This window comes from Marmota flaviventris, chromosome 2 (genome assembly GCF_047511675.1).
Source record: "Marmota flaviventris isolate mMarFla1 chromosome 2, mMarFla1.hap1, whole genome shotgun sequence".
NCBI classification, from domain to species: domain Eukaryota; kingdom Metazoa; phylum Chordata; class Mammalia; order Rodentia; family Sciuridae; genus Marmota; species Marmota flaviventris.
The window spans coordinates 62,714,570-62,825,000 of record NC_092499.1 but is presented as its reverse complement, the minus strand read 5'-3'; the positions used below and the strand labels follow the sequence as shown (position 1 = coordinate 62,825,000).

At 40.1% G+C, this 110,431-nt stretch overlaps 2 protein-coding genes and 1 pseudogene across 4 annotated transcripts; 1 reads left to right on the top strand and 2 right to left on the bottom strand.

The window, feature by feature from the left end:
- Window positions 1-31,051: 31,051 nt before the first annotated feature.
- Window positions 31,052-94,913, top strand: Nid2 (nidogen 2). 3 transcript variants are annotated; one of them, XM_071607911.1, is made up of 21 exons: window positions 31,052-31,366; window positions 32,067-32,375; window positions 40,484-40,716; window positions 45,427-46,178; window positions 55,791-55,940; window positions 56,300-56,545; window positions 58,062-58,262; window positions 60,140-60,370; window positions 68,475-68,615; window positions 69,339-69,467; window positions 70,263-70,406; window positions 76,132-76,251; window positions 77,027-77,260; window positions 80,860-81,081; window positions 81,645-81,814; window positions 84,431-84,560; window positions 85,078-85,249; window positions 87,759-87,916; window positions 89,937-90,060; window positions 90,953-91,065; window positions 91,261-94,913. In XM_071607911.1, the coding sequence occupies exons 1-21, from the start codon at window positions 31,136-31,138 to the stop codon at window positions 91,269-91,271; spliced, it is 4,221 nt and encodes a 1,406-aa protein (XP_071464012.1). In that variant the 5' UTR covers window positions 31,052-31,135; the 3' UTR covers window positions 91,272-94,913. The 3 variants fall into 3 exon arrangements, with proteins under 3 accessions (XP_071464012.1, XP_071464011.1, XP_071464013.1); XM_071607910.1 differs by having other exon boundaries at window positions 68,472-68,615; XM_071607912.1 differs by lacking the exon at window positions 91,261-94,913 and having other exon boundaries at window positions 68,472-68,615; window positions 90,953-91,073.
- LOC114088185 (large ribosomal subunit protein eL42-like) lies at window positions 88,607-89,100 on the bottom strand (annotated as a pseudogene).
- On the bottom strand, window positions 92,093-107,167 carry Rtraf (RNA transcription, translation and transport factor). Its single transcript, XM_027929768.2, has 8 exons — window positions 107,004-107,167; window positions 105,155-105,279; window positions 102,786-102,885; window positions 97,912-97,998; window positions 96,974-97,062; window positions 95,021-95,089; window positions 92,531-92,579; window positions 92,093-92,421 (listed from the first exon to the last, which is right to left on the bottom strand). Exons 1-8 carry the CDS (start codon window positions 107,062-107,064, stop codon window positions 92,267-92,269), a joined length of 735 nt encoding a protein of 244 aa, XP_027785569.1. The 5' UTR covers window positions 107,065-107,167; the 3' UTR covers window positions 92,093-92,266.
- Window positions 107,168-110,431: the final 3,264 nt, after the last annotated feature.

Here is a 110,431-nt window from a genome sequence, read left to right as displayed (position 1 = left end):
CGATTCTTAAAAGAAAAACGTTTGCTGACCTCTGCTCTAGAGACACAGGTTTACATAGTGTAACACCCTTGCCAGGGCTTCTGTGATAGCTGGACATGGTGGCTCATGCCTGTAATCCCAGCAATGTAGGAGGCCAAAGCAGGATGATCGCGCATTCAAATCCAGCCTCAGCAGTTTAGTGAGACCCTGTCTCGAAATAAAAAATAAAAAGTGCTAGGGATATGGCTTAGTGATAAAGTGCCCTTGGGTTCAATCCCCAGTACAAAAACCAAAACTAAAACCAAAAACAAAACCCAAAATATGATAAATGATCAAGTTGAAGTGGACATTTAGGATCTAAAATGAAATGCTACAGGTTCAAAATGAGGAAAGCTTTGGAGTATTATGGCATTAACATTCTGATGACTGTTGTCCAATTGTGGTGTTGAACAGCAATGTCACATCCTCAAGGGACATATGAGACCCCTTCAGTAGCAAAGACTGTCACTCCCATCTACTTGAGAGCAAGACTTCAAGATCAAGGGTGGCACTTTTTGGTTTGCATTAATGCATATGATATGCCTGGATTTTGGAGCTTCAGGCTCTAAAGAGATAGACAATCTACCTAGAGATAGATCCTACAAAGACAATTACAAGTAGGGAGAAGTAGATATACAAAAAATGGCCAAATGAGCTGGGGTGTTTAAACTGGGAAATAAAGAAAGAAAAGCTTCAATGCTGAGAAGTAAGGGCTGGATGTGAAAGGGAAGGCTTGGTTCCTAATGCCTGGCTTTGCCACTCACCAGCCATGTACTTTAACCTCTCTGCACTTCCCTATCCATGATACAGAGGTAATATTTCCTTAAAGGATTCTTAGGGGGATTAAATGAGATAGAGTTGAAAAAGCTTTGTAAACTCTAAAGCATTTTGCAGATGTGAGACACTCTGACTGCTGGAAAGACCTGGCTTTGACTACAATTACCTGCAGGACTGAAGAATTATCCCATACAGTTGTGGGATCTGTGCATTGCACAAATGGTTCTAGCGAAGAAGACCAACTAGGGCCTTGTCAAACTGCTCTTGTCAAAACGGCTCAGATTGAATTCATCGGGAGGATGACTTCTCGGCACCACCCTTTTTCTCATAGTAAGGGATCATCTGCTTGCCAGAACATGCACCCAGAGGAAGTGTCCTTTCCTCATTCATCCTCATGGAGGTGTCTAGGTTTTACATAATCATGTCTAAATGTACAACAGCATTGCACATTTCTTTGGTGATAAAGAAGATCATGCTAGATGGTTGTTTTCCCTCCTTGGAGGAGATGTAATGTAAGTTGAACCTGCCCCACAGAAGAGGGCAGCCAGGCAGGGAACTTTCCTGTTCTAAGGGTCAGACATTAGACCACATGAATATCCATGCAAGATCTTTTCAGGCAAATGGAAAACCTTCTCCCTTTGTCTGTCTTTTAAACATCTACCTGATACTCCTTTTGGATCTCTGTTTCTGCCCTTTACCCTAAAATTAGAAGACACAGCCAGAGCCTTCAAAGTGGCTTCTCTGTGCTTCACTTACCAGGAAATAATTGTTCCTTTTCCTTAGATAGATTCATATTCATCAAACATCAAACTCTTCTGAATTATTGATGGGATGGTGATGGTAAACAAGAATAAAAACAGAAAATATTTAGACTATCTGGAGTCTTTGTAAATGTCTAGGCCCTGCACAATGTGTCTTATGAACAACGGTTTTCAGACACTTCTATTAATCCATTTAGCTTTTTAGCCTCATCTGTAAGAAATGCTTTCTATGTGATGAAGCTCCATCGCATCAGCCAAGAGGCTGAGGGCAGCAGGGAAGGATGTCGTCCTTAGGTGTCAGCAATGATAATGCTGCTTGCGGTGCCAGGACAGGAGTTGACCAGGTGAGCAATTGGCTTGAGCTGGATATAACTTTCAATGGTCCCAGCCTATTAATTTCTCTTCCTCTTTTAGAAAGGTTGTGGACATTGCAGCTAAATATTTCTGAGTTGAAATGATGGCTTTCCTCACAAATACTAAACCCAGGAGACTCTGCTCTTAATATATTTTTATAAAGCAAGGACCTTGTTCCATTTATAACTTTGCACCATAGAGGAACTTTTGGGTTTTTGAGTGGTTGCAAAAGGCCTACAACCTAAATACTGCTTTCAAGGTGTCTAGTGACCAATGTGGGCACTCATACACTTCTTTTCTTTGTAGTCCTGAACCCAGGACCTCAAGGGTACTAGGCAAGCATACTATGACTATGTTACACTCCTATCCTCACTTTTAATATAGAATAGTTGACGTTGTAAATGCCTGTCTATGTTACATTTTTTAAAACCGCCTTTCTACAAATTCTGTGAGACACAGACAAATATGGTCCCCATTTAACAGAGGAGGAAATACAGTTGAAAAGAAGTTAAATAATGGATGTATGATTGCACAAGAAATTGGTACCTACATTACTCTCCATTCTTTTGGGGCTAATGTCTTTGATTAATGGTTAGACAAAAAGTGGCTTATTTTTCTCTATTCTGAAGGACAGACAAGAGACACCAGCACCAGATCACATTAGATGTTTCGTTTTATTAATTCATTCAACCTCCTTGCTGCTGCATTTTCTAATATCACATGCTTTAAAACATTTATGATGTGTTGATTTAAAAAAATTGAACTTTCTAATTAAAAATTGGTTTCAGGAGCCTTATGAGTTAAGCATAGGGTAAGACAAGAAGAGCTTGACCTACTTTTAATTGTTCTTCCTGTCCTTGTATTTAGACCTCTAAGGGTTGTTTTCATTCCATCACTAGTCAAATAAACACCATCCTCCTACCCCTGCATATATACTAAGTGGTTACCCTTCAGAAAGTTACAATTATGTCAGCTGATTATACATATTCAAAATGGAAAATATAAGTGTAATCCCAGTGTCTAAAGCTGCGGCCCATCAACACACGTAACTGCATCTTGATGCCAATGGACTGTAAGACTAATCTCTTTCAAAGTCTCTTTTTCTCAGTAGACCTTGGAGTTCCCAGATATGCAACACTGTGTCCAAGAACCAGAGCTGGCTATTAGACCAACACTGAGCGACAAAGCCAGGGTTCCAAGCTCCCGGATGAGCTCTGGCAATCCTGGAGAGGAGTCTCTGCCTTGTGAAGCACTGTTCATTATGAAGTCACTGCTATAGCCACATGTGGCCACCATCAAGAGGCCAGGTAGGCTTTCATCACTCAAGTACTAAGAATATTCCCACATTGTCCTTGGTCCATGCAGGACATGGAAGCTGATTTCTTCAACAAATTCTAATTAGGCACCTATCATATGCCAAACAGTATTGCACCTGGACAGACCAAGGGTACGGTGGATGAAGTTTCTGTTCTCTGGAACTTGCAATCCTAGTGTAAACAAGTAACAAACACATAAGTCTGTCAGAACAAAATCCTTCAGAGGTGAAGTTTACCATGAGGGCCTCAGTCTCTTTTCATTGTCAGTAAAAAGCAGAGCAGAGAAAACATGCATGAGGATAATTACAAATACCAAAGAACACAGGGCCTTATTTTGCATTCAGCTTTTAATTAGTCTTGACTTGATCAGGAGAATTAAGTCTCAAGGATTGGTTTGATCAGTTTTAATCAAGAAAGCGACTTTTATCCCCTTTATTAATTGACTGATTATTGTTAATATATTTACTCTGGTACAATAAAATACATTAAATATTATCAGACTCCATCTTGGCTGACTAGTAAGTAGTCTAAGGCAATTTTAATATTTAGAACTACTTTAGTCACTAAATTTATTTTCAAGTTTGAAGATTTTTAAATATTTGGGTCATTATCAGAGATACATTATTTATCACACATTATAGTTTAGGAATCCTTCTGCAAACCAATGAAAGCCACAGAATAAGACCACTTTTGGTAAGTTACCATGTCAAGCTCTTAATGAAATGTGAGCACATGAAAGAATTGCTTTGAATACTCGGAAAAACTACATTACCATCTCTAAAGAATAAGTCGAATTTTGATATAGTAAGAATGAGAAAGAGAAAGCTATGTCTTTATTCAAAATGAATAGTTTCAGGCATATCCACAGAGGTGCCATTTAATGGGAATAGGTACTAAAAACGGTCTGATCTTAATTGGTCTAATTTTGGAGAACAAAATGCCTGGGAGAGTTAAAAAATCATGCAAAGTTTTCTTTGTAGCTTCATGGGAAAATAATTGGACCATAGTTTGCATAATTAATTGTGTGTTCCTTTATTCTGAGGCTCTGAGAAATGCCAGGAACAGGAGATAATTGGTGGGGACTTGTGATCTCATTAAAGCATATAGATGTGGCAATGTTAGTATTATATATTTGTTATTAAATATTATATAAATTTAATTTACAGCCTCATAAAGCATATATATATCTATATCATAAAGCATATATATGCTTTATGATATATATAGATATATATGCTTTATGAGGCTGTAAATTAAATTTAATATTTAGAAAGATTGGGAGTCCCTCCATTCTTTGATAAAGACAAATTATGTTCAGAGAATTTCATAGAAAAGGAAGCAGTTAAGAAATGGGAAAAAAGAAGTTTTTTTTCCCAAATAGACATTATTATTTTTTAAAAAAGGAAGTAACAAAATGAAAGAAGCAAAGAAGAAAAAGAATAAAACTTAAGCCCAATTATGAGTCCTCTGATCAATCATAGATATTGATCCAGAGGTATTGAAATTGTATCACCTAATGTTCTTTTAATCCATTGAGGAGTATAAGGAAGGTCAGGACTTCCAGAAGTTGTTGGCTTCTAGAGGATTTTTTTGAACTTTAGGTCAGGTGTACAGCGGTACAGATTGTGGGATCCAGATTGAGGACCCTAAGTATGTTTATTGGAAGGTACATGCCTATGATGGATAACTTGGAGCTGAAGATCAGTATTTATGTTCAAGAGTAGCTGAAATGGCCCTGTAAGTGGAATTTTGAGGCCAACTTTCATCAGGTTCTGTTTGAATATATGTGGTCAGTTAAATGGATATTATCTGGTGAATCCAGCCACCATCTACATTTGGGATTGCAGCTTAAAACTACACATCTACATGATCATATCTGACAAGACCAGAATGCTGTCTATTAGAGTCTGTAAACAAGTCAGGATGGCGCCTGGCATTTTGCCAGGGGGAGTGGTTTGTGAAGTAGCGCCAGCGAGCCATTAAGTGTGGAGATTTCTTATTGGTTGACTGCTGTATCTAGTTTATGTTAATTAAGATAAGCTGTGTGGAATGTATAAATACCCCTCTGGTCCTACAATAAACGGCTCCCACTCCTGCTGTATCAGTCTTCACAAGTTGCTCCTCCGGTCCCCCCCGTCTCCCCCCCCCCCTTTTATTTTGCTGCAGCCGGACTGTGGCAGCTGTCAGAGGAAGAGCCTCACAGGGCTTTATATAAAATTTATAGGGATTTTGTGTGAATCCCATTAAAATGGAAAAATGCAACAATTTTGATTATAAAATACCATTAGCTTGGGCTGGGAATGTAGCTCAGTAGCTCAGTGGTAGAGTGCTTGTGTATCATGTGAATATCCTGGGTTCAATCGCCAGTACTGAAAACAAAACAAAACAAAACCCATTAGCTTATTTTATATGCTTAGAGCTTTAAGAATGATAAGCGAATAACATTTCTTTAAATGTTTCTTTAAATATTGTTAATGCAAAGCAAGGTATCTCTAATAAATCATCCAGTTTTCCTGATTATGATTATTTAGAAAAGACAAGATTTGGTCACCTATTGGGTCACTTAGAAAACATTTTTTTTCCCTTGACTTGTAGTTTAGTAAAGTCTGAACCAATTTGACTCTGATCCTGTCAGTTGAGTTATCTTTTTGTTTTTAAGTATAAAACCCTAGAGATGTGATTTGAAAAGATATCAGTGGTGTGAGAAAGTTTTGGAATGATCAGTATATTTTCTTTCTACTGTGGTAAACTGTTATCTCTTAATTAGTCTGTTTTATTATGAAATCAGATTGAGCTATCATCTTTTAATGGTAATAACACCAGTAAAGGCTATTCATTTCCCATAATACTTGACTGGTGCATTTTCTTTTAGAATGGGCCTTAACTATGAAGATTTCCTTTAGATGTATGTCTCAAAAAAGTGAACATTTATTTCCTTATAAAACTGCTTGCTTGGGGTGCCCCCAGGAAGTTAGAAAACTCCTTTGTTTTAAAAAGAATATGTCAAAATCATAGTATTAACTTAGACCTATCTTCATCATAGCATGATCTTAAAAGGGCTATCTGAGGAGAATAAGTTATGAAACAGAACATTTAGAATATATTATGATGCAGGACGAAATATATATTGATTATTCTTAAGAAGTGAGCAATCACTAAATAATATATTAGGGCTGTCATCAGGATCAAACATCTGTGAGATCGGAAATCAGAACAGGACATACTTAGGGCAGATGTTGGATTCTGGGAGAAACATCTACATCAGGAAGGGAAGGAACGGTTTCCCTACTGGGTTTAGATCAGAGCAGCATTTAACCAGGGAATTAAATGGAAACAGATCACATAAGAATTTTATAGGTGACTACAGGCTTGGGAGGGTTGGACCTCATTGGACTGACTGCTGCAGATAAACAAAGCAGATGAGCTTTAGGTAAGGGGTCAAGAAGGACAAACAATGAGGAAGGCAAGGGACTTAAAATAAGGTTTTTTAGTAAGTACCTTTAAAAACAACACTGTTGGGTTAGGGTTGCGGCTCAGGGGTAGAGTGCTTGCCTAGCACATCCGAGGCCCAGGGTTCGATCCACAGCACCACATAAAAATGAATGAAGGTATTGTGTACATCTACAACCAAAAAATAAATATTAAAAAAAAAAAACCCACTGTCACCAGGCCCAGTGGCATATACCTCTAATCCCAGCGACTTGGGAGGCTGAGGCAGGAGAATCACAAGTTCAAAGCCAGGCTCAGCAATTTAGCAAGGCCCTAAGCACCTTAAGTGAGACCCTGTCTCAAAATAAAACACAGAAAGGTCTTGGGATATGGCTTAGTGGTTATCCATGGTATAAAAAACAAAAACAAAGAACAAAAAACAAAACAAAACAAAACAAAAAACCCAAACCAACAATGTCTTTCATGCATAAATCAGAAGAATGGGTTAGTGTAGTTTGAATTGTCTGAAATAGGGGGTTAGTCTAACTTTCATTCACTTGACATCTGGACCACCAAACCAGGCATTGCTGTACCTATTTCAGTCATTTCTATGTTGCTAAAGCTAATTAAAATATGAAGAATGTGAATCATTATTATTTTAGTCTGTCTCCTTTTATAAGGTGAGGCAATAAATCTTTTTGGTTACCCAGAGACAATCTGGAAAGCCTCAAAGATAGCTTATATGGAAAGAATCTTTACTATAGATAAATGCTTATACTTTGAGCTTAAGATTTTAGGAAAGACAAAAAATTTCAATATGCATTGGGTGGTGTTTTATGAATAAAAATGCAAATCATCTGTATGATAATTTGGAATGGAGAAGGTCTGCAGTCAAGGAGGTGAGGAAAACATTGCAATGATCTCACCACAAGACAATGAGGACTTGAACAAGAATCCAGCATTGAGAATGGAAAGGAAGAGACCAATGTGAAGCTGTGGGTGAAGTGAGGACTGGCAGGACTTAGTGACATCTGAGAGAGGAGGAATGAGAGAAGCCGAAGATGACCTCTGGCTTCTAGTCCCAGGTCACTAGAAGAAAGAGGGAAACACTGGACGGGAATGAGCATGCAGTAAGGTGGAGCTGAAGTAGGAAAATCAGGGAGATAAGGCAGGTATGACCTCATAAAGCAGGCAATAGGAGGAAAGATAACTGTGCTTCTATTCATTAACCCATCCATTCATTTGATTTATTCATTCATTTAATATATCATCTCCTTCTGTAGTGGATCTGAAACCACTGATTAAAAATTATAGATGTTGGTGAGGAATTAGTAGATTAAAAAAATAGGAAAAACAAACCAAATGTGATATTAGTACATGGGTTGCATACTATCTATGTTGTACTAAGCTATGTGCTACTGTGATATGCATTTGACTCTGGTCTACTTGATGACCCAGAGACACAGAGGTACCACCAATAGACCAGGATCCATAAAAATGAATCTGTTCTTCATCACTAGGAGCATAGTTTTCATAACACTGAAACTTGTACACATTTCTGTGTTCTCAGAAAGTGGACACAATGATGTAAGGGATAATATAATCTTCTGTCTCATCCCCACAGATATTGGTGATGCAGAAAATTTAATATATGAATGTCACCAGGTTTTCCCCACTTCTACTTCTTAAGTTTTTTGGCTTTGTTCACTCAATTTCTTCTTTAAGGCCACCATTTAAAACCACTTCTGCCTTTGCAGATTTTTTCTTTTTCTTTTCTGGATTTTGTTGATGATTAATTGGGAGGTAAAGAAGTGGCTGGGAAGCCCAGATATGTGTGAACTGAGGTTGGTAAAGGGGCCCCTTAAGGAACTTTTGGAGGGGAGGTTGGTTTGGAGGAGCCATGAGATATGCAGAAAGCACATAGGGAATGAAATGGGCTTTAAGAAACGTTGCTGTTGGCTATGTATCTCCTTCATAGTATTTGAGAAATATTAGTCAGGGATTGCTTTATTTTGAAATCTTAGCTGGTTGTTGGGTTTGTTCCATGGATTCAGACACAATTCTGAGACTGGAGGATGCAAGTTGTGACCTGGTTATGGAGACAGGAAGGGGCTGCCAGCTGGGTAGTGGACCACAATGTTGCATGCCAGCTGTTTGCTGGACTGCAGTCATTGCTGCAGAAATGAGCAGAGAACACACAACTTCACTGTGCTGGTTAGGAACTTGTAACGGGATCCAATCAAACTGAAGGCTTGATTCACTAGGAGTTACAAGTTAAGGGATAATGCACTTAGAAGAGTTCATTTCATTAGAAACAAAACAAAAGAAAGTAAAATAAGAACTCTCAAGAAATGGCTAACTTGACATTGGTTTCTGCTGTAGTTTGGATGTTAATTTTCCTCCAAAGGTCCATGTATAGAAGGCTTGGTCTCCAGAGTGCCGCTGTTAGGAGGCCCGGTGAGCCTTTAGGAGGTGAGCTTTGTCCTAGGTCACAGGGAGTGTGCCCTTGAAGGGGTTTATGGGACTCTGGCCCCTCTTCTTCCTTTTTCTCTGGCTTTGACTTCTGGCTGATGAGCTCAATGGTTTTCTTCACCATGCATTCTTGCCATGATGTGCTACCTCACCAAAGGTCCAAAGAAAAGGGACCACTTGATCATAGGAGCATGAACTGGAACCTCCATAATCATAAGCCAAAATAAACCTTTTCCTTTGATAAGTTGATCATCTTGGTATTTCATTACAGGGACAAAAAGCTGACCAAATACTGTTTCCATGTCTATATATGAATGGCTGATTTCCCAAGAAAACTCCAAGAATAAGTATAAGCCAGATCAACATTCTGCAAGGTTGGGATTGTCCCAGTGGACATTTCTCTAATTATGGACATGTCTTTGTGAGGGCTTAAAAAAAAAAGTGTTCTTAGCCTCTCCTTCCCTTACCTTCACCCTCCCCAAAGAAGATTTATTTTTCTCTTGCTGATTAGTTTTTCTTTCTTGTATTCTAAGCAGGGTCCTGCAGTTGATTAACTAGTTCTTCTGTGGTTTTATGATAAAGAATTGATAGAAAAGGTGGCTGGGTTAATGGATGACCAGGTATCTGGTAAAGCATTATGTCTGTAAGGACATTTCCAGATGAGATTAGCATTTCAATCAGTAGATGAGTAAAGAAGGTGTCCTCCTGGTGTGGACAGGCATCATTAATGCATTGCCAGCCAACAGAACACACAGAGGAAGGATGAATTGGCTCTGTCTGAGCTGGAGTGCCCACTTTCTCTTGCCCTTACACACCAGCCCTCCTGTCGCTCAGGCCTTTGGACTCCCATTGAATCCCTTCACTGGCTTTCCAGGTTCTCCAGCTCGTAGATAGCAGCTGTGGGATTTTTCAGCCTCCATAATCATATGAATCAATTCCCACAAGGAATTTCTTCTTAGACATATCTCTCTATATCCTACTGGCCCTGATTCTCTGGAGAACCTTGACTAATACAGGTGGTGAAGGATGATGGCAGGCTAGGATAAATCCTGAGTTTCGCTAGAGGTTTAAGGAGATGAGGAACGAATGCTGTAGGAACTATGGGGTGTCACAGTTGAACATACATGGCACTTTTTCTGGTAGTTTTATTTATTACTTTTTAACAACTTTATTGGAGAATAATTGACATATACTAAACTACACATTTAAAGAGTACTTTTGGATAAAATTTGACATAGATATCTATTTATTTGACATAAATAGATATCCACAAAACTATCACTGTAATCAAGACAATGAACTTACCAATGAAACTTGAAAAAATATTGCTGTAGAACTGGAGTTTGTAGCTCAGTGGTCGAACATGTGCTCAGCATGGGTTCAATCCAGTCCCTGTTCCACTACTACATAGAGAGAGAAACGGGGTGGGGGGAGGGAGAGAACACCAAAACAAAACTTTTCTCTTTTTTAAATTTTTTGTAGTCGTAGATGGACAGCATGTCTTTATTTTGTTTATTTTTATGTGGGCTGAGGATTGAGCCCAGTGTCTCACAAGTGCAAGGCTAGCACTCTGTCCCTGAGCTACAGCACCAGCCCCAAACCTTTTCTCTTTATAAGTCATTTGCCTGAGGTATTGCCGTGAAGGATGTATTGTCTCCACTGTGTTTAAAAAACACAAATATGGAGTTTGCATTATTTTGAAATTACCATTTTGGTTGCTGGACAATTTTCATGTGACTAGGACTCTACTCAGATTCCAGGTCATTTGCCTCAGTAGGATTACCTTCCACTGCAGAATTCAGATGGCTGTTTCTTTAATATGTCCAGGTGAAAGTATAACCTCAGAGAGTACTTTTAGGGTTGTAAAAAACAGTGTAATTTTATGGTTTGTGGATGTTTGGGACAAGAAGGCATAGCACTACAGCCACGGTTGCAAGACACTCTACTTGAGCCAAGGGATAGATTTCTAACCTCCAGTAGAATGATGGATTATCTGACTTTTGGCAAGCTCCATTTCTTGCAGCTGAGCTTGAGATAAGTTGTGGACTCCAGAGAGTTGAAAGCTGCAGTACTTAGCAAAATCTTATAGTAGAAATATCTGGATTGCTAATTAAAGTCAGATTCAAATGTTTTGGCAATCAATAGAGCTGAGGGTAAGATTATGATGCTCTTACTGAAACTAAGAAAACTGACCAGGATAGTTGACTGCATGGCACAGCCAAAATCATCCTCAGGAAACATTTCTGGGTCTACTCTTACTTATAGAGAGACAAGCCATCAAGACTTCAGGACTCCAAAGTTCTGTGGCATAGTAAACTGATCATTTTGGATTGGAGCATTTTAAAGAATATAAATTTCCCATGAAAGTCATAGAAAATCTAAACAAAAGTCCCATAGAACTTCTGATTTTAAGCAGTGTACCTTTCTGGTGAGCTCTCCATTATAAATTCATTGTAAATTGTATCCCAAAGTAAACCACTTAATTTTACCTACTATATAAGTTCAACTGAAAGTAGCAGAGACTCTGACTTGACTGGCCTCAATACTAAAGAATTTATTATCTGGAAAACTAAATGCACAGCTTAGGTGTTATTAAGGTTAGATAGTTTAACAACTAAAAATTATAATCAAGGATTCAGGGTTGCTAGGTGCAGTGGTGCATGTCTATAATTGCAGTGGCTTGGAAGGCTGAGGTGGGAGGATCACAAGTTCAAAGCCAGCCTCAGAAAACTTAGCAAGGACCTAAGCAACTAAGCAAGACCTTGTCTCAAAATAAAATATAAAACAGGACTAGGGATGTGGCTCAGGGGTTAAGTGCCCCTGGGCTCAATCGCTGGTACCAAAAATAAAGAAAGAAAGAAAAGAAAGAAGGAAGGAAGAATCAATCCAGGATCTTTTTAGCTTTATTAGGGTATCAGCCTTATCTTTAGGCTGGCTCTCCTCCTGGTTACAAAATGACTGCAGAAACTTCAAGTGTCCATTGTCACTCAACAACATCTAGTAGCCATAAAGTCATTCTTCATCTTTGTTTACCTTTTTAAAGTCAGGTATAATCTTTCCCCAAAGCCCCTCACTTCCCTCTCTTTCACCTCTCACTATCAGAGTGCTGTAATATGTTCAGGCTTAAATGAACTACTAGCAAGACAAGAGCACAGACCAGTCAGGACCTAATTTTGAGCTGCTGACACAGGGGTGATAACAGAAACAAAATCAGTATTCTGCTAACCAAGAAAAAAGGAGGGGAAACAACAAAATGCCATGAAGAATTATCGATATAATTTGATCAAATGTTGAAAAATGATGATTTTCTTTAAGATTCATTCTTAGTTGGGGCTGAAATTATGGCTCAGCGGTTGAGTGCTCACCTCGCACCTGCAAGGCCCTGGGTTCGATCCTCAGTACCACATATAAATAAATAAAATAAAGTTATAAAAAAATTCATTCTTAAACCATTGTTTCTTATAAAAATTTATCAGCAGAACTCGTAGTTTATAGAGACCATTCCCAGTACATTGCATTAAAACTATATCCTTTGCATAGAGAATGTATGTTTTGGTTGTTAATAGATGAGGTTGGTGTTGATGGAAAAAAGAAGAGGAGAGGTTGTTGCTCTATGAGAACTAGGTTCAAGGTTAGCCTGAAGATGCAGAATTCACAAAGAAAATTCAGAGAAAGAAAGTTGAAGTTTTAGAATTTAGAGGTAAAAAGTTCTAGTCACTGTGTGGTTTGGGAAAAACTACTTGGAAAGAAATAAATACAAAACAGAACAAAAAATCTGAACTCTAGACACCCAGCTAATAAGCTGTGGAACCTCAGAAAAAAAATGATTTCACTTCGTGGAATCCTATCAGTGGAACAAAGTGAAATTCTAAGGTCCTGTCTTTGAGTTCCACAGTAATGGGGCATTGGTGGTATAGCTCATGCTTTGGATATGCCAGAGAAATTCTATATAAGAATAAAGAGGCAGCTGTCCACAGAGTGTCTTGCATTTTATCCTGCTTTGGGGCAGCGAGTGCCTCCTGTGCTCTGGGCAGTTCCTCCAGCACAGGCAGGAGCAGATGGTGGCGATGAAGATGAAGGCTTTACAGGAAGAGGAAGCCTTTTCCTTTCCTCATCCTTCCTTCTCCAGCCCATGGTGTCTAGCTCCACCAGGGCCTTGAAATCATGTCTGCCTTCTCCTTTTCTGGCTACACCCATTTCATGCCTTGGCAACAGAGTGAGGAATGAAGGGATGGCTCTTCCCCAAATGCCCAATGGATTTGCCTTGAGTTTCTGTGAGAGACCAAGGTGACAGCAGTGGGTGACCATCTGGTCCTTTAGTGATGCAGGAACTGAAGGGGAAGCTTGGGACTGGACAATTAGTCCAGCCCTGGACAGGTCCCACACAGCAAGGGGGACCTCAGGCATTGCATGACTCAGAGCAACAGATTTTTATATTTCTTTATATTTCTTTCTCTGGCTTCTTTGCACTCAGATATTTTGAGGTCTGTTATATTGCAAGATTTTAGCTAGTTTTTTTTTTAAACACAAAGGATGAAAGCCTTGAGATATTCTCAGGAGGAAGATTCTCTTGTTGGCATTGAATCAAATTCTTTTCTCTGAGGGAGGACTGCTGTTGAGACAGGGTGGGGTGGGTTCAAAACATTTGTAACATGCTCTGGCTTCGGGCCCAACATTGTTGAAAAATGCTCAGAGGAGACTCAGAGCACTTAGACTTTTGGCTTTAAAACTATCTTTGTTTAGATGTTCAAATTTGTTTAAATATTTTCTCAAACAGAGACAATAAAAGAACTTGAATAGAATCCCCGCCCCCAAACAAATTCTTTCCAAATCTAGGCTGACAAATTCCCTTTAACATCCTATTCATATCTTCATCAAGTGTTACTCAAGAGAAGTGAAACACATAGGACCCAACTGAGATTTAAATCCTCCAGATTTTTAATAGCAACAATAATTACTGTCATTTTATTTGATGTTAGTATTTGCTAGGGACTGTTCTGGGTGTTTTATATACTTTATCTTAATCTTTTTTTAATAGTCTTTTATCCTAAATACTATTATCTCCATTTTACCAGTGAGAAACTGGAGGCTCAGATGGCCAAAGGAGCTTGTCTAGGATACCTCACTAAGCATCAGAGCTTAGGTGCCTGAATTTGTGTGATAGCAAACATCAGGATGATTGGCTGTCTTTAAAACATTTTAAATCTTGGTATTTTGGGTAAAACAATTGTGGTACAGTGGAAAGAAGATGGAGGGACAAAGGGCCTGGACCATACACATGTTTTAAAAAAATTTCTTCAAAGGTTTTAAAAACATGTTCAAAACAATTGTTTTCCATGGAACTCAGAAGTTGTGATCTTATAGATAGATATCTGACACCAGTCCTCCTCAGGAGGGCATGATCTATTTGTTTTATTCTCTTTCTTAGGCTCTTTAGTTCTTGATGATTTTAAGGTTAGGATGGACAACCTGAATTCAGAAAGATTAAATTTGCCACAAGCCTCCTCTTAGGGGTGTCCCTAAATTCACTTTGCATGGAAATGGTAAAAGCCACAGGCTTTAGCAAGCTTTTTTTTACATTGTTATGTGGAACTAACAAGTGCTGTTAGGTTAAGGCTTAATATTTAAGAAATTAAATCCTCTACATTCTCCTTTGTCCAAAAGGAATGTTGAGAAAGAGAAGTATGGTTCTGTTTCCTCATGGATGTGAGAAAGTCTGAGACTTGCAAAAGAGCTTAAGTAGTACAACTTTTGTAAGAAGAATTCTTTGGGTGCAGTTAGTATAAACAAAGGGTCCTTGGCACGAACAGAGGACTAAGCAGCTGCAAGAGATTTGCTTAGAAAACCAAAAGATTAAATACTCTTAAGAGAAGAGAGAGAGAGAGGAAATACCCACTAAGGTCTCTGATGTTTCCTTTTTCTTTTCTACTTCTGTATAGCCTTCTAGGATTAAATATGCCTATCTATGGCTAAAAAGACCAAAAAGAATCTTCTTCTTAAGAACAAACATATTTTCAGTATTTTTCCCTTTATCTCTCTAAATTTAAGCAAACATGGAGGGCTAAGGTTAAGTCACTAGAAATAAACTATATAAATCAAAAAGAGGACATTGATAGGACTTTGCCTCCCACAAGAATGTTATGAGAATTAATAGGAGGGATTGATGCAGAAAGGAATTGCCTTTAAATGAAATAATTGCAAGTACATACCAGAATTAGTTTGTTTAATCTGGAAAACCCAGGGGAGCGATGATACAGTGTAATAAATTTTGGGGGAGTCTTGCTGTTCCTTATGATACTGCAGCTACCCATACTCCAAGTTGCTTAAGACATGAACATGTAATTAACCAAAACTTGTTTCATATTTCCACACAATTCAACTGGTCATGTCTTTAAAAATAGTCTTATTGCTATAACCTAACTTTCAATTCAAAGCTGGGAACTTTACAATCTGTAATTTCATCATGAAGTTTGTATAACCTAGAAATTTACTGGAATATACTAGAAATAAAATTGCTATTATGTTGAAATGTGGAATCTTCAAAATGTGACTTTTTGACCAAAAAACAGTAAATTTGTGTCCCACTGCAAAATATGATACAGAAGAGAAGTGAATAAAGAATACGATTGAATATCACAAAGTCACAAGACAAAAATAGGCTAGATCTATATAATCCATATATACTCATATAAAAGCTATATAAGAACATTACGGGTGATAAGAACATGTTCTCAAGTGGTATGTGATTTTGCAAAAAATGCATAAATAATATATATTAGCATATAATATATGGAGGAATACATACTTATCTGTTAGTAGTAACTATAACTGGAAACTAAAATTATAGGATCAAGTTTCATAGGAAACTTGTATGCTATAAACATATTTCTATAATATGTTGATTTCTAGATAACAAGCATGTATTGTGTTTGAAATAAAATAGACTACTTTAAATATCTGGATGTAGAGGTGGAAAATAATCATGAAAAGATGCTCAACATTACTTAATGATTAATTATTAAAATGAGAGAAATTTAAGTTAAAGCCAAAATGTGATACCACTGTACATTTATCATCATGGTTAGAGTGAAAAATAGTGACAGCACTAAATAATGCTGGTGGGGATGCAAAAAAAAAACAAAACCACAAAAAACTGTTTGGCAGGTGTGGGTTTATTTATTCATTTTTTAATTAGTTAAACATACACTTAGTGTATGACCCAGCAATTCCACTCTTAGGAAAAGAAAAAGAAAAACTGACTTTCACACAAAAATCTGACCTGAAAGGTCTGCAAAATCTGGAAACAGTGTCATATCCTTCAACTGGTGGCAGATGAACTGAGGTTCACCTGTGAAATGCAGCAGTGCTCAGCAGTGAGAAGGAACAAACTATTGACACGGGCAACTCCGTGGAGGAATTTCAAATGCATTGTGAAAGTGGAAGAAGCCAGACTTAGCAGGCCACATTCCCATGTATATGACATTCTGGAAAAGGTGCCACTGTAGGGTTGGAGGACAGATAAGGGGCATTCAGGGATCATGGGTGACACGAGGAGAGTAGAAGCACTAAGGAATGTTTTAGGGTTCTGTGTTTTTATTGTGGTGATGGCTACACATCTCTAAGTATTTGCCAACACTCATAGAACTAGACACCAAAGAAGTGAATTTTACTGTATGTAAATTTAGAAATAACTTTAAAAAAAAATAAACATTCCAGCTGGGTATGGTGGTGCATGCCAGCAATCCCAATGGCTCAGGTGGCTGAGGTAGAAGGATCACAATTTTGAGGCCAACCTGGGCAACTTAGAGAGAGACTGTCTCTAAATAAAATATATATATATATATATATATATATATATATATATATATATATATATACTGATATAAAAGCTATATAAGAGCATTATGAGTGATAAGAACATGTTCTCAAGTGGCTGGGAATATAGCTCAGTGGTAGAGCACCCCTGGGTTCAATCCTAGGTATCACCTAAAATACATACATAAGAAAGAAACATGCTGCTGGAAAATATCTAGTTAATATGTTATTTAAAGACCTTTCCACAAATATTAATCCATCCTGTAACCCATTCATCCTCTTAACCCATTATATGGGTTAAGGTAAATACCTTTGCAATTGACGAAGATGGTTGCCAAGTATAAATTAACTGTGATACTTGAGGAAAGACTAGGAGTTCAGAACTATGGTGTGGAAGCTCCAAATAGATACAAACTGGTTGAAGGGGAGGTCAACATTCCCGATACCAATGAACACTCCACAGTGTGGGTGATGTCCATCAAAGCTGCGACATCAGGAAGCTACCCTTTCATGAGAATTCACTCTCCTTGATCAGATAATAATAAAATTATTTGACTATGTTTTTTTAAAAAATTCTCATCTCCCTTCCTCCTTCTATCAAAACTATGAATAAGAAGGCCTCTGAGAACAAATAACCCACCAAAAATGGGCAAAGGAACTAAACAGACAGTTCACAGAAGAAGAAATACAATCGATCAACAAACATGAAAATATGTTCATCATCTCTAGCAATTAGATAAATGAAAATCAAAACTACTCTAAGATATCATCTCACTCCAGACAGAATGGCAATTATCAAGAACACGAGCAATAATAAGTGTTGGCAAGGATGTGGGGACAAAATTAAACTTATACATTGCTGATGGGATTGCAAATTGTTGCAACCACTATGGAAATCAGTATGGAGATATCTCAGAAAACTTGGAATGAAACCACTGTTTGACCCAACTATCCCACTCCTCATTTATACCCAAAGGACTTAAAAATCAGCAAACTACAGTGAACCAGACATATCAATGTTTATAGCAGATCAATTCACAATAGCCAAACTATGGAACCAACTTAGATGCCCTTCAACAGATGAATGGATAATGAAACTGTGGTACATATACACAATGGAATATTACTCAGCCTTAAAGAAGAATGAAATTATGGCATTTGCAGGTAAATGGAAGGAACTAGAGAATATCATGCCAAGTGAAACAAGCCAATCCCCCAAAAAACAAAACCCGAATGTTTTCTCTGATAAGCAGATGCTGATCCATACTGGGGTGAGGGGGAGAAGAGTGAAAAAACTTTGGTTTGTGTAGAGGGGAATGGGGGGAGGAGTGGGTTGTGGGGATGGGAAGAATGGTAGAAAGAGACAGATATGATTACCTTTTACATGTATGATTACACTAGTGGAGTGACTCTGCACCCTGAACAGCCAGAGGAATAAGAAGTTGTGCTCTCTGTACAATATGTCAAAATGCAATATACTGTCATGAATATCTAATTAGAACTCACACACAAAAAGGCACTCGGAGGCCAGGGCAAGGTTCCCTCTCCTCTGATAGTGTTCTGGACCTAGATGTGCATATCTGCTTGGGCTTCAAAAGCTAACCTGTAACCCTCCAGTGGCAGTGTGAGAATAATCTCTAGCAATTAGCATAGTATTTGGCAAAATAAAGGTACAGTTTCCAGTTATCGTTCCCTTTTAAGTTTGCGTGTAGTATGGAGGGACACTAAACGCAAGAGGAAACGGAGGAGGAGGAAAGAGAAAAACCAAAGCAACAGCACAACAGAACTGGCCAAGCCTGGAAGGCCGATCTTTGTTACTTCCATGTTCCAGATGGGCCTGAGAAAGAGGCCTGCCTGATTCACAGGACTTATCGATGATTCAGGCCCGGGCAAATTTGAGTTTGTAAATTTAAGAAGTGCAAACAGTCCGCTCTGTGTAAATAACTCTTTTAAATGGCAGCCAGAGGGATGGGCATGGTGGCCAGATGTTCTTAATGAGGTGACCGCTGCTCCACGGACAGCACACACAGGAATGGAAGCTAATGGAAATGCCATTTCTATTGTTTAATTCCCCTCCTGCTGAAGAAGAACAGGGGAGGCAAGCTTTCTGCTTATTTGATTGTGTTATTGTTTATCGAGTCTGCCAGGCGCTTTAAGAAGTAGCTAAAAGGAAATTTTTCCAATCCCAACTCTCAAGTAGAGAGTATCTCTTTGAAGAGATAACAGCCAGAAAGTGTCACTAGAGCCTCACTGGTATTCTGCACTAATCCAAGAGCCTGAGCTTGGCTCTCCTCATCTCCATTCATCTTTGGCTTAAAGTAGAATGGAAAGGGCTGGAACTTTGGCTCCCTCGTTGGCATGGGAAATTGAGGACCTGGTTCTGTTCCTTGTTCTTAGTCATGTTAGTCTTGGCGGTTGCATTGCAGTAGGGCTGTGTTGCATGAATGGGTGACTGAATAATTTTGAGTCAGAGATTTGTCATACTAAATACAGGATGTTAGATTACAGGATTTCCCAGGGCCCTTTCAGTCCTATAAGACTATGAGTTGTTAAAAAGGGGGAAAAAATGTAGGACTCCCCTTTAGATCAAATTTAGAATGAAGCTCAAGGATACATGTTGCTCAGAATTCATCCTGAATCATTAACTGATGAATATATCTGTTTATCAGTACACTGTTCATTCAGTATGCTGAATAAAATTTTAAAAAGTGGCAAGGGGAGACAAATGATGTTATTGAACTACAATTTAGAAAGAGATGTTCTTGAAGTTCCATGGCATATGGCATGATGACATTCAGTACTCAGGTTTTTGAGTCAACCTACCCAGCTTCAAATCTCAGCCTGTACCACGTAGCAGCTGTGTAACCTAGCCAAGTTTCTTTTTCTTTCTCTGAGCCTCTCTTCGTAGATATGGAATACTAAAATTATTCTCCTTAAAGAGTTCCTAGGAGGAATTAAAAAAAAATCACGCATGCCTGCCTGGATCACAAAACAGTTGACAAATATCATTTATAAATATCATTTATATAATTGACTAGTACTGCTTCTCCAGATAGTGTACAGTAGATGATCACTCCAGAACTATCTATGGCACCGGGTGGTGGTGGAGAGAAAGGACAGCTGTGGTGTAGTAACTAAAGCATCACATTAAGCATCAAAGTTTGGGGTTTAGTTCAAGATAACACAGAGATACAGAATGTGCCCACAAACAAACAAAATTCCACAGTGCAAATTACAACAAGTAATTTATTTTACAACTCCACTTACTAGCTGGGTGACTTTGAGCATGTCACCAAATGTTTCCATAAGGATGCTAACACTTATCTCAAGAATGTTGGAATGAGTTAGATGAGATAATGCATATAAGATCATGCACTATAAATTATAAACTCCTTTATAAATGAAGCATTGCTATAAACTAGTAAGATTATGAACAAAAATTTAAAACAAGTCTTTCTAAAATGAGACAACTGTTTCTCTGACATGCTGAAATGCTTTGCCTTTTTTTATGACTCAGGGTTATCTTCATGAACATCTATTTCTGACAAATAAAATGTCCGCATCTGTGGTGCTTTAGTGTTTTAATCTCCTTTCATGTACACAGCCTCCTTTCATTCCCACAACCTGAAAGGTGCATAGGTCATTTGTCCTCATGTTGACCCTGTCCTTCATTCTTCCCTTGTAGCTGCCACAGTCTAGCCTCTGATCCCACTTCTCTTTTTTCATGCTGTGTAATTATTATTGAAAACAGACACAAGGATAATATCAAACACTCATCTTGATGCAAGGTCAGGGGTGCCATTGAGCAAGGAAGAGGCATCCCGAGGAATTTTAGAATGCTTAATTAATAGCAGTTGAACTCTGACAGACTGGACATATGGACAAAAATGGGGCTAGATTGGAATGAAGTGGACAGTGAGTTCTATATTATGACAGGAAAGGTGATAAGGATGGTACCTGTTTAATGGCAGTGAGAATGTCAAGCAGGCAAGAGATTTGTAGAGAGTAAGTCATGAACTTCATTCATTCAGGATATTGATAGAACATTTATATGTTGTGTTAGGGGCTGGAAATATCTCACTGAATAAAATAGGTGAAATATTGATGTTCACAAATCTATGACCTGTGGTACTTGTAACTGTTTAGTGAGAGGGAAGGAGGGAAATCAAACAGCCATGTCCATCTTGGTGTCTGGGGATGCAGTGGTGTGATGGACAGCAATGGAAGGCATGAAGAGAACTGAGTAGGTGTGAAGGTGGCATGTTCAGAGCTTAGCACAATGATTCAAAGAACCAATAGTTGGTTAAAGTACTTTTCTAGAATGAAATGAACTCTGGATTAAACTCTTGGATTTTGTGACTCATACCAAGTGATTTGTGTGGAAGTATAGTTTCTCAAAGTCTAATGAAAGAGGCACCCTGTGAGACTGGACACCCACTTAATCCTGGTCCTAAATTTCAGGATACATCTTTCTTGTAAATTCTACATAAGAAAATTCATTAAAATAGTAGATTTCTTGAGGATTGCTGTAGAAAAAGAAACTGAAATGCACATCAAGTTAGTTTTTCTCATGAAGACCTACTGTAAAGCATAAAATTAAATTTTATCTCAGATGAACCATTTTGTTTGAAGGGATAAAATAATACAATCCAAGGACTTTATTTTCTGATGATCTAGTTTAATACAGGCATGGGGTATAGAGAAATGACATGTCCCTTAGAATGTGTCTCAAGATCAGGTGTATCCAGGAAAACTGTGGCTGAGGGATGGATTTTGGTTAGTTCTTGACCAAATTCTCTGCCTGGTGCCACAGTTTTCTGTGAGGTTCATCAAAGGAAGCTGCACAGGCCAAAATGTATACTAGCACAATTGAAATACTGAGAAAAGTTAGGAGACTTGTTTCTTTCTTCTACTTCCTTGGAAGTTAGACTAAACCAGGTATCATTCTACTTCCCCACGGAAACGAGCTGCAGAGATGGTAAGAACAAATGTTCCCCCACAAAGAATATTGATACTGCTCAGACTCTTAAAGAATACTGCTTTGCACCATCAGCTTTAAAAGATCATTTTATCTAGAAAAAGAGTTGAAAGTAGGTTCAATCAATCAAAGCTTTGATCAAAGAAAAAATCCACTTACAAAACAGTGGTTCTCAACTTTGGCTACACATGAAATCACCTAGAAAACATCAAAATATATGGATTTTGAACCCAGGGATTTGGTGATTCTGATATGCAGCTACTGAAAAACATTGTTTCTGAGGTCTGCCCAACTTCTTGGTAGTAAAGCCACGCTACCAGCACAATGGCACTTCACTTGGCAGGTAGGAAATGCACCCTATGCAACTCATGGAGTGTCTTTCTCAGGTTGCATGCCCGTAGTAAAAAGAGAAAAAGAAAAGCAGCTTTTATACATTCCCGCTTCCCATCATTTAGAATATGAGAACTTATTCCTGACCATGTTTATCTTGGCAACAATATTTCAGTAGGAAGAAGCAAGAATTGAGTCTGACATGGACTTCCACTGCTTAGGGATCTGTCTATATCAATGGAAGCAAAGACTGGGGAGTTTTTGGAGCCCCCACATTTTTTTTTATTTAATTGTTATTATTCTTGTTGGAATAGCTAATGTTCATGCTCAGAGAAATTCTGATTCATTTCAGACCTTGCAGTCACTCTGGATTATTGACCAGGTTCGTGTCACCAGAGTAATGAAGAATATTTATTTTTATGTGTGATGTGGCTCCTCAGGACCATTCAGATCTTGTTCAGTTACTAGCTGTTGTAACCTCATTAAGTCACTTAAATTCTCAGAGTCTCATTTTCCTTATCTGGTAGGTTACAGTAAAGATTGCAAAATTATTACAGTATCTGTTACTTAAATTCTTAATAAATGATAGATATTATCATGAAATCTAGATTGCAAACTTTTAAAGGGCATTGTATTATGTTTTCTCTATAAAGTTCAGATATTATAATTTTCTTTTCTTTTTTTTTTTTTGTACTGGGAATTGAATCCAGGGGTATTTAACTACTGAGCAATATCCCCAGCCCCCTCTTTTGTTAAAGAATTATATATATATATATATATATATATATATATATATATATATATATTAGTTGTAGATGCACACAATACATTTATTTTTTTTAATGTGGTCTTGAAGATGGAACCCCATGCCTCACACGTGCAAGGCATGCACTTTACCAAACTTTACCTACCACTGAGTTACAACCCAGGCCCCAGCCCACTTTTAAATTTTTTTTTATTTTAAGACAGAATTTCACTAAGTTGCTTAGGTCCTTACTAAGTTGCTGAGGCTGGCTTTGAACTCATGATGCTCCTGCCTCAGCCTCCTGAGCTGCTGAGATTGCAGGCATATGCCACTGTGCCCAGCCAGATGTTTATAATGTTCTAAACATTTGTGTGATGGTGCTCAACAGAGATAATACAATGCCAACTTTACAAATGACAGGGAACACAAGAACAAAGTCTTTCATCAATTTGTCAGAAATAGAGTCTATGACCATGTTACTGAGCAAGGTGACAGGTCCACCACAGCCGGTGGTTTAAAGCTTGGATCCTAGAGTCAGATTACTGGGTTTGAACTGAGGCTTTAACCCTGCTGGCTGAGTTCTTGGTCAAGTTACTTAATCTCTCTTCACTCAGTTTCTTTATCTAAAAACGGAGCATGTTCATTGCATAAATAAAATAATAATGAATAGATGGTCCTTAGCCAGAGCCCCATACATTCTAAAGGTTCAATTAAGGATTGCTATTATTATTATTGGCTTCATTAGCATTGTTCTGACTCATGCACCAACTTCTAGGGGAAGTGACAGTGGCCAGTAGGTTAGATGCAATATAAACGAGGTGACTCAAATTGGGAAGAAGTGCAGCTTGTCTAGGAAAGAAGTACAGATGGAGCCAAGGACAACAGCCTCTGGAAACAGACCACATTCACTGCCCCGTGGAGACAGCACATCCTGTTGTCACTCTTGGGCATTCAAAAATCCCCAACTCATTAGAAGTTGACCAGCCTTTATTTACTCAACATTGTGTTAGGTAGCTGTAGAAGTCTTAAAGGAAGCAAAAGGTGGAAACTTTGAGGAACTTACGGTCTGGGTGAGTAGAGGAGTCTTTGGGAAGAAGGATACTGATGTTACATCTTTAAGTGCCAACCTGTGTAGTTCAGCCTGTTCTTTTAGTAGGAACTACAACAGGGAAGAGAGTGATATTGTCCTTTTTGGTCTATTCTTTCTGAAGGGGAATAATTCCATTAGCATTCACATCTTCAAATACAATTTAGAGTGGGAGTTTCTCTTCTACTAACATAAAAGCCAAACTTTTAATCCTGTTTTTTCAGCAATGATACAGAATGCAACAAATATGCAAAGAATGAGGAAATGGATTATCCAGGAAAAAGTGTAGGAGTTTAAAAAAAATGATGTCTTTACCACATTCTTTTCCAATTTGAATCAACAAGGGCTTACTGAGCAGCCCTCTGTAACAGGTACTGTGCTAGTAGACCCATGAAATAGAGAAGGAGGAAGATACGGTCCTGTCCCCAAGGGCTGATTCACATTCTGTTGGCCATGTTGGACTATAAAGATATGTATTATAAAGGAATAATATCTATACTAGAATTATAGATATATAAATTATAAAGGAATATATATATCTAAGACCTTTTTTTCCCTATGTTCATATTAAGAAATTATCTGAAATGGCGATAATGAGTAGATAAGAGGGCATAAGAAGAAAGGAAGACAAAGGTGTACTATTACATGAAAACTACTCTTGAGGCCCTTTAACTACTTGAAGTGACAGATGTAACTGGAAAGTTTCAGTATTTTAGGTGAGGAGCCTAGGCAGGGGATGCCCAGGTATAAAGCACACACAGTATAACAGTGACTTAAGCAAATAGGCGTTTGTTTTCTCATATGAAAAGGGAATTGGTGACAGGAAGTCACTGACTGGTTCAGATATTCACCTCCTTTCTGTTTTTTGCTTTGCTATGATTTTGTCCTCAAAGTTGTCTTTTCATAGTCAAGGGATGGCTGGCGGAGCTCCAAACATTAGATCCATGTTTAAGGCAGCAAGAATGGGGAAAGACTCGACTATTTCCTTTATCCTCAGTGTAAAGCCCTTCCAGAAACTGACAGACTTTGAGCAGATTTCTAGTGGTTAAGTCAGGATTATACCAGATAGCCACCTATGGCTGCAAGAAAAGCTAAGAAAACAATAATCTCACTTCTATAATAGATGTGAGAGAAGAGAAGGGGGTTAGAAATAAGCAATGGGCAAACTAACCTATCATTTCTTCCACAAAAGCTAGCAAGTGAGAGAAGATGAGGACCTGAGAAGACAGTGGTAACAAAGGAGGAATGGCTATTATTGCCATGAGCAGAAACTGAAAATTCAAAAATTCTGAGCAGTGGATCTAGCTCTCCTAGATGTGGGGTTAGGTGTAATCCCAGGGGATGCTCAGCAAGGAATAGGGTTAAGTTCAAAACTGAAGGGAAGGCTCAGGGGGAGTGATATATTTGAGGGTTATTAGAATGTAGGTGGGAAACATGGCCATTAGAAGAATCAAGACACCCAAAGTCATCATGGAGGAAGAAGAGTAGCAGGCTTATGGCAATGCCACGTTTTTAGACAATACAGGCAGAAGATAAGAAACTCACAGGAGATATCACAGAGAAATAGAGAGGTCAAGGAACTAGAGAATGTCTAGAAATGAGTAATCAGTAGCGTCGCAAATACCAAAAAGGTCCTATAAGGTAAGGACCAAAAAGAGCCTAGGAGATTGGTCTTACGACTTCCCTGCTGGTCTATCACTGATCTCACTACTCTGCCTGAGCCCTCTGTTGATGGATGTAGAAAGGTTCTTTGTGCATTAGAGTGAAGGAGGACATACAGCAAGTATAGTTCCTTTTCAATAGAGGTTCTTGAAAGTAAAAGACACAAAACTGGGGCAATAAGAAAGTAAGTTGTGTTAGTCAGCTTTTCGTCACCGTGACCAAAATACCTGACAAGAACAATTTAAGAGTTGTAAGTTTATTTTGGCTAATGGTTTCAGAATTCCAGTCCATGGTGGATTGACTCCATTCCTTTGGTCCCCAAAGTAAGGCATAAGGGCATGGCAGAAGAAAACTATTTAGCTCCCGATAGCCAAGAAGAAAAGAGAGAGAACTAGAAACCAGGGAGACAAGATATGATCCCCAAGGGCAGGCCCCCCAGACCCCTACTTCCTTCAGCCACACCTCACCTGCCTTCTAGTTAATCCATTCAGATTATTAATCTATTATATGGATCACACCATTGATTAGGTATGACAGTCATCATCTAATCGTTTCACCTCCTGCATTAACCTAGGCACTTTTACAGGACACTTTGAATCCAAACCATAACACAGGGAAATTTATTTTTGTTTTTATGGGTAACACTGGAATGTATGTAAAAGCAGAGGGGAAGGGCCAGAAAAAAGGGAAAGGTTGAAGGTACAGGACATTGTATCACTGAGAAGGGGAAAGGTGTACAGGAGCCCCTTAGCCATGGTTTCAGTCACCCATGGCCAACCACAGTCTGAAAATATTAAGTGGAACACTCCAGAAATCAACAATTCATAGGTTTTAAGTAACTTTTATCAAGACATATTGTCATAAATATTCTATTTTATAATTGTTGTTAGTATCTTACTTATGTCTACTTTATATATGGAGCTTTATCATAGGAATGTATGTACAGGAAAAATGATAGCATATACAGAGTTCCATACCACCCACAGCTTCAGGCATCTGTGGTACATATCCTGCAGATAAGGAGACGGGATGTACTGTAATTATGATTGGCTTTGACCAATATTAGTTCATCTGCCAGCACTGAGGGAGGAGCCCACCATTTTGGGGCTTATTCACCAAAACAAAATGGAATTTCTGAAACCAGGAAATAAAAGAGGATGACTATGTTGGAAAAAAAAAAAAATCCCAAAGTGTCTGCCATACTAACCTTCTTTGTACTTAGAAATGCCGTGGCAAATTTACATAGTCAGTGATTCATATCAAATGATTGGAAGGTTCAGAGTCTTTTCATATTGTACATTTTAATTCAAATACTTTCTTACTCCATGGTTTTTCATAGGCCTAACATAATTTCAATTAAGCCTGAATCTGAAAAGACACTAATTTTCTCAACTCTATTTTTTCCACATGCAAGCTCACCCACCCTGGAATTTAATGGATAGTAAAGTTATGCGAAGAATTCCTGTGTGCAATGAGAACTGGGACATTTTCCACTAAGCGCACCTCCAATACAAACACATACACACACTGGTCAATGCTATACATAGAACTTGCTCTTGAATACCTACATCTATTTGCCACACTGTGGAGTTTCATTCTCTTGATTAAAATAACAGGAAGTATCATCATTCTTGAAGCTTTGGTATTTGCAAAGAAATGTAACCACAAAATATATTTATAGTTGTAAGTATATTTATAACTGTGAAGACTCTTTTGAGGTCTATTGGCAAGGCATCTGGTACCATCCTGGCTTAGGATGGAAAGTCCTACATTGAAATAGTCATGCTTCCCAAGCAATGCTTGGTCTACTGGGAGGACCCAATCCAAGAGAGCTAAAAACTTCTAGAGAAGTCCTCTATAACCTCCAGTTTGAAAGGGGCCTCTGCCTCTTCAGCAAGGCTGGCAGGTCATGGAAATTCTACTCTTGAAAAGGGAGCTGTGGACACAAGAGAAGTATTTCTTCAGTATTTACTTTGACCAGTGAAATAGCTATAACAATTTTTTTTCTTTTCCCCAAGACACAAAGTGACATTTTAAAGGAGAAATTACTCTGTTGGTGCCACTGAGTCGTTTAAAAATAATATTAGAATAAAAGCTCAAAGGAATGTCTGCTTAAGCACAGCTGCCTAAAGCCTCATATTTCAAAAATTCAGCCACTTTATGCAGACAGGGAAACAAGACTGCTCATTTCAGCCTCTTCTCTATTAGATCCACTTCTTAGTACTCAGCATTAGATTCAGAACTAGTGACACCCTTTCGGTTCAAGTGTTTTTTTGTGGCCTGTTTTGCTATTAAATGCATGCTGCAGCTTTCTTTCTTTTTTCATGTTTATGCTCTTTTTCCAACCAAATCATGGGCTCTTTAAGGTCAAGGGCCAGGTCTTGCACCCCTTATTTCTTGCAGAATTGTACTGGTTAAGGCAAACTTGCAGGAAATAGTTGTTGAATGGGTGAATGAATGAAAGAAAGACAAAAACTGAAAAGCAGTGGTAGGTGAGTTGCTAGGCAGCCTGGTAAAGAGGATTATGAGAGTCAGGTCAGATTAGCAGGAAAGGTGGTAGAAGGAAAAGAATGCTGTGTTTTGAGCCAGCAAATTCAGGTCCTAGTCCCAGGCTGGCTTGCTTGCCTTCACTTATTTGACAAATTTCTTAAACTTCTGATAAGCCAGGCATGAACCAGGCAAACATTGTGGCAGGCATCGAATAAGACAAAATCCCTGCCTTTGGGGTGCACTGGTGGTGTTAAGGGGGAGCAGAGGAGATCAGGGTTTCTAGGAGATATGTGTGACAGGAGACATGAACATGCCAGACACTGGGCACAATGGGAGCAAGAAGAGGCTTTTATATCAGACTGTAGTTTCCGGGAAAGCTTCCTGAATGAAGCGAGTTTTGATTCAAGTCTTGAAGGATGAGTGGGTGTTGGTTTAAGGCTGACTGGGAAATATGACTTCAGGTAAAGGAACTAGTACATGAGGATATTCTCCAACATAGAACTGTGTGTTGTATTTCAGAGCTAAAGTCTCAGCTGAAGGATGGCCATGGCAAAAGACAAATTTACAGAGGTTGACTACAGCTACTTTGCAAAGGGCCTTGTGGCAATGTAATTTAGTGCCTAAGGGGAGAAATTAAAGATCAGACAGAAATGGGTTCAAATCTCATTTCCGGAATATACCAGCCCTGTAACAATAACTGATTTGTTTAACCTATTAGAGGTTTTCTTAAAACAGTGTTTAGATGTTTCAGTTATCTACTGCTGTGTAACAATTGTCCCCAAATGTAGTGGCTTAAAAAAACATATATTTATAATTCTCACAGTTTCTATGTTGTTGGGAATCTGGACTCAGCTTAGTTGGATCCTTTCCTTCAGAGTCTCTCACATGTTGCAGTCAGAGTCAGGCAAGGCTGAAATGTCATCTCAAGACTCTATTGGGGAAGAACCTGCTTCCAGCCCACTTACATGGTTATTGGCAGAATTTAGTTCCTTGCTGGCTGGTGACCAGAGGTTGCCCTAGGTTCCTGGCTATGAGTAGCCCCAGGCATAACAGTTGGCTTTCTCAAAAGTCAGTGTCAGAGATTCTGCTAACCATACAGAATAGTCTTATGTGGCGTAATCCTTGAAGTGACTTCTCATCACTGTTGCTACATTCTATTGGTCAGAAGTCACAAGGTTGGCACATACTACAAGGGCGGGGCTTATACAAGGGCTCTAGCACCAGGAAATTGGGATTTGGGGGAGACTATCTTGGAGTTCATCTTGGAGTCCCACTTGCCTCATTAGTTCAGTGCCTCCAATCAGTACTAGGTATTGTTATTGTTATTATGCCGAACTGAGGATTAGGAAAAACTTCAGGGCGCCAAGGGAGGAATTTGTAACTTCGGATGACATTGCACAAGTCATCTCATGTTTTGTCTTCAATAGAATGAAGATTCTTGACCTGGAAAAATGAGAAAATGTATGTGCAAGTATAAATGCGTTTGTGTCAGGAGCAAATATATAACTTTGAGGAAGCAAACTGCTTTGGATCAGTTTTCCACTTTATTTTGATTCTGTGAATCTCACAGTCTGGTGTCTTCAAGGTTTTTAGTGTTTGACCCTGTGGGTCCAGAAGAATTCGCATAGCTGGAATAAACACCTACAAAGAGAAATCTGTCTTTGGAGAGTCCCTTAAGGCATTTCCAAGCCTTTGCTTCTTTCTATTAAAATACCTTTGTTTCTAAGAATTCCATGGGGGATCTGAGAGAGAAAACAGACTATCTGGAAAATTTCAAGCTCTGGATAATAAAAATGGTAATAAAATCTCTTCCAGCTCCTGAGGCTTCGCAAAGGTGATGTTTATGGTGCTTGGGGTTCTCTCACACCCGCGCAGCTGCTTTCCAGGTTATGTGGTTTCCAGTCCTGCAGATCAGCTCGGGTTACCGATTCCCTGGCCGCCCGCGCGGCAGCTCGGATGGTCGCAAACCGCAGGCTGAAGACCAAGTCTTCCGACCCCAGCGCCTCACTCCTTCTGGCCCGGTGCCTTATCCCTCGCCCCAAACGAAGCGCATCACACACTTGAATCCAGGGTCTTCCCTGGTGCGGTTATTGCCCGGCGAAGGTAAACAGTGCCAACTGGTCACACGGGCATTTCGGAGGGTGGAGGAGTTCTCCCCAGCTGTCCGCCCTGCGGAGGAGGGCGGAACCGAACTTGGGAGTCAGTTCCCTGAGCTTGTACAAAGGCGGACGTCTCCTCAGGGCATCTCTGGGTGGGACGAAGTGGAGAAGGAGGAAGCGACATTGCCACTTTGCCTCTTTCGGAGGGCCTGGCCTTAAGGGCAAGGGGCGCCAGGGAACCCCAGGCAGGACGCAAACCTCCTAGCGTAACCCCACCACCCATCCTTGCTCTGCCAGTCCGGCGCGGGAACGTTGCGCCAGCCAGCAGCTGCGCACGCCGCCGGGGGTCCCCTCCTTCGCGCTTAGATCATCTCCTGTAGCGTTTGCTGTCCTGGGTCCTCTTAGGCCATTTGGTCCCAGGGGCGGGGTAGGCCGGGGCCGAGGGGCAGCCCCGACCGGAGGGCGGGTGTGACCCCAGGAGCTCTCGGGGAGCGGAGGAGGAGGAAAAACGAGCAGCCCCGAACAGCCCTGGCCGGGGTTTTTACCTCGCCAGCCCCGCCGCTCCCGAGACCGCAGCCTTAGAAAATTTAATGAGAACCAGATGTAGTGGCCGCTGCCGAACTTTCTCAGAGCGGGTGATTGGTCCCAGGCTGACAGCCTCAGCCAATGGATGCGCTGGGCGGGACTGCAGTCCCTCCCCTCCGGGGCGTCTGTGGGGATCCAGGTTCGAGGCTGGCTGCTGGTGGACCCGCAGGCAGGCCGGACGCTCTGTACCACGGGACAGCCCACTGGCGGAGGGAGCATGCCGGGGGACCAGGCGGCCAGGCGGCCTTCGCTGCCATCGCCATCGCCGCTGCTGCTGCTTCTGGTGCTGCTGCTTTCGCGAGCCGCGGCGCTGAACCCTGGAGAGCTCTTCCCCTATGGGGAATCGTGGGGAGACCAGCTCCTGCAGGAAGGCGACGACGAAAGCTCAGCCGCGGTGAAACTGGAGATTCCCCTGCGCTTTTACGATGTCCAGTTCAACAACCTCTATGTAAGTTCAGCCCGCTCCTGGTGCGCGACTCGGGCACATTTCTCTAGGTTCTTCGCAGGAGTTAATGTTGTGGCCATCCCACCGTGACCCTTTGGAAGGAAGGAAATAGTCCACACTCTCGGCTCTCTCTCAGGGGACGCGGCTTCGGAGCGATGCCGCTGCCTGACTCCTGCAGTGGTAAAGAATTACCCGGAGAGGAAGAGTGAGAATTGTTCGCAGCCACGTAGCGTACCGGGCAGAAAAGAAGGTGGGGTTGCCCAGGCGATCAGAGAGGTTTGCAGTAGGACAGTGAGGAGGCTGTGCACTTCTGCAGAGCTGGGGTGTTCCCTCCTCGATCTCGAGTCTTTCTCCCCAGGGACATGGAGCTATAGGGTTGTTTGGGGAGTGAGAAGATGGACGAGCCCTAGGGCGCCTAGACCTATTGCACGCGTCGTGGAGTGGGGTTAGGGATGGGATCGCGGCTGTAGTTGTCCTAGTAGCCCTGCAGCCAGACTCCCTCCTGTTAGGAAGGAGAGGCTTCTTTCCCTCAGCAGGACCCTTCCCTCCCTGCAGGATTGGGTGAGCGCGCGACTGGAGATGGGCGGCCTCCCCTTTGCTTGATCATCAGAGTCTCTCTCTCTCTCTCTCTCTCTCTCTCTCTCTCTCTCTCTCTCTCTCTCTCTCTCTCTCTCTCTCTCTCTCTCTCCTTCTCATCACCCAGGTGGGCACAAACGGCATCATCTCCACCCAGGACTTCCCCAGGGAGACCCAATATGTGGACGATGATTTCCCCACAGACTTCCCAGCCATCGCCCCCTTCCTGGCTGATATCGACACGAGTCGCGGAAGGGGCCGGATCCTGTACCGCCAGGACACCTCCCCCGCAGTGCTGGGCCTGGCAACCCGTTACGTGCGCACAGGCTTCCCGAGCTCAGCTGCCAGCTTCACTCCCACCCACGCCTTCGTGGCCACCTGGGAGCAGGTGGGAGCTTATGAGGAGGTCAAGCGTGGGGTTCCGCCCTCTGAGGAGGTAAGTGACGGGCGATGCTCCCCAGCTGAGTGAATCCAGGGATGGACTTGAATTTTAACGGGAACCCGGGGACTGGCTCCTAGTTTCTTCTGACTTTGCCCGTGTACCAAACTTGATGGTTCCTTTGGTGGCCCCATAACCGAAGTGGTTTGGAAGAGTGGCTTCAGAGGTGTCCTTTGATGTCTTCTGAGGCTCATTCAGATCTGGTCATGTTAGCAAGGAAAACTGCTTAGTGCAGATGCCAGAGGTCCTGGGAATAGGCAGTTTACTGCTTATTTGTTTATTTTTAGGATCACCTCTAAGTATTTCTAATTATGTGTTCACTAAAGGAAAAATCAGAAAGTCAGGAAATTTAAAAAAACACTAATTTTCCTACTAGTATTAAACATTTTTGTATGGACATTTTCCAGAGTTTTTTTCTTTACACATACATAATTGCTGTTTATTAACAATAGTGGATTCACACTGTATGTACTTCTACATAACTTGTTTTTTCACCAAATATTGTATTCCAAATATGTTTTGACGTTAATAACTATATTTCTATAACATTAAGCATGATGACTGGGTAATATTCCACTCAATGTGTTTACCATAATTTATTTAACCAGTATTCCCAGTGGTCATTAAGGTTGTTTCCATCATTATAAGTACTACTTGTGAGGCACTTTTCAAAAAGTTACATCTTTGCACATCTTCTTAGCTGACATTCCAGAAATCACAATTGGTAGGCAATTGCTTTTTCTAAGGTACTTGAAAGCTTTTGCCAAATTGCCCTCCAGATACCAGTTTACCTATATTCCTTAGTTTATAGGAGACTGTCCACAATGTGTTTTACAGTCTTTCCCTGGAGAGAGCAAAGCAATCCAGGCTACAGTTTTTGATCCCAGGAGCAAGATTTGAAGTACTCCAAATGGACAATGGGTAGAGCCAGGGCAGTTTGGTAAATGGCAAATTCCCTCATTCTTGGGAGTAGGTAAGGATTTCCTTTTATGCAATTAGACCTAAATATAAAATGTGGTGCTTCAAGGGCAAAAATATTACTTATTTTAACTCATTAAAGTGTTTCTTAACTATAGAAAGATAGCATATATCCTCCCTAAGAGGTTAAGAAGGTAGCTCAAGATGGTGGCTGTTCTTGCTCTGTGGTTAGAGTAAGAGGACTATTTTCTATAACTTATACTAAGCAAAAACTCTTTTAAAGTGAAAAAAAATTATGTTTAGGGTTTTCTTTTTGCCGTTCAGTTTTTTGGTCAAGTAAAATTAGTTTTATTTATTGAACAACTTTTTAAATGCATGGTTGTGACATCTCAGTTATCTCAACAGAATATCTTCAGTTGAAACAAACATTGTGCACCTTCTTTATGCACACCACTGGGCTGGGTAGAGGGTTGGAGAGGACATAAAGAAAAATATGGCTAGGCTCTACCATTACGTTTCATTCATTCATTTTTGTTTATAAGTTAGAAAATTGATTCAAAATTGTTATCACATGCCAATAATAGAAATTTGAAAAACAGAAAATAAAAAAACATTATTTATAATTCTAATAATTAGTGGCCACCAATGCTTACACTTTATTATATTCTTATAATCTTTAAAAAAACTTATATCTTAAGTGTGATATTTTTTACTTGTGTGTTTAAATCACTTATATTTAAACATAGTTGAGATTTATTTATCCAATAAACCATTTCTGTACACTTACTATTGGGTCATTATTAGGGTAGATACTGTGAAAGGACATACTCTTGCCACGAAGGATCTCATAGTTTGGTAGGAACATGGATTTTTTTGAATATGATAGGTATGGTGTCTTGACTTAAAGAGCCTACCCCTAACCCTTCCTGTGTAGGGGGAAACCATCTGTGTGGGTTTTTTTTTTTTTTTAAATCTGTGTGGGGGTTTAGTGAAAAGGTATCTTTGTATCTGAGTTGAGTAGAGTAGATCATTCACTATAGAAGGTATAGCATGTGTCACCCATGTGCCTTAAATTATAACATGCTGAGGGCATTGCAGGTTGTGCCTTGTTACTGAAGAGGAAGGGTGATGAGATACAAAGTTTTTAGAAAGGTCACATATTCCTTTGGGAGGAGTTTGGATTTTTTTTTTTTTTCTGGGCAGTGGGCTGCCTTTGAAGGATTTTAACAGGGGAGGGGCGGTTTGAGATGTTTTTGCTTTGTTGTTTTTAAAGAGAGATAATTTTGATGGTATTGAGAAGGTTAGGGCACAAAGGAGACTGACTGCTTAGACAATTATTAAACATGTTATTGATTCAAGCTATTTTGTTAAATTCTTCCAAAAATATTTTATCATACTATCTTCCCATCACAATCCTACAGGATAAGTACAAGAATTACTGTTTGCATTTCACAGATAATGGCAAATAGAAGATAAAGTGATCATCCAGGATGATTGCAGAGGACACTTTTGATGCCAATATCACTTCCAAATTTGAATTGCAGTACTCAGAAGAGAATCCAGTTATATGTGTGTCTTATTTTTTCAGTAGAGAAAAGAAAGACAAAGTTGAGTCTAAGTAAATTAGAGAGAAGAGCAATTGCATGACAACTGGGTTTATGAAATCCTGCTACAGCTTTTGGATCCCAATTGTACTGGGACTTCTTTGAAATAAAAGTTACCAAACAGATGAGATGACTTAGTTAATTACCTTTCTCAATTTCATCTGTAGCAGGGGTGTGCTACTTCTTTTATCAAATTTCCAGGGTAGTTGTGAAGTCAATGACAACATAAAAACATTTGGGAAAAAAAGAATGGTTTTGAAAGGTTAGCCAGTCAGTGACTTTGGAAGTAGTGACCCAGATTCAGACTAAATTTCCTAACCTGTAAAATGGGGTAGCAATGCCTCCTACTGTACAGGACTGTTGTGAGAATGAACCGAGGTGACATTTTTACGTAAAGCTATTGTAGTCCCTTGACCTAGTATCAGCCAAACTATGTTTCCCTATGTTGACTTGATAAGACCAGATTCTACTTCTTTTGTTCCTTTCTCTCGTAAAGATGTTGTGATACAGGTCCTTTGTGTAAGCATTCTTTAACTAGAGGGTTTTCTGAATAATGTCTTTTCTTGTTCTTTTTTGTTTGTTTGTTCCTTTTATGGAGGGAAGTTAGTTTAGGGAAAGGTTTGTAGATTCTATTGCTCTTTAACATTTCTAGTTAAAATCATTCTTTAGACATTTTCATATACTAAATTGGCTTCAGAATTTGTTTCCTTTAGAAAGATGAGGATTCTGTTAGGACAGAGTGTGTTTTTTCAATTACCCACGTTGAAGAGTCTTCTGAATACTTTAAAGAGCCCTGGGACTTGAATTCTTGCTTTAATAGTTTTCTGGAGATAGATTTTGGCAACCATTAAACTACTTTGCTTGAAGGATTGTGTGAATCTTATGTGGATTTCTTGAATCTTGGCATACCCTAAGATAATATTGCAGAATCACTGGAAACTTGAATATATCAGAGGAATGGCATCTTTACCACTTAAAACAGTCAAGTTGGTGCCCTTTCTCTCCATTGATATTCCCATTGGGTATGACAGGAAGCTGTACCTGATGTTGCAGGAATGTCAAGGTGTAATTACATCAGGAAAAAAATGTGAACAAATAGTGTTTATCAATTCAATTAATCTGAGATTGTTTTAAACCTTCATGTAGGTAATTCACAAAGAAGTCATGGTGTTGACTTTCAAAGAACTTGTGGGAGACACAAGAGTAGTGTTTACTTTAGCTATGTGTGTGTTTTTGTTTGTTTGTTTGCAGGGGGAGGAGCATTGTGGGGTGGTCACTTTTAAGGGCTTATAGAGAACTAGGTTATACAGATCTGTGTAGTGTGGGATGTTTTTGTTGACCTAGAATTTCAGTTGTGTTAAAAGTACTTGAGAGAATGAATATTGAGAATGAAGTAGCAGGAGGGGTTGGTCTGAGTTGGGGCATGTCCTGAGAGAAGACTGAGAGGGCTGAGGCTGGAGAAATGGATGAGGGAGTAGTGGGACAGTGACATAAGAGTGAGTAGGAGGTTGCCCAGTGAAGGCCTCCATGTGGAGAGGGGGCATGTTGACTTGATGCAAAGGATGAAAATCACTGACCAAGAAAATTGGACTTGGCTGTAGCTTTTTGACTTCTAAAACAGGGTTCAGAAGAGGGAGGTCTACAGATTATCAGGGCAAATTTAACCTGAGTCTAAGATATAGGTATAAAGACAAAATTGAGACACATGTGGAAACTGGTTTAAAAAAATACCGAAGTTTTGCTCAAACCCAAGTGTCAGGAAAGATGCAATATTAGGGATGTGACTGCATTGAGCATTTATCTTTGAATTTGGGGCAAGTTCTGTAGGATTTAGTGCAGAAAAATGAACAGGGGAAATCACGTATGTGATGGTGTTCTACAGATGAGGAAATGAAGAATTACACCAAGGAATAGAGGTTGGTGTTCCCATTGAACTCAGGAGGCCACAAGTCAGTGATCCTACAACTCTAGAGAGCATGTGTCCCTAGGAAGACAGGAAGAACTCTGTGACCCCTGAAGGCAGTCATCCTACTCCACTTTCATTTTTATTTTGGTAAGACTCTAGAGGCAAACCCCTTGGGGAGAGGGACTTTTTGTCAGATGTCTGTAATTAATTAAATGAATTACAAGCATTGGAAATCCTTAGAGGGGGCATGTTTTGTATCCATCAGCCTATGTCTGCCTAGTGTCACATCAGTATGGAGTGGTGATGTCATGCACCTGGAAGGGGAAAGGCAGACTCCTCTCTGGTTTCTGCTCAGAGTTCTGGCCTTTGTCTCTCTGATATCAGGATGGTGGAAACCTTGAAGCTCTGCAGCCACTAGCCTGAACCTGTGTACTGCTTCTTTCCCTTTAGAGGCCCCTCTCTCCTCTCTGGGATCCTGGGGAAGTTGAGAACCAGTGACCCTTGTGTAGGGTTTGGCAGCCCATCTGAGGGTTTGCCTTCAGAATCCAAACATGTGGGGCTCTTGCAAAGGCTTGTATCTGGAAATTCAAGGACCTTTCTGGTTTGGAAGCCAGTCAAGGAGTGCTTGGGAGGAGGAGCCCTTCAGGACAGCGTCAAGTGGGCTCTTTAGCAATTAGATGTAGAATTTTGTAGAAGTGTCGGAGAACTTTACAAGTCATCCTTTGGTGTGTGAGTTGTTTTTAAACAGCCAAACTCTTCTGGAGTGTACTTAGAATTTTGTAGAACTGATGGAGAACTTTACAAGTCAGTATTTGGTGAGTGGGTGGTTTTTAAACAGCCAAACTCTTTTGGAGTGTACTTTGGTCTCATAAATTCTATTGAAAGGAAGTTGTTTTCTTCCTTTGATATTTGCCTGTTTCAGAGGAGACAAAGAAATTAAACATTTGCCACCTGTAATGAATACTTGTCTCAAAGAAGGCATATGAAAGATGTTGAACACATCTTGATCAGAACGGGGCTGTTGGGTGAGTGACTGAGAGAATGAATGAAATGCTAACTACCCAGACCCCACGGGGAAAAGCCAGACCCCCCTCTCAGCTTTGTTTATTTTTCCATATCCCTCCTCCCAGTCCCTGCAACTCCTCACAATCTTACACTGCCTTATCTTTCAGAATTTCTCTAAACTTAGAACCGGATTCTCCCCTATCTTGTACCTTGATTGTGGGCAATCCACAGCAGGAGCTTTTAAAGTGTAGCTTTCTAAAATGGGGTTCTTTCTCTTTCCCCAATGACTTCTCTTTTCCAAATTGAACTTTATTCATTCTGACCGAAATAAAACTCTGAAGTGATAGAATACACATTAATTGATGATTAAGTATATATTATGCATAGACAAGGGGGCAGAATACCTTGGTTTACATTTGGCAGAAGTCGAGGCTTCTGATCTGTGAAAGATTCTAGAAAACATTCCTTGCCTTTTGTTTTAGGAACAGTCAAGTTTTGCTGAAGAAACAATCAACAGCCACAACAATAACAAATATATCGGCTCCCCTGTCTATTAAGGGGAATAAGGTTAAGAGGGTTTGTAGATGCAGAGGAAGAAGGTTGGGGATGGGGGGAGGGGGGACCAGCAAGGATTTTTTTCAGTTAGAGAACTACAAGAAAGTTTACATAGTATTTGTGTGTGTGTGGTGCTGGGATTTAGACTCAGGGCTTTGCCATGCTAGGAAAGCACTCTACAATGAGCTACATCCCCAGCCCTTTTAAAAATTTTATTTTAAGACAGGGTCTTTATAAGTTGTCCAGGATGGCCTCAAACTTGCCATCCTCCTACTTCAGCCTCCTCAGAGCAGATGGGATTACAGGAGTATGTGCTGTCATGGCTCCTGCAATAGTTTTTTTTTTTTTTTAAGCATGCTAATGCCTGCATTTCTTTGTCCTATCTGCAAAACCTCAAAACTACTTTGAAATTAAATATTGAAGGGAAAAATTAGCATTAGAAAAGATCTAGAACAAGATGGGAGAGGACCCAGGACAGACCCAAAGCAAGACACATTCTTTCCTCTCTATTGTTTTCAGTTAAGTGTGAGGTTCTTCTCTGTGCCTAGCAAAATGAGAAAGTAATAATTTGTGCCAGTAAATGTTTCTATGAATCACCTTATTTATGAGGGAAGTGGTTTTTAAAAAAAATACCAATACAGTTCCTTACTAGATTATAAAATGAGTGTGTGATCTAGTGAGAGAGGTAGTCTTGCAGCCCTAAGTATAGCATTTTTAAAAGATAATCCAGGACCATTAACTGATCTTTTAGAAGGGTGGTGGGCAGATAGCTGGATAAAGGTAAAGGTGAAAAATGTCTTATTGAAATAAGAGTAAACTGAACATCAAACAGTGATTCTGTAGTCAGCTGGGTACTGAGTTTGTGGCTAATTTAGGCTCCTGGTCTCTCTCTCTCTCTCTCTCTAGTCTGCTTTGACTCCTGTGGTATTTATTAACATTCACAGGCTGCCTCTGTGATGCCTCCCCACCCCGCCCAGTCTTAGGCTCACACCCTCCTCTGTGGCCTCAACCACTCTACCACTCTCCCATAACTGTCCTGCAGTTCCAAACACTGCTGCTTCCCTCTGGGTCTCGCCTAGGCAGAGTCTCCTGTTTTTTGCTCCTTGTGTATTTGGCGCTGAGCATAATATCCAGTGCTTACTAGACACTTGGCCATTTGAATTACTGTAGAAATGAATAAGCAAAGAGGGTTTACAAACATATAAACAGCCAACCAAGCAAAACGAAGTGAATGTGATCTAGAAATACCCACAGAGGTGTCACGGAGGGTGAGAAGTAATTCTAGAGAGAATCACAGAACACTTCCGAGGGGCAGTGTCTGAAGCTTAGGAGGGTTTGTAGATGCAGAGAAACATGAGCAAAGGATAGAAGCACCAAATACATGGTACAAAGGGGGATGACGTAATAGTCCAATGATGGTGCAGCAGAACTGAGGGGAGGTTGGGCCATTACAAATCCCCGTGAATGGGGCGCCAAGGACTGGCCTAGTGGTGCAGGGCATGGGTGGGTTCTGGCTGCCACCACGGACTTGCTGACTGACTTTTGGCACATTTGCTAGCCCCTTGTCTCTTTTGCTCATCTGTGACTTGAGGGTAACTCTGGTGCTGGTGTGGAAGAGAAAAGAGAGTGAAGCCATGAGAGCAGCAAGGAGGCCTTTTGGTCAGCTGGTGCCTAACACAGTGCCTGCCCTCCATGGGCACTTAATAAATACATGAATTCATGAATGAATGATCCAGAGGAGAGATGCTGAGTGCCTGGGGTTATACACTAGGGCAGTGACTGTGGAGATGGACAAGTTAACTTTGCTACTTGCTCTTAGCTCTGAGAGGGGTTTAGATGAGAGATGTTGGAAAACGTAAAAAATTTTTAAGGTTTTTTTTTTCTGTGCCAACTAATATGAATTAATAGAAGACACTTATAATACATGAATGATAGTACTTATAAATTACATTTGTAATTTGAAGAAGGAATTTTAAAGATTATATTTCAAGACAATTTGGGGAAATCCTGAGAAAGGTGAGTGCCTTTCCACCTTGATGTCTTGCCTGCATTCTGTCATTTCCTTCATCTGTTCGTTTAAGGATGTCTCCAATTTCTTTTTCTTTTCTTTTTATTAGCTGAACACTTTCCAGGTGGTTTTGGCATCTGATGACTCCGATTCCTACGCCCTCTTTCTTTATCCGGCCAACGGTCTTCAGTTCTTCGGAACCCGCCCCAAAGAGTCCTACAACGTCCATCTCCAGCTTCCAGCCCGGGTGGGCTTTTGCCGAGGCGAGGCTGATGACCTGAAGCGAGAAGGTTTATATTTCAGCTTGACCAGCACTGAACAGTCTGTGAAAAATCTCTACCAGTAAGTAACATGGAGCTTAAGCCTTTTTCTGTTTGAATATAAAGAATTTAGGACCCAAATCCTAGTGGCTATAGACCATTAAATTACCGTTTGGTGGCTTATAAGAAAGACTATGCATCAAACCCAGGAATTAGATTGGACCCAGGGAGAATCAAGTTCTCCAAGATGTAAAAGTCCTTTATTTTTCCTGCCCTGTTGAGTATAGATACCAGAAACAGAGCAGTGTGTGTGTGTGTGTGTTTGCAGAGCCAAGGAGGTTTGCTATGAAAAACATTGCTCTTGGAACCACATAAAAATATCCAGTAGTATAAACTGCCTAGGTGGAGGGTTTTCAGGTTAATAATTTCACAGGGGAGGATTTAGTCTATTGGACAGATACTGTTAAAAATTAAATTAATATAATTTAGGAAAAAAATAAAACACATTTGTAAATGTTTAGAAGCCTCAGGAATTCTCTATGGCTTTATTACCTGAAGTTACACTAATTGATTTTCCATGGGGTAGCCAGAATTGGACCCATGTCATTGGCTTATTCCACAATTGCAATATTCAGCCCTGACCCGTTTTTTTTTTCAGTCCATTTAGGGGCAGTATGATTTTTATTAACCCTGGTATTTTGAGGGTTTTTTGTTTGTTTTGTTTGTTTGTTTGTTTTTGTCTTTCTTGTATCCCTTTCCTGACTATTGGTCCAGAAACCAGATGGAACACATTGTTTATCTCCTAGCCTCCCTTAACTGTGTCTCAGTTTCATTAAATCATCCCTGGGTATAGGAACACCTTACAGCTATGCATGGCATCTGCTCTGCTTGACTACCAGACCATGGGCACCGCAGTCAGATAAGGTTTCTCAGAGCTGACGTTTATTGAAAGCTTATTATCTGCTAAGTATTGTGCTAAATACTTTCCAGGTGTTATTTTAATTAAAAGTCACCAGAATCGCAGGAAGTAAGTACTACTATTTTCTAAATTTTACAAATAAGCTTAGGGAAGTTAAATCAGTTGCCTGTGATCTCAGAGTTAAGTGGCCAAGCCACAGCCCAAGTGCAGGTCAGGAGTGCTCAATTGCTTACTCTGTTTTATGCTGAGCCCTTGTCTCCTTTCCCATTCTGTGACCCACAGGGGGCATCTTTTGGTTTCTAGCTAGGCTTCTGTATAGTCTGGACTCTGGGGCAAACTTAGCTCCTTGTTCTCTCTCTGCTCCCCTCCCCTCTCCATCCTCCTCTTTTATTCAGGAGCATGTGTTCTCTGCTCCTCAGATATTATGAAAATGCTCACAGTGAGCCAAACACTTGCAGTATACAGATTTTTTAAGAGCCAGGCCCTGCACACCAATGACTTGTGCTCTGGTAATGTAGACAAATAGGTCAATCCAATCACAGAGTCTGGAGTAAGGGCTGACATCTACACAGGGCCCAGGAGCAGTGGGACCATAAAGCCCATGGGGAAAAAAGCAGTTGTGTCCCCCACCAGACTCCTGAAGGCCCTGGGATCTAACACTATACATGTGTGCAACAAGCACACAGCACTGCCACTTACCTCTCCAGACTGTCCATGTCTTCATCATTGATACTTTCCATACATCTCTTATTGTCTTGAGAATGGAATAAGAAATGGGGCCAAGGCAGGCTCTGAGGTGCAGTTCTGTAATCCCAGCAACTCAGGAGGCTGAGGCAGAAAGATTGCAGTTTGGGCAACTCAATAAGACCCTATCTCCAAATAAAAATGAAAAGTTCTGGGGATGTAGAGCACCTCAGGGTTCAATCCCCAATATTACTAAGGAGGTGGAGAGAAATTGGGACCAAATGAAGTATGTAAAAAAAAAAATGTACAGAAAATGCAGAACAATGTGAAATAAAAGTAAAAAGTACCCGTGATCACCACTTCAAGTGATAAACAGTGTTAGCTATCCTTCCTGTGTTTGAGGTACATACACAAACTTTTTAAAACACAAATTGTTTGTTCACTTTACATGTGGTATTTTCACATTGGTCACTGTCTCACAGGCACTTTTCAGTCCTATGTCTGTCTATATTATCATTTTGAGACAATAAAGCATTGCATCGTGTATGTTCTGCATTGTCCAACTTGTTGATGAACATTTAACATGTTTTTGAATTAAAGGAAGTGACAAATGACATTTCAGTTCACTCCTAAATACTTTGGTATGCATCACTAAAGAGTAGAGTTATTTTCCTTGTCAATGGAACCTTTCTTTTCCTGAAATTTGTCCTATACTGGTAAATTCAAAGGTCATAAATTAAATAATTCATAATGTTTGTCAGACTCTTCTTTTGCAAACTTAAATGTGAATGTGTACATTTGCATTTTGGTTGATTAAACTTTTCTGTCTTCTGGAAGATAGTAATACTAAGTAGGTAAATCATGCACAGGGTGTGTACTAGGCATTTTGTGTGGTTTTCTCACTTAATCTTTCTAACAACCCAACAAGGAAGGCATTAGCATCCTATTTTGTAGCCTGGTTTTCCCCTCTAGGAAATAATTTCTTTCTATCACTAAGCCTTACAAATGATCTGGGATTTTATGATAAACTCAAAACTAGTTACTTTCCCATCATACACTATGACAAAATCCAGAATCATTATTTATATGTCATTAGAAGGCTATTTTATTTAGCTCTTATCTACCAGTATTTGCGTAGCCCTATCTGAAAGTTTTATAGTTTTCTGTTTCTAAATTCGAGAATAGATTTCAAAGCTGCAACACTTCTAATGTGATGATCAACTTAATATCCTAGACGGCTAGGATTTTCTCGTATCTTCTTTAATTTTCCTTTTTGCTTCTGAACAACACTAATTCTTACGAAAATACTGTTTTTGCATAGAATATTGTTCTAAGGATCACAGTTTTATTTTCTGTGCTCTTCTTTTCCTAGATTTACTACAGCAGCGGCAGCAGCATATACATACACTAACAAATGTGTGCATACGAGCACACACATACGCACACACACACACACACACACACACACAAAAGAGAGAGAATCTCAAATTGTGTTTTAAAATATTTTTACTGTAAAAACCCAGATTAATATGATGAATACCTACCCCCTAAAGCAGAGATCTCTTGCTTTTGCAATTCAATACATTTTAAATATCTTATTCATTATTCACTCCTATTCTTCATTGCTGACTTTGGAGGAAATTCCATAGCATGGGAGAATTTGAGCATGCTATTTTGTACAAACAGCAGAAGAGTCTATAAACTGGTAGATTCAAGCTAGCCAGACTCTTGCTAGCTCAAGTTTCCTCTTAGTTTTAAAAATCTTATGGATAGTTGTTCTCTTCAGAATGTATCATTGACTCTAAAATAATGGATTATTGGGATATTTGGAAAACTGAATAATCATTGATACTTCCCAGTGGAGAAAATGAGTGATCTTTAGATGTTTTTGCAAAGACTTCTCACTTAAGACTCCTTTCATTTTAACAAGCTACATTCTTTTTTTGGTGGGGGGTACCAGGGATTGAACCCAGGGATGCTTAGCCACTGAGCTATATCCCCAGCCCATTTTTGTATTTTATGTAGAGACAGAGTCTTACTGAGTTGCTTAGTCTGGCTTTGAACTCATGATCCTCCTGCCTCAGCCTCCTAAACTGCTGGGATTACAGGAGCGCACCACCTCACCCAGATTGACTAAGCTACATTCTTATTTTCCCCTTAAATTTGTTCTGCATTTGCTCAAAATTTTTTAGACTTTAATGGTTACTGGGGTTTTTTTTTTCAGAAATTTTTATTTGATTCTCCTTTCTCTGTGGATTAGTACATGGGGACAATAATGAAAATGTCTTTTTAACTTTCCTTAGAGTAGTGATAATCCAGGTGCTGACTATCATGATTTAGTTTTATGATATAATATAGATGTTTAAAGCATGGGCTTTAGTGTTAGCACTGAATTTAAGTCCAGGCTCTGGCAGCAATGAGTTATGTGATCCTAAGGATATTAGTGAACCTCTCTGAACCTATTTTTATCTTAGTAAAATTAGGCATGATCACCGTCTTTACCTTGCTGTGTTATGAAGAACGTGAAGCACTTGGCACAGGGCCTGGCACCTAACGAAAGTGTATAGTGGTCATTATTGTTTGAGTGTTTGGTGAAGAAATTGTGAGCATGAATTTTCTTGAGTATGTTACAAGTTTTCAGATTAAGTAGAGTAAGGATAAATTATTCCCACACTCCTTATTTGTTTTTAAATAGTCAGATTTTAGAAAAAATATTTGGATTGTAGAGCAGATTTATAACTTGATGGTCTGTACTCAAAACATAATGTTAAATTAAAGGTAGTTTATATCAAAATTCTAGCATATTCCTTTTACCATGCAAGTCTGCTTTTTTTGCAGGGGGGAGGATACTGGGGATTGAACTCAAGGGCACTCGACCACTGAGTCACATTCCTATCCCTTTTTTGCATTTTACTTAGATACAGGGTCTTACTGAGTTTCTTAGTGTCTCACTTTTTGCTGAGGCTGGCTTTGAACTCTCAGTCCTCCTGCCTCAGCCTTCGGAGCTACTGGGATTACAGGATGCACCCCTATGCCCGAGTGCAAGTTTGCATTTATTTGGTCTTATACATTAGTGAAAACACAAATCTCTTTTTAATCGTCTTTCTGTTTTTAAAAAAATTGCTCAATTTTGTGGGAAGGAGGATGAATGGATATTTTATTTACAATGTGCTTTTCCTTTCTATTTAGACTAAGCAACCTGGGGATTCCTGGAGTGTGGGCTTTTCATATCAGCAGCAGGTCCCCTCTGGACAACATCAGACCTGCAGCGGTTGGAGACCTTTCCACATTCCACTCTTCAGCTTCCCTGGAACATTCCTTCAGCCATGCTGCAGCTCTAGAAAGCGACTATACTGAGGACAATTTGGATTATTATGACGAGAATGAGGAGGAGGTTGAATACCCTCCAAGTGAACCAGAGGAGGCATTGAATGGCCACAGCAGAACTGATGTGTCCCTCCACTCGAAAACTGATCCAGGTCCTTTAGGAGGTGGACTCTCTCCTCCAGATTCTGATCTGGCCTCCCCTTTGCCACACCCAGCACCTAGTGATTGGCCACCCTCTCCTAAAACAGAATCTGCTACCTTAGACCCTCAAACTCAAAACGGAGCATCCCAGGGGGAGGTAGGCACCCCAGATTTGGAAGATCGAGTGGAAACTTTGGACCAGACAGACACCAGAAGCCCAAGTCCACCCGAGGTAGATGGAGAGTCACTGGCTCCTCCCAGGGAAGGCCCACCACCTTATCCTGGAAATAGAGGCATCCAGCCCTACCCAGATGGAGGGGCCATTCCTTCAAAACCCCACATTCCTGCCGCCCATCCTGAAGGAGAAGGCGAAGTTGTTCTTCCTAATTACTCTGTGCCAGGTCACCCTTCACCCCCAAATCGAGGGAGGTACACGGTAGGAGCAGGGGACGACATCAGTTCCAGCACTGAGGGTAAGTGCATCAGAAAAGCAGGCGCTGGGATTTCACTTTTTAAATGCTGGTCTTGGGTAGAGTCGTGATTTTTCTCTCAAGCGAGTAGGTGAAAAGTTTAGCAAGAAGATTGGAACTGAATTTTACTCCCTGTGTTTCAGCAGATAAATTTCTTCTGCCAAACAAATCTTGGCAGGCAGATTCTGGTTGGAGTCTCTTGACCATTAATAATGTGTTTTTAAAAATGAGCCTCACAAAATGAGCGGGGAAGAACTGGTTTGCTTGTGCCAGCTGCGCTCTCAAGTGTACTGAAGTATTTCAGTCTGAAAGTTCAGCAAAGGTGAAGCATTTTGAGGCTTCATGTGCAGAGCAGGGAAGGAGGGCTGAACACTTTGGTTTTGAGTCACGGGTGGTGCTAGCTCTGATGCACAGGCCAGATTTATGGGACAATCCTTGCACTCCCCTTGGTGGTAGACACACTTGTGATGTGTGGGTGAGCAGAGCCATGGGGGGAGAAGATGGCGGCACACCTGTGTCTGCTGTCATTTCTGGTTCATGGCCATGCAGCTGTGGTGTCCTCCTCCCTGGAGCCTTGTCCTCATTTCATGATTCACTGACTGGAGCTGGAAGGAGTAGGAGGCAGGGCTTCATCAACAGCCTCTTCTTCCCATTGGAGTCTTGTCTTGTCAGCTCTTTCTTCCTGGTCAGGGCTGTAAAGGTGTGAATGGGAAACTGACCACAGATTTATTCCATTTGTTCTAGGGACAGCTCATCTGACCTCTACCAGGAGGAAAGAGCTCAGAGGCAGACACTTTCTTTTACACCTCCATTTTTTTTCACCTTTTCTGTTTTCCATCCTCATTATGACAAAAACATGCCCATCTAGGTTCAGCTGTGGCATTGGGCAGCAGGATTTTGCCTGGAAAAGTGCTTATTTCAAGAGGGAAGAAAATATTTTGTGACTAATGTGGTATTGTGTAACAATAGAGGAAGAGCATGGGTGTTAGACTTGAATCCTGGCTGCCTCAGGCAACTCGCATAACACCCAAATCTCCTGCTTCTTGTAGCTTCATTGGGAGGATTACATGAGATAATAGGTGTGAAGTACTTAGTGTCTACACTGGTAGATTCTAGGAACGGGCTACCCATATCCAACAGCAGAGGCATGAAATTAGTTTGTTTGTGACTTTTGCATGCGAAGCTTCGTGAAGGAAAGAACTGTCTTCTTTATCCCTCTATCTCCTGATTTATGCTTTTTCTTAAATAGTTGTTGAAGGAAGGTGTGATTCAGAAAAATGGACCAATCTACTGCTCTGTAGACTCAGGATGAGAATAAAGTACGAGCTAACTCCTGAGCACCTTATCATCATTCTAAGCACACAGTTTTTATTTTTGGTGTTTTTGTTGTTTGTTTGTTTTGTTTCATTATTAAATCCCAAAAGTGTTTCTTGAAAAAAAAAAAAAGGTGGCTACTGTTACTAATTTTAGGAAATTAAAAACAGTGGAAATAGGGTGGAGGATGGGAGAGAATGAAGAAAGTGCTTATTCAAGAGCTTTGCCTTGATTTGTGTCTAAGGGACCTCATTTCTGTAAAGCTAAAAATGGAGGTTTTATTGGAAGACTTCAGAACCTTAACTATTTCGAACAGTCTCCAGAATTCTCAGTATGAGTTCTCTAAAGGAAATTTAAAGCCAAAGTGTCAAAGATTTTCACAAAAGGGTTTTGAGGTAAAGATGTAGTCCTCAAAGGCTTTCCATTTGTGGTTTGTGATTTCCTGCTCTGAGAAGAGTCCCATGCAGTTGTCTGTTAAAGACCTAAGAAGGGGCGGCACGTGCTGCTTTGAGCTGTGAGATGGAGTAACAGTGTGGGAGATTTGCCATTGAAAAGTGAAGGCACTCACCTTAACACTGGCGGGACATGAACTGTGACTTATGTCAGCTGCTGAATGTAGCCTACCACTGAGAGTTTGGAAATGGCAAAATGCAAATAAAAATGCTGAGTAATACACTGAGATATTTAGGGAAAATAATAACTAGAAGTTTGCAAGTGTTGAAAGAGAGCCAGCATTTTTTTTTTTTAAGGAATTTACGGAGAGATGGGAAGTGAGGGAACATGGAATTGTGTGTGTGTGTGTGTTTAATAAAACATTGAGCCCCAGAGGTGCATCAGGTAGAGGTGCACTCACTCTGGAAGCTGGGGACATGGGGACACTTAGAATATTGTAACTAGGAACCAGCCATGTGTCATCTGCCTGCCCTTTTCTGCAGATGAAGTAAAAAGTGCATGGGTTTTAGTGCCTGGTGGACTTGAACTTGATTCTACCTCTGCTGTGTGGTTTCAGGCAAGACATGGACTCTGTTTGACCCTTGTTTTCCCTCAACTATAAAATGAAGATAACACAGACCTCATTAAGTAGTTATCAAAGTTAAAATTGGGCCTGGGAAGCTCCACACCCTATAAATTTTAGTATCCCTTTTAAGCTTATAGTAGTCATCTTGCCAAGCCAAGAAATTAAGATTTAAAGGCCCAGAAAACATTTCTTGTCTTTTTATTTATTTGTTTTTCTCATTAGGTACTCTTTTTTACAAACTATTTTTTTTCTTTAAATTCAGAAATCTAGATTCTTTTCAAATTAGGTTTTCATCAGGAAAGAATGTCCTCATCACACTCAGGTTCTGGCCCCAAGTGTTCTATTTTTGTAGACTTGAGAACTAGCAAAGCAGTGGCTGTATGTGTCTTTTCTCTGAGACGTCTGCTTCCAGGGAGCTCCAGCTGTTTGCTGTCAAGCCAGACATTACCCGAGTCCCTGCTATGTACTTTTCTCTGAACTGTGTGCCATGGAAGTTTTCATGAGTGTTTATTGAGTGCCCACCAGTTCTCTAAGCGGGATCTTTGCTTCAATTGTATTATCTTGGTTAGTCCTCAGAATGGCCTCTGAGGTAGTTTCGGTAATCCTTTCCATCTTGCAGAGGCAGAAAGCGAAGGTTGGGAATACATAGTGACTCACCTAGTAAGAGGCCGATGGAGATTCCAAGGAAGAATGGGGGAAGTCTGTGGGGTACCCCAGGGATGGGTGGTAGGTGGATGTCACTGTAGTCAGAGAACGTTTGCTGAAAGAGAAGCTTCTCCAGCCAGGCCTCGGGAGTCTGAAATAAAAGAGAGATAAAGTATGAAATCATTCTAGATAGAAGAATGACAAGAGTGGAGGTACAGAGGTAGAAATGGGAGGGAAAAAGAGAGGTGAGGAGAGAGAGGGAAGGAGTAAGTGGGAGTCCCCAGAGAAGACTTCAGCCAGCTAGGACCAGGGACTGCCTGCATTGGGAGTAGCAAGGAAGCAGATTGATTTACCGGGGTCTTAGATGTCCTTAAGCTTGCTGAGGTGCTGCTATAAGAAGCTTAGTTTAATCTTGGCCTGTATGGCAAAAGGAGAGGGGCACCCCATGGGGGATCTTCTTTCTACTTGGATGGCAGCCATGTTGGGAAAGCCCAGCCCGAGCAGGATTTCCAAGACCTGAAGTTTCACTCTACTTCTGTCCTTAGGGTGGGTGGTGGGTGCTGCAGGAGTATATTGCTCCCTGGATGTCCACCCTGGGATGAGCCTGAGCAGGCACTGCTCCCAGGCCAGCCCTTCAGGCATAAAAACCTTATGTTCCTGGTATATCTCCAGGTTGCTGAGGCCTGGGGATGAAGGCCCTATACCTGTGAGTACAGCTACATATAGAGAGTTCTTGGTAAGGATCCTGTTCCTTCTCCAGAAGTGGAGAGAGACTGTTAGTGTCATGCTAGTTGATGTAAACTGCTGCCCGCAAGGTCCTGAGCACTGTTTGCCACCTGCATCACTGTACCCAACACATGCATCAGAAATCAACTACCATGGAAGGGAAGGCAGGGCACTGCTTTTCCTTATAAAGTGGGATGTGGTTCTTTTTTTCTAGTCTGGCTTTCTATCAATCAGTCCTGAAGTGAAAGTGTTCATTCTTTTTCTTGAGAAGGCAATGAAGAGTTGTTAAAAGTAAGTCACTCCAGCCACCATGGAGGCAGCCAGTGCCGGAAGCCCTCTGTCCTCCTGTGGCCATGAACTTGGTCCACTATGGAGCCTGCCTACCTCCCACAGTGGGGCCAGAGCCCTCAGTGAGGAGGGCAGGCAGGCCAAGGGCAGGCAGGCCAAGGGCTGAACACCAGTGCTTAAGTGCAGCTGAAAAAATGAAGATTGAAGGATGGGTCAGAACAGCGCAGCAGAGAAGAACTTTCCACTTTTGTTAAAAATTCCCAATTAGGACAAGTCTCAAGTACTTTGGCAGTGCCTTTGTTTCTTTTCGCTTATGTATCCCCACCCCATTTTTCTTTCTATTAAAGGATATGAGAAGAGTATAAAAAAAAACAAATGGAAAAAATACGCGAGATTTTAAAAAATCCTCATGTTAAGATTCCTTTAGCAACTCTCAAGCCTCAGTAGGCAAATCTGTGACAAATTGAGCTCATTCAAACCTGGCAGCCTTAGCCCACTGCTGTGTACAGAGATGCCATCAGCTCAGCTCTGTATCATCTCAACTTCCCATGACAGAAGCCCATGGGATCAGAAGAGAAAGCCATGGAATAAAAAACATATTTGTCAATATTATAGTCCCCTCTATCTAATTTACCTGGGCTCTGGTTAGAAATACTGCTTTTTTTTTCTCCTTCCTCCACCTTCTGAAATAGAATCAGCATTTTACAACCAGATACCCCCGGTGATTCTGATGCCCACTGAACGTGAACACTGCTGGTATAAAATGGAAAGAGCATGGGATTTGGAGCCAAAAGATTGCTGATCTCTGTGGGCCTCTGTTTTCTCATCTTAAAAATGGAGATAATATCTCCTTACCAAAATAGGAAGAAGGTTTGCAAATACATCCCAACAATAATGACACATGCAAGTGGCCACTGAAAGGAAAAAGTGCCACTTTGTATTAGATGTGTCTGTTGGACCATTCTCTGGGCTCCAGATCTTAATTCCAATCCTACACTGCCTCTCTGAATCTAATTCCCATAGAAATTGAGATATCACATTGGCCAGAAGTCTGGCTTCTCTTGCTCTGGAAAGATTGGCACGTGTGGGTACACATTTCTGGTTCCAATTCTCCCCCATCATCAGGGAAGGGACCTATAAAAGGGACCAGGCTATTGTGTTTCTGTGTTACCTCCACTAAAAAAATCTTCATATTGTATTCTTGTAGCTGAAGGCCCAAATGGGCCATAAGCACCCAGCTCCATATCAGATAGATGGCCAGGAATGAGCATAAGTTAATTCCTTGCATTCCACCCACCCAGGAGCTGCATTTGGGTCAAACTCATTAAGCATGTTAACTCAGAAATGAGAAGCTTGTGAGGATCCTATGTGGTCACTAGAAGCTGTCATTAGATTCTTTGGGCTGGGTTAAAGTGCAGATCCCTGGCATCAGCCTGTAGACTTGACTTGGTAGGTCTAAGTGGGGCTCAGAGTCGACTTTTTTAATAGACATCTCAGGTGATCCTGATGCCGTGGTCTCTGGAGTCCACTGAGAGGAATGCAGCTCTCCTTGTGAAGGGTTGAGGGGTGCAAGGATGAGGGTCAGTTGCTGTCAGGACTGGAGTGAATTTCCCTGAGGTCCCCAGCTGTTGCCAAAGCTCTTCATCCCCACAAACCTACCCTCCACAGGAAATGCAGCACCACCTTCTAGTTTCCTACACCAAGACTCCAGTCGTCCTGGACTGCCCCCTCTCTTTTCCTCACACCCAACATCCAGTCCTTCAGCAAACCCTTTAGGTTCCACCTTCAAAATATCCTAGATCTGGTCCCTTCTCATGTTCTCTGCTAGTAGCTTCTTAAACTACCATGGCACCATCCCATTCCCGACTTACTGTAGGTCGGATCATGTCACTCTTCTGCTTAGAACCCTCCAGTGGCTTCCCATCTTGCTCATCCTGAAGCCCAGATTCTTCCTGAGACCCTACATGAAGGTGAAGGCCTAGGCTACCTCTCTGCCCAGGTGCCTTCCTGCCCATATGGTGAGTGCCCTGCCCCATGAGTTCATGAGGCTCACTCCCTCACACCCTCTACATCTCTGCCCAAAGGTCATCTTTTTTCAATGTCCATGTCATTTAAAAGAATGAAGCACACCCGCCCCCTCCCTCCCTCTTGACTTTCCCTACACAGCTCTTAACACATCTGCCATACTTGTTCTTAACTGCTGCCCAGGAGAAAATAAGCTTCAGAACAGGGATTTTTGTCTCCCTTGATCCCAGCTCTATCCCTGATTTCTATACCGGAGCTAAGTGTAGAGGGAATGTTCAATAGATATTTTTCTGGTTATTGAATGAATGAAAGAAAATTGCAAGAGGCATTTGCCTTTCACCTAAATTAACAGCAGCCATTTTAAGTGTTGAGTGTGTAGATCTGTGTGTACATCTGGGTGTGGAGACTGGTGTGGAAGAGGCATTATAAGGGGAGCAAACTCATCTTTTTTTGTTGTGGCTGCAATGGGGCTGGAAGGCTGTGTGTGTGCTTGGCTCAGTAATTTTCATCCTAAAATTACAATTTTCTATTTAAAAAAAAAAACCTATTTGAAAAGATTCTCAGGTGAACATGCCATTAACTAGTTAGCCCATGCAAGAGTTTGAATTTTATATTGATAGCCTTTTTTGGGATTTTTTTTTTTGATAGAAAAATATAATGTGGCTTCCCATAAACTCACAAACCTTTGCATAATTGTGTATGTTAAGTTGCTGGCTGTGTTGCTGTGACTCTCTTTTTACCTGCATAAAAGCTATGATTATATCAATTTTTTTTCAGTTAAGTTAACTGAACTCTTTGGATCTATACTCTCTCCTCTACCCACTTGATTCATAATCTAGTCTTAGAGTAGGAACTGGGCCAAAGAACAATTCTTTACAAAATTAATGGAAACAGAGGGACTATAACACAAATCCATCATTTCTTAATTTGCGAAACAGTGTGTACAACTTGGTTGTATATGTAGCTGAATTTTCTGAAGATGCCTGTCCTTTACATTTGCATCAGATGGCCTTTTTGCCTTGGTTCTTAGAAGTATGGTAAGAAAAAAAGTGTGACTTCTGGCAACACAGGTGTGGGGAAGGTGGTGTCATCCTGATTTTAGAGAGGACAGCGCTAAAACACAAGTCCATTGTCTGTGCAGAGCTACCTAAGATGGTAGAGCTTATCAGGGAACACACTTGGAGCTGCTTTACACTTACTTGTGACTTTCTGAGCTGGAAAAACCTGAGACTTTGACACACCCAGGTTACATTCATTTCTTTTAATCCAAAATGGTCCTCCTTCCTTTTTTAAACCAATGGTGGACAATGATAATTTTCTGTATTCCAACCTCTATAATATTTTTATCATGATCTGTTCTGCTTCTTTTTTGTCTTGAATTTTGTCACTTTCCTTTTTTAAACATGAAAGTAGTTATGCATGTCATTTTCCTATTTGAAAAGCTGAGTTATGCCTAATTCTCTATTTTTATCAAGCTGGAATTTCTTAGCCAAATCATCAAGGCTTTGTAGCCAATCTTGAGTCACTGACTCCAGGCCTGCTCTGTTCTTAATCAGATTTTCCACTTGAATCAAGGTTATCTATTTGACCTCCAACCCCTCAGCTTGCTGCTTTTTTGTAAACAGCTTTCGAGTACTGTCCAGAAACCAATGGTATTGCTATTCTCACTGCTCCTTGCCTGTGCTTTTTTAAAAAAATATGCACCTGGATGATCTTCTCTTCCTACCATTAAATCTGATTTGTAGAGTCTGACTCAAAACTTCCTCCATTGGAGTCTATGCTGACTAACCCCAAACACCTAATCGCTTCCTTATCCTAGGCTCACCATATATGTACCCGTGTCCCAAAGGAGGGTGGTAAAGAGTCTCAGTTAAAATTCCAAAAGCAGACTTCCTGGCTTCCAATCCACCTTTGCTGTGTACTTCCCGTGTGACTTTCAGTGAGTCTCTTTCATCCTCTTTGCCTCCGTTTCTTTATTTGCAAAACAGGGATTAGAAACAGTGCCTATGCAGGGCGTGGTAGTGCACATCTGTAATTCCAGCTACTAGGGAGGCTGGGGCAGAAGGATCAAAACTTCAAAGTCAGCCTTGATAATTTAGGGAGACCCTGTCCCTAAAATTAAAAGGGCTCTGAGTGTAGGGCTCTTGTGAAAATGAATCTGAAAGTTTTGGAAGAGTATCTGTCATCTGATCAGTACTAAAATGTTCACTTTGTTAACATTTTTATTTGCTGAAACAAGTCTGTGGCTACGTTGTTACATATATGGTACTGTATCTTCTCCCTCTGGTTTGGTTCTCTTCTCTGATGAAATACAGGGTAAATATTGATCTTTTGATTTCTTCCTTCCCTTCGTGTTTCCTGCACAATGATATGTATTTGTGAGTAGGGTGGCCTTCTTTGGGAGCTCCATGACAGCATCTAGAGTCTCACACCTTCATGCCAATCCTGCCTTATCAGTGGTCTTCTGGAGTCTCCAATCCACTCCATCTCCTGGGGTCTCAGAGGCTGAGGGGTATACAGCTGCTTCACCTCCTGGTGGCCATGCTTGGGATGAGCACATCCCCCAGTGTCCTGGGAGAAAGCACCCTTGTGTCCTTCTTTGAAATGCTCCTCCTACCTCCAGCTGTATCCCATTACATTGGCCATTTTCTTTATGGACGATGACATTTGCTCCAAGTCCCCTGTTTCACTGTTGTGCAACTAGTCCCCACACTTTTTTTTTTTAATGGGTGAAGTACACGGGAGATGGGAGCAACAAGCAACAGTGGCTGGAGCATCAAGATTACCTTAGCATTCTAGAAAATGTGACCATAGCTCAAGCTCTCTACTGTTGCGTGGAAACCATTCTTGTGCTCTACCCTAAACAGCAAACCCTGCAATGGTGCAGAATGTTTTAATAGCAGGATTCCCTTCCTTTATCCCTCCTCTACTCGCTTCTCCCCACACACTTTCTTTAAGCTACATTCTTCTTTCGTTTATTTATTGATTGATTTTTATTTTTTAATACATAACAGCAGAATGCATTACAATTCTTATTACACACTTCATATACAAACAGAGATATGAAAAATTAAGCTACATTCTTTAAGGCTCTTCTTTCTCAAAGTCAAATTCTGGGAAGTGAGACCAGCTATAGGTTACTTTTAAGCTCAGGGTTACCTGGAAGAAGAAAAGTCAGACATAGATCACATTCTTCAACTCCTCACCTCTGTAATTCCCCTGAGCAGGCCATTACTATTAGGTTGAACCATACAAAGTTGCTAGCATTTGACCATTTTTTGATAAAGGTCAACCTAACTGTGCACTTGCTGGTTTCCCTTCATTTCTCTGCTCTTGGACCTCAGTGGGGCAGCCTCATCTTAGTTCACCTGCTTCGAAATAAGACCCAGATGACAGCAGTAAGCTGCGCTTCTTGTCAGAGGACAAAACAAGTTAATTCCCTTGAGTCCAGTGTTATTTCTGTCTCTTAAACATCAAACACCTATTTGTTTATTATAATCCAAACCGATTTTGTGGAGCAGATGCTGTGGCCTGATGACTCTGGCAGGCACAATGCTGGAAATGCTGTCATCCTCATGCAAGTTTGTTTTATTTTTCAGTCTTTACATATAATTCTGCCAATAAGGAAACCTGTGAACACAACCATGGGCGGTGCTCCCAGCATGCCTTCTGCACGGATTATGCCACTGGCTTTTGCTGCCACTGCCAGTCCGGGTTTTATGGAAATGGGAAGCACTGTCTTCCGGAAGGTGATTGGCTGGGGCACAGGGGTGGGGGCTGGTCTGTGTGTGTTCTGCTGCCTGCTAGTTTCCAGCTACCATTGAGCAACTTGCCAGTGCTCAATGAATGAATGTTTGAGGAACAAAGACATGTGGGCTGATTTACCAATTTGAAATTATCCAGAGATGTCCTCCTCCCTTTGCCCCCAGCTCCTTAGAGCCAAAGGGGACAGGAGGCTAGGAGAAGAGATCCCAGACAGGACCTTTTCATCATTGGATAATTGACTGGTTAGGGCATCATTAAAATGGTCAGTGGAATCGTTTTGTCTGTGTGCTCCTCTCTGGAACTTGGCTGAAGGCCAGGGCTAATTAGGATTACCATCTTCTAGGGGCACCTCATCGAGTCAACGGGAAGGTGAGTGGCCACCTCCACGTGGGCCAAACACCTGTGCACTTCACTGACGTGGACCTGCATGCTTACATTGTGGGCAATGACGGCAGAGCCTACACAGCCATCAGCCACATCCCGCAGCCCGCAGCCCAGGCCCTTCTCCCCCTCACACCAATCGGAGGCCTCTTTGGCTGGCTCTTTGCCTTGGAAAAACCAGGCTCTGAGAATGGCTTCAGCCTCACAGGTGAGTGGCACCCGAGAGGGCTGATAGCACTGCCTTGTGCTGTTGCTCCTAGGGGCAATGTCTTGAGGTTTTATACAGGGAAAGGGGATTTTCTCATTGTTGAACCCACATATGTGGTTCTGCCCATAGTTGGGAATGGTTTGGCTTTGTACAACTGAATTTGTGTGTCTGTGTGTAGAATTGGGCCTTGAACCCAGGATCTCAGACATGTTAGGCAAGTGCTGAGCTACATCCAACTGTTTTTATTTTGAGACAGGGTCTCACTGAGTTGCCAAGGCTGGCCTCAAACTTGGGATCCTCCTGCCTCAGCCTCTAGTAGCTGGGATTACAGTGCAGCTACCCTGCCCATCTAGGGCTGATTTTTGAAAGAGCAATTACTTCTAAATGTTCCTCCAGTTGTTCTGAGAAATAGGCTGATTCCATTTTGGAGTGTTTGTGTCCTCTTGCCCCAATTTGTTGGAGTGCATTTGTGAAGTTTTGTTTGCATTATTGTATACAGATCTGTCAAGGAGATGCAAAAACAATATACCTACAGAACATCTGGAGATGACTTTACTTCATGGAGGAGAGGCTGCTTTTTCTCCTCTTACACCTCTACATTTCTTACGTAGAGTGGTGCAGACCAGTGCTTTTCAGACTTTAATCTGCCTGCAAATTGCCTGGATGATTTGTGGGCATGGAAATTCTGATTCAGTAGGCCTGTGGTGGGGTCTGCAATATCTTTTCTAACCAAGCTCCCAGGAGATGCCAGGACTGCTGGTCCTTTTGATAGCCAAAGTGTGGGGGAGACTTTTTGTCTTTTCACCTGAAAAAACTTGTTTCCTTTTTTGCATGTAAAGTAAAAGGATGAGAGAAGTTGTTTTTTTTTTTTTTTTCACCTCCAGCAGCAGAGCTCAATGGCTGTTTATAGGATCTTGCTGTTAATCAATATTTGAATAACCTTGGGTCAAAAGTAAATAAAATATAGCACACCAAGTTAAATTTGAATGTCAGATAAGCAATGATTTTTAAATTATAAGTATACCCCAAATATTGCATGTGGTGTGTATAAAAGATATATTCATTGTTTATCTGAAATTCAAATTTAACTGGGTATCTGGTTTATGGGTTTGTGTTTTGTTTTTGCCTTGCTTATTTTTGCTAATTCTGGCAACCTTGGATAGGTCAAGGAGGTTTCCAAGAGTCTGTTTCTCACAGAATATAAGCTCCTATAAAGAGAAACAGTGCACGGTAATGAGATCAGACACGTTGATTGAACATTTGAGGAACTTAAGGAGTTAAATAGCTGATAGGACTCAGTCTGAACATCAGGTGATCTTTTTAGGCACCATCTCCCACAGTAGTAGAAGCTGGGAGGAGGAAACATGTGCTGGGATTGCTGGGGATCGAACCTAGGACATTATGCATCCTAGACAAGTGCTGTACCACCAAGCTTGAGGCCCAGCCCCAGCCAGTACTGGCTGTTATTTAAGCAAGGCTTTTATTAACCTTTTTGCTGAATTCTTTTCCTCACCAGGTGCTACCTTTATCCATGACACAGAAGTTACTTTCTACCCAGGAGAGGAAAGGGTTCGAATCACTCAAACTGCTGAGGGACTGGACACGGAGAATTATCTGAGCATCAAGACCCACATCCAAGGACAGGTGCCCTATGTCCCAGCAAACTTCACAGCCCATATTACTCCCTACAAAGAGATTTACCATTACTCAGAGTCAGGTATGTATAGCCAGTACTCACCTCTTAGAAAATGGGATTGATACCTGTCTCCCAGGATGGTTACGAAAATTAAAGGTATAACTACATGGAAAGTCCTAGAACAGTGTGTGGCAGATAACATGAGCTCAATACCAGTTTTATTCTTGTTACTCTTATTATGACATAGTGTAAGTGAGCAGAGTGCCAGCTATCATACACAAATTCCCCACCCAGTACTTTCAAATAGTAATAAGATAATTAATACCAACATTATCTCTGGGGGTGGGTAGGGATGATATAGATATAGTCGTCTTCTTCTTCTTTTTTTTTTCCAGTACCAGGGATTGAACTCAGGGGCACTCAACCACTGAGCCATATCCCCAGCCCTATTTTGTATTTTATTTAGAGACAGGGTCTCACTGAGTTGCTTAGCACCTTGCCATTGCTGAGGCTGGCTTTGAACTCATGGTCCTCCTATCTCAGCCTCCCAAGCTGCTGGGATTACAGGGGTGCTCCGCCACACCTGGCTGAGATGATGTAAATATGTACAGATTTTACTCTCTGGAGCATGACAAAATATTATTAGAATTTGTTGGGCTGGGGATGTGGCTCAAGTGGTAACGCGCTCACCTGGCATGCCCCAGGCGCTGGGTTTGATCCTCAGCACCACATAAAAATAAAATAAAGATGTTGTGTCCACTAAAAACTAAAAAAATAAATATTAAAAAATTCTCTCTTTCTCTCTCTCTCTCTCTCTCTCTCTATATATATATATATATATATATATTAAACACACACACACACATATATATATATACATATTATTAGAATTTGTCCTATAACCTTGTTTTAGCTCATGATTTTAGTCTGCTTTAAAAGCTACAGAAAGATGCTATAGAGTATTATAAAGCTAATGAAAGATTTGGAGTCAGAAATTACAAATTCACATCCTGGGCTTGCCTTTTATAACCTGTGGGAAAGATCACTTAACATGAGAGCCTCTTTTCTCTTTCTTCTTTGTACTAGGGATTGAACCCAGGGCTTTGCCTATGCTAGACAAGTGCTCTACCTCAGCCCTATTGTCTCATCTTTAGCATCAGAATAAAAATATCTTTTTCTGTCCACCTTACACGGTTGACTAATTGGCTGATAAATTGTGTGAGGTGCAACATACTCTGTAAATCATTACCCATGAGCAAGAAACTGTGGCAGCCATAGGTGGCTGTTTGGCAGCACAGTGGTTTGGCTTGAGCTGCTCCTCCCCTGGCCCTGGTTTCTCCTGTGGTGTGAGAACTGGAAGCTGGACAGAAGATGTAGGGAAGAGAATGGGAAGCAGCGACCTGGCCTGTGTTCAGAATAGCCAAAGGCCAGATGACTGCCCTGGGCCCAACTCCCAGACTGAGAGGAAACCACCGTTTCCTTTCCCTGAAACCCTGCAGACTTAAGTGCAAGTCACTGGCAGCTGTCACCTCTGCACAATGTATGGGATGGGCTGGTTCAAATCTTGGGGCAGAGAGCCAGATGGTCTAGAGTTCCAGTTCCAGTTCTGCCACTTCTCAGCCCTGCTTCTCAGGCTATCTACTTCACTTCTACCAGTCTCTGCTCACACAATGGTAGTGCCCACCTCGCAGGGCTGGCACATAGCATCGTCTCTTCCTTATACACCGTGGCAACAACTGTAGTGCCTCCTCCCTCTCAGCACTGTGGCTTCGTATCCACTCTGGTTCTTGGGCTATCCTTGCAAGTCTCCCATATAAACTCAAGGCATTCCCAAGGGAAGTGCTGAGGAATTAGATGAAAAAACAAACAAACAACATAGAAAAATCTACCTCCATGAAAATCTCTGTATTTAATATTTAAAAATTTTTACCTGTTTGCCTATAAAATGTCTGTTGCAGCTATGACCTCCACAAGTTCCAGAGACTACTCTCTCACTTACGGTGCAATCAACCAAACGGGGTCTTACCGTGTCCACCAGAACCTCACTTACCAGGTGTGCAGGCACGCCCCCAGACACCAGGCCACCCCCACCACCCAGCAGCTGACTGTGGACCGGGTTTTTGCTTTGTACAGTGAAGACGAAGGAGTGCTTAGATTTGCTGTGACCAATCAGATTGGCCCTGTGGAAGGTAAGGTTTCTCATTTGTAACGCTGGGCCAAAGTTCTAGCCTTCTTGAGAATTCTCAGAACAATTCAGAGATTAGTAAGAGTTTGGGAGTGCCAGAGTCTGTGTGCAGTGCTGGGTGTGAGGACGAATCAAGCTGGGTCCCTGTCCTTGAGGTGGAGGTGGGCAGAAATAGAACCTGCAGAACAAGGTCCCGGCCACGCTCAGGAAACAGGACAGTACCTGAGCCTGGTTTGTAGCAACGCAAACAGTACATGCCCATGGTGGGGTATGCCTGGGCATGGGGAAGAGGGAGGCAAGTTAGGAGGGAGACTGATGCTGGTGAGCACTGATTACCACTGTGACAAATGCAGAGGGCCTAGTCTAGAAGGGCAGGGAGGTTCCCCCAGGAAGGGACATTTTAGCTAAAGCCTCGAGGATTTCACCAAACCAAACCAGGACCTGGAAAAATGAAATGGAACCTCATGTGTGAAGAACTCACAGTAACACTGTGCTTCACAGTGAAAGACTGGAATTTTCCCCCTAAGATCAGGAGTGAGACAAGGAGGCCCTGCCCTCTCCCTGTCTGCTCAACATGCTACTGGAAGTTCTAGCCAGGACAGTTAGGCAAGATCATGAGATAAAAGACATCTTTTGGAAAGGTAGAAGAAAAATATTAGTAGTAAAATTATCTCTATTCTCAGATGACATGATCCTTTATGTACAAAACCAAAGGAATTCACTTAAAAAAACCCTATTAGAACAAATAAATTCAGCAATGCTGCAATGCACAAGAACAACCTACAAAAAAAATTGTGATTCTGTTTTAATATGGAGCAAATTGAAAATGCAATTAAGAAATTTCATTTTAAAAAATAAAATACTCAGGAATTAAGTCTTTTTTTTTTTTTTTTAAAGAAGTGTGAGACTTGTCCATTGAAACATAATTTTTATTTTTTTGGAAAAAAAATAAGACCCCAAAAAAGTGGGACTATGTTCTCTGTTCATTAATTGGAAGACTTACTATTATAAATATGACAGTACTTCCCGAATTGTTCTATTGATTCAACACAGTCCCTATCAGTATTTCAGCTGGCTGCTTTGCAGAGATTGACAAACTGATTCTAAAATTCATATTGAAGTTCAAGCAACCAGAATAGCCAAAATCTTGAAGCATGGTGTTGGAGGACTCAGACTTCTCAGTTTTGAAACTTAGAGTAATCAAGACAGTGTGCGTCTGGCATATGAACAGACACATTGATTAATGGAATAAAATTGAGAATCCAGATGTAAATGCTCATATTTTCAGCCAGTTGGTGTTTCAACAAGAGTGTCAAAACAGTTCAATGGGGAAATAAGTCTTTTTAATAGATGATGTTTAGACAATTTACTATCCACATGCAAAAGAACAAAATTGGACCTCATAGCATATTAAAAAATCAACTCAAAATGGGCCAAAGACCTAACTGTAGGAGCTAAAACTTTTAGAAGAAAACATGGGGGTAAATTTTTGTGATCTTGAATTTGGCAATGATTTCTTAGAAATGGCACTAAAAGCACAAGCAACAAGAGGAAAAACAAATAGGTGTCATGAAGATTTTAAAAATTTGTGCTTCAAAAGACATTATCAACAATGTGAAAATATAGCTGTGGAATGGGATAAAATATTTGAAACCCTAGGGCAAATCCCACTGCTATAAAAATATTCTTTTTTAATGATGTTTAATAAAAGACTTGTTCTAAAGTATATGAAGTACTGTTACAACTCAACAATTAAAAGAAATTGAATGAAAAGATGGACAAAGGATCTGGAAAGATATTCTCTAAAAAATGATACACAAATATCCAATAAGAACATGAAAAGATGTTCAACATCATTAGCCATCAGGGAAATGCAGTTCAAAACCACAGTGAGATATTACTTTACATCACAGGGATAGCTTTAAAAAAAAGTGTTGGTGAGGATATGGAGAAATTGGAACCCTCATTCACTGCTGCTGCTGTGTGTAAAATGGTGCAGCTGCTGTGGAAAACAGAAGACCAGTTTCTCAAAGTTAAACCAGAGTTACCATTTGACAGAGCAATTCCACTCCTAGTTATGTGCCTAAGAGAAATGACAACTCTGTGCTCACAAAAACTGGTGCAGAAATATCCATGGCATCATTATCATAATAGCCCAAAGGTAGAAGCAACCTAAATGTCTGTCAACTGATGAAAGCAAACAAAATAAAGTCTTTGGTGCGTACAATGGGATAGTTTTCAGCCACAAAAAGAAATGAAGTACTTATGTGTCCTCCAACATGAATGAACTTTGAAAACCTCATGCTAAGTGAAGGAAGCCAGTCACAAAGGACAGCATTTTGTATGATTCCATTTATATAGACTATTCAGAGCAGGCAAGTCCAGAGACAGAAAGTAGATTAAAGGTTGCTCAGGGTGGAGGATAATGGAAGGATAGGGAATTAATGTGTTAAAAGGTTCAAGGTTTGTTTTTGAGGTGATGAAAATGTCCTAATAATTAGTCATAATGGTTTTGAATATATACTGAAAGTCATTTATTAGTGCACTTTAAGTGGGTGAATTGCATGGCATGTGAATTGTATTCAGTTGTGGAAACAAAACTTGAAAATAGTGGTTCTCAAATATTAGTGGATACTAGGTTATTTGGGATTTTTGTGTGTAAGTTTTTTGAGTTCTTTATATATTCTGGAGATTAATGTGTTTGTTATCTGAGGTGTAGGTGGCAAAGATTTTCTCCCATTATATAGGCTCACTCTTCATATTTTTAATTGTTTCCTTTGCTGTGAATAATCTTTTTAGTTTGATGCCATCCCATTTATTGATTCTTGTTTTTACTTCCTGTACTTTAGGAGTCTTGTTGAGGAAATTGGTTCCTAAACCTACATGATAGAGAGTTGGGCCTATTTTTCTTTCTAGTAGGTGCAGAGTCCCTGGTCTAATTTCTAGGTCCTTGGTCTACTTTGAGTTGAGTTTTGTGCAGGGTGAGAGATAGGGATTAAATTCCATTCTGCTACATATGGATTTCCAGTTTTCCCAGCCCCATGGGAAGAAGCTATCATTTCTCCAATGCATGATTATGGCACCTTTGTCTAGTATGAGGTAACTATATTTATATGGATTTGTCTCTGTGTCTTCTATTCTGTTCCATTGGTTTTCATGTCTGTTTTGGTGCCAGTATTCACAATAGCTAAGCTATGGAACCAACCTAGGTTCCCCTGAACAGAGAAATGGATGAAGAAAATGTGGTGTATATATACACAATGGAATATTACTCAGCCATAAAAAGAATGACTTTTTGACTTCTGCTGGTAAATGAGTGGATCTAGAAACTATCATGCTAAGTGAAATAAGCCAATCCCCAAAAAACAAAGGCCAAATATTCTCTCTGATATGTGATGCTAACACACACTGGGGGCAGGGGAGATAGAAGTTCAGTCTATGAAGGGAAGAGAGGGGAGATGGTAGGTAGTGTATTAATAAGTGAAAATTCCCTGTTGATTTCAGGGAAACACATAAATCAAGAAGGAAAGATTGCTGTTCCAGATTTCTCAGAGAGATGAGCAAAAACTGCTGAGGAAAACATTCCTCACCCTTAGATGTCCATTTCTGCCCTTCACTGGGGTATGCCTTGGATCTGTAAAAACAGCCACTGGTGGAAGTTCCTTCCAGGTGACAGTCCCATTCAGATTCTGAAAAGATATATTCCTGGGTCTCTTTTTCCTAGAGAAATACCATGTGGAATAACCAATGGTCATAAAAAAACCAGCACACTTCCCAAGTTGCTAATTTGTCCTTTGAGTTTTATGATTTTCCCTTCCACCCAAGTCAAACAAAAGCAACAATTAATAGAGTGCCAAGTACTCTTCTAAGTACCTGCTGTGAATTAACTCGTCCCTGCGACAAGCCTACCCAACAGGAAGTTGTTAATGTTATTATTGCATTTCACAGATAGTGAAACTGATGTAGAGATGAAGTAATTTGAAGTCCTAGCTGGTAAGAAGTGATCTGGGACTTAAATGCAAGCTGTAGGTCCATGGCCCACGCTCTTACCCCTCATGGTCCTGCCGCTCCTCATGGACACCACTGACTTTGCAACTGCCTCATAATTTGGACCAAATTTGAAAAGAGACAATGTGTGTGTTTTTTAAAAGAATTTTTTAAGTTGTCAGTGGACCTTTATTTTATTTATTTATATGAGGTGCTGAGAATCGAACACATGCTAGGCAAGCGCTCTACTGCTGAGCCAAACCCAGCCTGGCAATGTGTGTTTTTAGACCCTTTGTGTTTGTTTGAACCCTCTTTCATGCACTCACAGCAATACTGTCATTCTAAATGACATAATAAAATGGGGTGGGGGAGTGGGGAGAAAGAACAAAGGAAAAAAACAACAAAACACTTTTTTCTCCCCCCACTCCTCAGTGCATAGTAGTATCTTAAAGTCTTTTGCTTTCTCCAGAGGGAGCTGCCAGCCAGCTGGAATGATATAAAACCAGACAGCTGCCCGCACCTGATGTGGGAGCTGCGTGGTTTCCCAGGGTTTAGATGAGAATTACTGTGTCTTTCCCAGTGAGTAAAGGGAGCTGGCAGCCCTTGCTGTCTTCCCAACCACCAGACCATACCCCATAATTGTTAGAACTTCAAGTGGAGTTGGCTGTTGTTTGTAGTATCATAGAACAGGACCAGGAATGCTTCCTGTCCTTCCTCCCCAGGGGTCCTTTCAGTGAGCTGAAGAGACCTTGGGCAGAGGACTGTGCACTGAAGCTGAACCGATTGTTGCTTTAAGGAAACCGCTCTTCCCCTCTTGATTAAATGAGTAAATTAGTTCCAGATCTTCTGCCAGAGTTGCACAGTTTAGGAAGGTGAAGGTGAAATATGAAATGGCTTAGGGAGGATACTGCTGTTGTAATGTTGATAGGAGAAAAGCTAGCAAGCTGTAAAAAATTAATAGTGCAATTGTTTTAGAAATGTATTCTTAAACTATTTAGGGTGCTAGGAGTGTAACTGAGTAATAGAATGCTTGCCTGGCATGCCAGAGGCCCTGGATTCAATCCCTGGCACTGCAAAAACAAAAATATATTTTTTAGAAGTCATGAGGATTTGAGGGCTGGTAAAGCACAGGGTTTAGATTCAGAAGAGTTCCATGCTTTGTATAATGCTCTATCGCTGAAATTCTTAATTTTTAAACAGGGGGCTCTGCATTTTCACTTGCACTGGACTCTAAATTATGTAACAGTTCCTGACAGTGAGGTACATTTTAAGTCAGTATCATATAATTATGGTCGTTTCCTCCTCAATTTCAAGTGCGATAGTATATCCTGTCCAAGTATGCAAGTCACCTTGGAGCTACCTCCTCTATCCTCCCTTAATGCCTAGTAGGCTGGTGAATTGACTAATCTTTGTTGGAATGTTCCATGGTGAAAGTTTAATGCTGGTAAGTACTGAATAAGAAGGTTAAGCAGCAAATTTAAACATTATTGAAGACGACCTTCCCTTTTGGCAAGGGATGCCAGGATTTTGTACAGAATCTTCTCCCAAAAATGGAGAAACTATCATGGGGGAGAATCAGATGCTTCGGTCACATTGGACCCTCAGTGAGGACATGACCCTGTCCTTGTCACTTGTAACACATACTAGGGTAGACTCAGGAATTGGTCTACACTCTAGTTAACTCTGCAACTGCAACCCCAGTGAAGTTCTTCCTTCCTGTCTGCCAGGCTTATCTGTGTGATTTGGGGAGCGAGGCTTATGCTGACATAAGTTCATCGTTTTCAAAAAGCACTGGGGCCATTTTTTGGTCTTTTGTTTTGGCAGAGATTGTTACTCTAGCCAAATTATTGAGGTGAACCAAGGATAAACCCACAGCCTTCCTTATTTTCAGGCACTAGTATGGGAACTGATACTTAGGGAATATTCAGTTCCAGGAACACACTGTGATATTTCTTATAAAGTGGATGATAGGCATTTACCAGAAAGTGTTTTGGCCAAGGCATCTCAATTCACAGCAGACCCGTAGAGAAAACTGTGGGAGCTGTGACTTGCGCAGTAGGGAGATACAAGCCCTGGGGAGATTGCCAGTCATCCCGAAGGCTGCTCTATCAGGCCGACTGCATGGCAGGAAGTACTTGGAGCATAGACTAGGAGCTACTTTAGGCAAGTTTCACCATGTAAAAAAGGGGTGTGGAGAGACATGGGTGAGAGAGGAATGTTGAGGGTCCTGGAGGAGATGATAACTGGGAAGTTGAGGTGGGCAGTTCTGCCAGAGTGAGTCTGCCAATGCCACATGCTGGCTTCTGTCATAAGCAGGATAGGACTGGGAACATGCCAAGCTGCCCGTCAGAAGCCCAAATTATAACTTAAATGGAGCCCTGTTAGTAGCAGAGGTGGCTCAGTATAGAGGCCAACAGGCATAGTCAGGGCTCTTGAAATCTTTGGAATCTAAAGATTAGAATTAATTCTAGGGACTGAGACAAAGTAGTCTTCAAGTGAGGGTGAACAGTGGCCCCCTGAGAATGAAGAAGGAACATAGTCACTGGGGACTGTCAGCCCTGCCAGAGGGGGGCATCACCTTTCAGGGACACTGTTGGATTTGTTTTTAGCAATTCTGGCAGACACAAACATTTCTACTTCTATTTTATACCTGAGGAACCAGAAGCAAACAAGTCTCCAAAGCTATTGGACTCATTGGGCATCTGGGGCTCCTTCCAACACCGCCTCTGGGCCGTTGGCCTACAGTAGGTAACTTGATGAAGTTCCTCTGCTGATGGTGGTAGCAGAGCAGTGGGAAATAGGGGCTCTGGAGGGAGAATGCCTGGATTTTTCTCTTATTTCAGCTCCATCCACCTCTTCTTTGTCACTTTGGGCAGTTTGCTTGGCCTCTGGGTACTAATAGAAAAATGAAGATATGATGATACTGTCCTCACCTTGTAGCTATGAGGACTTGATGGGCTGGTAAAACATGGGGTTTAGATTAGCGCCTGGTACAGAAATGTTTGATGACCATTGACCTCTACATTGCACCCAGAAATCAAGTTCTTTAGGGAAGATTTCAGATGCTATCAATGGTCACTACCTGGTGGCTGGATAGATCTGTGGCAGGGCTGATGATCCTGAAGAGTGAATTCTAGGAAAATCATTTCTACTTATTTGTCCTTGGAAATCTTTAAAAATCAATATTTTTAAAAAATAATTAGATCTACCTGTAAAAACAGCGAATTTTCATGAGATTGCAAAATTTAGAGCCAGAAACTTGAAGGTTGTGTCCCTGTCTCAACTTTGAGGGTTGGAGTAAATTTTTCCCATGTTTCTCCTTCACTGTCCTCATCTATAAAACTGTTCACAGTGGGGACAACAGCCCAGCACACAGACTCAGAACAGACACCAGAGCAAAAGCACTTTTAAATAAAAAGAGGTGTTGGATATTTTTATTCCTTTGACACTGTTATGGTTTGGGGGTGAGGTGTCCCCCAAAAGCTCACATGTGAGACAATGCAAGAAGGTTCAGAGCACCTTAACCCAATCAGTGATGAATCCCCTGGTAGGGATTAACTGAGTGGCAACTGAAGTGCTAGGATGTGGCTGGAGGAGGTGGGAATTAGGGCGTGGCTTTGGGGTATATATTTGTATCTGATAAGTGGAGACCTCTCTGCTTCCTGATCACCATGTGAGTTGCTTCCCTTTGCCACACTCATCCACCATGATATTCCTTACCTTGAGCCCCGAGGAATGGAGCCAGCCTTCTATGGAATAAGACCTCTGAAACTGTGAGCCCTCAAATAAACTTTTCCTCCTCTAAAATTGTTCTGGTCGGGTCCTTCAATCACAGCAGTAAAAAAACTGACTAAAACAGATAAAAACTTACTGAAAGTAGGAAACTTGTCTACAGGGTAGGCAGTATGGAATTTAAACCTGAGATAAAGGTGACTGACCCTTGATCTCAGTATTAATAATTTAGTTAGGTATTGACGGGTGCCACACAACAGCTGAATAAACATTCAATTCCAAGGACTCTGTCTCTCTCTCTCTCTCTCTCTCTCTCCTTCCTTCTCTGCCATTCTTTCTACAGCAGCCAGATTGTACCATTGTTTGTTTCCTCTCTGCCCACACAGCAGACTCCGATCCTTCCCCAGTGAACCCTTGCCATGACGGGAGCCACGCCTGTGACACAGCAGCACGGTGCCATCCAGGGACAGGTGTAGACTACACCTGTGAGTGTGCGCCTGGGTACCAGGGAGATGGCCGGAGCTGTGTGGGTAAGAGCCATGTTCTGTTGGTGTCACATAGCTCCTGTTTTCACTCTGCCGTCTCCAGCGGTGTTACTGTGGAAGACAAGTATCTCTGATCTTTGTGATCTGTGATCACATCGATTCCACATCTGCAATTTCCATCGATCAATGACTTTAGCAGCTGTTAATTTGGATGCAGTTATGTAAAAACTGAAGCATAGTCTAGTCAGGTTTGAAAATAGAGATGGTGATTTTGTGCTGGGTCTATAAAAAGAAACCATCTTTTGCAATTTTTGGATATGTTTTAAGCTTTGTAATTTTGAGCATATATTAAGTAGTTCCTAAATTTACTAGAAAGCATATTTTCTGGTTTCTTTACATTTCAGACAATGTTTCCTTCACCAATTATATCCCAGCAAAGCAACAGTTGATGTTTCTTCATCTTTAAAAAAAAGCTACAACATATTTTCTTATAAACATTATCTTTAAACATTTAAAGAATTCTGAGAAAAGTTGTTCAAAAATTATCTCTCTGTGACCTCACTGGAAAGATGTGAGATAAAGTTTTATTTCTGATGAGCTTCATCTTGCATTCATTCCTACCTGTCACTTAGATATCCTATGTTTCGATTCCTGTTTAGCCTACCACCCTAGTCCCATTGAAGCATCATAGTGGTGAGAAAACTGACTCTTCAGACTTTCCACTCATGGGACTGGAAAGCAGCACTTTTCTTCTCTCTTTCTTCTCAGATGTAAATGAATGTGCAACTGGCTTCCATCGCTGTGGCCCCAACTCAGTGTGTATCAACTTGCCAGGAAGCTACAGGTGCGAATGTCGCAGTGGCTATGAGTTTGCAGATGACCAGCACACTTGCATCCGTGAGTACCAGAATCATTTATCTGTTTGGCCAAAATGGCACTGAATCTTGCTCTTTAATTCACTGAGTTTCTCCACTTGTGCTTTATAGAAGTTCTGCTATGTGATTTTTCTTGAAACACAGTGCATATTGAAATAACCCAAGGCTACAGCTCAGTGGAGCTGTTTGTTTGTGGTTGTGGTTTTCCCCTAACTAGATATTTTTGATGTTGAATTACTGGGGGATGTTCTTTCAGTTGGGGTTCCTGGTCCACCACTTAACAAGACTATGGACCTCTTTAGAAGAACACCCCAGCTATAGACAGAGCGTATGTAGTCCTCATCTTAGAACAAGGTAGATTTGTAATTCCAAGGTGCTGGTGTCATGTGAGGAGCTAAAGGGCCTCGTCCATAATGAACCCTTCTAGGATTCCAAACCATAACTTAGACCTAAAAATGGGTCCAAAAGAACTAGAAATCCAAATTCATTGCACTGATAGAGCTAGGTAATGGAGAAAATACAAGCTTTAATCCAGTGTGATATTAGAAAGTGTGTGTGTGTGTGTGTGTGTGTGTGTGTGTGATGGCTATTATTTTCACCACAAACCCATACCAGCACTTCTCAAACCTTAACGTGTATATGACCCTTCTAGGAAAGTTTCTAATATTGAGATTGACTCTCCAGCTCTGGGATGGGGCCTGAGAACCTGCATGTCTTGCAAGTTCTGGGTGTGCTGATGCTATTGGTCTGTGGATGATGCTGTGGGGAGTAAGGGTCACCATTCAAGTTCGTGGACACCTTTGCCTTCTCTTTTTAGTGATTGCTCCTCCTCCCAACCCTTGCGAGGATGGTAGTCACACCTGTGCTCCTGCTGGGCAGGCACGATGCATTCACCATGGAGGCCGCACATTCAGCTGCACCTGTCTACCAGGTTATGCTGGCAATGGGCATCAGTGTTCCGGTGAGTACCAGCGGGGAAGCCTCAGAGACTCTGGACGGTCACCTTGGATGCACATCCCTGCAAAGACAGGTCCTCCCTAAGAAGGACATTTTTCCTCTTTGACTCAAATGGCCTTGGAATTGCCAAAAGAGAAGAGACACCCTTAGAGTAAAAAAGGGAGGGCACAGGGGTTTCCATGGGACTAGATTGCTGAGCAGTGTGGTTGTCCTTGGAGGCATGTCCTTGGAGTATGATGAGCCACTGTCAGCTTGTTACCTTCTGTTCCTGGGAGCTAGTATAGGCTGGAGAAACTTACACAGACAATTCTCTCTCTGATTTTTTTTTTCTCCTTTTCTTGTCCCTGCCTCACCAAACATCTGGGGAGGAGGAAGGAGGCCTCTGCTGTTTAGATCTACTAGGAAGTTCCCAAGAGGTGCAAGGCTGTTCAGTGGGTCCAGGTGCTTGTGGCTGAGGCAAACAGCAATTCAAAGAAAGGAGGGGAAAGCTTGCCTTTTGCATTTCCATTCCCAAAACAGGTCCTTTCCAATTCCAAATAACTATATGTTATTGACATGAAACTACCTTCAATTTGATCATATATCTTGGGGTCCATTTGGAAAACCTGTAGTAGTTTAAGTAGCTTTGCTGAATAACCTCTACACTAAAATATTACTAATTTCATGAATATTATACTGAGAGTATGTCTAGTCTTTAACAACCTCATATTATGTCTGACAAATTTAAATTTGATTATCCCTGTATTCCAGTTTAATGGTTTTATTAAATATTGTATGGTTTCCTCAAGATAAATTTTAAGAGAAAAGTGTTAATAAATAAGGTATGTATTAATGTCTTTTTATACCTGTAGAGCTCCTTCTTCTCTCCCTGCCTCTACTGTCATGTGTATACTCTTCACAGATGGAAGATACCTTCAAATCATGAGGATCAGGGGGGGTATATAAACCTGACAGTGGGATAACGTTTTTTTCCATCCCTATGGAACTTATTCATTTCTGTTTAACCCACTGTTGGCTTAAAAAACAATAATGTGCATTCCTGCCTGTAGAATTTCATATTTAAACATCTGACTGCTCAGATTGGCAGATGTCACTCTTTAGTCTAAAGCAAAATAGCTGAAATTAATTTCAGCCTAGGTGTGATGGTATTAATAATCAAAATATTAGGTTAGGTGCTTCTTGCTTTAATCCCTTCTGCAATCATTTTCTCTCCTTCCTGTTCATGTCTACTTCTCCTGTGAGAGTTTGGTTACCTTCTGGGATCATATTAGGACCCATATTAGTAAAGTTGGCTACTTGTCTGTATTTGGAGTTTCCGAGTATGGCCTCCTGGGCTATTATTGCCCTCTTTCTTATTTTCATCATTTGCGATCGTCCCTATTTTATCTCGGGTCCTTTACTTTTGGGATTCTCTCCGGAGCACACAAACTTGAAAATGTGCCAAACCTATCACTTACTTCCCCAATGTATTAATTTCAATTGCTTCACAACAAATGACCCCCAAATGTAGCAGCTTAAAACAAGATGCCTTTGTCACCTGTGGCTTGGGGACCTGGGCATGGCTTAGCAGTACGCTACTTTAGGATCTCTGGAAGAAACAGTTAAGGGGCAAGAATGGTGGGATCACCGCAGGCTTTTCTGGGGAAGACCGCAAGACTGCTGTGCCGAGGGCCTCAGTTCCTTGCTGACTATGGCTGGTCTTCAGTTTCTTGCCAGGTGGCCTCTCCATTATGACAGCTTACTTTATAAAAGCTAGTGAGAGGACAAAGCCATGGAAGTCATCATCTCAAAGAAGCCATCCCCTCAATGGTGCTTTACTGTGCTGGCTACAAGCATGTTACTCAAGGAGAGGGGATTATAGGAGAACCATGCATACCACATGGTAGGGATCATTGGGGACCATTTTAAAGGCTCCCTACCACAGCCAGAACTGTACGGTAGCCTTCCAAACTTTTGGATTGTGGGGTAGTAGAGAATGAATAGTCATTTTCCTAAAGATCTTGCATAAATTAGGCTGCACTAATCATGAAAGTAACTTTTCTACTTGCAGGATAGACCTATGAGCATGTTAGTGTATAGTGTATGTGTGTTTGTGTTTAAAGGCATTCCATAGTGTGCACATGTCTGAGTGACCAAAGGATCTTTTAATCAATTATTTATTTAATTAATCATTAATTTATTTTATGTGTGTGCTGGGGATGTAATTCAGATCCTTGTGCATGCTATGCAAGTGCTCTACCACTGAGCCACATCTCCAGTCCTCCTTCTATAGATCTTTGATGGAGGCTGTCTTGTGGGAGGCATGCATTCTTGAGGCACACATATTTTTACTCCATCAAACTAACCATAAGAGGGTGAGTGGGTTTTTCTCTAGCCACAGTTTGTTAAAAACCAGGCTCTCTGGAGAAGCTGCATTTGAATTTGGGTTACCAATCTGGTCTAAGTCACTAGCAGGAGGTTTTTATCCAGAATTAAGTCTGTTCCAGGCTTCTCTCTATCTGGTGTGATTTCAACCCTGCCTTAGTGTGAGCTGGATATTTCTCAGGCACCTTTGCCCTTGTGGATTTTAGTGCCTTTGCCAGTGCAAGAGCAGATTGTCAGGAGTTAGAACTTTCCCAGGGAGAAGCAAGGCAGCTGGGTTACACATGGCCTGTTCCATAGCATGACCCTCGCTCAGGGAGGGAGGTGGGGGCTTGGTACTGCTATTACTTCAGATTTTCTGTGCTCCAATTATAGATATTGGATAAAGCATGGTAAAGTCAATGCAGCCACAGGAGGTAAGGACGAGGCTTGAAAGGGTGATGATTAACTCACAGATCTTAAAAAGGGGTCACCATGTGCCACATGGGTGCAACCCACTGGGCACTCAACAAGTGAGGAGCAGAGAGAAGGCAACTGAGGTGCTGGGAGGGATCAAGGTTAATTGACATCAGGGGATTACATTGAGCTGGAAAATGAATGGGTGGTGAGGAACTGGGACTCAGTACATGGATTGTTATCCAGGGGTTCCAGCTGAATTTGCTCTGAATTGGGGCCAAGAAGGATGTCAAGGCACCAAAATGAGTCCAAAATAGAGTGTTTTTAAAACATTTTCCAAATAGGTTCCCTAGGAGCTTAATAGATCACAGAGTAGCAAATTGTGCTAGAAATGGGCTGCCTTTCATTACCTTCGTGGTAAAGGGGTTTTGCTGTATAAGAACACTATTGAATTGACTAGTCTGTTTCTATCAGTCCCTGCAGATCCCTGCCACTGATGAGGTATAATTGGTGTCTCCCTGTTCCCCTGGTGGTACAGTGAAGAAAGCTCCTACTTTGCCAAGAGGCTGAAAGTCCTTCCTCATTTTCTGTCTTGACACATGACATCCTATGAAATGGGGAAGAGTTCTCCTCCTCTGTACATTGGTTCAGGCTCCCCACAAACCTCTCCGTGTTTGAGCTCCTGAGGAGAGGCTGCAGCCAGCTCTGAGTTCAGGCCCCGGACTAACTGATTTGGATCTAGTTTCACATCATGACATGAGGCCCTCTAAGAAGGGTCAGGGACTGTGATTCAGGGGACCTTAACCTCCTCCAGCTTTGTGGGCTCAGGGGTTGCTCATGTGGGATGCCTTCTGTCTCTTCGGGGACTTTCTCCTTCTCACTGGTCATTTGCAGCAGTTACTATCTATCTGTAACGATGGTATCCATGATAATGGCAAGGGACCTGTAGAGAGTAAAATTGATCTTTCAGATTAGGTCAGAATTCCTAGGCCATGGATGCTAATCTTGTTGGTGGTTTGAGAGCTTTGGGGAATCCCCTTAGTTCAAAAATAATAATTAAAAAAAAAACCTCACCTCGGGCTTCAGAAATAGGTCATGTGTCTCAGGAATTCCTGCTTCCTGCCATTGCTTGTGGTTCCTGTTACCATTAGAGGTACTTTTAGCATATGTGCTGCCAGGAGCTTCAGTTTCCTGCATTTGCCTGAATGCTGATTTTTACAGCTTTGGTTTTACAGCCTCTTACAAACCCAAAGAGCTGGATGGTCACCAGCTTCACTCAACTGAGCATTTGAGCTGTCCTTTTAAGGAGACAGCCAACCACAAGGATAATTAAATATGACAGTTTGGGAGCTAACCAGAACACCTTGTCATTTCTAACTTTAGACATGAATTTAGAATCACTTTACTGTTGTAGGTGGAGAAAAGGTAACCAGTGCAGCCAGCTGCTCCCCATGGAGAGCCTTTGTGGCTGTATTAGAGTGGATGGTGTTGAGAATTTGGTTTGTTTGTTTACTCAAAGGAACTAATATATGTTGATTAAACTTCCCAGAGGCAGAGGATGAGCAGATGCTAATTTTCTAATTATAATATGAGAGATCCCTCTCCAGTAATCTGAGTGCCTATGGTGAACGTCCAGTGTGTCCACATAGTGTTGCCTGAGAAAGCACTTAGTTATGGGAAGGCGACTCGGTGACAGTGTGGTCAAGCAAGGTGGTGGAGATAACTCTAGAAGACATCTCATTTGGATCGTGGGAGGCTGAGTGAGGAACTGTTCTGTTCCCAGCCTGTTCACATCAAGTTCCAGGTTGTAAATCTCCAGCTTCCCAGGCGGGTGTGGCTCTGTCATGGGCTGTATCAAGAGGATGCACTTCACTCTTGTCTAGTTTTCATGCTGAGCATCCCATTATACTTTTTTTATGTTCACACATTAAAAAAAAAATTCTGGTCATTATTGTGGATGTGACTAATGCTTTGTTTCAGTCGAGCCAAATTGAGTCTGAACCTTTTGTTTAGGCTCCTTTTATTCTGGAAGACTTCCATCCTCTTGAGGGAGGTTACCTCATCCACAAAGCCTTAGTTTTAATAGTTCCCCCCTCAGCCTGTGTGTGGGTGGGGCCAGGGTAAGATGAATGACTTGCGGTTGTCAGCATGTGCCCATTTCAATAAATGAATTAATAATGGATATGAATTGGCTTTTGTTTGAAGTGTCAAGATTTTGCAGTTCTGCAATATATGAAAATCCTTAGGGTACCAGGTGGGAGTGTAGATTACTGAATTATCTATACCCATATGTCCAACAAGTTTAGGTTTTCATTCATATATATAATATATATTATATATATTATATATGTATATGATACATATCATTTTAAAACTGCTGATGATATTTGCTTATATTTTTCTTTCTTATTTTTTCATTTTCTATAAGAGGAAAATAAAGGAAATTTCTGGTTAATTGGCGGTTCTTATCTAGCAGGACTTTGTGCTTCTAACATAGAAGTATTTGGAGCTCATCTGGCTCTTCTGCATCTCTCTGAATATTCTAGGGAGATGGTGCCAACAATGAAAGAAAAAAAATACCATTGTTCCTATATTTATCTTCCTTGTAGTGTTACTAAAAGGAAATTGATGATTTATAGTCTAAAGGTTAGTTCAAAGGTAATAACTTCCTAGAATTCACTGTAGATGAAAGATGCTCTAGAAATATACTGCAGAATATTTTTATCTGAGCAACCACATGTTTGATTCATATACTGAATGTTCTTATCTCATATGTTAACTTACACATTTCTAGATGTTTTTTCATTAAATTGACCTTTAGGCATTAACATTTTTCTGGTCATGTCCAGAGGTCTTCTTAAGTTGGAATTTGTTGTTCCACGTGTCCTGAGCCCATGTAGATGCACAGGTTGTGTGCCATGAAGTCATGCTCTTCCTTCCTTCTCTCTCTGCCTGGTTCCTGACCTCTGCAGATGTTGATGAATGTACAGAGAACAGATGTCACCCTGCAGCTACTTGCTACAATACCCCTGGCTCCTTCTCCTGCCGTTGCCAACCTGGATATCAGGGGGATGGATTTCAGTGCACACCTGGTAAGGTTTGGAGGCACATAAATCTCACTGCTTCTTCAATGATGTCTTTCTCTGAATCTTGGTCCACTCTTTATTTAGCCTAGTCTTGGTCCACTCTTTATTTAGCCTGGTCTGGGATATTAGGGGGTGGATTATTTCTTCAGTTATCTCCTGCTGACTGCTTTCCTGATGGCTCACTGGCTATTACATTCATGGAGACCTAGAGTTTGTCCCATCCCTCATCCTGCCTAGTAGCTGCTCTGATTAACTGCCCTAGTGAGCCATTTGCTTTGATGAATGTGATTTAGATGAGATGTTGAAAAGTTTATTAAATAGGACTCATGAGCCAGGAGTGAACACCCAAGGGTGTGACTGTCACTGACCTGGGGCTTCTCAGATTTAAACTCTGGGGCTCAAGGGATAAATGGAATTTGACTTGTTCTCTCCAAAGTCTTCTGGGATATTTGGGTGGATGCCATGAATGGCTCTTCATTTTATCCAGACAGCAGTAGGCCCTTGAAGGCTGAGGAAAGGGCTTCTGTCCACTTAACAGTCATCTAGGAACTTAGAGAGTAAATTGAGAGATAAGGTAACAAACTAGCTAAATAGTGGCAGAACATAAATGAGAATTCAGGACTCTAAGATGCCAGTGCCTTTTTCTTCTTTTCACATGATATATTGTCTTCCAATTGTAGAAAAAATAGCACAGGAGGCTTTGATCTTAGCTGGTTAAAGTCGATGGGTTGCTCTACTTGTTATTTCTCCTTTGTGTCTCTCTTTGCCCTGGTTCCGGAAGACTCCACCTCTGGACTGAAGCCCTGCGAACACCAGCAGCGCTATGCCCAGGCACAGCATGCCTACCCTGGGTCCCGGCTCCACATCCCCCAGTGTGACGAGCAGGGCAACTTCCTGCCCCTGCAGTGTCATGGCAGCACTGGCTTCTGCTGGTGTGTGGATCCTAATGGCCGCGAAGTCCCTGGCACCCAGACTCCGCCTGGCTCCACCCCACCTCATTGTGGGCCACCACCAGGTGAGCCCACTAGGAAAGAAAGCTGGAACAGCTTGGTCTGAGGCTCAAGAAGCAGAAGGAGGCTGTGGACTGTAAGCCCTGCCCAGGTCATGGAAACATGGGGATGTCTGGCCACCGTCCTTTGATAGCCTCTTCCCTCTGTGGAACACTTAGATAATATGTGTACTCATATGTGCATGTTTATTATAGGGACATATATACATGTGACATGTGACATATGGGATCTGTTACACACTGAGCTCCAGCCCCTTAGATCCTTTTTGAGTGCCAGGCTGGAAGTTCAGATTATCTAGGTCAGGCTGAGGTCACACTAAGATCTTATAGAGCTAGAGGACCTTGACAGTCTAGAGTTTGTCCAGAAGGAAAACTCCCTTCCTATGTAACTCTTACTTAACTCTGCCTTCTGAATTGCAGGATGCAGCCTTGAAGCCCTGTTTATGTGGTTAGGAAATATAAGTAGGAAACTTATGGGTAGATCAGTTAGTTTTCTCTAACTGAGTGACCCCAGCCCTCTCCAGTCTATCCAGCATGTTGACAGGGAATCCCTCTTGCCTAGGCCACCTTTGTAAGAGGCACAGGAATCTGTTTTTGTTCAGAAGATGAGGGACACTGATGGCGAACATGCCTGTTGTTCTGGCCGTCAGGTTAGGGCATAGTTAGCGAGTGTCCACAGTTGATGGCAATAGCAGGCAGCTAAGGCATCTTGCTGTTACTAGCTGAGTTGTGTGAAGCTTTTTTTTTTTTTTTTTCCTCTCTTTATTTTGGAAGAACTGATATAAAGATCACAGGATGTGTTTGCCTTGATGAATTATGGCCAAAATGATTCCTATAGCCACAAGCTTGCTAGTCAAGATCGATTTTTATTATTGAGAAAGGTTCCAAAAGTATTCATCTTGGATTTTAATGAGTAAATAGAGAATCTTAATTGTTATGGCCAGGACTTCAGTGCTTCTGAGAATCATGTGGGTGAAAATTGGTAGTGGTTTGATACATAGCAAAATTCCCAATTTATCTCTGTCCCTATTTTTAGGAAAAAATTCTGCATATTCAAAAGAGTGCAGAGCCGGGTACGGTGGCACATGCCTATAATCTCAGCAGCTTGGGAGGCTGAGGTAGGAGGATCACAAGTTCAAAGCCAACCTCAGCAAAAGCAAGACATAAGAAATTCAGTGAGACCCTGTCTCTAAATAAAACACAAAATATGGCTAGGGATGTGGCTAAGTGGTTGAGTGCCCCTGAGTTTAATCCCTGGTACTGCCTTCCTTCCCGCATCCCCCCCGCCCCGCACCCCAAAAAAAGAATGCCAAGAAATCCTGTTTCACTTATGGCTTCTCTTTAGAAAATCTAGGTTCCACTCCAGCTGGGAGGTGCCTTAGGGGACTGGTTCAGAGTTCTATTAAGTTTATTAAGACAAGCATGTGTTAAGGACAATGATTCAGACTGAGAAGTTAATGACTAAAATAGGGACACATTCCTTTGTGCAGACTTTCTCATGGTCCAGACTTCTCTCTTGGCACTGGTTTGGCCTTGGCTGCCATTTCTAACTAATCTCATCTGCATAATGGGGTCAGCTGTAGGGGAATGAGGATGTTCTGTGCCCAAGATTTTAGGATATTTAAGCCCCTGCCAAGCAGAAGAGGAAAAAAGAAATCTATGATTGGATTGAGAAGTAGCTTCAAAGAGTAAGGAATGAGGGATGCCCACATTATGAGTGGTTTGAGATCCACTCCCCAGAAACTGACTCTGCCCTGTGTCTGCATTTCCAAACCAAGAGATGTGCCTTGGGTGGTCTCTTGAACAAAGAATGCATCCTCCAATTCAGAATATGGAGCAGGGTGGTGTTGGGAGCTTCCTCACGGTGTCCCACCCTGAAGTGGATGACAGGTATGTAGCCTTCTGTTTCCTGGTTCCTGGAGCTGTACTGGAGTGGGAAAGTCAAGTCCTGCTTCTCCATGAGGTCTCAAAGCTTTGCTTCCTGTGGGTCAGGAGTTGTAGTTGAAACCGAAGGGTCTCCTCTTCCCCTAAACCGGGTGAGCCTTGCAGTGGACCTAGTTGAGTTTGAACACGGAAGATTTGATTCACCATCTTCCTGCTTCCCAGAGAAATTGTCCCTGCTGCAGCTGTATTTCATGTTTCCAATTTTGTTCTTCGAAGTCATTAGAGGGTTTTGAGCAAAGGAGTTGCAGGAAATGCCTTGTTTTAAATGAACCATTTTGTCTGATGGTTGAGTTTACTCTGGTTTAGAGGGAGGGAAGGCCCAGGAGTTTGGAAGCAGGAAAACCAGTGCAGATGTACAAGTAATCCCAGTGGGAGACGATGGTGCCTTGAGCACAGCGATGGGGTGGAAGTGGTGAGAAGTGAGATGTTCAGAATGTCTTTGAACTTGTATTTGACATATCAGATATGAAAAGCAGAAGAAAGGAGTCAAGAATGAATTTGCCTGAGAAATGGGGAAAGTAGAGGGCTATTTACTGATATTGAAGAGACTAGAGAAGAGCAAGCTTAATGGGGAAAGCTGAGGACCAGGTTCTGTTAGTTTCTGAGATTTCTATTATGCATCCAAATGGTGGCAGCAAGTAGATACTTGGTTGTGTGATTCTGCAGACTGCAAGCTTTGAGTTACAGGAATTAAAAAGGAAGGAGAAGCATCTCCTCTTATTTAAGTCTTCTAGGTAAATTTTATCATAAATGAACATGTTAATTCAACGACCCATAGCAGTCTTTTCAGACAGAAGCACCCATGTTTGGGAAGTTGTCCATAGCCCTGTGACAGCAATCCAGGAGGGGACAGCTTTGTAGATGAAGTCAGTAAGGCTTCAGTCACTGTGTGGGCTGGGAAGGAAGGGATAGGAGGGGAGAATGCTGAAGAAAAGAGTAGCAATGTGGCAGAAAGTTAGAACCTGCAGAAAAAAGTTCAGCTTTGACAGTCCCAGGAGTAGAGTGGCTGAAGTACTTCTAGAAACCAGCTAAGAGTTTTAAGTTCCTTTCTACCACCTCTACCATGCTGTGCACACTAATTACAGTAAGTCTTACTTTTCCTCAGTGTAGTTTTACATTTTAAGGCCATGTAGCAGAGCCAGGCTTTTAGCAATGACTCTGAGACACAGGCCAGGTTCAGGATGGCCTTCTCAGCAACAGGTCCTGGAGCTTGAAGCAAGGGGGAAACAATTGGTTTTTAAGCATCATATAGGCCACTGAGTCCCCAAAGTCTGCACAAGTGCTCTGTCAACACAGGTCTCCTTTGGTGCAAGCAGTTGTTCACATGGCTTCTGCTGGCCTGAGCAAGATCATCCTCCTCCCAAGGCAAAGCAAACTCTGCCCTGTGGATCTTACCTCCTCTCATTCTTTCCTCATGTGGCGGGGGTTGGATGGCAGATTCTCCTGGCCTGGAGAGACAGGAGCATCAAAAGGATCTCTTGTGATTCCCATAGAGAACTTCTTATAACACATTTGCTTCCCTGGCTCAATATCTAGGGGTTTGTGACCTCATTACTGGACAGTAGGAGGAAGGCCAAGAGGTCATGTGGGGGGACCTTGTGCTACATGCCACACTGTTTTGGGATGGCAATCAAAGACTCTTTGTTTCCTCATCTGCTCAGAGCCCACCCAGAGGCCTCGCACCATCTGTGAGCGCTGGAGGGAAAACCTTCTGGAGCATTATGGCGGCACGCCCAGAGATGACCAGTATGTGCCCCAGTGCGATGACCTAGGCCACTTCACCGCCCTGCAGTGCCACGGGAAGAGCGACTTCTGCTGGTGTGTGGACAAAGATGGCAGAGAGGTGCAGGGGACTCGCTCACAACCAGGCATCATCCCTGCATGTAAGCACTGAGGACAGTCCAAACTCCCCTCAGCAGCACTGAGGTCCTTCTGCAGGGCTGCTGTCCGCTGTGGGTGATGGGGTCTGGCCAAAGAAGTCACTTCATCAATATACTGTGTTGATTTATAAACTGGTCCCCCTAATAGCTCAATTTGGATTTAATGTTGGTCTTGTCACTAGTGGTTAGGACAGTATTTGGAACAGCTGGAACTCCATTCAACATGTTATTTCTCCTGCTCCCCAGTCCAGGGTGAAAGGGCAACATCCCCTGGGGACCCAAAGAGGTTTCTTCCTTTCAAAAACAAAAACCCCTCTGCTTTGTTCTGAGGGAAGCATTTTGGTGCCTCCTTTCTTAGTAATTGGCATGATTTACATAATTGATCCTTGAAAAAACCCTAGAAATTAGAATTTCTTTTGAAGAACATCTGGAGCACATCTGTCTAGGGTGAAGAAATTTTGATATTTTTGGATGTTCTGGGATGTGAGAAAGTAACTTTTCTTCCTCCCCACCCACCTGTTTCCTCTCTTCCCCCTCCCCACCCTCCCACTCTTTCCCATGGCCAGGTATACCCACGGTCGCTCCACCCACCGTCCGGCCCACGCCACGGCCTGATGTGATCCCGCCATCAGTGGGCACTTTCCTGCTCTATGCCCAGGGCCAGCAGATCGGCCACTTGCCCCTCAATGGCACCAGGCTTCAAAAGGACACCGCAAAGACCCTACTGTCACTGCATGTAAAGTGGAGTTCTCAGGCAGGGTGGGGCTGCAGGGCTTTCTGGAGGCCCTCTGTGGATTAAGCCAAGGACATCGGGTCAGGAAATCCCTGAGGGCTTTTGCAATTTTCATGGGTCCAGTGCCACCACCACAGAAGTGGGGCTCTGTTGCTGGGAGTCACATCTGACTGACCACAGCTACGCTCTCCTGTGGGCTCACGGGGTTTCAGATATATGGAAAGGGAGTTTCAGACCTGTCAGGATGTGGAGGCTGTGTGGTGATCCTAGGGAAAAGTGACAGAATCTCAACTGCAGTCTCCAGGTCACAGACATTTCCACACAGGTCCTGGAAGCCAAAGGACAGGAGGTGGTAGCTCAAGGGTGGCTTCTGTGGTCAGTTAAGAAAAACAAGTAGAAATGAGCTAAGCACTGCATCACTGTCACGGCCCTCCCTGCCCATTTTGGTTGTCCCTTGACTCACCTCTTTCCTAACTGTCTCAGACTCCATCTTAATGAAGATCTGGGGAGTGTGCACTGCCAGCAAAGGAGTGTGTGGAGCTTTCCCTCTTGGGGGCTTGCCTCTTCCTGAACCAACAGCTTCCCTATTACCAAGACAGCCCGATTTGGAAGGAGGGATTTTTTTTTTTTTAATCTAAAATGGGGAATAAAAAAGGAGGCTCTGCAAAAAAGGCATTGACATGTACAATGGAAATATTCTATTTCTAAACTGCCCACCATGAGAAAGAATAGTTTAGGGTTCATGTTTATATTTACTTCTATTAGTGAACTACTAATTGGTGGCAAAGAAGCTTCAAAGCAGTCAGTTATCAGAAAAAGATGTTTTCTCTACCTTTTTAAGGTTTGAGAATGTTTTCCCCATGAACTCTAGCATACTGTTTTGTAAGCTTCTTCAGAAGAGGCAGAAGCTAAGAACTTGCCATTGTGTCAAGCTAACATCATTTATTCTAATCACTGTCAGATGCTTGTGTATTTCTGAACATGCCCCTGGCAGGACAGGATGGTGATGGAACAGGAAAAGATGGACATGTGTCGCAAGCACACCTTAGGGAAATTTGCTTCAACTGGGACATTTTCCCCAAGAAACTTATTTTATGAATTCCATGATTCCCTGGGCTAATGAAGTCCGTATGAATGTGCATATTGCCTGGGACAGATGGCTTTTTAATTTTAATTTTCCAGTGAAAGTAACATTCTTAGACTCCCCCTATATAAACTGCCCACTTTTTTTTTGTTGTTGTTGTTGTTGTTGTTTTTGTTTTTTGGTTTTTTTTTTTTGGTACTGGGGATTGGACTCAGGGGCACTCAAGCACTGAGCCACATCCCCAGCCCTATTTTGTATTTTTTAAAAGACAGGGTCTCACTGAGTTGCTTTGCACCTCAGGCTGGCTTTGAACTTGTGATCCTCCTGTCCCAGCCTCCTGAGCCACTGGGATTACAAGCGTGCACCACCACGCCCGGCAAGCTGCCAACTTTTTCGAGCCAAATCCTGCATTGTACAGTCTCTGGCAGTGGCTGCTGTCTTAGAGGCATAAGTCAAGCCAACCCCCAGGAGGCTTTCTTGGGCAAGAAAGGACCTGGTGTGATCTCCGGGATAGTTAGATGGCCTCTGATGTTACTTTGTACTTCTGCTGGGGTTCTTAGCAGGAGGTGGAGTTGGAAACTGAAGCAAGTCCTACGTGTAGTTGAGGAAAGGAATATCACAACCCTGACATTTTAAAATAAAAGATGTTGTTGTTATTTAGTAGAAAGGAATGAGGGGAGGCCTCACTAGCCAAAGATTGGAAGATCGAAATTCCCCAATTCCTAAACCCATTAAGTTAGACTTTTTATATAGTACAACTGAAGACTTGCTTTGTATTAAAGATTAGGAGCAGAGTACAGCTGATTGCATCTCAAGTAGGGGAAAGACCTCACTCAGCCTATGTACAGGGGTGGGGACGATAGATTTTGTTGGCATATATTGGCAAATTTTAGAAAGGCTCTTTCAAAAGTGGTAACATCTAAAGGGATTATTTTGCTCCAGTAAGTGTTAAGGCCTTTGCTTAGACTGTCTTCTACTTACTGACAGGGCTGGGTTTCCCAAGCAAATTATTTTATTTTTACCAGCAGTGGTAACACCATTTCTTGAGGGGCTTATTGTATACCAGTTTCTGATTAGGATACTTTATAAGAATTTATGGTATTTAAAATTTTTTTTTTAGTTGTAAATGGACACAATACCTTTTATTTGATTTATTTTTATGCAGTGCTGAGGATCAAATCCAGTGTCTCACACATGATAGGCAATTGCTCTACCACTGAGCCACAACCCCAACCCAAGCATTTATGATATTTTTATAGCAGTCATTTGAAGTAGGTATTGCTACTAGCCCTGTCTTATGAATGAATAAATGAAGGCATAGAGACTTAAGTACCAGAGTCTCACAGTTATTAAGGGGCTGAGCCTGGCTGTGTGACCCCAGGGAGATCTCCACTGCCTACATGAAAAACCACTCTGCTCTACTGTCTGAAAGACCACAATCCAGAGCAGCTTGTCGCCAACGTGAACATGAACTTAGTGGGGATGGGGGTATCCAAAGATCCTAATGCTTCTAACTTTATGATTGGTTCACGAAGGGCTCCATAGTTGTGGGAATTGACTACGACTGCCGGGAAAGGATGGTGTACTGGACAGATGTTGCTGGACGGACAATCAGCCGGGCCAGCCTGGAACCAGGAGCAGAGCCCGAGACTATCATTAATTCAGGTCAGCAGCTTCACTCTGCAGACACTTTGCATTTCCTTTGATTGAACTAAGTTACTTGCCTGTTTTATGCCAAAGGCTCCCTCGGTTTTCATCTATCAGGGGAGATTAAGTTCCACTCAAGTCATTTTGTTGAGTTATATCAGACCAGCTTCTCTATAAACAAACCTATTCAAACTTAAGGAATGAAAGAAATCACTACTGCTACCATGAGCTCTTCTCAAAAGAAAGGGCTCAGGGTACAAATGCAAGGCATAGTGAATTTATGCTACTTGTCCCCTAGCACATTAGATGTTTGGTGACATCAGGGTGGTAGTTCTATTAGTATACATAGATGATCTAAAAAGAAACAAATGGGTTGGTTCCTCGATTAATCTGCCTTTGGTGACTTAAAAGATTCTTCTTCTCAGGCTTTTTTTTTTTTTTTTTTGGTAAACTGTTCAAATATGACAGATCTCTCTGCTCTAGTACACTCTTGATGCCCTAAAATTCTCCAGCCCTGCCTTTGCTTTATTTCCAGGTTTGATAAGCCCTGAAGGACTTGCCATCGACCACTTCCGAAGAACAATGTACTGGACAGACAGTGGCCTTGATAAGATAGAGAGGGCCAACCTGGATGGCTCCGAGCGCAAGGTCCTCTTCCATACAGATCTGGTGAACCCCCGTGCCATTGCTGTGGATCCAATCAGAGGGTCAGCCCGGCTTCCCTAATTCTCCTGTTACCTGAGGAACCTGAATTTGAAGCCCCTGGATTTTAAATAGTGTGGGGAGGATCAGAATAAGAGAGTAAAAGCTCAAATGCATTAACCTCAATATTTATTGAGGATCTACTACTAGGTGCCAGGCACTGTTTTAGGCAAAGACAAGGGTCTGTTCTTTCATGGAACTTGCGTTCTATTAAGAAATAAGACCATGAGCAAATAATATTTGGCTGTGATGTGATATGTGGAGAATTCAAAGTGTTGTGAGAGGGACTAGGGACTGCTAGATCAGATGATCAGGCAGGGCCTCAGGAGATGACATTTACACTGGAAAAAGCAAGTTCATTCAGCACATTTAGAAACCACAGTGCTAAAGCCACAGCAGGGTTTTCCTTTGTAACCAAAGCTCAGACAATGGGCATTTGAAAGTCAATATAAAAATGTTCCCACTCTGTGACAATTACTAAGGACACTAACTGGGACATATAGGACTTAATGGAACCAGGAAGGATTTTTATTCTTGAGAAGCTCTTGCTATACCTAAGTGGAGCTTCTACCAAACAAAATTCTACAGTAGTCCTTCATATCAGTAAAGAAGTTTTCAGTTTGGAAATCTCAAAAACACTTAAGTGCAAAGCCTCAAAGGTAGTTCTGAATTTGGGATTCCAAAGAATTAAAAACCTTTTAGGAACCTTGTTTTTATTTTGGTGATGCTGGGGATTGAACCCAGAGACTTGTGCATGCAAGGCAAGGACTCTACCAACTGAGCTATATCCCCAGCCCAGGAACTCTATTTTGATAAGCTTGCCTTTCTAACTTTTGCTTCTTGACATGAAACTGGGGAAGAGCTGCTGAGCAGATCATGTGTCCATGACCTAGAGGAAAAGGCATATTTCAAAGCTAACATCCAAATCACTGCTATGAGTTTAAAAATAAAAGTAGAACTTCATTTTTATCAAGATGGAAAATAATAATGCTAAAGGACTTTAAAAAAATTTTAGTGAAAACAAACACCTTCACATATGTAACTAAATCTTAGTTGTTAAACCTTCCTGGATATTTTACCCTTCTAATTTTCTTCTTTAAGAAATCCATGAATAATTTATGTCAAATGTTATATGTCTGTGTGAGCTTTGCAAAATTCACTGTTTTCAGTACCTTAAATCATTTTGGAGGAGATAGGTTACAAATTATAAAGCAATGATATGCATGCCCTACCCTCTCTCTGGCTGCCTTTATCTTAGCTGGAAGTGGAAACTGCATTCTGGGTTTCGCTCTCAGCCTTCATCTGTTAGGCATAAGCAATGAAGCTTTCAACAGAGGAAACCCATGATCTCTTCCTCTTTGCTCTTCGAATAGTTCAACTAACTATAGCTTTTATAAAACAGTATTTTATAGATGATGCTTTCATCATTCCTTCTCTAAAAATCTTTTTTCTTTAACATGTAACCTATTTCCAATTGAGATAAATTTCTAGACATATCTGTTATATGAGAATTTTGCATATTTAACAGGGCATTTAAAAGGTAAAGTGCTTGGCTTAGTGTTTCTATCCCTGGGGGCCAGGTGTAGAATAACAGAGGTTCCTCTTTGGCAAGTACCACAGAGTATTTTCCTTGGAAGATCTCCCTCTTAATTCCTTGGCCCCGGGGGATTTGACAAGTTCCATAGTTTCTAACAACTGCATTTCTTTGGATTCTAGGCCCAAGATCCAGTTCAACATTTCAATAAATTAAGGGTTTCTGGGCGGTTGAATCAGAGTGTCTAAGAAGCAAGAATTTTGATAGACTTAAGATAAATTACTTCTTTCACACATTTGCAAATGTCAGAAAACCTTGTGTTACAGGCAGAAGTAGGATATGACTAGTTATCTATTTCTGTGTAACAAATTGTCCCCCCACCAAATTTGGCCATTGAAGACAAACATTTACTATATCAGTTTTTGTAAGTCAGGAATGTGGGTACAGCTTAACTGAGTGCCTTTGGCAGTCTCTCTCACAAAGCCCTAATTAAGGCATTGGCCAAGCTGCCGTGATCTAAAGGCTCTGCTGGAAAGATGCACTTCCAAGCATTCATGAGGGCTCTTGGCAAACTCTGCCCTTGCTGGCTATGGACAGAGATACAAATTCCTTGGCAGATTGGTCTCTTTATAGGGTTGCTTTCAGCATCGCATATACCTTCCTTCAGAAGAAGCAAGAGAAGGAACCTATGACAGAAGACAGTTTTTTGAAACCTAATACTGGAAGTGATATCCCACCACTTCAGCCAAATCTAGCCCAAACTTAAGGGGATTCCTTAAAGATGAGAATACTAGAGGATGGGGAATTATTGGCAGCCATCTTGGATGCTACCTACCACAAGCTGTAGCTATCATTCTTTTTTTGTGGTGCTAGGGATTGAATCCAGGGCCTCCTGCATGCTAGGTAAGCATTCTACCACTGAGCTACATCCCAGACCCAGAAGCTATGCTTTTACATTCTTTTTTAAAATTTATCTACAGCAACTTGTACTGGACAGACTGGAATAGAGAAGCACCTAAAATTGAAACATCTTCTTTAGATGGAGAAAACAGAAGAATTCTGGTCAATAAAGACATTGGATTACCCAATGGTTTAACTTTTGACCCCTTCTCCAAACTGCTCTGCTGGGCAGATGCAGGTAATACTGATGGAATGCAGATATATAACCCTATGTTATAGTGGGGATGTATACTGTGATAGATTTCATTAAAAAACACAAATTTTGTCATGTAGATCTTTTGAGTTAAATTTATAACAGTATAACAATCTGTTTGGTCTATAAACTTTTAAAGAACATTTTGTAATAGTTCTTATTATGAGCTTGGGGGGGGGGTTGGATTGGGGGATGCTGAATTAGACAGTAAGTCTCTACTGTTTAACCTCAACATGGGCACCTGGCATACTTCTCAAGCTAAAATATTAGCCACTGTTGAATTGACAAGCTTGGATAAACCAATTAAGGTTATTCTGCCTTTTGGGGGGACCAGTATTACAACTTAACACTTGTTGCTTTAATAGTATCTTATGCTGAAAATATTGAAAAGTGAGGTGGCAGAATAGCTTCCTTTCAGTAATACTGAAATACCTGGGATATACCCAGATTTATCTATTTCTATTGTGTGCTTTTCTTTAGAATAAATGAAATATGCTATGTACCTAGTTCTGTAAAGAATATGGAAAATATTATTCTTGAATTTATAATCTAATAAAAATGACTATAATGCAGACAGGTCACTTACAATCTAATTGTCTAAAAACATTACATTTTTTTTCATATGATGATAAACTCAACATTTTATTATCTTCATAACAAAACAAACAATGAAGCTTAGAACTGGATCACTTGGCCCTTTCTCTTCTTATCTTCTCCCAGTTCAAAATGCTTACATCTGTTAATAGTCACCATTCTCTTAGATCTGCAGTTAGGCTCAACACACTTAAGTCTCAGCACAAGTCTTTAGCTCTTTTCCTGAAAATTTGCCTAGTCTGCCCACCATACCCACTCTGTTTCCTGTCATAATGCTGCTTTCCCTGTGCATACGGAGAATCCTTGCCCTTCAAGTTCTATTGTGTCACTTTTTTTCTTGTACTTTGTTTTTTTTTATTTTGCATTACAATTCTTAATATACCATTATACAATAATTTATCATATCTCTGATTATATATAAGGTACGTTGACACCAAATTCACATCTTCATACATGTATTTTGTATAATGATGAGAGTCTCCTTTCACTATCCATGGTATTGTGTCACTTTTTTGGGGATGGTGTTTGCCCCACTTCTTACAGAACATATGTCAGGTCCTAGGAATGTTCACCATGTTTGTGGGAGCATTATCAGCAAGGAAAGCTAAAACATTACAATTTTTAAAAAGTATTTGGGATTTAAATTTCTTGAGAAATGTGAAATTTGGAAATTCTTGAATAATTTAGCTGTTGGGAAATTTTCAAGACTGCTTTGTTTACAATGAAAAATAGCTATGTTACCATTTTCTTGTACCTAGAAAATAACATTCTTTAAAAACATTTAAGGATTTTTTGTTGTTGTTGTTAAGATTGCCTTGGCTATTATACCCTTTACACTTGCTTTATGAAGGATGAATATTTAACCAGATGTTAAATATACAACAGTTCGTAGGCCAAGGCTTAAAATTATAAGTTACAAAAAATGCTTATCTCTACTGACTCACTTTGGAAGAAATTTAGATTTCAACAGATCTCTTTCAAAACACAAAACAAAACAAAATTAAAACAACATTAACACTAGGTTTGAATTTCTATTAGAAACTAGAGCCAGGTGCAATATGGTGCATGCCTGTAATCCTAGTGGTTTAGGAGGCTGAGGTGAGAGGATCACAAGTTTAAAGCCAGCCTCAGCAACTTAGCAAGACCCTTTCTTAAAATAAAAAAATAAACAACAGCCTGGGGATGTGGCTCAGGAGTTAAATGTTGGTACAATCCCTGGTACAAATGAACAAATGGGAGACTAATAATAGAATATAATGCAGCTGCTAATTTGTATGACTAGAAATGGGAATAAAATGTCCATTTCCTATTCTGTTTTCCTTGAGAAGGAATCTGCCACTATCATATTTGGCAAAATAGCCTTTGTTTCTGCATGGTATGAAAGGATCACGTTTCCCCTTTGTTTTAAAAGGAACCAAAAAACTGGAATGTACACTACCTGATGGAACTGGACGGCGTATTGTCCAAAACAACCTCAACTACCCCTTCAGCATTGTTAGCTATGCAGATCACTTCTACCACACAGATTGGAGGAGGTAAGCTCAGCACATTCTGCCTGAAAAGGCAAATGTTTCTTGAGATCACACTTGACCAGTCAGTGAGTTACTTTGGTACTTAAGCCCTCTATTGAGGTTTTTCATTATTTCCTCATTAATAGTTAGTGCTTTTGAAATCATGCTTTTACTTAACCCAGAAATTTAATGTTATTGACCACAGGTAGCTTAAAGTGGCAAAGATTTTTTGGTAGTATCCTATTAATAAGTAGGCATGTTTATTTAAATCTGTTCCTCAGAGAATAAGACTAGCCTGTGTGGTACCATAAGGTAGTTATTAAGTATTGGGTTTTTAGTTTTTTTTTTAAATATTATGAACAGTCTACCTAGGAGATGGGAAAAATACTATTTAGACTATTCTCAAATGAGGATCTGGGGTACATTTAAAAAACAAAACATCTACGTTCTTTTACCCCATCACCTACAATTTTGATTTAATTGGTCTGGCATGAGATCCACACATCAGTATTTTAATAGATCCTCATATGATTTTAAATGCAGCTAGGACTGAAAACAACTGATTTAGACCAGTGGTTTGCAAACTTCAGTGTGGCTTCAATATCACCCCAAGGGCTTATTTTAAACATATTGCTAGGTCCCATCCCAGTTTGAGTCAGTAGGTTTTGGGGGCAGTCAGGGGAGAGGTGCCAGGGATTTTTATTACCTGTAAGTTTCCAAATGATGCTGGTTTGGGTATCACCTCGAGAACCACTGGTATTAGACAACTCTTCTATGAGAAAAAAACTCACTTGATTAACTTGATTTAAATAACATATTCTAGGCTTGCAGAGATTTCTCTACTTTATTTAACCACCTGTATCTTTTTATCTAGTGACTAAATCTCCATTAATTCACTCTTCCTTTCTTTTGCCAGGGATGGTGTTATATCAGTAAATAAAGACAGTGGCCAGTTTATTGATGAGTATCTCCCAGAGCAGCGATCTCACCTCTATGGGATCACTGCAGTCTACCCCTACTGCCCAACAGGTAAATGAACACATTTCAGGATGCTCCTTTGAATTATCAGAGAAAGGATTACTGATTATTCCTGCTGCCAATGACATTGCCAACACTGCCATCTTTACTACCTTAAGTCTACCTAGCATAATGATAAACAAAATGAAAAAGACTTGGTCTTGCAACTTGGTTAAAAATTCATCACTCTGCCCTCTTCCCTCACAGGAAGAAAATGAACATAAAGGAGGAAACATAAAGGAGGACTTAAAGTTTACAATCAGAATCTTGACCCTGAAGAGCATTTACTGAAAAAGGCAAAGAAAGTGAAAAAGGAATTGGCCATTAGAAGTTTCTGGACATACAAGATGAACATTTTTAATGTAAAAGACTATATTTTGTGAAAAGCTTATACCTCAATCTTTACTACTGTATTTTTAAAATCAAAGGTTGTTATTGCCAGTTCAAAAAAAGTAATAGAATTTTAATTGTTGCTTTTTAAAGCAACTTTTTGTAAACATTCGTGTCATATTTAAAAGGCAAATTCATAAAACTAAACCAATTAGAGTTAAATCCTCTAAATCTGATTTTTGCTATGGATTCTTTCTGGCCAGGAAATTAAAGCACATGCGATCAGTATAAAAATACAATCAAAATACAATCCTAAAAAATCAACGTAGATATAGTTATAGAAGCCTATGCAGAACTGTGGGAAAGACCAACTTATTTATAGTTTCCCAACAAAAGTTCTAAGACTTTTTTTTTTTTTTTTACCTCTGCATTAGTGCATTTCTATTTATATTAAAAGGTGCTAGAATGATTGTATTTTCTGATCCCATAAGTGCCTCTACAGATGTGACCACCAAAAGTACTACATTTATAAATACCAAAGATGTAGCAGTTCTCACATTTTCTAGATTACTCTAATAAAATTTGTTTTCCTACAATTTAAGGATCTATACTGTCTGTGACAAGGTGGGGACTGGCATGCATCTCAACCACAAAGGAGTACACATTAATTATACAAGTACATAGTTTAAAAAACAAAACAAAAAAACACTCCACTTTCCCAAACTTTATTAAAGAAAAAAAGCAATGGTGGTAAATCTCTAGAACAGTCAATTTTCTGGGATTCCTCCCTTGAAAATGTGACATTTGATTTCCAAACACATGCCAGAAGTGTACATGGTTCCCAATTGTACTAAGTAGGTAAGAAGCTAAATTCCTAGAGTGTTCATCTTCCAACTTTCCCTAGTCTGTGGTCTGTCTTTGGATCAGCAATAATTGCCTGAACAGCTACTATGGCTTCATTAATTTTTGTCTGTAGCTCTCTGAGTTCTTCTATATGCAGCAATCGCAAAATCTGGGCAGCTTCATTAAGAACTGCATCTGTTTTGTAAGGAAAAAACACACATCAATACATAATTGTTGCTTTTAAGACTATTTATTCATTTTTAAGAGTCTAAGAAGAGTTTGAATTAAAACAAAAATCACATACCTCCCGTGTCAAAGCCAAGAATATGTTTGTCTAGAGCAACAGGCAAGCCCTTAAAAAAAAAAAAGACAAAATGAGTTTACACTTAAAAATAACTGCTTCTCATAAGAAACTGTAAAAAGCAGCTGTTCTGTTACTTTTAGCTGTAATGGTCAGGGGCCTAAGAATCATTTGCTGAAATCTGCCTTGCAATTACGTTTTTCCCTATTACAATAACTAGAGAGAATAGCTTTAAATGTACTGGAAATTCTACAGCCCATCCAGGCCTTTAGACCAGGCTTTTAAATCAATAAATCTTTGGCAGGCAGTATGGCTCAGTGGTAGAGTGCTTGCCTAGCATGTGCAAGGCCCTGGATTCAATCCCCAGCACTGCAAAATACTGCAGCAGTGTTTTGTCACTACTGCTATAGAAAGAGGGTTGAACTGGCTGCTGTTGTTCCATTTAGTTTCAAAGAGTGTTAGTGTACAGGCAAATGGGATAGGAATACCTTTAGTATTTCCTCCAGGAAAAATAGTTTTTCATTTAGCACATTTATTTTGGTGTTTTCTTCCCCCCAGTAGTAGTGGGGATTAAATCCAGGGCCTCACACATGAAAGGCAAGTACTGAGTTACACCCCACTAGCCCCCTTTTTTTTCGGAGACAGGGTCTCACTAAATTGACAAGGTTAGCCTCAAACTTGTGATCCTCTTGTCTCAGCCTCCTGAGTAGCTGGGGTTACAAGCATGTACCACCACACTGGCTTTTTCTTTTGTGAGATGTCTAGCTATATTGGCCACACTAGTCGTAAACTTCTGGACTCAAGGGATTCTCCCGAGTGCTGAGACTACAGTAGTGTACCACTATGCCCAGCTTAATTTGTCATTAAAAGTACACAAACCTATCTAAAAATATGCTGTTTTTGTTAAGCCAGCATTACGTTTACAAGTGTATTTACATAATTAAGCTTTCAACAGTTTATCTGGAAGGAAAAAAAAAGCATTTTACTAGTCAGCACCAACATATAGATAGACCAAAGATGACAACTACAATGATGCTAAATTGTAGACTTCACAATAACTATCAAAAATGATGCCAGGGCTTTTTTGATTATATTATACATAATCATTACTAGTAAAACAACAAAACCCAACTACCTATACTTTCAATGTTGCTATGTAAATACTTTAGTCACTGCTCAATTCTTACCTAATCTATTAATGTACACCTACCTAGGTACCATCTGCTTTAAAGTAGCTAACAAACAAGATATAAAAGTGACAAAACAAATGGGTTTGAAAGTATAGTGAGCAAAATAAAGAGTGCAATTGTACTGAGTGGCTCTGTCAGTCTGGTACCAGAGGCTGGAGTTTTCCTTCTGTCTGCCAACAGACCACTGAGGAATAGCTATCTGTGAAAATTATGCCTTAAATACTAGTTATGAATAGTTACAAAGACTAAACTATAAGAATTTCTCTACTATGTCATTATAGGCTGGTATCTTAAGACGACACTAAAAGTAGAATTTGGAGCACTGAAAATAAAACTAAATTTTACTTTGCAAACAAGGGCAAAAAGATTTGGCTATTCCTTTATTCACACTGCCTTCCAAACTAAAGACATAGTTTTGCTAAATGAATGATTACATTATGCCAGAACAATTTACTATCTGTTCTATAGAGTGAGTGAAATAAGCTGATTTTAAGCCAAGTTCTACTGGCTCCATTCATACATAATTAAGTCAAGAAAAACCTAGAGAAGAAAACTGAGGGTCTTTCATAAAGGACTACACTGCCCTGGTGTTAGTAACCTTTTAACACTACTGGGTCTTGCTAAAGGGGTCAGAGGACAAAAGACATCAGAGGGGAAAGGAGACCAAAGTCCAGAATGGTAGTGTGCCCAAGGTATTCACTGCAACATCTATTCAGTAGGACGGAACTGTCTATAGAGACTATAGTTCCTCCTCTAACTCCTGAGGACATTCTCTGCACTATCTCATGGTCAATAAACTTTAGGAATGTTTGGATTTCTGACAGTTAATCAAAAAAACATCCCCAAAGTATTCTTTATGTATGGGGAAGGTATACTGAACAAAATGATCCAAGGACAGAACTTATCTCAAAAAAGAAAATTAACTGGTAACAGAAGATATGCCTTTTATTTTCTACTATGAATCAAACAATCCAATCCTTCTCAATGAACTTAAATCTTTTTAAAAATGAGCTTCAACTGGGCATGTGCAGTAGTTTGCAGACTGCACACAAGCTTTTAGAGCTTTTCTAAGGTAGAAAAGTGGATAAAAATGAAGTTCATATATTACTCAACTGATTCCCAACAACTAGATACACTGAATTTGCTTAAGAACTAAACTAAATCACAATTAAATATGAAATCCTTTCTTTATGCTATTTAACACAGAATGAATATCTTAAGCAGATATTTACAACGTTTAAACTCATGGCTATACAAAAAGAAATTCTCACTAATAATTGATTTAGTATTTATATAAACATACCTCTTTTGTTTGATTTGCTTTAGCAACTGCATCTTGTGTTAGGCGCTCCTGAACCAAAATGCGAATTGCCTTAAGAAAATAAAAAATATTGCGTTTACTATTTATAATTCATCCTTCTCTGAATCTAGAGAATAAGGATACTCATAGTAATTCAAAATGCTTTTTTGAATAGATGTATTATTTATTTATATGTACGTGGTCAAAAAAATTTTTTTAGGGGCTGGGGTTGTGGCTCCATGGTAGAGTGCTCACCTAGCATGTGTGAGGCACTGGGTTCGATTCTCAGCACCACATATAAATAAATAAAATAAAGGTCCACTGACAACTAAAAAATTATTTTTATTAAAAAAAATTTTTTTAAACAAAGGTATGTGGTAAAAAGTATGTCTCTTTTCTATGCCTAGCCATCCCTCCAAAGAACAATCATTGTTACCAGATTTTTATGTATCTAAAAAGACTCTGAAGTTGTAAGTCTGCTCATGCATTTACAAACACAGAATCTTTGCCACAAAGGGTAGCATATAATAATGCTTGTTTTATACCTTGTGTTTATCACTTCATAGTAATAAAGTTTTCAACATTCTGAAGGACAAGATTTTTTAAAATGGAATTTAAAATTGGGGAGATAACAATTACAACTAAAAAAATTATTTTTAATAAAAAGCAAATGCTGTACCTGAAAAAGATAATTAAAACATTTTTAAAAAATTTGAAACATTTTTAATGGTGATTGGTTACCAGTTAATGTTGACTCTTACACCTGGCAAACCTACTAAGATGCTTTCTATATCATCATTTTTTAAATACCTCTTTAAAAAACCCACTGGGAAATAAAGAGGTAGCTGAGACTAGAATTTTATAAAGTTTTTTGTTATAGCTCATTTGTATTTTTCCTATTTACTGGTTTTGGAAATCTAACAAAAATACTCTAAATATGCTATGCATTGTCTGTTTCTCCTCATTTAGTTTATAACTAAAAAGGACATATCCACTGTAGAACTATTCCAATGAATTTTACATAATTGAATGAAGAACAAGCATTTGAAGCAGCTAAATTAAAAAAAAAAAAATTGTCTTTTGGTATCCAATCTGGGCAAAGAAAATCTAAGTTAACACTCAGATTCAGTACAGAGAACTATAATGAGCTAAGAACAGGATAATATTTCCCTTATAATACATACAGTTCTAAAAAGTAGGACAACTATGACTTAATCTCTTCAGGGTAGGGTAAAATTTTATTCAATTTATTACACAGTAGTTTAAAGTAATAGTCATGTACAAGGTCTAGCCCAATGCTCTTTAATCTCTTCTATTAATAAAAACTTCTAAAATAATTTCCAATTCTGATATCTTAAATTCAACATTATTAATTTGGGCATTTTCCACTATCTTAATGAATACAGACCATGAATCCTTAAAAGAACTGAGAAGTGGACTAATGTAGGAAAAAGAATGGGCTACTGGGTCAGAGTACTTAGATTCAGTTTCTCGCTCTATGATTTTCTGTGTCATCGTCTTATTTACATTTCTCTGAATACATTTTTTAAAAACAGAATGTTAGTATCTACCTCTATTGATTACTGGGAGAATTGAATGAGATTACCTTTGCAAAGATTTAGCACAGTGATAGGTACATCTTAACATTTTCCAGTGAAACCATTTATCTCATTCATTTTCCTAATCATTGGTACTTTACACTGCCTTTTCTCATTAACATCAAAAAATTGGCATTAGAAAATTTAAAATCTTTCCATTTTTTTTATGTTAATGAGAAAAAACAAAGCAGAATAAAGCACTTTAATTACTACTGGACAATCTACATTATGCCACATATTTCTCAACTGTATTCTGGTCACTCAACCATAAATATAAATATCAATAAATAGTATTTTAAAAAGCGAAGAGATTTTTCTCTATACAGTTTCTCCCAAGAATCAAAAATATGAAGCTTACCTTAAGCATTACCAGGTAATCATCATGACGCTGAATCTGAAGAAGGTTAGCCAAAGCCATCACACCAGCCTTAAAGTCGGGATTATTTACTATGAAAGATTAAAAATAAACAAACAAATTATGTAGCTCTGCAGACATAAAAGCTTGCAAAATAGATTTTAAATTTTCTAATGTCATTTTTTTATATTAATAAGAAAAAAGAAGTGTAAAGTACCAATGATTAGGTAAATGAGATAAATGGCTTCTCTATTAACATATTTCACAAGTAACAGAACCAATATGTGACTAGCTTAACTTGCATTAGATTTGTTCTGTAACTCTGCAAGTCTCATTTTTGTGGCACTTTTAATTTACATTTCTTCCCAAAGTTACTAATTTTAACAGAAAGATCCCTTCAATGAAGAGTTTGCCTCAAAACTTTTCTCTAAGCAGCATATACAAGCATGGAATGTACAAGCTTATTCATTCACAAAAATAATTCATAAATTATAGGTCACAATGAAATTAGCCAGTAAAACATATTTAACATATCATAATCTAGGTAATTAAACTCTTCATACTTTCATAAAGGGGAAATAATTACTAAGACACATGCAACTTAATGGAAAATTTTATCATTTGTTTCATACTATAACTGAATTAAAAAATAAAATTTATACACCCAGGAAGGCAAACAATGACCTGCATGATTAAATATAAATTGAAACCCCAAACTACTGGGAGTGAATTAAAGAACAGCATAGGGCCCTGGGTTCAATCCCCAGCACCACAAAACAAACAAATAAAAACATTACAGAGAATAAAATGTCAACATAAACACTATCTACATAAAGCAGTCTTAATTTAATGACACCAAGTTAAATGTGAACTTCATTCCAGGAAGTAAAACATATGTAAGAAACCAAAAATGATGATCAATTTTATACATTAATACTTACCATCCAAATTGATCAACGGCTCTGCATTTTTAGTTGCATTGTCAGTATTTTTTGCATTATCAGGTACCAAGTCCTTGTATTTTTCAGCTATAAAACAGGCAAAAATATAATTTATAGAATGGCAACTTAAGGTAAAATAAATAATTATTTCTGAATTCAATTGAGCTAAGATGATTATAAACATAAAATATTTCATTCAAGAAAACTTATTTTTTAACTATAGAAAATCTAACAGAAGAGAATGTAATTATAGCTTTTTGATTAAGCTAAAGTGCTTATTAGATACTTGACAACTATCTTTTCATCAACATTTCTAAACGTAATTATTTCAAACACTGAAATTTTTGGAGGGAAATGTCTTTTATAGCTCCCCCTAAAACTTGGGACTTAAGAATGGGAGGAGGGTAAATAAAGGTTACAAAAGATTAAATATAAACTCGCTAAAAGGTTTTTTTTCCCCCAAAATCTTATTTTGAATGCAGATATAAAATCTAAAACCCTTGCTTTGTAAAGCATCATCACTTGAAATACACTATATATAAATCTGAAACTTATTTCAGGGAAAGGTGAAATTTAGAATTCCAAAGGTAGGCTTTATTACTTTAATTTGAAAAATATTTAATAATATACAAAAAAATTTTGAATCAACTTAATGACCAAAATGAAATCTTAACCTATAGTGCTTTTATGATTTGTTAATGAAACAAGAGAAAAAAATAAAAGTTTTAAAATTTAAGCCAGACAGTTAAAGCCTAAAGGGACTCCTAACTCAGTCAGAAATTAGTCTAAAGAAACGTCCACTGGTCACATGTGGAACAGTGTAAACACCAAGACAGATGATGACAAGAAAGGATTTTGACCCAATGAGTAAAATAAGACCCCTTTTATCTACAATGATTTTAATAAATAAATTAAAAAAAAAAAAAAGGTTCTCCTTACAGTAGAAAGTCAACAAATAAACAAATGCCAAAGGAATCATGGAATTGGGAAAGCACCTTTGGGCAACTACCAACATAAATGAAGCAAAAGTCATCAAAAGGATGCTAAAATTAGGAGGGAACTATGGGAAACAAAAGTACACTTAATAGTCTCAAAATATCTCCCAAAGGGGAAAACAATTAATAGTGAACAAACTTTAACCAAGTGATCAAGTTAACATGACTAATAATGAGAGCAACATCATACAACTCCTGATGTAACGCACTTTAAAAATATATCACTTCTGTGTTGTTTCTAACAAAAGTATCAACCCTGAACCTAACTGTGAGAAAACATCACACAACCCAAACTGAGTAAAATTCTACAAAATAAGTGTCAGTATCATTTAGCACAAGCTAAGATTAAGGAATTGTTCCAGATTATAGAACACTAAAGAGATATATAAAACTGAATCTAATGCGTAACCCAGGATTACTTTGTTGTTGCTGTTGCTGATTTGAAGGGGGCTGTCTATAAAAAATATTGTGGAGACAATATGTAATGTGACTAACATCTATAGATTGTGGTAATTTTAATTTCCTGATTTTAATACTGTGGTCGTGTAAGACAAAAATCCGTTTTAGAAAGTGCACACAGAAGTATAAAAGTGTGAAGGAAATAGATAATTTACTATCAAACAGTTTAGGAAAAAATTGTATATGTGTGCTTGTGTACATGTGTGCATACAAAGAAGGATGAAGCCAATGAAATAAAATGCTAAGGGGGCTGGGATTGTTGCTCAGTGGTAGAGCACTTGCCTAGCATGTGCAAGGTGCTGGGTTTGATCCTCAGCACCACATAAAAATAAATAAATAAAGATATTTTGTCCAACTACAACTAAGGAAAAAATGTGAAAAAAATAAAATAAAATGCTAAGTCTGCAGAATTGGGGTGTATAAAAATTCTTGACTATTGTAATTTTTCTGTCAATGTGAAATTATATTTTAAAAAAGTGAGATATTTGAGTCAGGCTTTAATTACCTTAATTGACAAGCTAGTGAAAGGCTTTATATAGTGGTAAGGCACAAATAAAAATTTCACAATTTTTTCAGCAAATTTAAGAAAGCTTAAAAGTCAAAAAGGTGGCAACCTATCAATGTAAAACCTCAAAAGAACATGAGCGCCTCCTGCTGAAAAAGAAAAGCATTACTACTTTAACCAATTTTCAAAAGTATTCTTATAACTTTAAATTTTATTATTAAATAAAACTTGTTTCTAGTTTAGATTTTTAAATGTTTGATACCATTTACCTTTCCACTATTTTTAGTATAAAAAATCACCATATTTCATATACAAGCTTGTTTTATTCATTAACAAAGACTGCTATAACTGAGAAACAAATGTACATACTTGTAGTCAACTGTTGGGATACACTATCATGTGGCAGCTACCACTGAAGACTGAGATTATAAAAATAGAATGGAATAAATAAGGGTAAAACAAATAAATTGATATGTGACTACAAACTTATTTGGAATAGCAGAAAAACAGTTTTCATAAGGTGGAGAATACTTCATTAAAAATTAGCTCATACAGTTCTTACTGATTCAGAGCAGAATTGTTAAAAGGTCCTAAAAAATCAATTAACACTACCAAGGTTACAAAGCATAGGATTACATTTATTTTCTAAAGTATCAAATGCATATTTTCCTTGTAAACTAAAATTGAAAGTAAAGAAAGCTGGATGCGGTGACGCATGCCTGTATTCCCAGCAGCTCCGGAGGCTGAGGTAGGAGGATCTTGAGTTCAAAGTCATAACAGCAAGGTGCTAAGCAACTGAGTGAGAACTTGTCTCTGAATGAAATACAAAAAAGGGCTGGAGATATGGCTCAGTGGCCCCAGAGTTAAATCCCCGGTACTCCCCCCACAAAAAAAGAAAGGAATAAAATCTCAAATCAGAGAGCTTTCCCTAGATCTGTGCCATAATGCTTCTGAAATTTAAATCTGAGGCACCCCCAAAAAAACCAACTGGGTGATGCTCCAAATCAACACATGTGAATATTCATAGACATTGCATTTGCCAAGCAATTACTAAAGTTGATAAGGATCTGTTATAAGCATGAACCTCATGGGTACTGTACGAGATAGAATTCCTCCTCCTCCCAGTACTTAGAACCTCTTCATGTTACCCTATGTGGCAAAAGGAAATTGTGTGTGTGATTAAATCAGGGATAGTGGGATGGGGAGAATATCCTGGATTATTCAAGAGGGTCCACTGTAATCACAATGTCCTTATGGAAAAAGAAGGCAGAAGGGTCAGAGAACAAGATGACAATGGAAGGAGAGGCAGAAAAAAACTGGAAGATGCTATGCTACTAGACTTGATGATGAAGAAAAGGGCCAGAGTTAAGGAAGACAGATATCCTCAAGAAGGTAGAAAAGGAAAACAGATTTTCTCCTCCAGCCTCCAAAAGGAACCAGCTCTGCTGACAACTTGGAGACTGATGTTGAACTTCTGACTCCAAAATTAGATAATAAATTGGGTTTTAAGTCATTGAGTTTGTGGTAATTTGTTAAAATACCAACAGAAACTAAGAGAGGTACCATGCAGGGAACAAACCTCACAATTTACTGGGGCAAATAAGACATAGTAGCAAAATGGAAAGTGGCAAGTGAGTTAGAAGGTAGACATGAAAAGCTATAAGGATATTACTGCTAAGGTGAAAATTACTGCTAGATGTGTACAGATAGACTGAAATACCAAGCTAAGGAGCTTAAAGTTCCTTTTGTAGAAAATGGGAAAACCATGATGTTTTAAAATATTTTAAATAAAGCTGTTCAGGAAGTAGCACTCTAAAACAGATTCACATTTCAGAAAGTGAGCTGGTAGATTATGCAGCTAAGACTGTAGAGTAACACTCACAGCAGACTACTTTAAAAAATATTACAATAACCTCAGCAGAAAATAACAAGAAGCAAAAATAGGATGATAGTGGCAAGAATGGAGAAATTAAGATATAGCAAACAAGGCAAAAGATTAATAGCGGTAGGACAGGAGGGAAAGGGTAAAGCCAGAGTTATCAAAGAGACTTCAAAAGGAAATGATTAAGAGACTATAACTGACAGTATCATTAAAATGAAAAACAAAATACAAAAGATGTAGATAAGATGGATCAAATCTCGCATTCAAACCTGGGCAGCCTTCTCAAAAGTGAAATCTACTGAGAGGAAACATGAATTTAATGAAAAATTGTTTTTACTCTACATATTAATATTAAGAAGCTTCTAATAACAAAAGTATGTGTTACAACATTAAACACAACGCACAATTGTGATCTATAGTGTATGAACGTACATTAGCATTACACATGCTTTGCAGTCTCCTGGGACAACTGCTGCAACCAACACCTCAAAATCCCATCAATTTTGGGATACCAGAAACAATTTAACTTAAAAGGTTAAGGTGTAGAGTGTGAAAGCTGGTAAAGTTTACCAAAGTAACGTTACTTTGTTGAAAAGGCAAACAGCCTTCTACAAAAAAAATTTCCAAAATCTAAAAGATACATGCAAATATCAATAAAAGACTATATATAAAGTGCTTTTAACTTCTTGTGACAAAAATGAGCAAAAGGTCCCAGACACAGGCACATGCCTATAATTCTGGCTACTTGGGAAGTTGAAGCAGGAGAACAGCAAATTTGAGGCCAGCCTGGACAACTTAGCAAGACCCTGTCTCAAAATAAAAAATAAAAGGCTGCAGATAAAGCTCCATAGTAGAGTGCCCCTGGGTTTACTCCCCAGAAGTGCAAACAAAACAAAATAAACAAAACAAAAAACCAAAGATTAAACAATGTAAGACAGAAACAAATTGGTAAGTTCCCTGTATTTTCATATTCCCTCTTTCCCATCTTTCTTTTCTCTTAAAAAAAGAACACAAATACTCAAAAAAAACATACCGTTATCTCCATACTCAAGTCTAACAGCTAAGCCAAGAAGCCAGTCAATTGCTTCTTGTCGATCCTGAATCTTGAAGGGACAGTTAACATCTCTGAGATACTGTAAAGACGGAGATAAAAAAAAAAATTAAAGGTCCAATTTGATTATATTATCCAGTTTTAGCCAGTGATTACACAACTTGGATCTGGGATGGGAATCTAAACTTTCTAATTGCAGACTTCAGTACATAAAGAGTAATTTATAAAAAGGGGACAGTTTTTAAAAGAATGATATATAAATAAATTAGTTATTATCTAAACTTCAATATTATAACTTTCATGTTATGGAAATGCTATGAATAGAGTAAATCATATAACATACACATAGGCTGTAACCAAGTAAACATCTGAAAGCATATCAAGATGAGTGGTATCCTTCAAATAAGTCTCTTAGGAAGTGAAAACTGAATTCTAGCAACAATGCTACTAAACTTCTGCCCCTTTGGAAATCCTTTCAGGAATAACTAATGAATTATTATGTTTAATCATAACTTATTTTCTACCCTCAAATTTTGTTCCCTTATTTAAAAAAATAATCACCTCCTTCACAATATTTTGTCATGGCCCCCTCCCCAAATAGTCAATACTGAAAACATTTAAAGGATTCAACTCATGATTTAAAAATGAGCAAAAGGTCTCAGACACAGGCACGTGCCTATAATTAGAAAGAAACATTTTTATATATATTTTATACAACGACATTAACATTCCCATGAGACAAACTATATGATCATCTATTGGGTAAGTTCTTATATACTTATCTTCCATCAGGAAAGTTTTTATTCTTCAAATACACTTTTACATGTGTATTGTTTTATACATGTGAATGGGCCATAAAAGGTAAAATAAACAAATGCAAAATCCTAACAATGTATTTCAAAGTCTTAACAAGCCCATTAGAATTGTATTAACTATTTTTAAGGGTAAAGGAAAATAATCCAGTAGAAGTAAAGGCAGTGACAATAATAATTATACAGTACCTGCTATTGGCCAGGCACTTCTGTAAATAGGTATATAGGTCTATCACTACTACAAAGCCACCCCTATGGAATAGGTACCACTGTAATACCCATTACTTAACATTGAGACAGAAAGGTTCATAAACTTGCCCAAGGGGATAATACTGGTGTATAACTTATAGAATTCCCTAATTCATAAAATTACTGGTTGATTCTAGGGAGAACGGGTACCCTTACTCATTTAAGTAATACAGCTGATGAAAATGTTTAATGTAAATAATGACACTGTAAAATGTGACTTTTACCTAATCTGAAAACAAATTTTTCTACAAAAATATTATAAAATTAAGTCAATGGGAAACTTTATTCTAGTCACAAAAATATGATGTGAACACAGATATTTATAGGCTGCTTCTATCATACACAGGAACATTTCATATCATACACAGAACATTAAATATAACCATAAATATAACATAGTCTAATTTTTGAGCATGCCAATGTCTTTTAATATAAGAAATATCCAGTGGCTCGGGAAGCTGAGGCAGGAGAATTGTGAGTTCAAAGCTAGCCTCAGCAATTTAGTGAGGCCTTAAGCAACTCAGCAAGACCCTGTCTCAATAAAATTTAAAAAGGGCTGGGGATATGGAGATATGGTTCAGTGGTTAACTGCCCCTGGGTTCAATTCCTGATACAAAAAAAATAAAGTAAAATAAAAAGAAAGAAAGACTACTAAAAGTGTACCATTGCTGCATTTTATTTATTTATTTATTTTTGTCCAATGTTAAAATTGATATTGGCCACTAAGTGAATATATTTACATTTAAAGAATATATTCCACTGTCTAAGAAACTTCACAACGTTTCTGAAGAAACTATTTCTACCTCATTCATAAGATTGTCAAGATCCCAAGGCCACCTGCCCCCCCCACCCCCGCCCCAAATTATCAATACTCAAGCTTGGTAGGAGGAGAATTTGCACTAAAATCAAAAGAAACATGGTAAGAAAAAAGCTAAACCCTTGAAATCTGCTTTTCTAATACTTATCATTATTATATCTTTAAAGAACAAAATAAGCTTTGGCACAGTAGCGTGCACACCTGTAATCCCAGCAGCTCAGGAGGCTGAGGCAGGAAGATAGTGAATTTAAAGCCAGCCTCAGCAACTTATCAAGACCCTAAGCAACTCAGTGAGACCCTGTCTCTAAATAAAATATAAAACAGGCTGGGTATGTGGCTCAATGATTGAGTGCCCAAGTTCAATCCCCAGTGCCAAAAAAAAAAGAAAAAGTAATTTTAAGGTCACCTTTAGAAAAGTTTCATATAGTTTAGAAAAGCTCTCTATATGTTTATTTTACTTCCTAATTCCTTACCTTTTCAAAGAACTTGGGCCAGTCACTGCTGTGGATGTTTCTTAAATTACCTCTGTCTTCAATCTTGTAGTGTCTGATTTTCTGGTCTTCAAGCCAAACAATAAAGTTTCTAAATTCTGTTTCATCTGCAATCAAAATATTATATAAATCACTAGAAACACTGATAAAATATTTCCTTTTTCACAAATGGTCTTGTGGAATTTTCTTAATCCCACAATGATAAGTTAACTGAGCCAATAGAAGCAGGAGTTGCAAGTATAGACTCCCGGAGCCACAGATTAACAATGATCTAATCAAATCTCAACCTGAATTTAAAAAGCCCAGACACTTACAATTGATTGTGTGAACATGAACTGATCACCTACATTTTCTGTGCCCCAGTTTCTTTAGCTACAAAATGGGGATTAAAAAATGGACTTACCTCATAGTGTTGTTTTGAAGATTAAGTGAAATATTGATAAATAATGCACAAGCACATAGTTTTGCTATTTAAGTATTAGTACTATTCCAGTTCCTTTGAGGGAGAAGAGAGAGACTGGGCAAGTATGAAATTACAACAAAGTAAAATAAACAATAAGTAATAAAAAAACAAATTAAGAAATTAAATAATAAATTCAGAAAGGAAACACTATGACTATTACTGTCACGTAATGCTTACTGCACATTAAGTGCACAGTGTATATTTATTTTAATCCTTCCTATATATTTATTTTTAACCCGTAAACTGAACCCAGGTGCACAACCCAGGTGCACTTCACCACATCCCCAGCCCTTTTTATTTTGAGACAGGGTCTCACCAAGTTGTTGAGGCTAGCTTTGAACTCATAATCCTTCTGCCACAGTTACTGGGATTACAAGCATGTGCCACCTCACCTGACTGCATCCAATACCCTTTGAAGTGGATAATATCCCCATTTTACAGATCAGAAAACTGATACTCAAAAGATTCAAATCCAGATCTAAGTTCTATTGCCACTGAACTTTTTTTTAAATTCAAACGCAAAGTACAAAAACAAGATACAATAATTCAATATGATTCCAAAGGAGATCAAAGAAACCTGTTTTGAAATTATTCCCAACTTGTGAGTCTAATATAATGACTTGAGTACAATATCACAAGTTGAACTTGATGATCCCTTTTAAACTTCCTAGTCGACCAGACATCAAAAACAACTGAACAAAATGAGTATAGATAGGTTAGTAATAATGGGCAGCAATGTCATTACTTTTCAAAACTTTAATGCTGCAAAATCTTCAATACCTTTCTATTTACACAATTCAACCTCCTGGCTCAGATGCTACTAACTTTTTTTGCATGACCCATACAACTTTATTAATCTCTTACCCTGTGGGTGCTGGATTTCATTGTGTACTGTTTTGATCGTAAACTGTTTCCTTAGTTCTGTCTCCTATCCCTACCCCTATCCCTTAGCTCTGGCAGGCAGTGAGCTAGTCTTCAAGTTACTCAGCACCTTTCTCAGAATCCAGCACTGCTGGCCCACAACAAATGCTCAAGGTATTACCCAACACCTGGTGAACTCTGGGGCTTTGAAATAAGAAAAAGGCAAACGCTTTCCCTTTTGTGTGCAGAGGAGCTGGGTGTTTGCAGGGTGGGGTAGGGGAGTCTAGAGTTATCAAGTAGAGAAAGTGGCGATGCTCAGGCAGGAATGGGTGAAGGGGCTCCGACCTCGGGGCGCGACGGACGGCAGAGGTGTGTGGCGGCCCCGAGAAAGGGGGCCCAAAGGCCCCCTCATCCCCGAGAGGGGTACAAGGCCGCCAAGGGTCCCGGTGGGGGTGCGTCCACCGCCCGGGTCAGGGCCAAGCGGCCGGCTAGGGGCCGCCGCCTCACCTTTACAGTTGAAGCCGGAAGGGTTGTGGTAGTCGAGAGCCGTCAGCTTGCGTCGGAACATGGTCCCCGCTTCTCACTCAGGTCCCCCGGGCCTCGCCCGGAGAGGAGAAGCGAGGTGGAGCGGGCGGCGCAGGCACCGGCGACGCGGCGAGAGGGCGGGCTGGCGCCGGGACGCTCCGGAATGACGGCGGCCTTCACCAATCGGGGCTTAAGAACGCAGGCCGCCGGCAAATCTTCACCAATCGCGGCTCGGGATGGGAAGGCGGAGTCACGTCAGGGCACGTCGACGCTCAAATAAACTTTATTGTCAGCTTCCTAGTTGTACAATAGGTAGAAAGCAAGGGAGAAGCCGGCTTCCTCTTGTCTCCCTTCTTTTTCTTTTCTTTTTGATAACAGCATGTGGAGAACAGTATCTGTAGGCTTTGTACTCTAGGCTACATGTCTCATTGGATCATAGAATTACTCCTAATATTTTTAATGTACTCATTTACCTAATTCTCGTCCTACATAGATGCTTTTCTAATACTGCTATTGCAAAGTCTGAAAAGCAAGATCCTTGCAATGTAATACTTTCAGACTAGATGGGAGTGATCTACAGATAACATTGAAGTACATGATAGTTTCAGCTGAGTGAAGTCAGCAACTGGAATCATCCTTACCTTCTCCAATTACACAGCATCTAGTAGGTCAACTTTTTTCATCCTGTCCTTCCTGACTCAGAGCTTACCATCTGGCAAGGGAAGACAAATAATAGGATAATAAATGTAAATTATTTACTACTGTAAAAGATGCTAAATACTGTGGGAAAAACATTGAAGTAAGGAAGGTAAAGAATAGGGTGGAGACAGCCAGGAGGTTTTAGACAAATTGCAGTTTTAGACAGAGGATCTTACTAAGAAAAGGTGAAATGTAAAGGAAGGGCTGAAAAAAGTAAGGAAGTTAGTCACATGACTTTCTGGGGAAACAGTTCTAAGTACAGTACTCAGTGCAGTTGTAAGATAAGAATGGTTTTTAAGTGGTCGAAAAAAATTAAAAGCAAAATGACACATGAGGTCTATATGTAATTCCATTTTCAATGTCCATAAATAAAGTTGTAACACCATCATGCCCATTTGCTTACTGGATGCTTTGATGCTTCAAGGGCAGAGTTGAATGGATGCCAGAGACCATGTCTCACAAAACCTAAAATATTTTCAAGGATGTATAGGTTTTCACACATGTGGAGGTGGTAATTTCAAAATTATTAGCTGGACAATTCATATCAAGTAAGACAACCAATCAGAGGCATGAAAGTTACATTCATAACTTATAACACTTTTAAAGAAAGCAGTTTTATAAATAAATAAATAAATAAATAAATAAGAGCAGTTTTGTGAGACCACTTTGTTTAAATTATCTTTCCAAAGACAATGAACAGAACCAGTTGATAACACTAAGAAATACTTACAAAATTCTCTATATTGCACAGAAAAAATGTTTTATATTCTGATGAATGTTATCAATTGAACACCTCATGAAATCAGATGTTTTCAACCAATTGTGTATTGCAGAAAGGTCCTTGTTCTTGGGGACCCTCCCAGACAGAGAACATCTACTCTCTTTCTAAGACTGTGTTAAATATGAAGACTTGCTTTTTTTTAAATTTAAGATTGGACTTGAGTATGTCATGATTTAGCATTAGAAGCAAAAAACCAAACCAGTAGAATTCAATTTTATTGGTAGAAATGGAATAGGAATGAATAGTCATAAATTTAGTTATAGAAGGACCATAAAGCATTCATCTTCCATGTTTGATACTGCAAAGGAAGTTTGCCTGACAACATAGAAACAAAGTGATAAAGTAGAGACAGGCCATTCCCCCCAAAATGTCTTGCAAACAGCTAGATCCAACTTTTCAGATATGCAAGCCAATAAATTTCATTTTATAATTGAACCAGGTTGGGTTGGGATTTTTGTTACTTAAAACTGATGTAGTCCTAATGTGAGGACTGATTCTAGAGCAATATAAAATAAATGATCCACAGGAGCTGGGGATGTAGCTCAGTACTAGAGTGCTTGCCCAGCATGTATAAGGCCCTGGGTTCAATTCCCAGTACTCTCCACTCCTCAAATCTCTGAAACTGGTGGAACTCAACATCAAATGGGAAGGAGATGAATGGTTACGGGTAACCTCTGAAAAGTCACACATCAGACACGTGACCAAGAGTGAATTTATGCACAGAAACAGGAATGTTGGTAGAAGGAAATCAGTCTGGGGAAGCTGAAGAATTCAGTTTGAGACCTGTTGAATTTGAGATATGGAAGAGGTGGTGGGTAATTAATCACTTCTGAGATATCAGGAATGGATGTAAGTGAATGAACTAGATATGTCCATTGAGGAGTTGTCAGCATAAAGCTGTAACTAAAGCCATTAAGATGAGCTCCATGAGAAAATGGGGGAAGAAAAGAAGGCTGAGGACTGCATCTTAGGAAAAACTATTATTCATATTCCAGGGGAGTAGGAGGAAGAATCATGAAATATGGAAGATATAATTGGAAATCCAAAGAGAACAAAGAATACATAGTGTCCCAAAAGATAGAGAGGAAGGGTGTTAGAGAGGCAGGATTGGTGGCAGAGCAATAGAAATCAACATTTTAGTGGTAGATTTTGTGATGGCTTCTGTGAAAAATCATCTCTGAATACTTGAGAGCAGGTAATGAATAAGGCAAAGATCATGATATCATATAATACTGACTAATGTACAGTCATCCTTAGATCCTCTGTTTTACAGATCTCCTATACACATTCCTATTCTTTTTTTCCTTTGCCTGTTTCTACAGTGAATCCTTGGGCAGATTTGCTCACTCTGAGATGTCCACAAAGTCTCAGCCATTTCTCTTTGTTTTGAATTCTCAAGAACTGGTCTTTCTGCAGAGCCGCTACCATCAGGATGCTTGTACTGCTAGAAAGTTTGGTTTTCCAAAGGACCTTTGACCATTTCACAAGAGGCATTGTCCTGACAGCTGGTCCCCCAAACACAGGCTTCACTTTTAGGCCAGGCTTCCTGGGGTTCCTCCCTAAGAAGCCACAGCATTGAGCCCATCCTGCAAGCTGTGGGAAGCAGGAGATGGTGAACTCCTCTAGATTTTCCCTTAGCTTACACTGATTCTCAGAACTGGGGCCATTTTAAATAAAATTCCATTTTGATGGAAAGCACAAGATACTCTACCTTCTGCTTCATGGTCTCATATAACTATTATAGGTTCATGACATGAAAGAGGATATCAGACCTGGGTAAACAGGGTGGAGAAGTTGTGTCCATTCATTCGTTCATCCATCCATCCAGCAGATATTTATTGAGCATCTGTTATGGATGAAGTTAGACACTTGAGATAACACAATGAAGACAGACATGAGCCTCACCTTCATGGAGTTTACAACCCAACAG

Excerpts from the sequence above, each read along its gene's own strand:
- Nid2 (XM_071607910.1), top strand. The coding sequence starts at position 31,136 with ATGCCGGGGGACCAGGCGGCCAGGCGGCCTTCGCTGCCATCGCCATCG. Across the intron at positions 40,717-45,426 it reads TCTGTGAAAAATCTCTACCA|ACTAAGCAACCTGGGGATTC; the intron begins GTAAGTAACATG and ends CTTTCTATTTAG. Across the intron at positions 87,917-89,936 it reads GCTCTGCTGGGCAGATGCAG|GAACCAAAAAACTGGAATGT; the intron begins GTAATACTGATG and ends TTGTTTTAAAAG.
- Rtraf (XM_027929768.2), bottom strand. The coding sequence starts at position 107,064 with ATGTTCCGACGCAAGCTGACGGCTCTCGACTACCACAACCCTTCCGGC. Across the intron at positions 97,063-97,911 it reads GCCGTTGATCAATTTGGATG|TAAATAATCCCGACTTTAAG; the intron begins GTAAGTATTAAT and ends AATCTTTCATAG. Across the intron at positions 92,422-92,530 it reads TCTTGGCTTTGACACGGGAG|ATGCAGTTCTTAATGAAGCT; the intron begins GTATGTGATTTT and ends CTTACAAAACAG.